Source organism: Barbus barbus (genome assembly GCF_936440315.1).
Source record: "Barbus barbus genome assembly, chromosome: 3".
In the NCBI taxonomy this organism is placed as follows: domain Eukaryota; kingdom Metazoa; phylum Chordata; class Actinopteri; order Cypriniformes; family Cyprinidae; genus Barbus; species Barbus barbus.
In genome coordinates, this window is record NC_136731.1 from 12,003,699 (window position 1) to 12,147,877 (window position 144,179).

General features: G+C 37.6%; 3 protein-coding genes across 11 annotated transcripts in view; all 3 read right to left on the reverse strand.

Annotated features, from left to right (window-relative positions):
• Positions 1 to 24,832, reverse strand: part of samd9l (sterile alpha motif domain containing 9 like) — a 24,999-nt gene extending 167 nt beyond the window's left edge. The window contains exons 1-6 of one of the 3 annotated variants that reach the window (XM_079397225.1): positions 24,692 to 24,832; positions 24,184 to 24,251; positions 23,989 to 24,072; positions 23,459 to 23,561; positions 4,888 to 4,951; positions 1 to 4,803 (exon numbers count right to left, since the gene is read on the reverse strand). The exon at positions 1 to 4,803 is cut by the window's left edge and continues 167 nt beyond it. In XM_079397225.1, the coding sequence (XP_079253351.1) occupies positions 239 to 4,803; positions 4,888 to 4,891 (4,569 nt within the window). In that variant the 5' untranslated portion in view covers positions 4,892 to 4,951; positions 23,459 to 23,561; positions 23,989 to 24,072; positions 24,184 to 24,251; positions 24,692 to 24,832 and the 3' untranslated portion in view covers positions 1 to 238. Of the gene's footprint in view, positions 4,804 to 4,887; positions 4,952 to 23,458; positions 23,562 to 23,988; positions 24,252 to 24,691 lie in introns of those variants that run through there. The other 2 variants (XM_079397227.1, XM_079397226.1) reach the window with 2 other exon arrangements.
• Positions 24,833 to 30,256: 5,424 nt separating this feature from the next.
• On the reverse strand, positions 30,257 to 56,702 carry LOC306851113 (serine/threonine-protein kinase/endoribonuclease IRE1-like). Of its 2 annotated transcripts, none has more exons than XM_079387213.1 (22): positions 56,450 to 56,702; positions 51,706 to 51,826; positions 48,897 to 48,930; positions 48,459 to 48,531; positions 48,178 to 48,250; positions 46,762 to 46,884; positions 44,838 to 44,939; positions 44,496 to 44,757; positions 43,503 to 43,581; positions 42,143 to 42,308; positions 41,705 to 41,820; positions 39,338 to 39,526; positions 38,487 to 38,742; positions 38,299 to 38,389; positions 37,429 to 37,618; positions 36,831 to 36,930; positions 36,505 to 36,704; positions 34,765 to 34,912; positions 34,534 to 34,661; positions 33,999 to 34,122; positions 33,749 to 33,816; positions 30,257 to 33,043 (listed from the first exon to the last, which is right to left on the reverse strand). In XM_079387213.1, the coding sequence occupies exons 1-22, from the start codon at positions 56,528 to 56,530 to the stop codon at positions 32,639 to 32,641; spliced, it is 3,129 nt and encodes a 1,042-aa protein (XP_079243339.1). In that variant the 5' UTR covers positions 56,531 to 56,702; the 3' UTR covers positions 30,257 to 32,638. The 2 variants fall into 2 exon arrangements, 1 of the variants encoding a protein (XP_079243339.1); XR_013782476.1 differs by having other exon boundaries at positions 31,052 to 33,043; positions 33,999 to 34,154; positions 56,450 to 56,677.
• A 3,805-nt stretch (positions 56,703 to 60,507) lies between these two features.
• On the reverse strand, positions 60,508 to 107,194 carry LOC306845029 (testis-expressed protein 2-like). Of its 6 annotated transcripts, none has more exons than XM_079377534.1 (13): positions 106,953 to 107,151; positions 103,189 to 103,264; positions 73,377 to 74,961; positions 70,378 to 70,578; positions 69,607 to 69,928; positions 68,940 to 69,148; positions 68,072 to 68,215; positions 67,885 to 67,984; positions 65,160 to 65,280; positions 64,416 to 64,526; positions 64,029 to 64,238; positions 63,552 to 63,672; positions 60,508 to 62,813 (listed from the first exon to the last, which is right to left on the reverse strand). In XM_079377534.1, exons 3-13 carry the CDS (start codon positions 74,934 to 74,936, stop codon positions 62,679 to 62,681), a joined length of 3,234 nt encoding a protein of 1,077 aa, XP_079233660.1. In that variant the 5' UTR covers positions 74,937 to 74,961; positions 103,189 to 103,264; positions 106,953 to 107,151; the 3' UTR covers positions 60,508 to 62,678. The 6 variants fall into 6 exon arrangements, with proteins under 6 accessions (XP_079233660.1, XP_079233663.1, XP_079233662.1 ...); XM_079377537.1 differs by having other exon boundaries at positions 64,416 to 64,520; positions 106,953 to 107,144; XM_079377536.1 differs by lacking the exon at positions 103,189 to 103,264 and having other exon boundaries at positions 64,416 to 64,520; positions 106,953 to 107,194.
• Between the last annotated feature and the right edge of the window lie 36,985 nt (positions 107,195 to 144,179).

The following is a 144,179-nucleotide window of genomic DNA, read 5'->3' on the forward strand; positions in this document are numbered from 1 at the left end:
CATTTCCCCAGAATTAGTTTTTGGTAAAATCCAGAAAAAAAAGAATTATACATATCTCCCAATATCCCAACAATATCTCCCATTTAAAGTTTTACTGACAACTGACAGGTGTAAAAATGACAGTACATAACATTTAAAAAAAGTGTTACAAACCACGCTAAACTGAGTATTTCCTCGGCCGTAAGTGCTCTTGGACGAGAATTAATTTGCACCTAATCTACCCTAAACGTACATTTGTCTATGTCTGTACTGTAATGTTGTATGCAACGGGTCCTTTCAGAGTGAAGCCCAGGTAAAAAGTGACATTCTCATTGTTGTGGGGTATTGAGGATGTCTTCAGAGCTGGGATATGAAATTTAATTTCTTTGGGACCCTCCAGAAACACCTTCTCATCCTCCGTCCAGCCTGTGACACATTTCAGCAATTTAGACATTTCTGGCATTTTCCATACTTCTCCACTAAACCATTTCAGCCGTTTTTCTGTAACAGAGAACATTTTTGTGATGGTTTCAAATTTACTCTTGTGGACAAATTTTTCAAACCCAGTCCCATTGCTCAGGAAGAAATGCGTGTAGATCCTCTTTTTCCTTGGAGGGATGTCTTTCAATTTCTTGTCATAGAGTCTCTGGAGGTGTTCAACAGCAGAGAGCACAGTCTTATATTTGTGTTCTTTCTCCACTTCTGTGTCCTGCTCTTCTGGCCAGAAAAGTAAGACGAGTAAGAAAAGAGCGCTTGGTAAACATCTCTGTTTCTCTTTAGGAAACTGGTGACTCAGCCTTTGTAGATCCTGAAATACAGTCAGCTTGGGAGACTGAGTTGAGAGGCAACTTAAAGCAAAGTGTGATGCCATGTAGTTGACAAGGTCCACTTGTGGCATCTGAGCCCTCATCGGATTGCTTGGGTAAAGTGAAATAATGAGCTCCAGAACCATGACAGGGTTACCATCTTTCTGGTTTGTTAAGAGGGAAAAAATGGATGTGATGTTTCCCCCACCGTGATAATAAATCATCATACGTTTCATGACAGGAGTTAATTTCCATTGGTTTTGATCTTTACTTTGAGAAACACCACTAAAGAATTTACCATAGATTGAAGATTTATTCACCAGCCAATGCATAGGGTGCTTTGTCCTCTCAACAGTCTCTGATGTCTTCTCCTTATCGGCATTCAGGTCGGTCTGGAAGTAACTCAAGTCTTCTGAAACCCATTCCAATGCTTCCAGCATTATTTTTTGGAGGTTTTTCAGCTTCCCATGACAATTTTCCCATGGTATTTCTACCTCAACAGGCATATAATCTGTGAGGAGGTATTTTATGCATTGGGAATGATTTCTTCTTGAGAACACATCAAGAGAGGAAATCAGCTTCAGCAATGCACATCCTACTTCTACTACTCCAAAAAAGCCAGCATGGTTAATGGTCTCATTGTCTTCAACTGCGGCTTTCTCACATGCCTGAAAACATTCAATAGCCTTTAGTGCCGTTTCCAAAGCATCTACAATATTTTCTGGTGTTTTTTCAATTTGCTCCATGGCTTTACATTTGGCCGCAAACCACTGCCTGTAAACCTGACCTTTGGTATCAAGAAAGTAGGAATTGTTTGGCCTTTTTGCTACTGCAGTTTTTGCCCAGTGTTCTGCTTCTTCAAATCTGTCATGTTTGTAATTGAGTCGGGCCAGCTGTTGAGCAAAAAATGCATCCTCATTAAAGCGCTTGTAAGCTGCCTTGAGAAGCTCAATAGCTTTATCTGGACACTCTTTCTCTCTCACATGCTCAATTAGGGGGGAGAAAAAGCTGTCAAATGCATCACCTTTGCTGATCCTGCGGCGTGTCATGAACAGATCTCGCAAGAACTTCATGTACGGATCTTTACCAAACCTGTGCTCAAACAGCACATCGTTGTTGAGAAGATCCAAAGCCAGATCACTTTGTGGTTGCTTGTCACCCAGAAGTTGGTGGATAATTTCCTTGGCAACCAGTGGATGAATGATTCTGATCGAGTTAATGTAGGTGTTTTCATCTCTCAAGTGTATTAAGACCAATCTAGCTTGATCATTTAGAGAAGTCACAAAGGTGTGTTGTCTAAATCTATCCAAATGACTGGAAAGAGCCAGGAGAGCTTCGCAATGTGACTGAGAGATGAATGAGTTCTGCACGTAAGTGTTGAGCAATGCCACATACAGAACAAGCTTAGTAACAAGAGACTGGTGATCAATACCTTGCAGTAAATGCTTGACAAACTGCTTCACATATTCAGCAATTATGTGGCTCTCAAATTCCTCACTCATCAAGACAAATGTTAGAATGAATTCTGGATCGAACTGTTCTTCAAGGCTTTGTCGTTTTTTGGAAAACTGCTTTTTTTCTGTATTCGAAAGCTTATGAGTAATGGAAACATTCTGTTGAGCTGATTCCTTGCACATTTTCTCTGGATTGTGAGATCTCCTACAACTCAGCAGGATGAAGCAGAGAGTTCCACTTGCGATTTTCTTGGTATTGATGGCCACTTCCAATTCATACTTGACATCTTCTAAATTCTCGTGATCACAGTCTTCAAACAGCAGAAGTACAGGGAGGCATTTTTGGGGATCTTTTTCTTCATATTCTCGAAGCCAAATAGCATCTTCTGAAACAACTGTTGCTGAGTATGAAGGTTTTACAACTGCACACCTTAGATCCCTTCGGTTATTCCACAGTACCTGCCTTGCCACTGTACTACCACCGCTGCCCGGATGATGGTATATGTTGATGCAGCTGATGGGTGCCCGGTCCAAACTCCTAAAAAGATCTTTCACCAGACCATTGACATCACTGTAAGCATCTCTTTGAATAACCTCTCCGACAATTTTTTTATCCGCAAGCCAGAGATTCATCCAAGTTACTTTTCCTCCATGGTAAAACTGCTGCTCAATTGTCTCCTTTTCAGATTCAATGAGTTCGGGACTGGTTTCCTCACAGTGGTTTAGACTGAGAATCTCCAAAGAACACCTCATTTCCTCCTCTCGAGTATCAAGAAAACACTCTCCTTTGACATGGATTGGTAATCGTTTGGTGGCCTGTATAGTGGTAGGCTGAACCTGTTGGAGGGTTGCATTTACTTGGCTTATTGTCATCCCAACAACACTTGAACTATTTACTGTTTCCATGTCACAGGATCCTAGAGCAAAGCGCTGCCATTTCTTGAAATTCTCCTCCGATTCTGCAAGGCAGATAATGTCTTCATGTCCTTCCATGTCGGTGATAAACTCATAGAACGTGTTTAGGAAAGGTGTGTCAACAGGCGCAGTAAGGAGGAAAATCACTTGAAAGGTTCCTTTGGGTAAGATATCTTTGCAAATCAGTGACACACAATCTTTTAGGAGGGTCCTTTTTGTTTTAACCCAGGTCTTCTCATCACATAGAGGCTCATTGCCTTTGAAATCGTTCCGGCCATTGCAAAATATCCAGCTGATTTGATCAAACAAACGCAGGTGACTCGCAAATTCTCGGATACTCAATCCGCTGGGAATTTTGTAGTTCTGCATGAAATGGCGGTTCACTGCATGGTGCTTATTGTATTCATAGCATAGCCCAGACAAGTTGGAATCTGGATCAAAGTCAAACACACAGAAGATGTTCATGTTCAGCAAAAAATCAATGCTTTGCAGATCCTTCTCCAGAAATCGGTTGGTAACCAGTATGTGCCATTTTTCCTTGTCCATTATTTTCTTTCCACCTGTTATGAGCATGATAAGCTTTTTTCCCAGGTTCTGGGACAGTCCTGGTGCTGTGAAATTAAGCCTTTTCTCTGCCTCTTCTCTCAAAACATCCCTAAAACTGATGTGTTGGTAGAAGTCACTGAGGTCTGCCACTGGTTCGGTTTTAGAACCCACTCTGCGATACGCAGTTTTCTTCTCAAACTGAACTTTGTTTGCCTTCTCATTGAAATTTGGCAAGCTAACAGAGAACACCTTATTCTTGACTATGCTCAATGTGGGCTTAATATCAACCTCCACAATGTAGAGTTCCTCTGTGCTGTTTGAACAGACTACTTGAACAAACTGAGGTTCACTAATACATAATCGTACAAGTTCGCTATCAGAGCTAGAGAAACTCCTCTCTATGTAATCTAATGTATCACAGTATACATCTTTTTCCTTAACTGGAATACCAATGATTTCGCCATGTACATAACCAGTGTCACCTCTACTGTCCATGACACCAAAATGTATTGTGCCATTTGTACGAATGTTCATACAACCTGTAGCAAATTTCAGCACTTCCTTTGCGAACTTGGCCTGTAGTTTTTGGCGGTCCAGTGTTGCAGCAATGGCAAATGATTTATACTCATGACATGGACGAATAAAATCATCAACCCCTGATTCTGGTAAGAGTACACTGTTTTTAACATATGTAAAATCAACACCTTTCATATCAAAAGGTCGTGGTTTTGAATCTCTCTTTGTTGTTGTCACAGGCACAGAATCTTCTTCATGCTCTTCCCTGATATCGGCTCTTGTGTCAACACTTTTAATTGCACTTGCTTCATGGACATTTTTTCCAGAAGTTTGTTTGTGTAAATGTTTGCTCCTGGCTTTTTGTGAATTTACCAACTCATCTCTTTTTTTGATTATCAAAAGTGCAGGCCCAGATTTCAGTCCAATCTTTTTTTCCAGATATTCTTCTGAGAGTTCACAAAGGATTTGGCCATCTACTTCCTCTTCATGAAGTTTTTTGATGTACGTTTCTTTAACTCCTATCGATGTTAACCAGCTGCTCACCATAGACTCAGTCCATGTCTCCAGTGGAGGATCCTCTGGCTTTTCTGCTAACCAAAAATAGTTTAAAGTAAGATAAGTTTAAACAACTTTAAAACAATGACTGTACTGAAAAACAACTTTATACTTGCCCATTGTTTAATGGCTTCTAATGATCATTCACAGTTCAAACACAGACACCCTAACACTGCGGACCTTGAAAAACAGAAATTACATTGTTATGGCCATTGACAATACAACATGTTTTTTGTCCAGAAAAATTGGATTAATTTCATTAAAGAAATGCATATCGAGGGGAGTAAACACACAAAGTTGCTTTCATTTATTTAACCGTTTAGTGAAGTGAAGTGACATTCAGCCAAGTATGGTGACCCATACTCGGAATTCGTGCTCTGCATTTAACCCATCCAACGTGCACACACACAGCAGTGAACACACACACACCGTGAACATACACCCGGAGCAGTGGGCAGCCATTTTATGCTGCAGCGCCCGGGGAGCAGTTGGGGGTTCGGTGCCTTGCTCAAGGGCACCTCAGTCGTGGTATTGAGGGTGGAGAGAGCGCTGGACATTCACTCCCCCCACCTACAATTCCTGCCGGCCGGAGACTCGAACCCGCAACCTTCGGATTACAAGTCCGACTCTCTAACCATTAGGCCACGACTTCCCGTTTAGTGCTAATGCATCACATCTGCAAAGCAACAGGATTCATATTCAGATATGTTTAACTGCTTCAGGTGTGTGTTCACGGTGTGTGTTTGTTCACTACTCACTGTTGTGTGTGTGCACTTGGATTGGTGCAGAGCCCAAATTCTGAGTATAGGACACCATAATTTGACACACTTCCATTCCTTTCCTTTCCCTTCCCCCTACCCCAGCGCTGTCTTTAAACTTTTAGTCACGCAATAACATGTTTGTTATCTCATGTACGTTTAAAATCAGGGATTATAAATGAATTGGTTCTGAGTAAAAACGGTAGGCTATTTTTATTTTATTTTTTTGTTACAGTTCCCAAGTTACCAGTTGGAACAAAATAAAACAGTACTGCTTCATTTATTCAGAAACAAAACTCATTTAAAAATGCTATTTGTGTATTTAAATTTTAATTATGAGTCTACAGGTTGTTAATGCTCCCAATGCTATTTAATGACCCAACACTGCATTCCGACAGCTGACGAAGAGCTGTAGAGAAATTCAAGGCACTGTAATTTCCTCATCCATTTGACAAAAAAACTATTATATATATTTAAACTATATATAAAACGTTTTATATTTATATGATTTTAAAATAAAAAAATGAATTTTGAAGAATAGCTATATAACTTTTACTGTATATAAATTGCGGGCATCACAGAGCCATTTTTAATATGCGGGGCACTGAAATTGCTTTTAAATGCGTGCTTGCTTTTTACTTTCACTTTCGAGATTTGCGATTACACATGCTATGTGTATACTACAGGGCGGTAGTATTTACTACACATTTTAAAGGGTTTGTCAGTGGTGCTCAGGATCTGCAAATCATTCACCTTCGTCCTCAGTCATCTCTCCTTATTCTGTTTATGTGGTAAGTGAAATTTTATGTACTGTGATGTAACAGGCTACCGCTAGCAAGCAGCTAACCATGTCCCTTCAGTGGCTCCGTAAAACGTGTTTTGTTTTACGTGCCTTTCTGAATACCGATCATACAGACATCGCCCGATGCCAATTTGGTAGACATCACCCAACCCTAAAAACCAGTGAACGTATCTCCACTGGTGTTGGTCACAAATATTAAAGGGACAGTTTACCCAAAAATGAAAATTACTCACCCTCATGTCGTTCCAAACCCGTATGTCCTTCATTCATCTTCGGAGCACAAATTAAGATATTTTTGATGAAATCCAAGAGCTTTCTGATCCTCCATAGACAGCAATATAACATGAGGGTGAGTAATTAATGAGAAACGGAATTGTCATTTTTGGGGGATCTATCCCTTTAAAAATGTTTTAATAATCTGGTTATTGAATGACTGCAAACAGAGACTGAGCCCAACTGGAACAGACCCGGTCCAACAGGGCACGGTCAGTTGTCAAGGCCAAATTACATTCATAATCGGCCGTGTAGTGTATTCTCGGCTTTATAGGTAACATATATGGCTATTTCACTCTTGATATAGGGTAATATATTAGCCTATATTACATTTCCATACCTTTTGCTTTTTCAGGAAAAGGAGAAATGTATAAGTTTTTACAACTATTAGGGTAGCTGTACAACCCCCCCCCACCCCCCCCCCCCCCCCCTCTCACACACACACACACATTAACCAGTGACCAAACAGCGTATTAAGACGCGAACGTTCTGAAATATACGCATACTCGTGAAATAAAAAAAACAATGTACGCGCCATAATCCCATAGTAGGCTAAAAATAATTTGCATGAATTAAACAATATTATCGAGTAATAATCTTACAAAACAGAAACAGTCCAGCAAATAAAATGTATTAAAGGGTTAGTTCACCCAAAAATGAAAATTAGCCTGTGTTTTACTGTGTTTTACCCCTTGAGGCATCCTAGGTGTGTATGACTTTCTTCTTTCAGACGAATCCAATCGGAGTTATATTCAAAATTGTCCTGGCTATTCCAAGTGTTATCATTGCAGTGGGTGGGTGTTTCTGTTCAACAGTCTCCACAAGACATCAAATAAAGCGCACGCATCCATAATAAAACGTGCCTCACACAGCTACGGGCATGAATAAAGGCCTCCTGTAGCTAATCCATGCGTTTTAGTAAGATAAATATCCATATTTCAAAAGTAATAAACACTTTTCTCTCACTTCCGCTATCTGTCATATGCGGAACTTTGCATTTTGCTAAAATGTTTTAATATCTACAATATTTATTAATTTAAATGAATTGTAAAAAAATCACTTGAAAGACTTGTTTCGTCCAGAGTTTTTGAACGAATCTCTTGAATGAATGAATCAGACAAATACATTTTTAATAGTCACTGCCTATTGGCATAATGCAACATACAGTCTCTCTTTACTTCCAAAGGTCAATTCATTTTGATCGCTGCTGGGCTGCCACAACATCATATCCGAACTATAAACTTTTATCCCAATACTTTCGTTAATATTTAATGTTTGCAGCACAGAAACGTAGCCTACTGTAAACTGTTTGTGAAGCTGTTTCAAACATAAACCTTACATGATGAGCGCTGCTCTCTCTGGATCAGCGGCAGCGCAAAAGCAGGTTTAAATATTCTGATGTGATTGTGATTTAATCATCGGTGATGAAATCATCGTCATCTAGGAATAAGATTGAGTGTGTTTGAATCTAGATTGCGATCCTTTAATGATTAATCGTGCATAATACGAGCCTATAGCCTATGTATTTTTGTATGTCATACAAGGTACCAGACCTTAAAGGTAACCCAGGGCCGGGCGGCCCCTCCGCTTCCACGATCCATAGTTACATCTATCCCCACCCTATGTTACAACTCATAATCTGTGATTGTTTAGTACATGGCCATGGGGTGGGGTGGGGTTAATAATTGTGCCATAACCGCTACAAATACAACTCATTGTATACACTAAACACTCTAAAAGAGACAGACATGTTTGTGAACAAAGTTTTCTCTGATTTAGAGGGATGAACACTGATAAATTATACCATATTTATTGCATCAAAATTAGTTAAGATTTTACAATAGGTTAGGGGTAGATAATTTTATGAGTTGTTTATTAATCATACAACAATACATATCACTGTTATAGTTTTCATTTAGAATCATTGCTATAGTATAGATGATAACCCAGCTAGCAGGGAACGTTCTCAGAACTTTGGCTAACATTCCGTACAGGTTTGGTTGATGTTTTAGAGAAAACATTTGAATGTAATGTTCAAAAAATGTTTTAAGAATGTTTCTCATTTCAGATAATGTTCCTATAATGTTAAGTGTAAACAAAGCTGGAACATTTGACCTGCAACATTGTAAGGATGTTTTGAGGATGTTGTTGAGGTAACAGATTATACAATGCTGTCAATAAAACATTGTTACAATGTTTCAAGATAACACGCGAAGAACATTCTCTCAGCCTCATTAGCAAAACATTATAAGAACATCATTGAGGCTTGAGGTGGTGGAATATTTTTATAAAACGTTCTTGTAATGTGACATAATAACAAAGCTAGAATATTTGACCTGCAACATTTTAAGAATGTTTTGAGGATGTTCTTGAGATAACAGATTATACAATGTGCTCAATAAAACATTGTAACAATGTTTCAAGATAACACGTGAAGAACATTCTCTCAGACAGATTTGGAGAACGTTATAAGGATGTCATTGAGGCCTGAGATGGTGTAATGTTTTTATAAAACGTTCTTGTAATGTGACATAATAACAAAGCTAGAATATTTGACCTGCAACATTGTAAGGATGTTTTGAGGATGTTGTTCAGGTAACAGATTATACAATGCTGTCAATAAAACATTGTAACAATGTTTCAAGATAACACGCGAAGAACATTCTCTCAGACACATTTGGAGAACGTTATAAGGATGTCATTGAGGCTTGAGATGGTGTAATGTTTTTATAAAACGTTCTTGTAATGTGACATATTAACAAAGCTAGAACATTTGACATGCAACATTGTAAGGATGTTTTAAGGATATTGTTCAGGTAACAGATTATACAATGCTGTCAAGAAAACATTGTTACAATGTTTCAAGATAACAAAGAAAGAACATTCTCTCAGCCACATTAGCAAAACATTATAAGAACATCATTGAGGCTAGAGGTGGTGGAATATTTTTTAAAAACGTTCTGGTAATGTGACGTATTCACAAAGCTAGAACATTTCACCTGCAACATTTTAAGGATGTTGTTGAGGTAACAAATTATATAATGTCATCAATAAAACATTGGCACATTGTTTCAAGATGACAAAGGAAGAACATTCTCTTAGCCACATTAGGAGAACTTTATACAGTGCATCCGGAAAGTTTTCACAGTGCTTTACTTTTTCCACATTTTGTTATGTTACAGCCTTATTCCAAAATGGATCAAATTAATTATTTTCCTCAATTCTACAGACAATACCACATAATGACAACGTGAAAGAAGTTTTTGAAATCTTTGCAAATTTAAAAAAAAAAAAAAAAGGTACATAAGTATTCACAGCCTTTGCTCAATACTTTGTTAAAGCACCTTTGGCACCAATTAAAGCCTCAAGTCTTTTTGAGCATGATGCTACAAGCTCGACACCTATTTTTGGACAGTTTCTCCCATTCTTCTTTGCAGGACCTCTCAAGCTCCATCAGGTTGGATGTGCACTGTTGGTGCACAGCCATTTTCAGATCTCTCTAGATGTTCAATCGGGTTCAAGTCTGGGCTCTGGCTGGGCCACTCAAGGAATTCACAGAGTTGTCCTGTAGCCACTCCTTTGTTATCTTGGCTGTGTGCTTAGGGTCGTTGTCCTGTTGGAAGATGAACCGTCGCCCCAGTCTTAGGTCCAGGTTTTGCTCAAGGATGTCTCTGTACATTGCTGCATTCATCTTTCCCTCGATCCTGACTAGTTTCCCAGTTCCTGCTGCTGAAAAACATCCCCACAGCATGGTGCTGCCACCACCATGCTTCACTTTAGGGATGGTATTGGGCAGGTGATGAGCGGTGCCTGGTTTCCTCCAGACATGACACTTGCCAAGGAGTTCAACATTCGTTTCATCAGACAAGAGAATTTTGTTTCTCATGGTCAGAGTCCTTCAGGTGCCTTTTGGCAAACTCCAGGCAGGCCGTCATGTGCCTTTCACTGAGGAGTGGTTTCTGTCTGGCCACTCTACCATACAGGCCTGATTGGTGGAGTGCTGCAGAGATGGTTGTTCTTCTGGAAGGTTCTCATCTCTCCACAGAGAAATGCTGGAGTTCTGTCAGAGTGACCATCAGGTTCTTGGTCACCTCCCTGACTAAAAGGCCCTTCTCCCCCGATCTTTCAGTTTGGCCAGGCAGCCCGCTCTAGCAATCCTGTCTACAGACAATTCCGTGGACTTCATTGCTTGGTTTGTGCTCTGACATGCACTGTTAACTGTGGGACCTTATATAGACAGGTGTGTGCCTTTCCAAATCATGTCCAATCAACTGAATTTACCACAGGTGGACTCCACTCAAGTTGTAGAAACATCTCAAGGAGGATCAGTGGAAACAGGAGGCACCTGAGCTCAATTTTGAGTGTCATGGCAAAGGCTGTGAATACTTATGTACATGTGATTTTTATTTTTTTATAAATTTGCAAAGATTTCAAACAAACTTCTTTCACGTTGTCATTATGGGATATGTTTGTAGAATTTTTAGGAAAATAATGAATTTAATCCATTTTGGAATAAGGCCGTAACATAACAAAATGTGGAAAAAGTGAAGCGCTGTGAATACTTTCCGGATGCATTGTAAGGATGTCATTGAGGCCGGAGGTGATGGATTTATTTTTTATAAAACGTTTCTTTAATGTGATGTATTAACAAAGCTAGAATATTTTATTTTCAAAATTCTGAGGATATTTTGAGGATGTTGTTGAGGCAACATTATACAATTTTCTCAATAAAACACTGGCACAATGTTTCAAGATAACAAAGGAATAACATTCCCTCAGCCACATTAGGAGAATGTTATAAGGATGTCATTGAGGCCGTAGGTGATGGAATGTTTTTTATAAAACATTCTTGTAATGTGATGTAATAACAAAGCTGCAACATTTCACCTTCAACATTTTGAGGATGTTTTTTTGAGGTAACAGATTGTACAGTGTTGTCAATAAAACATTGGCACAATGTTTCAAGACAACAAAGGAAGAGCATTCTCTCAGACACATTAGGAAAAGTTATAAGAACGTCATAGAGTGATGGAATGTTTTTTTTTTAAATATTCTTGTAACATGACGTAGTAATAAAGCTAGAACATTTTACCTGCACAATTTTGAGGATGTTTTGAGGATGTTGTTGAGGTAACAGTTTATACAATATTGTCAATAAAACATTAGAACAATGTTTTAAGATAACAAAGGAAGAACATTCTCTCAGCCACGTTAGATAAACGTTATAAGGAAGTAATTGAGGCCTGAGCTGGTGTAATATTTTTTTTTATAAAACGTTTGGGAATGTTCTTGTGTTTACAAAGCTACACTCTAAAAAATATGGTTCTTTAAAGGTTCTTTACAGCTAGAAACAGCTCTTTTTATAACCATACTTTAACTGCTGAGACGGTTCTTTGCTTTAAAGTTTAGGGTTCTTTTTTCCCACCATTTGTTTTTCAAATCTGTAACTATCAAAGCTGCTACGGGTTTTCTGGAGCTCAAGACAGACTTTCAACACACTCTTAAGAGGTAAATGATTAATTTCTTAAAATTTCTATACATTTTACCTTTCAAATTGTAACTAGTTTCATGCCAATCATGTCTTTTTCTCTTTTTAGTTGAACAGAAAATTTATGTGACCAGCTCTGTTCAGTTAAAGATACTTACTTTCTCTTCACTATGTAAATCGGCCTAACAGAAATGTTGAAATAATGATCCATTAATGATTTTAATTACTTTATGCAGAAACACCCAGTCATAAATAACATTTAAGTTATCCCAAGACCTTATATCAAATTTTCTTTTAACATTATAAAGGGCTCACATACTGTCCATTTTTTTCTAATTGTTTTACATAAAAAATTGGACACATTATAACTCTAAATTCAGCTGTGCATTTCAGAAGCTGTCACATCCTACCTACCATCATCATCATCATCAGCAAAGAGAAACATAAAGATGGACATAAAGACATTGTGAAGATATTTCACTTGAACTTGGTCTTCATTAATTCCATATTATGTTCAGTGTCAACTGGTATTTATTAATGTTTCAGCTAATAACAGTTGTTTGAGCACTGTCATTTTCCCCTCACTTTTCCATTAAAAAAAAATTGACATATGCTGTTTGTTTATTTATTTATTTATGTAAAACCTAAATATAAGCCACAAGATATTATAAAATCAGGTAGATATAGGGGTGAAAATTAATATTAATAAATAATATATAAAATAATGTAAATACAAATGTTAATCATTTAAATATATTTACTGATATTAATTGGAAATAAATTGTAACACCAGGTCTTATAAAACTTGTCAAAGCACAGTTCTTTACGGAACCTTATTAAAAAAAAGTTCTATTTAGAACCAAAAAGGGTTCTGCTATTGTTAAAAGTCAAAGAACCCAATTTGGTTCAGTTTAGAACATTTTACTGGCAACATTTTGAGTATGTTGTTGAGAAAACAGATTATACAATGTTCGCAATAAAATATTGGCACAATGTTCCATAATAATAGAGGAAGAATATTCTCTCAGCCACATTAAGAAAATGTTATGAGGATATCACTGAGGCCTGAGATGACAAAATATTCTTGAAAAAAACTTTCTTGTAATGTGACGTGTTAACAAAGCTAGAACATTACACATGCAACATTTTGAGCATGTTTTGAGGATGTTGTTGAGATAAAAGGTTGTACAATGATCATTTATAAAACATTGGCACAATGTTCCATAATAACAAAGGAGGAACATTATCAAAGTAACATTTGTAAAATGTTTTAAGGACATTGTGAGGACTAAGACGACAAAATGTTTTTAATACAACATACCTGTTAAGTGATGTTTTAACAAAAGTAGAACATTTTGCCTGAAACATTTTGAGGATGTTTTAGGGATGTTGAACAGAATGTAGAATGATCTTTTATAAATCATTGGCACAATTACAAAGGAGTCAAAACAACATTCATAAAATGTTTTGAGGATATTATTGCCTGAGATGACAAAATCTCATGATATGTGTTAACAAAAGCTCACAATATTTTGAGGATATTTGAAAAAAACCAATAGAAATCATCATAGAAGTTGTAATGGTTTTACTGGTTATAATGGTAATTCGACTGGTTTTAATGGAAACTGTAATGGTTCCTGTTGGTCTCTACTGGTAATTGGTCTCCTATTGGTGGCTTGTTAAAACCAATAAATCCTAATGGAACGTGTCCCAAAACACACTACAGAAAACCATTTTTGTGATCAAATTCATCAAAGATGCATTAAAATGGCTTCTGCCTTGAGTGGTCAGCAGAAGTCAGCTGATTACAAAAGGAAGAACAAGTCTGGCATTTGGCTGCAGTTCTGAACTGTTGCAAATGTGTTTAAGGGAGACCGGGGAGTGTTGTAACATGGGGTTAGTTGAAACACTGTCAGTCTGACAAGTCAGAAAGGAGCTGTGGTGATGTCATCAATATCATACACTCAATTCACATTTTTAATGTTACAGGAGAAGTGGCATGTGAATGTGAATGTGAGCAACATTATAGATATTTTTTTCTTTCCATTTTTTTTCATTAAGATTATTTTTTTCCTAGTAATCATTATGTTGTAGATACAATTATTTGACTTACAAAACTTAAAGTAGCTGTTTAGTTTAATTTGATACTTTGCATTCATGCTAACTTAAAACCCAAATGATAAAACAGTTAACTATGTTATGACTGCTTGGGGTGGGGATAGTTGTAACAGTTCATTAAAAATGTTACAACCAACTCCTTATGATTCCAATGAGCCCAGTTATCCAGTCACGTCCTCTGTTGAGGCAATGTCATGTGAGGTTTTTGTTGCACATCAAGGGATTTATATAAAATGTGTTTCCATCATAGTTTATGTGCTTATCTTCTTACTGGATAAAAATGCTATCCGCCTCAAATGAGCATATACATTTGTTTGTTTGTTTTTTTGTGCACGTTTAGAATTTATGCACATCTTGACATTTCCATCCAGCATTTTTTTTTCATATGACATTCCAAAATTCACATAAAGTAGGTAGATGGCAACACAGCTAGTGACTGCAGCACACACACACACACACACACACACAAACACACACACACACACACACACACACACACACACACACACAGTTTGTTTCTGTGCTAAATTTAAAGTCCTAAAAGGAATACACTCAATACAGTATAATGTTTTTGTCACTTTAAATGATTCACTTTATTCAGAATTGATTATTCTTTGTTCTTCAATCAAGTTTTTACATAAACTGGAAGTGTGGGTCTTATTTCAGCAAATTACTTCACATTGTTACATCTATCCCCAGCCTGTGTTACAACTCACCCCAGCAGAGGGGTAGGTTGTAACAACGGAACTCTTTGTATTTGACATTAACGCACACAATCTGGGATTATGCAGTACACATGCAAGTACGTTTTATTTGTAGTAGACAAATGGGCTACGATATATCAAAGTTTGAGAGATCTAGCACAAACAACCACTGAGTTACTGATGCTCAAACAAAAAGTGTTACTTTTACTGGATCAGAGGTAGCTGACAACACTTCAAAGGTGATAATTCTTCTTGGAAAGTTTCATATACATAAAGCAAAAATTACGTCTATTAGTCCCTCTTTTAAGTTTTTTTGTAAAGAACTTAATATATTTTATGACTCACTGACTTCAGTTACTAGAAACAAGAAATGTATAAAAACATCTCTCATATTAAAAAATGTTATTTGTAAAATGTAATGCTTTATCTTACATGATGTATACTTGTTATAGGTATTTTTAATTTTTGTGTGTGTGTGTGAGTTATGTTTGAAGTTAGTATTTCTGTATAAGTGATTTTGAAAGAGAGAGAGAGAGAAAAAAAAAGGTGTTACTTTCATCCCCTACAGGAGACGAGAAGCGCTGATTGGGCCACGGTAGATTGCCGTTTAAAACCACCAATCACTGCGTACTTTTCTCGTGACGTAAGAACATTTGAAATCGACGAGCCGCCCGAACGGTTGTTGAAGAAATTGGAGTAAAATGTTCGTGGTCGGGATGGTGTTATCTGACGGAACTAAGTGAGTAGGACTCAGAGTCTTTCACATTCAACCGCGGCGGAATCGGACACAGAGGTGCTGGAGGATGTTTTACTCGCTGGTGAGTTACAGTGTGTGGACCACACAACAAACCTGTATCAGCTGTCAGCGGAACTCTCCCTTCCACAATAATTACTGGACTGTACGTTTATTAATGCATTTTTCAGTTTACGTATTTCTTTTTTATCCTTTACGTGTTTACACAAACAAAAATCAGTTTCAATCGAGAATGACATGATTTTTTTTATCTTTATACCTTTGTTTCACATGCACATTCAGTACTATGTGACAGTTGCATTAATTTGGGGTGTAATGCTGCTTTTGAATAACAACTAACGTTAGATTTGTTTTCATCCAGAACCCAAACTGCCTGCTTGAAGATGAACACTGATGAAGCAATAAAATATCTCCTTTTACAACAAAGGTACTGTAATCCGTTTCTACTTCCTTGGTGACGTTAATATTGGTAACACTTTATTGTAGAGTTCAACTCTCACTTTTAACTAGTTGCTTATTAGCTTGCACATTACTAGTATATTATAAGCACATATTAATGCCTTATTCTGCATGACCTTATTCTACATCCCTATATCCTACCCAATACCTAAATTTAAATGCTACAAAAACTACCTTACCAACTATTAATAAGCAGTAAATTGGGAGTTAATTAAGGCAAAAATTGTAGTTAATAGAGAATATGTTCCCTATACTGTAGTGCAGTGGTTTTCAAACCTGTCCTGGAGGACCTCCAGCCCTGCATATTTTGTATGTCTCCCTTATCAGACACACCCAGTTTAGTTCTTGCAGTCTCTACTAACAAGATGATGAGTTGAATCAGGTGTGTTTGATGATGGAGACATACAAAATGTGCAGGGAAGGGGGTCCTCCAGGATAGGTTTGACAGCTCCTGTTGTAGTTTTACTGTAATATTATGTTCTATGCATATGAATACTGTACATTTGCTACTTAAGTGTTCATTTGATTGTCTTTTGAACTTAAAAGTTAATAATCGTTCAGTAATTCATAATGGGGTAATGGGATTTGTTAGTCTAGCAAATATTGAATGTACTGGTAATAGCAGTCTTAGGTAAGGCTTTAAAGTATATCATTGTATATTGAATATTGTTAACCTATTTAAACTTAATATTATTATTATTCTGTTTTCTTTAGAGACTGAAATGTTCAACTCTTAACTCCTCCTATAGAGCTTTAAAAGGATAGCTCATCCAAAAAAAAAAATTCGGTCATTAATTACTCACCCTAATGTCGTTCCAAACCCGTAAGACCTTCGTTCATCTTTGGAACACACACGGAGGAGAAGAATTGTTGAATAAAATCGTTTTTGTTTTTTTTTTGGTGGGGGGGTACAAAAAGTATTCTCGTAGTTTCGTAAAATTATGATTGAATCACTGACCATTTTAACGACGTCCTTACTATGTTTCTGTGCCTTGACTGCAGTGGTAGTACCATTGCGGTCTATGGAGAGTCAGAGAGCTCTCGGACCTCGGTGGCCGTGGGTTAAAATGATTCTTTTGATTTTATTACATTCAACGCAAACAGCTGTTGTTGAGGCTTGAAATGTGTAACGGCACTCATAAAGAAATTCACAGAAACATACAGAGGTAAAAATTTAACATGTTTAATATATTTCTAACATGATATATTTAAGTAACATACCATGACTAGGGAGCTATTTTGCTCAATATTTTCACGAGTGCAAATATTGCCTTGATTTTAGTTCAACAAACAAGTAAATTTTAAACACAATATTGACTGGTTTGTTCCGTTTCACCAGTGAAAACCGTTCCAAAGAAAGATGACAGCAGAAGTATTTCACATTCTCCAAGAAACACTCCGCATTGTTTTAGTACAGCGTTTTGAACCAACCAATCGGTTAAATTAATAAGCTAATTAACATCATCTACTGGCGGTTTAGTGTATTTAAAAGTATGCTTTTTCCTCAGCATATCTTTTTTTCTATAGGCCTATTCAAAATGTTATTGCAGTTGTAATTTTGCACTGTAAATTTTATTTGATTGGCAACAGCCCTATAGTGCATTTTGATTTTCTGATTTTTTTTTGTTTTGTTAACTAATTATTTGACATTAAAGATGATGCATACATTTATTAATGTTAAAATAAATTGGCCTTTATTAAGGTAAATAACATCCTGGGGTAAATATAAAAAAATAAGATTTAAGCATGTAAAAGCTGATAGAGCACTGATGAAAATATAGCTTCTTATGTTTATACCACCAAAAATCTTGGTGATGCAGTGCTTTTGTGAGGATATTTTGTATGGGATATTGTCTGCTGATATGAAAAGTTCATTGTATGGTAATAATGGATAGCATTTTGACAGTGATAATATCCTCCTGATAACCAGGGGAAAAATGTTTTGTGAAATTAGGCTTTTAGGGGACATTTTATGTGTTGTTCAAAAGACATGTATTGGCAAAAACTATTTTTGACGGAATCAATCAATCAATTTTTAGGTTTCAGGATTTTTGTTAACCAAACTTTGTATAAAGATGATTCTCAACTGTTATGAAAGATAAAACATAATGAATTGATATACTATTATTTTATGCATTATGTGTGTAAAATAGCCATAAATAAATGAAAAAAGAAGTGGAGATAGTAGTAATAATGGGAGTAGTAATTAGCAACATTTTCATTAGAATATCTAATATTTCATGGGAATATTGATATTTAATTTCTTTCCCTGTTTATTTGTTGTGTTTGCCTGATTTACATGCTGTAAGTCTTTGTTCATTACAGTGAACAAAATGCTATGCTTGGGGTTCAGGAGGATATTTTGTTTTCTTTTAACATTAAATATCACACATGCATGTAATATAATGTGTATTTCCATCACAGGTTTAGTCTTAAATTTCACAAAAGGTGGTATTAAAAAGGTCTGTAGACACCCTGATATAATTCTCAATTCTTTTTTTTTCTTCCTTTCCTCAGAATTGTAATGTATAAACACACAGTTGCAAGAAAATGTCAGAATTGTGAGCTGACATTTTTCCTGTCAGAATTTGACAATTGCAACTTTTTATCTCACAATTCTGAGAAAAGTTTGATTACAACTTATAATCATTGCTGTTAGTGTTCATCGTCTGTTTGATTACGTCTTTAATTGATTTTTACGGTACATCTCTGCCACATGTACAGGTGCATCTCAATAAATTAGAATGTGGTGGAAAAGTAAATTTATTTCAGTAATTCAACTAAAATTGTGAAACTCGTGTATTAAATAAATTCAATGCACACAAACTGAAGTACAAACCCGATTCCAAAAAAGTTGGGACACTGTACAAATTGTGAATAAAAAGGAATGCAATAATTTACTCAAACTTAATCTCATGAACTTATATTTTATTCATAATAGAATATAGATAACATATCAAATGTTGAAAGTGAGACATTTTGAAATGTCATGCCAAATATTGGCTCATTTTGGATTTCGTGAGAGCTACACATTCCAAAAAAGTTGGGACAGGTAGCAATAAGAGGCCGGAAAAGTTAAATGTACATATAAGGAACAGCTTATTTGCAACTTATTAGGTCAATTGGCAACATGATTGGGTATAAAAAGAGCCTCTCAGAGTGGCAGTGTCTCTCAGAAGTCAAGATGGGAAGAGGATCACCAATTCCCCCAATGCTGCGGCGAAAAATAGTGGAGCAATATCAGAAAGAGTTTCTCAGAGAAAAATTGCAAAGAGTTTGAAGTTATCATCATCTACATCATCTTTCACCCATAGAAAACATTTGGCGCATCATAAAGAGGAAGATGCGACAAAGAAGACCTAAGACAGTTGAGCAACTAGAAGCCTGTATTAAACAAGAATGGGACAACATTCCTATTCCTAAACTTGAGCAACTTGTCTCCTCAGTCCCCAGACGTTTGCAGACTGTTATAAAAAGAAGAGGGGATGCCACACAGTGGTAAACATGGCCTTGTCCCAACTTTTTTGAGATGTGTTGATGACATGAAATAATAATAATAATAATTTAAAATCAACTTATTTTTCCCTTAAAATTATACATTTTCTCAGTTTAATTAATAATCATTGCATTCTGTTTTTATTCACAATTTGTACAGTGTCCCAACTTTTTTGGAATCGGGTTTGTAGTTTAAGTCTTTGGTTCTTTTAATTGTGATGATTTAGGCTCACATTTAACAAAAACCCACCAATTCACAATTAATCTCAACAAATTAGAATACTTCATAAGGCCAATAAAAAAAACTTTTTTAGTGAATTGTTGGCCTTCTGGAAAGTATGTTCTTTTACTGTATATGCACTCAATACTTGGTAGGGGCTCCTTTTGCTTTAATTACTGCCTCAATTCAGCGTGGCAAGCCCAGGTTTCTTTGACAGTGGCCTTCAGCTCATCTGCATTGTTGGGTCTGGTGTCTCTCATCTTCCTCTTGACAATACCCCATAGATTCTCTATGGGGTTCAGGTCAGGCAAGTTTGCTGGCCAATCAAGCACAGTAACACCATGGTCATTGAACCAGCTTTTGGTACCTTTGGCAGTGCGGGCAGGTGCCAAGTCCTGCTGGAAAATGAAATCAGCATCTCCATAAAGCTTGTCAGCAGAAGGAAGCATGAAGTGCTCTAAAATCTCCTGGTAGATGGCTGCGTTGACTGTGGACTTCAGAAAACACAGTGGACCAACACGAGCAGATGACATGGCAGCCCAAATCATTACTGACTGTGGAAACTTCACACTGGACTTCAAGCAACATGGATTCTGTGCCTCTCCACTCTTCCTCCAGACTCTGGGACCTTGATTTACAAATGAAATGCAAAATTTACTTTCATCTGAAAAGAGGACTTTGGACCACTGGGCAACAGTCCAGTTCTTTTTCTCCACAGCCCAGGTAAGATGCTTCTGACGTTGTCACTGGTTCAGAAGTGGCTTGGTAGCCCTTTTCCTGAAGACGTCTGAGCGTGGAGACTCTTGATGCACTGACTCCAGCTTCAGTCCACTCCTTGTGAAGCTCTCACAAGTGTTTGAATCAGCTTTGCTTGACAGTATTCTCAAGCTTGCGGTCATCCCTGTTGCTTGTGCACCTTTTCCTACCCAATTTCTTCCTTCCAGTCATCTTTGCATTTAATGTGCTTTGATACAGCACTCCTTGAACAGCCACACCTTTCAGTAATGACCCTCTGTGACTTACACTCTTTGTGGAGGGCATCAGTGTTCGTCTTCAAAGTCAGCAGTCTTCCCCATTATTGTGGTTTCAAAGAACAAGAGATACTCGGAATTTATACTGTAGGGATGGTCATTAACTGAAACTCAAATGTAAATATTCTAATATTTTGAGAAACTGATTTTTGACTTTCATGAGCTGTAAGCTCTAATCCTCAAAATTAAAAAAAAATTTAAAAAATGTTTTACTTTACATTTAATGAATCTAAAATATATGAAAGTTTCACTTTTTGAAATGTTACAAGAAAAACATTTACTTTTTCACGACATTTTATTTTATTGAGATGCACCTGTACATCAGCTTGACATAGTCACCACTGATAAGCTACTACTAAATATAATCAAAACTTAATTTTCTGCAAAGCTGCTTTGCAGCGATTGGTATCGTGAAAAGCGCTATACAAACAAACTTGAACTGAAAAATTCACACTTCAAATACAGTGCCACTTTATATCTGAAATCTGTAAGAAATGTAATGATCCATAGACAATATAAATGATGAAAATGAGCTGTTACGTCGGAGCAATAGCCTTGTGGCCCACGTTCTGACATATGCTACAGCTGTGCACAAAGTGACCTGAGTTCAAGACTTGGCTAAAGATTCAGGCTTTTCAAGCCAATGTCAATGTTGTTCACAAATTTAGCCTGTAGTTGTGTTATTAATGTATAATGGATTACGTAGCTGTGTTTTAAATTATAGAAACAATATAGATACTCATAAGGGTTCATATCTATACTTTCAATAAATTAGTCTTTACATAGTTTCTGAATACTAATTAGGCTGGCTAATTTCTAAAGCTTTCAATGTCAGTATTGTTTGTGATCTTAAGATGTAATGTGTATTTGTATTTTTTCTGTTTACACTGTTGTATGCTCCTCTGTTATAGGCCATGAGGAAGAACTCTATCATGCACACAGAGAATAGAGCTCAGTGCTGCTAACTGGGAGAGCAGCTGGAAAACTGGAGAAGAACAGTTGAACACCTATTAATACAGACGACTGTATTATTTTTCTGCAAGAACCACTCTGAGAAAACAACAGCCAGACGCTTGATTATGCACTGCACTTTACTGAGTTCTTCAACATGTGATGCTGAGCAGTTACTGCATGTAAAACTAGTAATAATTTATGTGGATGCCATTTATAAACCTGTTATATTTTGATGTTTTATTTTTGAGATCAATAAAATTGTATGTTTTAACAATGTAATAGCTAAGCTTTTTGTGTGTGTGTGTGTGTTTAGGATTCTGGGAACAAAAATAAAACTACCTGTTAAAACCTTTAGAAGAATGTTAGGGGATAATGTTCTAATAATGTTGTGACTAAACATTTACAGAAGGTCATCACGTAACTTTTTTTTGAGTGTTTTTAGAGAATGTCATCCTACCTTTTAGAAGAATGTTCTAAGAACAAAAATAGAACTACCCACTAAAAACTTAATAAGAATGTTAGGGAATACTGTTTTAACAATGTTGTCACTAAACAATTTTAGAATGTTTTTAGAGAATGTTATCCTATCATTTGAGGGAACATTCTGGGAACAAAAATAAAACTACCTGCTAAAAACATTATAAGAATGTTAGGGAATAATGTTCTAATAATATTATCAATAAACATTTTTAGAATGTCTTTTGGAGAACGTTATACTATCTTTTGAGAGAACGTTCTGGGAACCAAAATAAAACTAACCGCTAAAAACATTTTAATGATGTTCTAACAATATTATCACTAAACAATTTCAGAATGTCTTTTGGAGAACGTTATACTATCTTTTGAGAGAACGTTCTGGGAACAAAAATAGAACTAACTGCTAAAAACATTTTAATAATGTTAGGGAATGATGTTCTAACAATATTATCACTAAACAATTTCAGAATGTCTTTTGGAGAACGTTATACTACCATTAGAGAGAACATTCTGGGAACAAAAATAAAACTACCCGCTAAAAACATTTTAATAATGTTAGGGAATGATATTCTAACAATATTATCACTAAACAATTTCAGAATGTCTTTTGGAGAACGTTATACTGTCTTTTGAGAGAACGTTCTGGGAACCAAAATAAAACTACCCGCTAAAAACATTGTAAGAATGTTAGGAAATTATGTGCTAACAATGTTATCAATAAACATATTTAGAATGTTTTTTGGAGAACGTTATACTAACTTTTGAGAGAATATTCTGGGAACAAAAATAAAACTACCCGCTAAAAACATTGTAAGAATGTTAGGGAATTATGTTCTAACAATGTTATCAATAAACATTTTTAGAATGTTTTTAGAGAATGTTATCCTATCTTTTGAGAGAACGTTCTGGGAACCAAAATAAAACTACCCGCTAAAAATATTGATAGAACAATTAATGGTAATGTTCTTAGAACATTTTTAGAACAAAAAATTTCTAGCTGGGAACTTTGTCTAACATTATGAATGTTTTTAGCATGACTTCATGAAAATCGTACTATAGCCTACTGAATGAAATAGCATAGACTTCTTCATGGCTAGTGTTTCCGTATTTAATTTACTTCTGTAACTTGTTCTTTGTGTGTGTGTTTGCCTTACCGAATGTGGTATCCTGTCAGCAACAACCTGTCCATGGGCTTTCTTGATTGTCCGTCTAGGTGCCGGTGTTGTGCCGAATTCGATGCACTGTTGCCAGATATTGCTATAAAAACAAAACCGAGAAATAAATAAATAAACCGAAAATATTTCAAATCTTTTACGAATAAGATAAGAAAAACATAGGCTATCAAACAAATTTTAGTTCAAACAAATCAGAACAAATTTTATTTTTGAACACGTAAAATTGACTGAGGTCCTCATACATGGGGCCTAAACTTTAGGAGGCTACACGTCCAGGTGAGTTTTATTTGTAGTAGACAAATGCGGCTACCGTTTATCAAAATTTGAGAGATCTAGCGCAAACAACCCCCAATGCTCAAACAAAAAACAAAAAGTTTTACTTCATCCCCGGATTGCTATCCCATCAATAAAACGAATAAAGTGACAATACTCCCGATGCTTCCCTCCCTAAGGACAAAACGTCCTCCGTTCTATAGTGACAAAATATTTAGCTTGGTTACAATAAACACTTATTCTATGATATTTTTCCAGCACTGATCGGGTTCAGTCACCGCCCTTGCGTCCATAAAAGACGAATCTTCCAAAGGGACCAACTTTTCATCAGTAAAACAATGTGTAAATACCAGTGTAAATCAAATATATCATGCAAAATCGTTAGATTATAAGCGTATCACAAGCGTCGCAGTGTGTGCATGAGCAGATACCTCTCACTATAGCAGATATCCCTCTCTGCCTCTCACTGCAGCAGATATCCGGTTTAACTTTCGATTTCCTGGACATGAAAGTTTACTATAGGCGATGTATATAAACAACGATTTAATGTAATAAAGATAATATAAATAAGGAACCTAACAGAACAATTAATAGAGTTACAACAAAGCACTTAAAGGCACATGTCGTCTTTTTTGTCGAATTTTTATCACAATCATTCAGCTTTCAAACGTGCATCATATAGAAAGATATAAAAAGATGGGATTAAAATCGAATGAACAAAATAATGCTGTAATTTATTTAATTTTAATTCATTTAATTTGTGGACTACTTTAGAGTCTTTCAAAAATTATGCCATCAAATAATCAAAAACATTGCTCAAAACCGTGTGTCGTCTATTCATTCCAAGCACAGACACGCGCACATATTGTCATGGGGAAAACCCAGTACGTTCTCAAAATTAAAAAAGGGAAACATTTAGAAAATTAAAGGTGAACTAACTCAATTGGTGACTGTGTATCTCTTCAGCAGGATTCTTTATTGAGAATGTGCTGTTTCATGCTGCAGTCATCATTTTTACTGAATAAAGCCCTATTAGGACGGGACGGGACTAACATCTCCGTGTTTATTACAGAGGTGGGCGGGGCTGTTTTGTACATCTGGGGCTGTATCCGAAATCGCCCCCTATACCCTCAAATAGTGCACTATTTGAGGGGACGGGCATTTTAAGTGGTGTTCGAAACCTTAGTGGATGTTCTCGAGTGCACTCATTCAATCCCACAATGCACCGCAAAAACGAGTGTACAAGCGATGTACACTCAACGGCTAGAGAATCCCCAGAATGCACTGCGAGAGTCGCGCGCCGAGTGAATTCCCGCGTCTCACCAGAAGATGGCGCCCGCAGCTGAATCATCCATTCATTGATTTTAGAAGCGCTCGTCCACGGCATAATACAGTGGAATGCAACAAAGGTACAAAATTAATTGTAAATTGACTATTAGGGTTTATACATAATTTCCGTGACAGAGTTCAAGATAAATCCTTCAATCTTACTATTGGAGCTGCCCGTTTCAAATGATTATTTAACAGGAAGCAAACTATGCAAAAGCGGCAGTTCTTCCGGTGCACTTAGTGTCCGAATTCACTCACTCGTTTTCATTCACTCCTTCAAGTGAACTATATGAGTGGACTAATGTAGGGAATAGTGAATGAGGGTATAGGGGGCGATTTCGGATACAGCCTGGGTGTTTCAGAGATCACGCGCTCTGTATGCGTGCATTGCGTAGTCATTCGGATTGATTACCATAATCACACAAATACCATGGTGAAGCTAAAACCATGTTAATGTGTGGTTACTTTCATTTTACTTTAGTTATTTATTTGTAGTAAACCCGTGTTTAATTTTCATAAAGGTACATGTAATTAAAACATTATGCAGACATTATTGTGATAATTGTTATTATTTTTATTGTGAATTATGATTATTGTGAAAACTTTATTGTGCAGAAATGAACGCGAATAATTTTACCTGACGCTGATTAAAATAGCCAGTCTTAACAGTGATCTGAACATGATCTGGCTCTTGATTTTATTATTGTCTTTTCTTTTCTTTTTTTAAATCATTATTTATTTCTTTGCAGGGATGCAAATATATCAAACATGATCGCGGTAAGAGCGTCCACGGTAAATCACGTTGGCCAAAACACACAAGGAATTCGGACGGGATTAGTTTTCTCAGAGGATCACTGAGTTCAACAGTAGGTTGCAGATGACGTTGTCGTGTTGGCTTCATCAAGCCAGGACCTTCAGCATGCACTGGGACGGTTTGCAGCCGAGTGTGAAGTGGCTGGGATGAGAATCAGCACCTCCAAATCCGAGGCCATGGTCCTCAGTCGGAAAAGGGTGGTTTGCCCACTTCAGGTTGGTGGAGAGTTCCTGCCTCAAGTGGAGGAGTTTAAGTATCTTGGGGTTTTGTTCACGAGTGAGGGAAGGATGGAACGGGAGATTGACAGACGGATCGGTGCAGCTTCTGCAGTAATGCTGTCGATGTACCGGTCTGTCGTGGTGAAGAAAGAGCTGAGCCGCAAGGCGAAGCTCTCGATTTACCGGTCAATCTACGTTCCTACTCTCACCTATGGTCATGAGCTTTGGGTCATGACCGAAAGGACAAGATCCCGGATACAGGCGGCTGAAATGAGCTTTCTCCGCAGGGTGGCTGGGCGATCCCTTAGAGACAGGGTGAGAAGCTCGGTCACTCGGGGGGAGCTCAGAGTAGAGCCGCTGCTCCTTCACATCGAGAGGGGTCAGCTGAGGTGGCTCGGGCATCTGTTCCGGATGCCTCCTGGACGCCTTCCCGGGAAGGTGTTCCGGGCGCGTCCCACTGGGAGGAGACCCCGGGGAAGACCTAGGACACGCTGGAGAGACTATGTCTCCTGACTGGCCTGGGAACGCCTCGGTGTCCCCCCGGAAGAGCTGGAGGAAGTGTCTAGGGAGAGGGAAGTCTGGGCATCTCTGCTTAGACTGCTGCCCCCGCGACCCGGTCCCGGATAAGCGGAAGAAGATGGATGGATGGAGTTGTATTTTCAAAGCATTCAGTTGGCTGGCTTTGGCTGATGCCCATCTGACACACCTTCAGAGGAAAGGCATCAAAGACAATACACGAAATAACCCCAAATGTGGAAAAACAGTAGGCTATGTCCAGACTCCAGCTGTAGACAGACTCTAAAACATTGGTCTCAAACTCAATTACTGGAGGGCCACAGCTCTGCACAGTTTAGCTCCAACCCTAATCAAACACACCTGATCCAGCTAATCAAGGTCTTCAGCATCACTAGAAACTTCCAAGCAGGTCTGAGTTGGAGCTGGTTGGAGCTACACTCTGCAGAGCTGTGGGCCTCCAGGAATTGAGTTTGAGACCACTGCTTTAAAAGCTGAAAATAACCAAAACAATCCAAGATTTTTATTTAGCACAGTGGCTAGATTAACAAATAATCACCCATCGCCGAAACTAAATATCCCTTCACAGTTTAGTGGTAATGATTTTTTTCACTGATAAAATAGATAGCATCAGAAATACAATAACAAATGTAGAATCTTCAGCGTCTTATAATTCAACTTCATTCATCGCACCCAAAGAAAATTTGCAGTGCTTTGCAACTATAGGACAGGAAGAGCTAAATATACTTCTAAACCAACAACATGTTTATTATATCCTGTGGCAGCGCGACTCTGCCGTCCAGCGCGTCAGGAAGCAGCAGGCAGAGTAGCAATGATCCTGTAATCACCGTGTCGGAGGATGAGGTTCGGAGGGCGCTAAAGAAAGTGAACGTCAGGAAAGCAGCCGGACCTGATGGGATAACCGGCCGTGTTCTGAGGTCCTGCGTTGATCAGCTCGCTGGTTTGTTTACTTCCATCTTTAATGAGTCCCTTGCTACCTCCGTGGTTCCCACCTCTTTTAAAAAACCTGTCATAATCCCTGTGCTAAAGAACAATAAACCCTCTTGCCTGAATGACTATCGCCCATTTGCCCTCACATCTATAGTCATGAAGGTTTTTGAGAGACTTGTAAAGATCTTTCACATCTGCTCCTCCATCCCTGTTACTTTGGACCCTCTTCAGTTTGCCTATCGCCCAAACAGATCTACTGACGATGCCATCTCTCACGTCCTCCACTCTTCCCTCACACACATGGACAGCAACAATGGGAATTATGTAAGGCTGCTATTCATTGACTATAGCTCAGCTTTCAATACTATAATCCCCATCAAGCTGGCTTCTAAATTCACAGACCTCGGCCTAAACTCCTCACTCTGTGACTGGATTCAAGACTTCCTCACCGGCAGACCTCAAGTGGTGAAAGTTGGCCAGTTCACCTCAAACTCCATCACCTTGAACATAGGAGCCCCACAGGGCTGTGTCCTGAGTCCTCTGCTCTACTCTCTCTACACGCATGACTGCGTGTCCTCTCACAGCTCCACATCTATTATCAAATTCGCTGATGATACTGTGGTTCTGGGCCTCATTTCCAACAATTTCCAACAACATTTCAGACCGCATACTTGGATGAGGTAGAGAGACTCACATCATGGTGCCAGGACAACTGTCTCTCTCTGAATGTGAGCAAAACTAAAGAGCTGATCATGGACTTTAGGAAGAGACAGCAGCAGCCCTACACTCCTCTTATGATCAGTGGAACCCCTGTGGAGAGGATGAGCAACTTCAAGTACCTCGGTGTAAACATCTCAGAGAACCTGACTTGGACTACACACATCCAAACACAGGTTTAGAAAGCCAGGCAAAGACTGTACCATCTGCGACAGCTGAGGAAATTCAGGGTCTCACCAGCAATCCTGAAAACTTTCTATTCAGGGACCATAGAACGTGTATTGACAGTGCATCTCAGTGTGGTATGGAAATCAGGTCAAGTCCTCCAATCAGGACTGCAAAGCACTACAGAGAGTTGTGCGCTTAGCTGAGCGCATCTCAGGGTCTGCTCTCCCCTCTCTGCAGGACATCTACCTCAAACGCTGCAAAAGCTGTCAAAATCATCAAGGACTCAAATCACCATGGTAACCGTCTATTCACTTTGCTTCCATCTGGTAAGTGCTTCCGTAGCCTGATGGAAAATCTGAGCAACTTAGGAGGAGCTTCTTCCCCCAGGCCATCAGGCTCCTAAACTCTAACTCTGTGTCATAACATCTCACGACTCCATGTAAATATCACTATTTCAATAAGTTATTCATATTTTTTTTTTCTAAATCGTATTGCTGCTATGAATACCCTGTACAACTTTTTGCACAACTTTTTGCACATTCCTTCTTATATAACTATTTAAGTCAACAAACATACTGACCTGCACATTTATATATATATATATATTTTTTTTTTATTCTTTTATTTTTTCTACTTTTCTTTTTCTTAATATTTATGTACATTCAGTGTTTTTGTATTCTATATAATTGCACTGTCCTTGGAGCGGACCTGACTTACATTTCACTGCTGGTTATACTCTGTATAATTGTGTATATGACAAATACAATCTTGAATCTTGAATCTTACCCTTATTGAGGGAGTTGCTACCTGTAGCAAAAGAATCACTTCTCAATATTATTAACTCGTCATTATCTCTGTCACGTCCCAAGCTGGCGGTTATGAAGCCTCTTACCACAACTAGATCCTAGTGAACTGGCAAATTACAGACAGATTTCAAATCTTCTGTATATGTCTAAAATTTTAGAAAAGGTTGTGTCTGCTCAATTGTGCTCCTTCCTGCCCAAAAATATCTATGAAGAATTTCAGTCAAGTTTTAGGCCCCATCATAGCACAGAAACTGCACTTGTTAAAATTACAAATGACTTGCTGCATCTCATGGCTAGTTTTACTTGATCTCAGTGCTGCCTTTGACACTACAGTATATCTTGACATACTCATAGATTGATTACAAAACTATACAGGTATTCAAGGGAAGGCTTTAAGATGGTTTAGATCCTAATTGATCCTAATCCTAGTCTGACCGTTATCACTTTGTTTATTTAAACAGCTTTGTTTATTTAAACAGGGAATCATCTCTATTAACATCGGTAAAGTATGGAGTGGCGGTGCAAGGATCTGTCTTAGTTCCTCTGCTATTATTGCCAACAGAATGAAAGCTTATTAACAAAAATAGCATTATTTTACAGTTAAACGGCACCGCGATTAAAAATAGCAGTTTTAATTGGTTTCAAAGGGGACATTTTTGTCCAAATGTTGCTGAGTGTTTCACTTTTTTGTACCTGGTGTAAAATAGATTTATTAAAGGAAATGAGGGTGGAATATTAAAATTCCAATATAAATGCACACCTGAGCCAAAATGTATGCAGTTAGCATTAACACAGGCAAAATTATCCAAAAAACAAAACTAAAATGGACCAAAATGTTCATAAGGGTGCATAAGGGTTAATGTGTATGAATCACTCCTCTCTACCTTCTCTGCTTATATCTCCACTGCTAAAAAGACATACTATCATAACAAAATTAACAATTTGTCTTACTCTCCCATGCTCTTTTAAACATTTTCCTCCTTCCTTAATTTCTAGTGAGGTATATTAATTAAAAAATTTAACCAAATGAATTACATAATACACACATCAACTCATTTCACATTTCATTAATTGGTAAGGAAATGCCTTATTAAAAATGGTTATTGGTATTTTTGCTTTTATTTGTTGTGATGGTGCAGAAGTGCCTGAAAGCAGATGGAGAAAGAGAAGGGAGGAACAGGACAGACATTATCTTGGCTGGACTCACGTGGCTTTCCTGTAGCTCAAATAGTAAAGCATGGCGCTAGCAACGCCAAGGTCATGGGTTCGATTCCCAGGGAAAGCAAGAGCTGATAAAATGTAAAAACTGTAACTTGAATGCAATGTAAGTCGCTTTGGATAAAAGCGTCTGCTAAATGCATAAATGTAAATGTAAATCCAGGTCTCTTCGAGCACAACAGTAATGCACTGCCCTCCATGCCACAGATCCAGTCTTATAGATTTTACACAAAGGTCAGTGCCCAAAGATGAATTTGTGTGAACCCTTCTTATAGGTGCAGCAGGTCAATGTACATGTCCAACTCGAGCAAAGGTGGTCCACCCACAAATGTCAAAATTGTGTAAATAGTGGTAGTTAGTAATTACTGTTTGCATCAAGTATGAATAAAACATGTTTACTAAGTGCAAATGATACAAAATGCAAATAGTGATAGATGTTATTCTCATGAAAAGTTAATAGAAGTAACATGTTATATATAAAATATTTGAGCAGTCGTGGGTGGAATTAGTAAAAAATAGCCCTTGTAAAAAGGTTGACTATTTGAACTCATATCCATTCTAAAGGCTGGTAAAAACTTGCACAATTGCAGCTTTTATTAACACTACATGTAAAAAGGCATCATTGCATTTTAATAATTTTTCCCTCAAAATGTACCATTTAAAAATATATATGGAACATGAAAAACATGTAACATTATAAAAGCTCCATCTGGAATATTTCAGGTCAAAACGGCATGCATGTTACAACGCTGTATATGCACTGAATATCTGACCAACATCAGGCCAAGGACAGACATTTTCCTGGTATTTCCGAACAACGCCGCATAGTTTCTGAATCAGGGATCCATTAAAACCAATAAAATAGTTGAATTATTTCCCTACATAAGAACCGTTTAAGAGAATCACCTGACAGCTACAACTAAACCACACTATCCAAAATCCAAGGGAATGAATTCATACAGTTTACCACATTTTGCTGAAATATAAGAAAATATAAAAGTGCATGAATGAATGACTGAAATTATGAGCACAATACACAGGATATTAATTTTGTCATGAAAGTATATCCAGAACATTTGAAAGCATAATACCAGTAATGTCTGTACAGTTGGTTCCATGTTAGAGACTTTGAAGGAACAGTTCACACAAAAATTTAATTCTGTCATCATTTACTTCTCAAATTATGTTGTTTCAAACCAGTAGTATATCATAGAAGTATCCCATATAGCTTGTGCACGGTTTAGCCTCCCAAAGCCATACAATAGCTTTTGTTCACAAATGTGATTTGTGCTTCCACGTATGATCTGCGATAACCAATGCTCTTTGGCTTCATTGATGTCAGATATGGTGTTATGGTGTCTTTACAGGACATATTTGAATAAAAATTAAGAAGTGCAGTGCAGAGGGAGACTATTAGTGAATAATAACTTGAATTTACAAGTGTTTCTTTAGAATATTCAGCACACAAGTTGACTACTTTTATTATGTTTTTTGGTCATTTTGGGGCTTCACAGCAGCTGGTCACTGTACAGAAGAGAACGGTGAACAATCTGCTGTTCCACGGAAATCTGTACATGTGTGGATGACTAAATGATGCCTCGCTTAATTTTTGGTTGAACTAGTCCTTTAACAGCTTTCAGCAGCAAAGACAAAAGGCAAAACCTCAAGCATTAGCTTCTCCTCGGGACCAAGTCACACTGCACAGTGTCATTTAAAAAGGCACAATGGCCACTCCAATTGGATATCAATGACCAAAATATGTACAAAAATATATATTCAATAGCACGACTCAACATTGCACAATAGAACTTCTTGCGTTCACTTCAAGTGTTCAGCAAAAATCCCTCGCCTTCCAATCACATTATACTTGACAATTGGAAGGAATGACTGCAGAGTTTTATGAGCACACCACTGATAACCCAAACCATCTTTTTCAGCATCCTCCAAATCATCTTCGCCAGGAATCTGTAAATCACTCAGACAAGAGCTGTTGTCTAAAATGAGCATTGTAAGGCACTAATGATGGGATGGCGGCCTCTGTGGTGACACAGCCCGGACACTGCAGGCCCAGACTGCATCCACACAGAGAGACGGCTCATCCCTGGAATATGTCCGAAAAGGGTCCATCCATCAAGGGTCTATCAACTTGGCACTATGGAGCTCCAGTCTCTTGTGTGGACAGTGTGGGTGGCACCGTGACTGTCTGTATGTGCTCTGTGGTGATCTCAGGTAAGACTGCTGTTTCAGACAGTGTGTCTGACAGTTCATGTGGAGCTGCTGATATCTGACTGGATGACGACAGGCCTGAGAGCACTGGTGGACTGCAATGCTGTGTGGGGGGAGCCTGTGGCACACACTGTGCTACTGAGTGGTGTGTGAGCAGTTCAGAAGCGTGGTAATAAGGCAGGAAAGGTCGCTCAACAGCACAGAAACGCATGGCCAGGTGTGTGTGCAGCAGAAGAAGAGGGAAACGGGAGGTAAAGTAGGAAACAAATTCATCTGGAATGGATCCCAGTGTTTCCTGAACTTCATTGGGTAACTCTCGGTAATGGTGTTTCTAAAAGAAACAAAGATGAAATATGAGACAATTTGTGCTTAAGAGAAACAGGAGTTTAATCATGTGAAATGTCATATTTTCAAGATGGACTAAAACTGTTATTTTAGTTGTGTATTTATATATACAAATCAAATGATTGTTGTAATTGCTTGTTTAACAGAGCTTTTTGATTTTTTATCATGACAATTCTGCTTGGTCTACTACAAGTTTGCACCCTGACATCACTTCAAAAATGTAAATCGTGACAAAAAGGAATAACAAACAAAACAACTACATTTAATTTATTCAAAAAATAATAGTGATGGGAAGTCCGGATCATTTTACTGACGCTCTCGTTCGATCTCGTTTATCAAAATGAACAAATTCAAGTCATTTCGATTATTTAAGTGGCTTTAAATGTTATAATTTTAATAGCCTGAACACACCCTGAACACATCCACTTATGCAATCTAGATCATATTCCGAATTATGAAATCATTATATTGCAGCCAAAGATAATTTACAGGGAACATAAATAATTACTTTACCTTCCGAGTGTTTTGTTCATTTGTCACGCGACAGATGCAATGAACAGATCATTCATAATCCATCATTAGTTCCTTCTACTCTGTTATGCTACTTTTCCATTAATATCATGCATATCTGCTGTACATACTAGATATTTGTGGTAAGTATCAATAAACTGATTTTCATTAGCAAACGTACCTTGTTTCTCATGGCACGTAAAAGATCTCTGACCGAGCCGCCTTTGTATGAACGAAATTTGCGAAGATCTGAAGAACAAAAATTTGCATTTGAGTGGTTTGCAGATCAAACGTTTCACAATAAAGATTCAAATAAGAATAAAACTAGATAATCATGACAGCACAGCATGTGGTTTAACTATTTAGAAACTCTTAGAATTAAAAATGGATAGAAAAAAGCCAACAGTAAACAACATTGCAGTAGTGCTGACCGGTCTGTAGAGGCACGGTGATATGTTCCCTCCAATCGGCTTTGACCACCACCCGTCCTCCTCTCTCCAGCTGTCTCACGATTGGTCCATCTAACGGCTCCTTCTCAATTCTATCACTCACATCCTGTGAGTCAGTGCAAAAAAAAATAAAAATATCTGCCATTTATTAGGCAAAAATAGCAATGAATAGAAAATGAGCTATATTAGCAGCATCAATAAAACTGTTTTGAGGACGTTTTGAGTTCTGAAACTTAAAATATGATTTCATATTACAATGACCTATAAGTTAAAAGAGCAAGGACATTTTTATTTCCCAATTCATGACCTCTTTAACTATTGTCATGTAAACAGTACTGCACTGACCTGTCTGTTCAGACAGAATTCTAAACAATTTACAGAAAAATAAAAATAAAAATCAGATTTGGTGTTTTTATGTTACTTTGTTGTTGTGCCTTTTGCAGTCTTCTTGGGCAGGATACTGTTTCCAAAAGATGCATTTAAACCTGATTAAATTAAGGATGACTGACTAACTAACCTGGAAGAACTGCAGCTGTTTTTCCAGACTCCAGAAGAAGGGATGCTTTAGCACTCTGTCTGCTGAGGGTCTCTTCTCTGGTTCCATACTCAACATCTGCTCGATCAAGTTGCGGGCAACAATATCTTCTACAACAACACAAATGATGACATACATGATCAAAAATCTGACAAACTAACCTAAAATGAGCTCTGGTGTTTTTGAATGCAAGAAGATGCCTTGCTGCCCTACCGTGTCTGTTAGGGTCTAAGTGGTCCAGCGAGTAGGCACCCAGCAGAATGTTTGCTTGCCGCTGCAAAGACTTTCCAAAGGGGTGGTAGCCTTCAGATACCACATAGTAAAACACACAGCCTGCAGAGAAGATGTCTACCATGCAGGTCTGAAACATCAGAGGTGAAAAGAGGTGGAACTTTGATTGTCTAGCCATTGACAAAACTCTTAATGCTTCTGACATGGCTTTCTGGAATACTTTGTTCTGATGGCCAACGCGGGATTCTGTAGTCATGTATTTTTATATAACAGCTAAACTGCGTAACTGTTTCATGTCTCACTTGTGACTTTGTGCCCTTCAATTTTTTTTCTCATATAAATGTCAAATCAATAATCTATTTATTAATTTGGTAAGTAGCTATTTAAAGTTCAGTCAGTTCTCTTCAATGTCATTACTGCAGGAAAAACAAAATCCTTTTAGGACAAAACAACACCCCTGCCACTTCATGTCCTGAAAGATCACCCTGTCCCGTCCTTGTTATATATTTCTCCCTCACAGTTTTAAGTTATATAAAGCTCATCAATTGTTCTCTTCAAGTTGGCTGTGCAGTAGTAGAGTGTGGCTGATCATTTGCAATGGGTACTGCTAAAGATATAGTATTATTTTGTGTCTTTTTTTATATATGACAGATACAAATGACAGATCTTCAGAAAACACATCATATTACCACAGTAAAAGTTATAACATTTCTTGCAAACAGCAATATTTATATCAACCGTATACCAAAGCACTGACTTAAATAACTCATTGTCTATAATTACAAAGCTATTTATACTATTAATTCTGAAATAGTTCCTGGTTTGCTGACATTAATGTTATATAACTTACACACATTCTTCATGTACTGTTACAAAAGTTTCAAATGAATAGACAAAGAGAGAGCAAGAAATGTTATTGCTAGCATAAGAGAGTAGTTTCATATACGAGAGCTACTTTAGGAATGCAAAATTCATGAAATAAACATATACATGTTCTATTGGGCAGTTGTGGCCTAATGGATAGAGAGTTGGACTTTTAACACGAAGGTCGTGGGTTCGAGTCTCAGGTCCGGCAGGTAATGTAGGTGGGGGAGTGAATAACCAACACTCTCTCCACCCTCAATACCATGACCCTTGAGCAAGGCACCGAACCCACAACTGCTCCCCGGGCGCTGCAGCAATGGCTGCCCACTGATCCGGGTGTATGTTCACTACTGAGTGTACACTTGGATGGGTTAAATGCAGAGAACAAATTCCGAGTATGGGTCACCATACTTGGTCTCACACCACTTCCCCTCTCCCTAACTGTGCCATTTCAAACAGAATTTAGAATGCTGAATTATTAAGAATTTGGTCAAATGAAATTATTGGTAGCACTTTACCATGATTCAATCAGTTAATGAATAATGAACAAATAAAGTTAATGAATAATGAATTTACAACACATAGTAATCTAAATTAATTTCTAAATGTACTAATATTTTTCAAGTATAAACATTGTATTTATAAATTTACATTAACTGATTAATATCAATAAAAATTTGCTCATTATTTCTGATAACTAACTAACTAAACTATCAACATTTATAATCTATATATATTATAATCACTTTTATATTTATAATATTGAAATATATTGAAAAACAACCAAGTAATGTTTTTCCATTCTCGTAGGTATGTCAAAATCAATGTAAATCGACAGCATATTTTCTGAGCTCTTACAGGGTTATGTTTTGCATCCTCACTGAGCACTTCTGGAGCAATCCAGCCCTCCGTGCCTGGGACCCCAGACTTCCTGCTGAAGCTGTGTCTGCCCACTGCCAGCTTCTTGCATAGGCCGAAGTCTGAGATCATGGCCTTCACACGCCCATGTGTGTTTGGCATCGACACCAGGATGTTGTGTGGCTTCAGATCTCTGTGAACTATCAACAAATGAGAGATTGGGTGTTACAAAAACTTGTATTAAACAGACTTCATGAATACTGATTAATTCACCAAAAATGCAGACCATTTAAAAGTGTATTACTGATATTACTAATAATGGTTACCTATATTAAGAGAATGTAAATGAGCCAGTCCAGACATGGTTTGCTCTAGCAGTGTCACTGGCTCCAAACCGTGGCGGTTAAAATCCTTTCGTTCCACATACTAAAAGTAAATACAAGACAATACAAGTAAACAAACTTTTAAAATTAAACTACATTATATTTTATATTATACAATACAGCATTGCATGACCTAAAAATACCAAACAAAAAATTTGTTTTTCATCTACACCTGAAAATAAACTGAACGTATTAGGAAAGGACATGAGGAGGACTCCTGTGAAACAGATTAATTACAGACTTAGTGTCTTTTTCGCTATCTATTGAACTACAAGATGCTCGCTTGGGAACATTCTCAAATCACCCTGGCTAACATGATCATCAGATTTTTTCCATTTCAGTTCAAATAAATTATTAGGGTTACATAAATTCCTTATACGTGTTAAACATCAAAAATGGTCAGTGATATGAGAAGTTTTTGTTCTTGTGGTTTGACATTTTAAATAAAACCTAAAATGCCCATTTAAATAAATTATTGTAATATTCAATTTGGGTTTTTAACCTGAAATAACGACATGTCATGTTGTGGTGTTTGTTATACCTCTTGTAGTGTGGAGCTACACAGCTCTATGGCAATGTACTGAAACTGACGGTCTCTCTCAGTGCAGAAGTAACGAATCACATTTGGATGCTCGTCTGACTCGCGCAGCAGCTGAACCTCACGGTCGGCAAAGCTGAAGCATTCTGGGAGAATCCTCTTCACAGCCACTGGACGGTTATCAAACTGACCCCTGAGATTATACAAAAATCAGAAAAAATGACACATTCCCTGGAAGATCAGGCCCTTTCTAACAGTTGCACAACTTCTTGTCCAGGTTGTCCCTTTTAGGCTGGACTACTGCAATTCTCTTTAGGTTGGACTTCCATCATGCACAATCAAACCTCTACAAATGAAGCACGACTTCAACAAACGAGTTCACGTGACATCTCTCTTCATCTCCCTCCACTGGTTACCGGCTGTGGCTCACATCAAATTCAAGATATTGCTTCCATACAGAACAGCCACAGACTTTGCACCCTCCTACTTTCACTCGCTCTTAAGAGTCTACATCCGCTCCAGAAGCCTGAGATTGGTAAGTGAGCAACACTTGTGGTACCATCCCAGTGAGGAACAAAATCCAAAATTGCAGAACATTTTCACTCACTGTTCCTTGCTGGTGGAATGATCTTCCCACTCCCATCTGGAATGCTGAATCCCTGACAACATTCAAGAGACATCTGAAAACTCACCTCTTCTTAGAGCACTTAAGTGCATCCTACTGGAAAAAAAAATCCTCTAATGCTTTCACTTTTTCTTAATACCTCCCTATTCTAGCTTGTACTATTCTGAACGATATATGAAACTTTGTATTATAGCTACTTGACTTTGTAAATCACCTTGGATAAAAGCATTTACTAAATGAATACTTGCCTGTACACAATAGTTCCCTCAGCACCATGTCCAAGTACATCTCTGGGGTTGAAAGTGATGTTTCCAATTCTGACAATGTTGGATTCTTCCTCTGAAATTAAAAGATAAGAAAACAGAAGTCAACCAATTGGCAAATTTGAAATGGCAATAACAATTATTGTGATTATTGTTTTGCTGACAGCCCTAACCTGCATCCTCATGCTCATTAGCTGAATGTCCCATCTCAGACTGGGACACGTTGGAATGGTTGGATGCTCGTGGGGTGATGTTGGGACTGCTGTGGGAGCTCTCAGAGCGGGTATGGGCTGCCTCTAGGAAGTCAGTGTCAGGAGGCAGATCACTGGGTGGCTGGAAAATGAGTTGCTGCCGCTGCAGGAGCTGCAGCTTTTCCTCCATCTGCTGCTGAAATTGCTGGTGTTGCAACTGCTGCTGCTTGTGGACACTCTGATCAGAACACAACACACAACACACAATAATAGAGCTTCTCTTACCAATCGCCCTGATCATTTGCAAAAAATTACTTGTACAGTAAGACACTTTTCAACCAAAGATTTATCAATTTAGCATTAGTTTTTATTAATAACTTTACTGTTATGTCTAATAAATAGGCTAAAATGTAAAGAAAGGCCATATCAGACACAGATGTAGAATGGGTTTGGGGCATTTTGCATGCACACAACCTCCCTAAGTGAAGATGTGGATCCTTCTTTCACATTTGTTCCTTCTTTTCCTTCACTCAGTTAATTTAATATAGTCACACAATGTTGTGTGTGAATACAAGTTATTTTCATTTTGGATAGCTTTGTTTTTATTCTGACTTTTACTAAGATAAATTACTCTAGCAGATTAAGTGCATGAACATGATCCATCTAAAAACTACAAACTGTTTGCATAAAATGTAAGGCATGTCAGCTGGGATTCCAAGTCTCTGATTAACTCCTTGACTTTCATTATTTTATTATATGTTTCTCTTAACTTAATCAATTAGATTGATAACGAGAGTAAAACTCACCTCAAAGAACAAATTTAGAGTGTTTACCTTGGGGTAGGTGATGATGAAGGCCACCCAGCCGGCCAGAAGGAAAGTGCAGAAGATGATGGTGGCCATGTCCTTCAGCATGGAGTCCACTGGAGTCTCCACACGTGGGACTCGGTCGGGTTTCTCCTGCAGGGACGACACAGGTGGAGGCAGAGGACTGTTGTCTTCCATTCCACTCTCATTTACTTTCTGGAATAAAGCAGAACATGCTTTGATATGGCAATAAACACCAATACAAACAAAGATTTTTAGCCATTTAAATGCATATAAAGATATTCAAACATTCAATAAAATTCAGCTTATAAAAAAGGTCAAATCTGTACAGCATGACAGTTATATAACAGATTATTTTGCTGTACTTGTGATAAAAATGGCAAAAAAAAATTCTGGGTCCATCTTTGTACATGTTTTGGGTTTCACAGTAAAGGAAGTGCTATAATTCTGAATATTTGATGGTTCTTCACATTTTTAATAAAAATCCAAGGGTCAGTTGGGTACTTTATCAATGCTGTCATGAATTCATGAATGCATTACATCACGCAGTGGTGTGCACGGTGTGATTTAACGCAAAAACTTGAAACAAAAGATGTTACCTTCTTATCATCCCCTGTGACATTTTCCCTAAAAAAAAACTCCAATGCACAAGTATTTCACCCACCCTTAACACTCTTGAGCACCTGTGGTGGATTTTGTAGAGAAACGTTGAGCAATTCTCCCCATTAAAGACCAGAACATTTAATCAGGATAGATGTGACAACTGATGTGTCATGAATTTTTACACTCACTGCCAAAAGGGGTCAGAGCAGTATTATTAAAGTTATGGAAGACGTATTAAGAAATTACATATTACATATTGATTGAATTTAATCAAGGGCATACTCATTTCTACAACCCTTAATTTTTTATTTTTTTTAAATGGCAATGTCAAAACTGTCTCTAATCTCAATTAGAGCGGGAAAGATGGCTACATTCACAATAAGGCCATTCAGCTAATTTCTTGATTGATGACACTATATGTAACATTTCAACAGCTCCACAGATCTGACAAATGAGAGGCCAGTTTTACTTACACGTGACTTGCATAAACACATTTTGGTACACTCTGAAATGCTGTGAAAGCAAACCAAACCAAGAAGAAAATGCAACTTCGTAACACTTTAAGTCCCTGTTTTCCAACAAAGCAAACAATCTACAGGTCTGAATAATGAAAATGCAATAAGTCCCTTAGAATACTTTACACTGATCAGACACAACAGTAAAACCACTGACAGGTGAATAACACTGATTATATCATTACAATGGCACATGTCAAACGGTTGAATATAGTAGGAAGCAAGTAAACAGCCAGTTCTTGAATTTCATGTGTCGAAAATCTGAGTGACTCTGACAAGGGCCAAATAGTAATTTCTATACGACTGGGTGAGAGAATCTCCAAAAAGTCTTATATGGTGTTAGTACCTAACAAAAGAGATGCAAAGAAGGATAACCAGTGAACCGGTGCCATGCACGTGGGGAGTGAAGACTAGCCTGTTTGGTCTGATCACAAAGAGGCGCTACTGTAGGTCAAATTGCTGAAAAACTTAATGCTAGTCATTAAAGAAAGGTGTAAAAATACACAGTGCATTGCAGTTTACTGTGTATGGGGCTGTGTAGGGTCAGAGTCCCATGATGACCCCTACAAAGAGCCTACAATGGGCACATGAGCATGGTACACCCCTTCTTGGCAATAGTGTTCTCTGGTGGCAGTGGCCTCCTTCAGCAGAATAACACACCCTGCAAAAATAGCTGAGGAATGGTTACGGGAACAGGACGAAGAGTTCAAGGCATTGCCTTGGCCTTCGAATTCCATAGATCTCAATCCGATTGAGCAATTGTGGCATGTGCTGGACCAACAAATCCTATCCATGGAGGCCCCACCTCACATCCGGCAGAAATGAGAGGATCTGCTGCTAAGGTCTTGGTGCTAGAAACCACAGGACACATTCCGATATCTTGTTGAGGCCATGCCCCAACGCATCCCAGCAGTTTTAACAATTCAAGGGGACATACAATATCTAGAAGGTGGATTTAATGTTGTTGTCGATCACTGTATTTCCATGAAGTGTTATGTGCTTTTTCCAAATCATGCTACCACATGCTCTTTTTAATAAAACCATAACAATAATTCTCTAATAAGGTGGTCTAAAAGGCTCCTTCCTCTTGCAATGAGAAAGTAATTGATTTGGTGATCAGACTTCAGACATGGCTATTATTTACCATCCTCTCCATGGTTTTACACATTGCAAATTGTTAAAGCTATTACATAACGAAAAGTTAACACACTCAGTAGCACTGAAGTCAGGTGTGCTGTTTGGATAATGTTTTTACCTCTTCAATGGTCTTCTCTGTAGCAGGGGGAATGACGTTGATATGTTGGCGAGGGATGCTCTCTGGAAATTTCTCCAGAATTTTAGTATGAGCATCTGGCGGTGTCTCATGGTGACCTGCAGAAGAGAAACATTACTGTTGAGCAAAATGTTTATACCTAAATAAACATGAGGCAACATAGTACAGCACATAATATGTGGGGTAAGACTTATTACAATTATGTGCAAATTAAATTTGATATTTTCAAACTTTCTACAACACCACATTTCTCTAAAACATTAAGACACATTGTGACAGTTTGTTTTGGTGTCAAAGCTGGGAATGGAGATATTTTACAACTGCTATAAAATGTCTCCACTAGTGGGCAAGAGTGGCTCATTGTTGCATGATTCCCACAGCTCTGAGTGCAGGTCTTTTTGAGTGTGTAGTAAGTGGCACCTATCAGCAGCAGCGAATTCCTCAAGAAGTTGATGCGGTTTCTCTCTTTCAGTGCTGCACTGAACTTCACTGTGGTACTGGGAGTGATCACACACTCCTGCTCATCTTCCATGCTTGAGTCCTGGTTACTGGGGCCCTCCAGCATGGGAAACGTCCTGCCACTAGGCTGAAATACACACAAGCACACACACTTGGTCATGAGCATGCATGCACTACCACAGCATTCTATCCCTTCTGAAACTGTATTGGGACCTTTTCAGGCCTAAAATTCTCAAAATCTGTATTAAAAGAAAACAAACATTCAACTACATTCTACAACTGTAAATATTTTTGCAAAGTCAAATGTGGGTTACTCCTAATTTATTTCCAACTTCCAAGGATGAAGACATTGCATTGCCAAACAAACAGAAAATTCTATTGGTTAATGATGTAGAGGAGTCTCACATTTTTGCCACTGTCAAAAGAAAAGTAAAATTTTAAATATATTCTTTTAAGGTAAAAAGCATTTTTCCCCCCACCCAAATACCGTGAGTTATTAATTTATAAATATGATTTTATAGCCTTTTTAAGAATTTCAATCTTTTAATCAGAACTTTATAGCCAAACATATACATATACATATATATATATATAAATAAAGAAGGAATTTTAATATACAAAGTGAAAACATACTTATCACAGAAGAGATGAATTCAAGTCAGTGAATGTGTGAATTGCAATTTAATACTGTTACAAAACGCATGACTACATATCTTCTTACAGGATATGATCAGGTTCTGTTGATGCCCTGTGCACGAGAGATTCTGGCATTTTTTTACTCCGTTAAGGTTATACTCCTATACAGCTATGAGTTTCGGTTTATGAAACACGCCAGCTACTTTCTAGCGCTTCATGAATCAGGTAGTGGTGGGGCTAGAAGAATGCACTGTGCATCTCGATGATGTGATTAATTATAGTGAGACTTAGAAAGGTCATTTATGTCATATATGTGCTCTTCTCACACATTTGGTAGAAGTCAGTCTTACAGTGAATCTGGCTAACAGTGAGTTTGCCAGAGCCACTGTAACTTACTTGGGAAAGGTAACTGGGCAGGGCTAGATGCGTCTGTTTTGCGCAAAAGCTGAAGCCATTAATAACTTTTTCCACCTCCGTCCACTAGACAACCATGTCTTCATCCATCTTAATTCAGTTTAAGTTTTTTTCTCAAATGACTTGACCTTGCCTGAGGTAATGGCCACTGTGATTGTTAGCCAAACCCTGAGGTTATGAGCGTGACTTCAAAACATGCCACAGTTAATCTAACCATGTAGTCCTATAAAAGTATGAGGAAACATATTTAAAGGTTTTTAACACCACTCACCACCACAGTAACTCCATCATGCACCAGGGAGGGAGAAGCGTACAGGCCAGAGGAGTGTTTCCCTACATACAATGTGGACCTGTCAGAAACCATCCAGAAATAGCAAATTATTCATATTTTGTTTTCAAAAGTCACATACTTTGGCTATAAACATCTTGCAAAGGAACTGCTAAGTTTTATACAATGGCTAATCTTTATTTATCCAGTCTTTTAGATAATGAAAACAACAATCCCAGAAAGAGATCTATAGTCATTTGTGGAGTTTGATTTTTCCACTTTTACTGCAATATATAAAGTGAGTTGCTCTAAACATTGTGCCACAAAGCTAGGGATGGCTACATACCACTTTTTTTTATCTGTTACAAATACCGATACTGCAACCTTGATATACTAAAGCTAATCCAATAGCTGTAATGTCTTGTTCTTGATCAGTTTAGAATATAAAGTTGTATGAAAGGCTTAACAAACATACAAGTTTCACATTTCTTTTAAACCCTCCAGAATGTCTTGCCCCATACAGTTTCATTTTAAGTGCAGGACTGTGCACACAATTTTTGCATCTCTACTCAAAGCATTTAAGTATTGAATCTATACTGAAAAGGCAGGCTACGCATATTTGAATTTCTAGAATCAGTTCTTCCCCACACTTCACAAACACAGACAGGATGTGGCTTAGATATTGGAGATGCAGCATGCAGGTACACTTATTAGTGCTAAATGAGAGTAAAATGTGGTTTTGACATCTAAATATGGAAGAAAATAAAGAGGTGGCATTTCAGCAAGAAACTGGCTAGCATGTAATGCTGGAAGTGACATGATGACCAACACTATTAATAAGGATAATATTATTTTTAGTGAAATAAAGCAAAATACAGTTTCACAACCTGTAAAAAATTTACAAAAAATGTAAAAAGTTGGACTTTTGGACCCTTGTTGGGAAAAAAAACAAAACAAACATTACAAGTACTTTGTCTTATTAGAAGGGCTGCTTACATCAGTTTATCTTTGGTTTTCTTCTCCCGAGGAAATGGATACTTCCACTGTGTAATGCGGCCCACCTCTCCTGACATGAAAGTGAGATAACGCAACGTTTCCACAGCAACATTGGTGTGCGGGACTTTGCGCAGGCCCTCACGCTGCCAGATGTAGATTGCCACCACAGGGGAGTTGTAATTCTGAACCCACTGCACATCTCCGGACTCACTGTCCACTGTCACCACTAGGCCATCACCGTTGGACACAAAGTGGGCCATATCTGTCAAACACAGAAAATAATGTTATGTTGTGCTACGAAAGAGGATTGAAAGAGTTTTCAAACTGATAAAGCTGCCTTACTGTGTTTGGTGTCGTCATCTGGAAGGGTGAAAGCGTAGTCAGAATAAGTAGCGTTCCAGCGCAGCTCTCTGCTCTTGGTGTCATACATAGTGATCGTGTATTCTGAGGAACAGACAAATCAACAGATCAGCAATAAATTCAAGATACACTTTTCACCCCTGTGGTTTTAAGCCTTCTCAAGCATCTAATCGAAGGTTTTGACCTGAGACCACCTCTGTAAAACAATGGAGAATATTATTATTAATCATGTATTAAATTCTGTAATGCAAATTCGTTGTAAGACACATTTTTAACCCCTCTAGTCTTAAGAATTCTCATCTTATGCATCTTATCATAGGTTTTACACTCAGTCAGCTCGGGAGTGTTAAATAGCCCATAAGCAAGGGTTACATTAGTATGTACTACATTTTGACTTCTTGGACTCATACATTCAGTGTAATACACATAGCAAGAACAACAATTAATATCTTTTGAAATTCAGATCATGTGAGAGTTGTTTTGGCTTTAAAATGTCGTTGCATTTGACATGTATCAACTCCAGCAGATCTGTGTCATTATTCTGTAATAAGCACAATATTGTTATTGTGAGCTGTTAAAAATTCTAGATAACATTAGCACAACGGTTTATATTTCTCTAAACACACAGTATAGCTAATTTCCACCACCAAGTCAAAATGTAGACTGTGCTAATGCAACCCTTGCTTATGGGCTGTTTAACACTCCCCAGCTGACTGAGTGCAAAGCTTACGATAAGAGAAGGTTTACGACTACAGGGGTGAAAAGTGTATCTTTGAATGAATGTGCATTACAGAATTTAATACATAATGAATAATAATAATCCCCATCGTTTTACAGAGGTGGTCTCAGGTTACAGGTTGTTGCCACAGAACATGTGAGTAAGGAAACAAATGCACAAGTTTGTGCCAAGGTCAAATTTTCATATTTGTTATACATAAATGTGTGTGTCAATGTTTAATAACTTTTATTTTTGTCTTTGTACCCATGCAATGGTGATGTATTATGCACATATGAACGAATTAATGTGAACATGCCTTTGCTTGTGTTATGCAAGACATAATGACAGGGTGCAGCAATTTTACAGTAACAAATACTTTTTTCAATTCAATCTTGAATAGTAGTTATTTATTTTTAATGCCATGTCAGTATCTTCGTGGCAAAAACTAAGTTAGAATAATACAAAAATATAAAATAATACCAAATAAAAACAAAAATACAGCAGATAAAATTATACAAGACTTTTTACATTAACATATGATTAAAAATTCTAAAATAGTTTCAGGTAAATTCTTACTAAAGTCCCTGAGTGAGTGTACTTCATAAAAAAGTTTTCTACTTGCATTAAAACTGGGACAGTCCTTTTACAATCTTGAAATGGGCCAGTTGCTTTTGAATAAAAAAAAAAATACAGTGTTGCCATAGCATTGAATATATCTGACTACTAAATGTTGCAATTGATCAGAATCACTCATTTTAGACAGCCATGTAAAAACTTTAAAAGTAACATTAAAAGTTATTTTAATTATCCCATGTAATTGAAAGATTATTCCCCTATTCATAAGTCTTTATTTATATTTTAACCAATAAACATTCTGTGCAATACTTTGTATATTCAGCAGTCTACAAATCATAAGCACATTAAGCACAACAATAACATTTATGATTCAATGCTTAAATACCATGATAATACAGAAAATCCTGATAAAAGTTATAATTTATCGTGATTTGTAAAAAAAAAAGAAAACATAATACGGTCACATGCCTACTCTCCAGTAACAGTATTACAGCATTCATAATTTTGATAAGAAGTACTACAACTCCTAAAGGGATATTTGATTTTCTGCTCAGACACAAACAGAGATGGTCTCACCTAAAGTCAGAACTACGGACAGATATTAGCCCTTACCTGTGCGGCCGAGGTAGAGCAGAGATGAAGATGGACATAACATCTCAGCATAGGAAGAGGTCAGTGTTTGTTGCTTCTCACCAGTCAGCAGATCCACAACATACCACACGTCTTGCTTCTTGCCTACAAACATAAAACCTTCATGTACTCAAGCATAGACCAGCATACAATTGTGAATGTGCAATTCACATTCAATTGAAAGCATCTCTTTGTGCAACATCTGCGATTCCACTACAGAAAATAATTCTGACTCATTCTTCAGTTTGCAAAAACAAAAATGTGCATAGTCCTGCATTTAAAATGGAAGTGTATGTGACAAGACATTCAGGACAGATTAAAAGAAATGTGAAGCTTTTATGTTTGTTCATAACACTTTACATAGTGTCCTTGTATCACAGTAGTCTCATGTTATACAATACCTAAAATAATGTATATGTAACTGCTTATCTTTTATAGTAATTGACAGCATGTCACAGAGGCTGTACATAAAACAAAGAAGGGAGCGGATTAACTGGAGGGGAAGGGGTCGAAAAATTAGACAGTTTGGTGACATCAGCTAGTTCAAAGTTAATTTTTCTATTTGGAAAATTTGGCACCAATGAACTGTATACAATAATGTTAAGAAAAAACAGAACACTAATAAACAAGAATAATTCCATAAGATCTAAAGATATAGCATTAACATATTCAGTGCAGGGTTTTCCCATGTGTTTCTTGTTTTTCCCATTTCAATTTCCCGCTTATCATTTTAAAGACCAAAAGACCACACAACTGATGCAGCATGAGTAAATGTTCTCTCCAGGATGTGTAAACAGGCATCAACACTTCAGTTCAAACACACCACATGTTTACGCTTGGAAACAAGTGTGGCTTCGAGTGAAACGAGGTTATTTCCTGTGGGTTACACTGTGATATTCAACATATGAGTTTCCATGCAGAGAGGAACTTAAATGCTGATGTTTAAACTTGATAAGTCTCATTTAAAGAGATTAAGAAATGGGATTTTCATTGTTTAACATTCAGGCCTGTCTGCAGTCTGATTTAATCAGTGTTTGGCCTTATTCCTTTGGGTGTCATTATAGATGTAGCTGTGCCTTGTGATTTACACCTTTAAGGGGTAAGAGGGGGTGGTACAGACAGACATCTTCTTGTGGTGTTTGCGGTGAGATCATGAAACAATCCCACAGCGCCCACCCGCCGACCCACCCTCCAAACCACAGGGAGGCCGCTAGGAACTGGCCAGTTCCTCAAACATCAACCTCTGCTGCCTGACACTCTAATCATGTTGAAAAACAATGTTCATTATTTATGGTTATGGGTTTGTTTGAATCTCTAAGCCATAGTAATAATGAAGCTTGGTTGAATGGAACTTTAGATTAATAATTACAAAAGAATGAATGAGAATGAGTCTCTCACCAGTGTATAAGATGCCATCAGAACTTCGACAGGGAGATGCCTGGACCAGCTCAGGAATGGTGAATGGCAGTTTCTGAAACATCCCCAAATGTTAGATATAATATTTGTTACTCCATCCAAAATTACAGTTTGAAACATTTTCTTTTGGTAAAAGCACCTGAAATGTTTAGCTTCAAAATGACATTTCTCATTTCTAAAGCTATCACTACTAAAAATATCATCCTTAGATTCCAGAGAATGAGGAAGTCCTTCTTGAGAAATGAAAAGAAGTTATCTCTCACCGTCAAACCCTCATTATTTTTCCCTCCGAGAGAGTACAAACTGCCATCATTGGGGTCTGGGAGGAATGCAGGCCTGTAAAAAATAATAATGAAATTTGTTCAAGATTGTCATGTTGTATGATTGATGTTGCTCCAAACCTGTATTCTGTATTTTTTCCTCACAGAAAAAAAAAAAAAAACCCAGCTAATTCTTTTGTGACAAGTGGTCACTATAAACTATTTGTATTCCAAATAAAAAAGCAAACAAAAACAGCAGTACAAAGATTATTATTATTTTTATCCTTTAATATGTAGGCTTATGTTAGGTGTTTTTTATCTGTGACTTCATTTAGATGGTATCGTGAATAGGAAGAATTGTGCTAGTTCAGCATCTTGCAAAGTTCCTGTTGTTTCACTTTTCATGCACAAACGCTCAAGTATAAATGAAAGATGGCTTACTCTGACACATGCGTTGGGACTTGCAAAACAGGATCTGCGTTGGGAATGAGAAAGGTGTCAGTTAAGAGTTATAAACTTTATCGCAGGCAAATGATGGGATGAGCAAACATGAAGACAATACAAAGCAAACAAAGTGCTGTGCATATAACTTGGATGTAAACGTAATGGCTATTAATTTATTTAGTTCTTATTGCTCCCAGTATCACTCTATTAGACCTTCATATAAACAACAATTCCATTTTATTACATATTCTAGAATATTAGTAAAGTCATCAAACCTATGAAATAACAAATGGAAGTATTAGTGTTATGCCTGATCACCTGCGTGAAAATGCCATAGTTCTGTTGCAGGAGGCATGAGGCCTGAGGCCTGCAGATGTGGACACATCAAAAAAACTAATGTCCGAAATGGAAGACGCCTATGACAGTTTGTCTTAGTTGTTGAACTTTTTGTTCATACAAATATTTGCACGTTAAGAAGTTTGCTAGAAATAAAAGCGGTTTAAAAGTTAAGCAATTTAGTTTTACTATCCATGACAATTGTGCAAGAGCCTGACCACAATGACAGCATACTTAAACACGGACTATCAGGTCAGACCAGGGTGTGTTGTGCAACGGCCTCTAACGTCCGTCGCAGTCCCGTAGCTACAGTGTGTATGACTGGCTCAGCCTGCACATCAGGTTTTTGAGAGTCACACAAGGTGAATGAAATGCAACTTGCTGTGACCGTGTGAACATTAAAAAAAAAAACATTAATGTGAAAATTAAGCCAGTGTGTGGCCAGTTTGCCAACGATGGAAGATTCCATTCAATGCATGTTAATACAGCAAAAGTGGAAGATGCATTAAAATGCATTAAATGGAACCATCCCTCATTCGTGTGTTGTTCTGGGAGAAAGCTCAAGAGGAAATGAGGTGAACAGATGTGCCTGGCCTTGATGACACACTGTTTGCGTGTAAATTGGTTACTTATTTTTAATTTGACCAACAATAGATGAGACAAATGTTATAAGTCAAAATGATAACTGTTTCAGTTGGCTAATTAAAACAAATGTATATATTTTTTTTCAGAACAGAAAAAACAAACTAAAAAAAAACTAAAATGTATTGCATCAAAAGGTACAAAAAGACACTGTTAAAGAATCAGTATCATCCATGATATCATTCCATATGAACCAATCTATATAATCCAATTCATACAATCACTTCAATTGATGAACATATTTGATTTAGGCTTTTACTCACATTTAAACACTGATCAGCATACATTCATAGAGCTCATCATATATAGTAAACGCAGAAGCTTTAGCGTGATTGCTTGATGTGTCAAAACAAACCTCATTGGTTCCCATGTGTTAAGCAAGCACGTATTGGTTGAGATGATCAATGTTTATATATGAACAAACTCCTAAATTAACTATTCAGATGAAGTTGTTTAGTCATTTTGAACCATTGTTGGCAATCTGACATGAAGTTTTACATTTACATTTATACATTAAGCAGACGCTTTTATCCAAATCGACTTACATTGCATTCAAGTTACAATTTTTACATTTTATCAGCTTTTGCTTTCCCTGGGAATCGAACCCATGACCTTGGCGTTGCTAGCTCCATGCTCTACTATTTGAGCTACAGGAAAGCCAAAGTGGGCAAAGTGTAGTTTTCATACACTACACTTTGCCCATCCACTTTGTTTTATGTAGGCCCACCCGCTTAAGCATTTTTAGACTCAGCCCTGGTTCAAGGATCTAGTAAGCAAATGGATTCAAACAATCAGTCCAAAAATATGCACTGCACTAACGCAGAGAAATCCAAGCTGATTACATCAGAGATGGCAGAGAGAATAGTGACTCATGTCCAGTTTTCAGTCAATGTATTATTCCAATGTGTGTTTAGCTTTAACACACAAATCTCTCATATTCTCTCATTGTTTCTATGCATCACAAGCCCTCTTTCATCACGCTTTCTGAACTAGAGCATGAATGACAGATCAAAACATGATACTGAATGACACAAGTCAGTGTCTTTCTAGTAAAGTTTTAAACAATGACTATTGTGTAAAAAAACTAAAGCTAGTAGAAAACGCAATTTCGGAAAAATCACTTACTTAAACCAGAATATGTATATTTATTTTATTATGCCACTCAAATCCGGGCCTTCACATATATTTTTTTTCAAACAAAACAATGCTAGACACTTTTCAGTTTGAATTTGAATGTCTCTTTTTCCTGTTCCTGTACTACAGTGAGTACTGAGTACAATGAAGAATTGTTCAAGTGTCTGCTTTAGAAAGAGACCAAAGGGTTAAAGATCCGCAACCATTACATTTTGGATGTGTCATTTTTGGCTTGTGGAAGTGAATGTTACACTACAGACCTGTACAATAACTATTGTTTTTAAGACCAAACAATTCTTGAAGCTTATGAAATCACAAAATTAATCACAGTTGATTAATTTGCTATATTGCCACACCACTTTCTGACAATGTAAAACATATGCAAACAAGCAGCTTTGCCATAATTACAGAAAAATGGCCAGAAGCAGTATCTTAGCCTGTATGGGTCTTTGCCATAATTACAGAAAAATTTCCAGAAGCATGGGTCTTCGAATCTTGTGTTGAATATAGTGCAAGTTAAAAAAAGTTGAGAACTACTGATAACAATATTAAACACCAGCAAACAATAGTGCTGGTATTCACTTTCACAGGCTCACTGGGCGACGGGCGTCCACTGTTTTCATTGCAGTTTGCACTGTGCTATGAGTCTTTTGATACACAACTGACTGGTCTTGAAAGAAACACATATACGTACCTTCTTTTAAAGTCCATTTGATTGTTCCGGATCTCTTGCTGACGGCGTGAAGGTTCCCGTCCAGTGTGGACACAAAGAGCAGACTCTCCGGTACAGACACCGTACTGCTACCGCAAAAGCCCTGCAAACACACAGCTTTACTAGGGAGATGCTCTATCTTGCTCAAGTGCGTTTATTACTAGTAACAGATATAATGGTACACTGATCTCTTGATACAATACTCTAACAATACTTTAAACCAGTGGTGTCAGTTTCAAACAGAAATACTTGTCAGCCAATGTGGATGATCAATTATTATTATTTTTTTTTTTATTGCCAAATATCATCTGGTAATTAAAAGCCCTGGCAATAAATTGGTAGACCACTACTTGTGTTTGAAACCAAAAATAAACACTATATAATTCTGCTGAATTACTGATAGAAGGAAGCACTAAAAATGCTGTCTTTTTCATGAAACGCTTTAATATATACCACCTGCAGCGAGGACACTGAAGAATACACGGAAAGAACATAAAAATCTGACTAACTGGAGCCATTAACATGCGTAGTGTCATGACCGGCACAGGGTTGAGAGGAGTGATTTTGGCCCATTCGTCAGCAGACCAACCCAGAACTGATGCAAAATTTTGAGATTAATTTTTTAATTTGAATGACTGGCTGTCAATTAATCTGTTCAGGCCAACACAAACATTTACATGCAGTTATCACAAGATTTTTTTTATTTTTAGAACAGTGTTCTAATCTCTTTTCCATCACACTATGAAGAAAATTGGTCAGCCAATCAGATTTACCCAGATTGCTGCTATTATGTGAATCTATATACATTTTATACATAAACATATGGCTACATATTGTCCTAAGAAACATTGGGAAGAATCCAGAGGAAGAATTTGTCTGTAATTGTGCATTTGGTGCGGTTTAATAAAAACCATTGTACAGACAAAAATTTAACAGGCTGTTTGAAAATATTTAACTACAACTTGACTTCCTATCTTCTCTGTACAAAGCGGGTGTCAGAAACGAAAAGTTGTGCTGCTTCTTGATTTCCATAAGCCCCACCCACTTTCAAGTCAGAGACTGATTTTGTATTTTTTCATTCTGCTCGTCCATCTTTTTTACACACTAGTGGTCTGGATAGAAATATGTAGAAAATCACCAGACCACGTCTGAAAGCTACACCTGAACTCTACAGACTGCTGTTCAGCCACATTACTACACAGCACTTTTCTCAAAGACACCCAACCCTGCTCACCTAGAGAAACTAGTCTGACTCTAGTTTGGGTGAAGGTTCATTCAACAAAGAGGCTTTAAAAAAATAAATCAATAAACAAAGACAATACATATTCTTCTGGATCACACGCTGAAGTGATAATCTGTTGTTGTTGTTTTTTTTGCAGGTTTAGCCGTTTTAATCTGACGGTTAGCGTCACATAGTCAGTGCAAACATACACACCTGTGAGATCTCACATGGCCTCACATGGACACGAAACGCAGCAGCATGCTCTTGGTTTCAGGAGAGAACAGAAAACATCAAGAACATCTGCTGGAACCACAGGCTCGGCACTCTCACCACGCTCATATCAACACACTGCAAGTGCTTAAGGGGCCCAAGATATTGATTTAGGGTATATATTGTGCTCCAAAAGAAAACACACCCCTATAAAACAGGTGAACAGAGTACAATTTGCTTTATTCTGCAGGGTCATTCACATTTGTGTGATGCCGTTAGGAACATACGGGTTAATGACATGCTCATTTTTTGTCCTACTTATTTTAAAAAAATAATAATAAAATACCAATGCATTTCAAACATGCATTGACTTGAATACAGATCTTCTATGAATAAATATTTAGGCTACTATAAAAAAATCAGGGTGATACATAGGGCTGGGCGATATATCGAACGCGATGATGCATCATGTGCATCTCGTCAGTAAAGCCGGTTCCGTGATTAGCAGTAAATCTCCATCACCTGCTTTCAAATGGAGCGGCATTTAATACACAGAGCTGTAGTTCACTGACAAGCTACACAATATCCCGTTCATTATCGAAGGCGATTCATCTGCGATAATGAACGTGATATTGCGTAGCTTGTTACAGCGTAAGTAACTAAATTTTATATGCCAATTCTGACAAGCTTTTTTTTTCCTTTTCAGAACATAAATACAATTTTAAGAATAGAAACGTTCTATATTTTGATTATTTTTTGATCCGCTAAGCTTAGCTCTTTCAAAGAGGACTCAACTGAAAATCTAACTCAGCCTAATTTAAAATTATGGCATAACAAAAGTTAACTACAGGCACTCATTTACTTAATGAATAGTAAAATGCTCAAAAACAAGCAGCTGTTATAAAGCTTAAAAAACGAGGTAGACATTGCATCACCCTGTTGCATAATACTACATACCCTAGCTAGTGTAGTGTAAAACATTTCTGGCAAAGATTGGGAGTCTTATTAGATTCAGCTCCCCTCATGCCATTTTTCCACCAATGTAAAAACTATGCCTAGCGGGTCCACCCTAACGATCTTAGACTTCCACATCCTCATTCTCCTACTGCACACCAGAAAAGGGAAATTTTGAGAAACTATTTTAAAAGACAATTGTGATATGTGCAATCATTAAAGACTACTGCCATACTGCTAAACGTAGCTTGAATGCTCTGCAATTAAAACTTTAATTAAAGGAAGGTTAGGTTGAGAACACAGTCTCTATGCTTCATTTTGAGACTACATTTACACACGAAAGCAATGTTTATTCACTGAGCCAGAGATATTAATGAGTTGTAAACTGCTTTTAAGTTACAAAACTATAACATAAATGCACATTCAAACCTTTTAGTAACACATGCCTACCAAACTAGGACACTAGGGTTGCAACAACTAAATAACTGACAACACATGTCATTACTGATTATAACATCTGCTGGCAGCAGTGACAAAAAAAAAACTATGGATAATATATGATTAAAATGTTTTATCTTCAATATTAAAAGATTGCTGGGATATGTAATGTTGAAAACTGACACTTGAGGAGTTTTAGCACTAATTGTTTAATTCTTTCCCTTAAATTAATTCCAGAACTATTTGAATAAAAGTGTCTGTGCAATTAAATAAATGTAAATTTACGTTTACATTTTTGTTGGCTTTTAATTGGCACATTTTTAAAGAACATGATTGGTAAAGATGTGGAATGATTTGCTCTTTTAGTTAAATGCTGGAAATAAGTTTTTGCTTCGATAATCAACAGATTTCTTTTTTTTTTTTTATGTGAATAGTTGCATTTCTAACAGGACAGTCTTTCACTTTAGACTTCAGGGAATCACAACAAACAAAAAATATATACATACTTAATAATGACTTTGTGTTCAGCGTCATTATGTCAATAACACAGAGCTTGGTGCCCTCCGCTATGGCCTACTATGGCTCTTTCCACACAAGTTGCTCACATACACCTGTGATAAGAGATGAACATAGACCTCTAAACCCACTGCACTGAGTCTGGCAGCGGCCATGTGCTCTCTGCCAGAGGTCTGCTGCAATCATGAGTCACTCACTTCCTGTGTGTTACAAGTCCAGACAGACATAAGAGTAATATGGAGCATTAATAAGTCAACAGACTTTATTCAAGGTACATGCCATTTTTAATTAATGTGGATTAAAACGAGGCTGCAAGAGATCCTACATCACGACATTTTCACAACTCAGCTTTCAAACCTGTTTTAATGAGGATTTAGTGTACTAAAAGTGTTTTTGGAAATATGTTTTGTCAGCTGAACAACTGACATGTTGTTAAACAACAGCACAGTCCATTAAAATGCATCTATTCCTCACAGCCTCATTTTCATTTACTGTCAAAAACATAAAATAGCACTATCTTGACTAAAATCTATAAAGAGGACAACGTGTTAAGAAATTCTTTATGGTTTCTTACTAATGGGATATGTGAGTAGTTACAACTTTGAACTGATAGAAGATGACATGTATTTATATTCTGTACTCCTGGAGTATCTTGATCAAAGGTGCAACATTAAAACTTCACGAATCAACTCTGCTAGGGACTGAACCATCCAAACTTTCATTTACCAGCCCATCTTTATCAACTACTCTACAGCATCTCGCCGATGTCTGTGGATCTTAGTAAACGTTATCAGATTGAGGTGAAGCATCACTACACCAGGTCTGTGACTACACTGCTGTAATGCTATCTAGTGTGATATTTAATAAGTTTTAAGAAGTATGTTCTGGAAAGGATTTGTCTTGAAAGGCTTACACTGGCTCATATCTAATCCTGTTCTTGACACTGACTGTAGACAAAGATACTCTGGTTAATTGACAAAAAGCTGGCACTACAGTAGAGTACAGAAAAGTACAGCAAATGATAGGATAGAACTACACCATAGTCCAACATAGGATAGGTCAAACCCACATCTAACAGTGCAATCGAGACATTACTTTAAGACAACTGTGACACTATTGATCATACACAGATCAGAGCTATATAACAGCACTCTTTACACTCAGATAGCAGGCCAAAACATACCCATTTATGGCACTCAAACTAAACTAATAACAAAAAGATGATACAGGGCCACAGCACAGCAATGATTAACGTTAGAGATCAGGAGGAGAGTAACGTTAACAGATCAGCTGTGTTTGGACTCAGCATAAGACTCCAGGATAACTGTAGTAACCTGCGTTATAATGATCAGAGATCAGAAGCAGGGTAATCGATCAGTAACTCACCATCAAGCTGCTGTGACTCCAGCATATGAAAGCAGTTATAATCCACACCAGCGCCCTGCTGCACACTCCCCACGCCATCATACACACATATAATCACGCGGACCTGTGAATACACGGCAGATATGTTCGTTCAACAGTGGTTTACTGTCTCATTGTACTGTGTACTACTAAACAGACGGGCTCAATGCGTTTATCAGCTCTCTTCCTCTACTGCTCCTGCACATGCGCACAACACGCTGGAGGCGGGGCTGTGAAAGACGTCACTTCATCTTGGAACGGAAACTGTAATTTATTTGTTTATTTATTTATTTAACTTTCAAAGAAACCACAATTTACAGGCAAATTACAGGCCCATTTCAAATTTTCTGTATGCGTCTAAAATTTTTAAAAAAGTTGTGTCTGCTCAATTGTGCTCCTTCTTGCAAAAAATTATATCTGTGAAGAATTTCAGTCGGGTTTCAGACCCCATCATAGCACAGAAACGGCACTTGTTAAAATTACAAATGACTTGCTTCTTGCATCAGACCAAGGCTTCATCTCATTGCTAGTTTTACTTGATCATAGTGAACGACACTACAAATCATGACATACTCATAGATCGATTACAAAACTATACAGGTATTCAAGGGCAGGCTTTTCCGATCGCTATCACTTTGTCTATTTAAATAGGGAATAATCTCAATTAAACCCAATAAGTATGGAGTGCCACAAGGATTTGTCCTAAGCCCTCTGCTATTTTCAATATACATGTTGCCCCTTGGTAATATTATTAGAAAATATGGGATTAGTTCCCATTGTTATGCTGATGATACTCAAAACCGAGATATTACTTATTGGACCAAAAAACAGTACATAGAATCTCGTAGATTACAATTTGCATCTAGACAGATGTACTGTTACTTCCTCTACTGTCAAACATTTGGGTGTTATATTAGACAGCAACTTGTCTTTTGAAAATCATATTTCCCATGTTACAAAAACAGCAATCTTCCATCTTAGAAACACTGCCAAGTTACAGAACATGTTACCTGTTTCTGTTGCAGAAAAGCTAGTTCATGCATTTATGACCTCCAGACTGGACTCTTGTAATTCACTGCTAGTTGGTTGTCCTGCATCTTCAATAAATAAGCTACAGGCAGGCAGTCCAAAATGCAGCGGCTAGAGTTCTTACCAGCTCAAGAAAATATTATCATATTACTCCAATTTTACATTCTCTGCACTGGCTACCTCTTAAGATTTGTATCAGTTACAAAATATTACTACTTACTTTTAAGGCCCTAAATGGTTTAGCTCCTGTGTATCTAACTAGTCTTCTATCACACTACAATCCATCACGCTCCCTAAGGCGGCAAAACTCTGGACTCTTGGTAGTATCTAAGACAGCAAAGTCCACTAAAGGAGGTAGAGCTTTTTCACATTTGGTTCCCAAACTCTGGAATAGCCTTCCTGATAACGTTCGGGGTTCAGACACATTCTCTCTGTTTAAATCTAGATTAAAGACGCATCTCTTTAGTCAAACATTCACTTAATGGATCTCATAACCTTGTACTTCAGTTACATCTGATCAAATGCACATTTTCATTCTTTTGCTTGGTTTGAACATATAATTTTTTGCTTAGTTGGAACAGAAGCTATGCTAATTTTTCTCTATTACCTTCTCTGTTTCTGTTACGGTATTGACGTCCTGTGGTAACTAGGAATTACACAAGATTCAGTCTGGATCCAGCCCTTACAAAGATCTGAGAAGAGATGATGCCAACCCCTCAGAAGACCTCAGATGATGCCAACCCTCAGACAACAACTACCAAATTTTGCTATAAGTTTGATCGCAACATATAATCTTTGCTGTTAATAGTGCTTTTCGTCTGTTTGATTACATGACATTAACTAACTGCTTGACTTTTTACTGTACATTTCTGCCATATGGACATAAACTTGAGATAGTCACCACTGATAAGCTATTAATAAATATAATGTAGAATCTTTTTTGTACAAAAAGTTTCTGTAAAGGTGCTTTGCAACGATTTGCATCGTAAAAAGTGCTATACAAATAGACTTGAATTGATTTAGTCAGTCATTTCATGCTTTAAAATAAGGATAATTCATCAAGGAATCATTTGTTAGACCAGTATGGGGTGGGATGGGGACAATCAGACAACCCTGTGAGCGGCCCCAACTAGGTCCTTTGTGGTGAAGCAGCACATCCTACTGTACACAGCTTACTACTGCACACTGTGAAAACCTGTTACACACAACGTTTTATGTCTTCCCCATGGCACAACGACATGCTTTGTAGGTATATGTATTTGTGTTGTATAAACATATATTTTTAATTGTTTTCTCTTATTACTGTAGGATTTGATACCACTTTTTTTCTCTCCATTGACCGCACTGTGTTAAGTGACTGATTGTCTTCCAGCCAATGCAGCTCTGACAGTAATTCAATGACGTCAGGGCTATGCTATGCTGTGATTGGTTACCAAGGCACACGTGAGCCAAGCGGAGCCCGGAAGATGGTGTCTCCCCATATAAAGAACATCAACAGCTTAGTCCAGTACTACTCCAGTTCATTTTGTACACCGGAGGGAGCGAAGCTGTTATTCAGAGCAGCAGTTAAGGTCAAATTGCTTGTTTTTCCGTCTCACTTCTTCAAAAGCAGTTTAGAATGATAAGACGGAGAGTGATAAAATTAAGGAAAAACTCGTTCATTATTAAATCTGACGGACAAGTGAGCTCTTGTCGACTAATTCAGGTAACGTAAGTGTATCTGCTGATAAGTGTATTTAATATTAATTTTGACATGAGATTGTATTTCAAATAACTGGAACGTTATTGTAAGTTTACGTTTTGTATGTTTCGTATGAATGTGTTTTAGTCTGGAAATGCGAGCACGTGGTGTGCTCCTGAGCACGTTTGCAACGTGGCTTACCCCATTCAACGTGAAATTACATTCAAGAGTGGTTCATAAAGCTTATGTTTGCGGAATTATAATACATCAGTGACTTATTTGTTTTTGTCCCTCTTTTAGGCTTATTTGCTGTTGTAGTGGACTTTGTGGCCAGTGACTCTAGGTAAGACCAGGCCTGACTTCACTGCATCAAACATTTTCTGTTTGTGTGGTCTTGAATGATGTTTACAGCGTTAGACTACTGAAAATCAGTGATGTAAAGTCAAAATAACTGACAAGACTGGTGAATTTCAACATGATGTCTGTTTGATTTTTCAAGCTGGAATTAATGTTTAAGATGGTATTTTCTTTTGCCACAGAATTGGAATCGAAGTCCAAGCGGTGAACTGGAAGCGGCCGACGTTTGTAGGTTCCTCGCTATGTTAATTTGTTATGGCTGTTTATTGCAGATGTATTATGCTGTATTGTAATATTTTATGCGAATGTAACCAAATGGAGCAATCCTGCTTGAGTCTGTAAACAAACAAAATAAACATTTTTGCTTGTCACTTTTTGCAGTGTTTTATGTAAAAATATGTAAGCACTGTATTTGAACCTGTGGAGCCCCTTCATGGCTCAATGGGTCAAGCAACAGTGCAACAGTAAAAGCTTGTTATAACTGGAGCCTCTTGGATTTCCCCCCAAGTTGCTCTTTTAAAAGCAGTCGACATCTTTTTGTATGCATATACATTATTTTCCCACCATTGTTCTACTCTATAAGGGACATTGAACAGGGGTGTAATAATGGATCTGAGTAAGGTCAATGTAAGTTGCCTATAAGCACTGTCTTTGAACCTGTGAAGCCCCTTCATGGCTCAATGGGTCAAGCAAGGGCTTGTTCTAACTGGAGCCTCGTGGGAGTTGCTCTTCTAAAGAGACGGGTGTAGCTGGAGCAATGGGCGTGCTGAAATGAGGCGTTCCGAAAGGTGAATCAGTACAACAAAATCTACCCCCAACCCTACCCCCACACCCTGACAGACAGCTTTGTCGACCAATCATTAAGACCTTTCTCCACGCCCCTACCTTTCGCCACGCCCATTGCTCAAGCCTGCAGTTATCCCTACTTGCTTTTAAAACCATTCCAAAAAAAAAAGCCTCCGGAATTATTTTTGCAAAAGCAGTTTATCAATTTTCACACACAATCATGTTGTCAATATGGCAGAACACAATATTCAAATGAAATATTGCGCAAAGGAAACAGCAATTGGCAGAGCACACAAAAGATTAATTGTGAATGGCAATATTGAAGCATAAACAGTGTTACTAAATAAACACATTGATATCAAAGTACATGTAGTATTGATACTTCGACTTAAACGCAAAATGGAGGTGGAAAATCCATAATTCACGTTCTCTGAAACTTCAGCGGCAACTAAGATACAGAACTTGTTGGATATAAAACACTTTTTCAGACCGGTTAAGTATCTGATAATGGATGAATGTCTAAACTCATATTTTAAATGGCAAAGTTCACTTGCCACTGTTATTCAACAAACTACTTACATGATTTAATACACCATTGGCCTGCAAGCACAGTAAATTAAAAAGTCTGCAACAAAAATGGCAACACCTGACAAACTTTGAGAAACAAGGTAGACAAAAAAAATTACGTTTTTTTTTTGTACATTCAACAATCTTCTTCACATGTACACAAGACATGAGTTAATCGGCGTTGGAAATAGAATAGCACTTGTTTTGAGCCTTGATCTGAAATGCAATGTGAGGTGTAGCCCCAGTGGTTCTCAACTGGTTTTGCTTCAGTACCCAGATTTGAGATATGACATCCCAACAGAGTCAAAAATTTATTCTCATTCAAAAGTAAACAAAAACACCCTTCAAATCAAACACTGAAATATATTAATATTACCATGAACCACCCAACAATATACAAAGTTATTTACAAGACAGGTTGAATAAAAACATTGTGGTCAGCGCAAATACATTGATCATATGTAGTTGGGCTGTATTTTATACACCTTGAAGAGACCCAAAAACCCAGAAGAGAATGTTTTTTTTTTTTTTTAAATTTAGGTTATGGATAAATTTATGAAAAACACAATGGCTTAAATTCACATTTGAGTGTAATTTAAGTCAAAATGTGAAAGCCTCTTAAGTAATGTTAATTACAGATCTAATTTTACTTGTACAATCATAAAACACCTTTCTAAAAACCAGTAGGAATTACAACCCACGGTGAATTTGACCTTTCAGGTTGTTCTATAAACAGATAGATCTGTTTGAGTTCTGTGACATGAATTTGTACCCAAAACACGGCAGGGTTGATCAGATGACAAACTACACAAAGAAATGAAAAGTCTTTCCCCTCTCTTTTAAAAGATTGGCTTTTTTATCTTGCTGTCTTAACTTTGCACCTTAATTCCTGCTTTTCTCTGAGAATAGACCTGCGACTCACCATTTGAGAACCACTGATCTACGGCCATTGCAGAGGGGCGATGATTGGAGAGATCTTACATAGAAAGCTCTTGAACCCTATCCTCTAGAATAGTCCGCTTGAGTAGGGATGGCTTAGAGGTTATTGGCTGGTGTCCCTCTTGAGCACAGTGAAGTTGATCTAATTGCATAATCAGACGCCACACAGAGGGCTCAGGCAGCGGTGAATGGAAGAGGATAATGGTGGTACTAGTAGGTCTGTTGTGTTTAATAAATTATTTGCTGCTAGAAGCATATGACAATCGTGAGAAAATCATAAATGGGTGCAAATCTCAGAAATGCACCCTTTTGGCTTAGCGTTTCTGTTAAAATGACCAGTTATCCGTTACTGGTGTTTGTAGCACATTCTATACATCCCAAGGATGCACGGCCCCAAATATCGAACCCTCCAGGTGGTTTGCAGGCACCCCATCATACCAAAAGTCCAGTGAAAGCCCTCGGGTTGTAATACATATCTGCTGACCAGACGTTAGGCTTTTGAAGGAAACTAGGACATTTGGTAAGTCAGCGTGCATCAAACAGAGGTAGTGTATACACTTTACCTAGTCTTCTGTGTCCTATACTGCTTCTTCATCACCTGTATGCATTTTAGTAGGTCACCAAAACCTCTTTATCCTGTTTGAGGGACAGCAGCATGTGCATTCGTACTGTCCCAAACAAATCAAAAGCAAGCAAGCAAGCAATATTGTCCTTTCTTTTAGTTATTGATGAGTTCAGATTTTTCACAGCTCTGTTCAATGGGCAATATGGCACCTGTAATTATCAACTCAGGTATAGTCCTGCCCTCATGGGACTGAATTTTTATCTTGTGTTTGATACAGTAACTAATCTTCACATGTCCTCAAGGGACTCCTCAGGGTCCAAGGTTTCTTCATTCTTCAAGGCATTAGCATTGGAACGCGTGTCCATGGCAGAGTGCATGATAGGCAGCCAGACGTCATCCATGTTTGGCATTACAAATATTTTCTGCGTAAGGTAAATGGAAGCGTAAGAAGGTCAAGAAGAGGAAGCAGGAAAAAATAAACAAAAATAAAAGCCTTGTCTTCTACAGCAAACAAATATGTACCCGAATATGCTTGCATGATTGTAATTCAAATAATACATTCAGAGATCTTATCTGTGAGCTCCTTATGTACCTATACACACAATTCTGACTTTAAGCTGGGAACGATGAGTTTGCAGCTCTTAATTATTGAGAGAAAACCACTACAGTAGGGAAACTCAGTTTTGGCCCTCAAGGTCCACTTTTATGTACAGTTTAGCACTAACCTTGATCAAACTCAAACTAAATTTTAAAGACCTTGATTAGTTTTTTAGGGGTGTTTGATTAGGTGGAGCTAAACTCAGCAGGAAAGTGAACCTCGAGGGCCAGATTTGAGAACCCCTGCTGCACTATTGAATGGCAATCCTTCCTATCCTACACCTTTGAGAAGGCTTATTAATGTAGTCTGAAATTAAGATGAAGTTTATAATTTGTAATATAGGGTCACAACTAAATTATTTAAAATCCTCCTGAAATTGCAACAACTAAAGAGATTTATAAAAATAAATGCACATTAAAACTAAATAAAAAATGCAGTAAGTGCATTATAAGGACATGAATGCGTTAATTTTCTTAATTTTCTTACTGAAATAATTTTTGCATTCATCATGAAATACATGGAAAACTATATTAGTGTTCACGTTAAGTTCACATATGCTTACCTGAAACTCCTGATTGAGTTTATTTTCTATCCAGTCAGTCACATGAGCAAAAGTAACCTTTCTCTCACCCAGTTTAGGCCGAGCTTTCAGTTCCAGATGAGGAGGACTTCTGAAACCATACCTGAAATAAACAGAAACATCCACATATGTCCACATTCATGTCTTTACTTTGAACACTTTATTTCAGGAACATGTTTTACTTTTGAGTTCTAAAAATGTATATACTTTGCAGGTTACCTAATTGTCAGAACAATTGCAAAAGACACAAAAATCGGATTTCACGTGCTTCAACCATGCAATAAAATTTAAAATGCATTTTAAAATCCAATCTCAGTTGTACAAGGGCATGAAATATCTAGATGTGTACTGAATAATGACCAGCAGATGGCATGCTAGCAACTTGTAGGATGCCCAGAGATACTATCAGATTTTACTTCTGTGCAGTGGTAATGTGAAGAGGATATTGAAGGAAGCTACCATATCCTGTCTGTTGGAGGTGGTGGAATGTTGACAGCTAGTGTTCCTCGACACTCCTGAACCTCCACCGTCAGGAGCAGTGGTGTATTGGACACCTCTTCTATCTTTTTCTTAATGAACTCAGTTTCCGTGGCTTTCTGGAAATACTTAGACTTGGCAATCTTGTCTACAAAGCGCATGATTTTGCTGGGTCGGTGTCCCCCAACATAACTGTGAAGAAAAGAGGCCACGAGCCAGTTATACATGCAGTATGTTTTGCCAGAGTACCTTTACCTCCAGGTGTGCGGCCATGTTTAACCCACAGAGAGATTGTGTGTCCAACCTGTTAAACTGGTAACAATATCCAGAACTAAACACAGAAGGAAGTGGCAAGTTTTTCAATCTCACCCTTCCACTCCAGGAATTTCAGGCACTTCCACAGCATCTTCCTCATCAGAAGATCCTGCACTCGATGACTCTTCATCACTGTCGGCCAGGAAGTAAGTGCGTGGTCTGGTTCTGGTCCATGCACACAGACAAACAAAGGCTTAGGCAGCATATTTCTATGATAACTGGCTTTCTGAAAGCAAGGGGAATTTGCAAAGCTGCAACACACCTATACTAAAGTCGACAAACTCCACAGCGGATACACAGTAAAAAAAAAAAAAAAAAAAAAGCACTTCTTCAAAACAAAGATGAAAGGTCTGTTCTGAAGCCCAGTGAGCTGTAACACTTTTAGGTATCATTTGCATGTTTCACACACAAAGGCAGAATCGCATGTATAAACTGTTGCAATCCCAGAATGCAATGTGACGCTCATTCAAGGGCTTGGAACAGAACTTCTGCAAGCACATGCGGGGATGTGGTGGTGTTTCAGTGGTGAAGTGTCTGTCATTTTAATGCATGGATCAAAATTCTAAGCAGCTGCAAATGTACAATACATCGAGAGATTCCAGAAAAGCCCTGATTCAACTCACCATTAAGAGTTCACATCCAAAAAGAAATCAGTCCAGAGGAAATAGTAAAAGAAAAAAAAGTGATAATTACATCCAACAGAAAAAAATAACCCATCGAATAAACACAAAAAGGCAGAAGCCCAGATATTTAGAACAAGTGATGAGGAACTTCTATCTTCTGAAATGTCACTCTTACCCTTCTTTTCCCTGTTCTCCAAGTCCTTCCCCCTCCTTTCCCAGTCTGGTCAGGTTCATCTTGGTTTCAAGAGTCATAAGAAAGGAACCATTGTATGAGATCTCCAAGTCAAACCAAAGGCCTACAAATGGAAATTCAAACAACAGTTTATACAGTGGTCCCAAAAATGTATTTGGTCACACCTCCAAATGGATGTCTCAATGTCAGTGCATTTGCATAACACCAAAAATGTGTCATTTGCGGTGTCCCACTAATAAAACAAAACACTTCCTGGAGAATAATCATTTCCTGGAAAGCTCATTGCGATTCTCTAACTTTAACATTTGAAAAATATATCTAAATTATATTATTGATACTTTTTCATCATTTCACCAAGCTTCACTAGCCCAAAGACATGATTGCTTTGATTCTCTACTATTCTGACACAACATGCCACCAGTTGCTTGTCCCCTGAAAACAAGCAACGCACTTCTTTCCTTCATATTTTCCTGATTTGAAAACTCTGCATCAAATCCAGCGGTCTGGAATTCTGCACCCAGCATGTGTTTACACTGATTAAAGTCATTCAGGAGTCGCTAGTGAACCCCTGGAAATCTTAAAAGCCATGCTGTCATGACGCACACTTCCTGAGTGAGTGAAAGGTCAGTACTTGAGTTCGCTCCACTCTGATTGGCTCAGAGACACACTGATCCTCTGAGCTCAGCGGGCTGCTTCCTCGATGACGAACGAGAAGTTTAACTAGCTGGCAGGAGTCGGGTCATTTACCAAATCATACAGACTCACTGTAGGGGTGCTGCTGCATCAGTACAGTGCAGATATAGCTTGACTGTGGCCGAGCTACATCTAATGGTTTTGCAGCATTCAAAGTAACAGAGTTCACAGTAAATTATTTGAGTATGTACAGACTATTTTTAAATAAAATAAAAAAAATCAGCAGTAAAATAAAGAGACGGACAAAATCTCATAACACTGCTGAAAGAACCACATTTAAAGTAAATTTTTGTTAGGCACCATGTGTGTTTGTTGGTTTATTAATTTAACACCATGCTAGGCACCTTGTGTGAATATGTAACCTTAAGGCCTTTCCACACTGAGTGCGATGCAAATAAGCGAGGCGAATGTTTGCCTTCTGCTAATTCACGCCTGCACGCGCCGACCAACAATGTTTTTTTCCTCAGATATGTATCCGTGTATTTAACATCTAAATTATGATAAACAAAGTTTGGTTCTACACCAGAAACACAAGCTATCTATAATGCTTACAAGAATAGGTTACATCCGAAAATATAATTAGAAGTACAATTAGCATCAAGCTACACTTGAAAATGTATTTAATTTATTAATGTATTTGCTTACCCACTTTAAACCATCATCGAGTGCTTGTAATGGCTTCCGATTGTGATTTATAGTTGTTTTGATTCTATAATAAGCAGACATATGCACTCTTTGTATGTTTAATAACGCTACACTGCTAATATTAGTCATAAACATCCTTTATTGCTATAAAAAAAAAAATACCATGAGCTGCATACAAAAAAAAAAACATTGTCATAATCATGTCTATTTGCATTCATATTTAATGTGTAGAAAAAAATTCTCACTTTTTTTTTTTTAATACGGAAGATCTAGAGTGTGAACGCGCTCTCATATAACACTCGCATTTCAAGTTATAATGTATTTTATACCCAGAGTTAAAAAAAGGAAATATATTTTATCATACTTAAATTGCATGTACAAAAGGTATAAATCAGGGATAAAACAAATCTTCAGAGAAAAAGATAAGGAACAAGGACTCATGTATTCAATCCTGTTCAAATGAATAAAAAGATAATTTGCATCCTTTTTCTTAAAGCTTGAAGGTGACCCCAACACCAGGGTGAGTAATATGACTGAATTTTCATTTTGGGATGAACTATGGAGTGTACTTAGAAAGGCTTATATGTTCAACTGTGCCCGAGATGAAGCACAGACTCGGGTAATTCACACAGCTACAATGAATCTGTCTCTCTCTAATAACCACATTAGACTGCATTGATCACTGCATTGAATTATCAATGGCTCAAGCCACCGTTATTAGCTCTAAAATTACAATTTGGAATTAGCAATGGAGATGAGATGAAAGAAATTAGTCCTAAACACAAGAACATTTTTAGAACAAAAAAGAAAAAGATAAATGGTTTGAAAACAATAAATAATCTGAACAACGTCTTGATATGCAGTATCATGCTTTATTTTCTAACAATTTAATGGCCCGTCGTCAATTATTCCTTACGTAATCCACAATATCCCACACCCAACAAGCAAACTACTGAAGGTGCCAGAGTGTCTGTGGAACTACCTAAACTGAAATTAGCAGCAAAGACACACCAGAAAGATAAGACCGTTTAAGACCCAAAATAATTTGAGAACTTTGAAACACCCATTTAATCCTAATATAGTGTGCAATTTTCTCATAATTATTATCATCCTTTTTTAATTTGTATTAATCTAAACTCTGTAACCTGTACTTTAGTACACTGTAGGTTAAGCGTTTGGTTTAGTTAAAGTCTTGTTTGTATGCACATGTTATTTGTAGTTCATGCTCATATAAATTGGAGCCCTAATCATGAAGATTACTTCTGCATGCTTATGACATTCTGATGTCTGAGATGAGCTAACCATTTTTCCTTTACAACAGTACTAGGCAATAGTAAGCATAAATCATAAATTACAGACCAGGCCTTACCTCTGTGATCCACAGATGGTTTGGATGAGCTGAGGATCTTTGGAATAGATATTCCCATGTCCAGCTCGGTGAGGGTCAGTTCATTCATGAAGTATGGCAGCTGTAATAATCAAGACATTAAGTTAATGTTTTAATCAGATATGCAGTCAGACATTCTTTTGTGAGATGTAAACCTATCTGTACTCACCCTGATCTTACTCAGCTTTTTCTGGATCTTTTTGGACACCACATCTGCCCAGTATTTCTCTCCAAGAAAGTCCCAGAAAATGCGACCTAAAAGTGCATTGACCCAGGCTTCAGACTCGGACTCCTGCTCACGACTGGCTGGGAACTGTCAGACAAAAATATATTTAACTTAATTAAAATATTGAATAAAACATTTGCAAATAAGCACCGTTTCCATCCCATGCACTCAGGAGAACAAAATCGTAACTAGTGTTGCAAAACAAAGTTGCTGCAACAGGGGAATCCCCTGACTCTTTTAGTTTTCTACACGAGGAACGACTTGCACCTCAGAGCAACACAAATGAAACAATAACAAAGGCTGTCATGTTATCGTGTGTTCGTATGCTTGATGTTTAGGAACTTGATCATTTGAGACAGTTGTGGGAGGTAATTAGACCAAATAATTTTGATGACAGACTTTGGCATTTCAGAATGATTAAAATAACATGCGAGAAGGTGTGCAATGAGACTGGTGCATTGGTTAGTACATTTATCCAGTCACATTGTCTGTTGAGGCAAAGTCACGCAAGTCTTTTGTTGCACCAAAATTCAGTAAACGTTTCCATTGTTGTTTACACGTTGTCTTATTGGAGTAAAAATCTATCTGGCTTAACTGAGTGTACAAGATTTTATGCACATTTTAAGAATTTATGCAAATATTGCCATTTCCATCCAGCATTTTTATTGCAATATCACAAAATTCACACAAAAGTATGTGGATGGAAACGTAGCTATTGTCAAAGTCTGGATGTACAAGTCTCAGTATTGCAGAGTTGGTTTTAAATGAAACATTACTGCTTTTAGGAAAATTGACACAGTGAAACATGTACCTTTTTAACGATTCCCGGGCTGCTTCCAGCACTCTGAACAGGGCTTGTGGTTGGGCTGTCTGCAGACTGGCTGACATATTTGGCCATGTAGACATTGTATTCCAGAACTTTCTGTTTGACACTAGCATCAAGGTCTTTTTGTCTTGGATGAGACTGGAGCACTTCATCCAGACTACCACGACTGCTGCGGCGGCTATGAGACAGACAGCCTGCCGAGAGAGATAATACTATTGATTGCATGATTAATTTGAAGAAAAAAACAAAACAAACTATGGATAAAAGTAAAGTCTGTTCAATGGTCCTCGTTCATGAAAAAAGGTTTTCCATAGACCACCCTTTTCACAGACTGTGATGATGCGTTTCCAGTTATTTACTATTTCTAGTTTTTTTTATTATATATATATATATATATATATATATATATATATATATATATATATATATATATATATATATATATATATATATATATATATATATATATATATATATATACACACACACACATATACACATATACATATACACATATACATATACACACACACATACCCAACTATGACTCCCACTTCTGAGAACCCCAGAATTGTGCTATCATTGCAAAAATACTTTTTCTTAATGAAAGTACTAATGATTTGAATAAAGAACCATTTGTAAATTGTTTTACTTGTAGGCAGGCCAGAGGGCTTCTTGGCTTCGGATTTCAGCTTGGACGCAAGTAGCATCCTTCTGAACCATTCCTCTTTGTCTCTTCCTGTTCTCCCAAACAGGTACAGCACAGGTTGTGTGTGTGCTCTCTTAGGTTCCTCACTAGTGCCTACAGCCTCAGACCTGTCTCCTGCTGCAGGGGTCTTCTCCTCCACCACCACGTCAGACTTATCTCCCTGCACTTTGGCCAGGAAGTCATCCTGCTTGGCCAGCTCAATGCAGATGGGATACTTCTTATTCCACACCCTTTTCCTGGCCAGACTATGAGGCACCAGGAAGATCTGTAATAAAAGAACTCAAATATTCATATAGAATGTATTTAAAGGGTTTAATACATTTTGTTCTTAAAAAGCGTAGCAGAACAATGTTTCAAAAACATTCAGATTTCACACTTTCTGTGGAAATGCGATGCTGAATCACAGACACTTACAGTAAATGGCAAAAAAAAGTGTCAATGTATGATTAATCATGAAAATATTACTATGGTGCCCTGTTTGTCAGTAACATTTTAAATACTAAAATGCTGTCACATACTATAATTCAATTAAAGAAACAATCTGTAATTCGAGTCAAAGAGACATTTTCAAACCTTAATTTACATTAACAAAAAAAAATTCTCTACAAAAAGTTTGAATAGGGCCTGTACATTAAGTGCTCTGGGGTAAATTAATTGCAGATATCCAAAGCAACAAAACAGGCTGTGCACTGAGAGATCGTGTCTACCACCCACCTTACTGTTGGTGAGATCATAGATTTTCTGGCTAACATAGCTGACGTCAGGTTTGAGCTCGTTGAAGGTTGCCCGGCGGGGAATATTGCGGTTAGGTTTGGACAGTCGCAGGACAGAGCCCTCCAGACGCACATACACAGAGTGAGTGAGTGTGGCATGATATGTCTCAGGGTCATAGCTGTAGATCTCATTCATCCAACCCTGAGAACATAAGCAAAATAAATTTTACAACAAGAAATGAGCCACAAAAAAGAAAAACAAGTAAATAAGGGACCAAACACAAGCCACACTGTTGGTTTACAACTAGCCAGACATTTAACCAATGTAACATCATATACAGCTTCCATCTTCTGAGGAACACTGAAAGTTGAGTATGCAGTTTTTCCACAAATGTGTTCAATGTTATGAATGATTCTGAATACACCCCCCCCCCCCCCCCAAATCTATGCTAAATGTTTTTGCTGTTTGTTGTTTCCAATATAAAAGGCAAATGGTGAGTGATTTTTCATTCTCAGACTAATAGTACCATTGTGGTCCGTTTTGTAAGTTTGTATAAAACACTTCAATTGAAAAAATCTAAATAATTAGTTTAAACCATTTGATAACTTATGTAGACCACTTGACCACAATTTAGTGAAAACTGGACAAACATTCAGTACTTGGCCCCTAAAAGCAAAATGGAGAACAATACCCCAGAAAAGCTTTGCTTGACCAGGACATGTAATTAAAAACCCTACAAAAACACTACCTGTCAACCAACTGTCCTATCAAAATAAAGGCATTTTTTTTTTTAAATAAAACAATTCCAAAATTAACAAATTAATTACAACACTTAAGTAAACAAGTACTGTGAGGAAGGACTGTACTGCCTTTGTTGACTGAAGTATGGGCAGTCAGACGAACAAAGCTCAGGCAGAATGACGACATAGCCTAACACACATTACTCTTGTCCACTCAATCAGTCAGGTTAAATGGAGATAAGAGTAATACCACTAGTGGTGCAAATGAAAAGAATTGAATTTTCACTTGTTTGTTTGTGATAAGATTCTTTAAGTCCATTCACACCAAGAACACAAACTATAACAATAAATACATGGAAATATTTTAACTGAGGTAACCATTATATATTATGAGGTTTTACTATTATAACTGTTCCAGCATCCACAAAAGACAACAACTTTGTTTATTCTAAGTATGCACTGCAGTTGTGCGCGGTGTTAACATGACTGCAGCATTTGCTTTTTTAAATTTTGATTATCGTTCTTGAGCTGGAAAAAAAAAAATCCCAGTATAATTCAATTATGGTACTTTTATTAAAAACACCCCTGAATGTTCTAAGCCTCTTCATTTCTAAGATTTTACTCAAGGACCTAGCCAACTATAAGGATAATAGCTTTATCAAAAAACACGATCTGGTGCCTCTTTGCTTCAGTTCAGTTTAGATAAATGGCTGTCAGCAGAGACCAATAGACTAAGTATTCCTGGCTGCTATCAAGTAGTTCATTCTGATAGAACATCACTGGGTCCAAACAAGCAAACTACAAACGATACACTCACAAATATACCCTCAGTGTGTACTGTAGTACTACCAAAAAATCATGGTCCTACCCTTTCATATCCAATATGAAATCTCAGTTGGCCAGACAAGGATTCATCTTCACTAAATCATGAAAATATTGGTGTCTGGGAGAATGTGAGCCTGAAGGCAGTAGTGTTCACAGTGAGTTTTAAAAAGCTTAGCTTAAAGATGTGCTCATAAATGGCTGTTGAGACGATATTCTTGCTTGAAATGGAGTGGGAGCTCAGACCCAGAAACAGTATTATCTGAATGTTGATACGTCACAACTATCTCTGGAGACACACTAGTTTATATTGTTAATTTCTCATAAACGCTCTTTGACAGGAGTTGTCCTGCATTAGAGCATGACATCAGCAACATCCACCATGACCCAGTATCAAAGTGTGACTATCATGTGACCATCTTCCGTTTCAAGCAAGCAATGCAGAACTGACCAGATCAATATATTACCAGGAGAAGCCACAAAAGGCCACACTACATAAGCTGGTCTTTAGCTTTTTTGTGAAGGCCTTCAGCCATTCTCAGCAGTTGAACAGCCTTCTTTCAAGACTCTGGTTAACACTCTTCACCCTAGAATGACTTTAATCAACTGTCAATTCAGGAAGCAGTCTACCCACACCATAATAGCTAGGCTTAGCAAAATTAAGTAAGTGTCAACAACAACAGATTTACTCTCAGTGTACTAGTCAGTAGACTAGAGATCAGCTGCTTTAGATTGCTAACCTCTAACAATACTTCAATGTACTTGCATTACCCTTGATGATATATCCACAACTATCATCACATCCATGACAAGATTGTAAGAATAGATACAGACAGTTGGCAAAATATGGATTAGTCCCAAATTCAGACAGATTGCTGAACATGTCAACGCAATTTTTGTTTTTAATATTTCAACAGAAATGGCAAACAGTGGCTCAAGCATACGATTGTTTATCTATTCCCCCAAAGGAACAACAATAAACATTTTATTAGCCAGACTTTTTGGTTGTTATCATCAAAAAGCAGTCTTCATAAGAGCCTACTGAATGTCCCTACTGCTAAAACATGATGTCATAAAACCTGTCAAATCTGGAATAGGGTGTAATTTTTGTGTCAATTTAAAAAGCAAGCATATGCACTTTCTGAAAAAGACAATTTGGAGTATTGGGCATACTATGAAAGCAGACTTAATACTCTTTTACTTTTCGTTGCTATTAAGCATTTGTTGTCATTGTTTAGTTAATGTAGCATTTGTAGAACTGAGGCAATGAGGACATTTTCCAAGCAAGGCATCTATATAACAGGTATGATCAATTATCTCCATAAAAGCATCTCGAATAAACAAAACTATTTTTGTAGGCCTATAACGTTTAGTTCTTCAAAACTACACCCTTAACCACTGCACAAGAATCACCTTTGACAGCAGGGTGGAACCCACCTTGTAGATGGTTGGTTCTTTGATATCCAGAGGAACCCTGTTCCATGTTTCTCTTCTGCTCCAGCTGCCACGATGGCCACATGAAGGTCTGCCTCTTGCGGACAACCACACCACCAGAATTGCTAGCATGAATCCTGCCACCACTCCCATCAATACCCAACACACATATGTAGGAAGTGGCAACACAAAGCAACCGTAAACTATAGATATAAGAAGAATCAGTGCGTTGTGGGGTACTCCTGGAGGCTCATCTTCTTCCTCCTCCTCTTCCCCTCCTTCAGTTGGTTCCTCACTGTATCCCCCTGTGCTCCCTCGTCGGACTTGAGATGAACGAGGCTCTGCTCCATCTAACTCTGTGTCAGTACAGAGCTCAAAGTCTTCTGTGTAGAGCTCGCAAAACTCTTCGTCTTCTTGACGAGCAAGCGTTGACATAAAACACCTGTCCAAGCCCAGAGAAGGTGACCTGTGCAAAGGCAGCTCAACAGTTGGCCCCTCAAGAGGACTTTCGCCCTCCAGGTCTTCCTCTTCCTTGATGCAGTAGTTATTGTTGCTCTCTGAGTGGCCATTGAGGGCAGACAGGTTGGAGAGTTCAGAGGCGCTAGAGGAAAGGTTTCTGAGTCTCTGGAAAGAGACTCCTGCAGTTGTGGACGTGGAAGTGTTTGCGCTGACGCCACCAGATTCCTCGCCAATGATTTTGCTGAGCAGCTGAAGGGGCTCACACATGACCTCCGACAGACGGCGCTTTGTGTCTTCAATACGTGCCTCCACCTCCTGAACTTTGAAGAAGGAGCGGCTATCAGGTGAGGTGAGGGGGGATGAGGGCGCGGTTTTGGAGTCTCCACTGGCGGCAGAAGCGCGAGACTGGGTGAAAGGTTTGAAGAGGTGCAGATTGAGCCGGGAATCTGTGGGCCGATGAGTCGAAGCCTCATGCTCGGATCGAGCAGTGTCTGTAGACAGAGACTTAACCAGTGTCTTCATCAAATGCCGGTGCCTTATCGGCTGGGGAGCGACCTCACGCGATTCCACCTCAGTGGAAAGGGACTTGACTAGGCTGAAGAAGGGCTTTGAGGGAAGGCCAGAGGCCTTGGCTGGGGATGAGCTGGATGAAGCTGAATGGGTGGAGGGTACCGGGGCAGTCGACCTCTGTTCAGAGGGCCATGAGAAGCTAGCAAGACTAGAAGTAGATGTGCAACCCAAACTGATGGAGGGGTGCTGTATAGCCAGGGCAGAACTGTGGGTCTGGGATGAAAGTCCTGTGACCATGTCTGCTTCTAGTCCTTCAGAGAGAAGCTCCTCGCTGGCCTCCTGAGCTGTGACTACAGTCTGATCTTCAGGTTCAAGGCCAGAAGGGGAACGAGCTAGCCTGTAGAGCTCTTCCTCCTCCTCCTCCTCCTCCTCTTCCTCATTTCCCTTGGCAGAAAAGTGTATGGTGATGGTATCTCGGGACAGCGAGCGCTGCACCTGCAGCTTACGGGCTGGTGAGGACCGAGAAGAGGAGGAGGAGGAGGATGAAGAAGGGGGCCTTAGTGTGTCTGCATGGCCACCACCCTGACTGGTCATGGCACCACTCAGAAGAGCTCAGAGCCTGTGGGTGCAGAGAAGAGAAAGGTTATATAATATAACCACACTCGTCAAATCAGTTTAACATCCCTATACTGAAAAGAAAAAAAAAAACAAAAAAACAAAACAAGCGAATTCAGGTCAGTGTTTCCCATTAGTTTCCTAGACTGTGGTGGCCCACCTGAGTTTCACAATGAACTGAAAACAATGCTCATAATAACATAAAAGATCTCTAACATTGTGTTTGGTGCCATTGCTTTGGCAAGCTTCTGTCAATGGAATTAAAATTGTGAAATGTCTTTCACAATTATCAAAACAAAAGGCTGTGATTTAATTTTAGAAGTATACAGTTTGTTGCGCTGAAACACGTTTCTGAGTGAAGCTAAGCAACGTTTTTATTTACACACGTGCAGCTCATGAGGCAGTGTTCTTAGTGCGTCAGTTAATACTTTAAACTTTCATCTCTACATGTGCTGTGAGTTCAGCCTGCATCTGGAAATGCAACGTGTACCATTCACTTTACTTTCATATTTGCATAGTTTCTAACATTTTTGTGGACAGGTTTACAGCATTTCACAATGAGAAAAGATTGTGGACCTGTTGCCACAGAAACTTACAGGTCTAGAGGATTTAACTTACAGGGTGACTCTTTTACATTGTCAAGGGTCTACAGATGAAAATTTGTCTTTTGGCTAATTCTGGCACATTTACAGCAATGTTAATGTGCATTGCCCCATATCCAAATAAACTGAACATTTCCGTCTTGATTTTCTTCCTGAAAATAACAGTGTGAATGTAATGTGGACTAAGACACTATCAGGTAAAGAGAGGTTTGAGTCCACGAGTTTAAAGACCACGTACAATGCAAAGATTTGTTTAAACCCTGTTCAAAACGGTTACTGAAAAGGGGATGGAGCTCTTGATTTCTTAAAGTGAACCAGATTGATGAATTTAAAGTGTACAAAATTCCCCCCAAGAAGGGTCTGAGGGCTGACAAAATACTGTGGGAAACAAAAAATACAAATTCATTGACTGCCATTATATGGTTTACATCACAAACAATGTGTGTGCTTTTTGGAGCATCAGTATTTGGGAAGCCATTCATTAGAACTAAAACATATTTTTACTCTTCTGAAGAAGGAAAGTCATATTCATCTGGGATGCAAGTAAATGACAATGTATTTTTAGGTGGACTACCCATTTAAAAGACCACTTAAAACTATTACTGGTAAGCAATACAAGGAAAATTTTTACACATTTGTGCTGGCTTTAGCTGGTCACCCATCATTCCTACACAATTCAAGCTAGTTTACCTACAACAATACCAGTTTAACCAGTTTGTGCACAATCCACTTTGTGGTGAGTCAAAGTTGAGAATTCAAGTGATTTATTTTATTTTATTTTTAAAAGATATACCAATACAAAAACCAATATACCAAAGTGTAGACATGAACTAAACTTAACTAACTTGACAAATCCAAAAAACAAAACACTCACCAAAGAAGAAGGTTACATAAAAGCCAAATCTAGACACCAGACAAAAGCAGACATGTAGGCTATGCGCACAAACAATAGAACTAATGACACATACAAGGAACACCTGAGCATCAAGAAAGGAAAGGGAAACTTGAGGGACAGGAAACCATGAACAAGACTGGACTATGAACATGAATGAGCTTCAAACTAAAAGACATGACATAATAAAAGACATGAATCAAAAAAAGGACAAAACCAAACGTGACAGCACACATCTGAAACCACTCTTGACACACAAGAGTTATTGTGCAATAATACGGTTTCAGAACTCCACACTTCCTTGTTAGACCAAAAACAGTTCTTAGTTGTGAAATATGGACACTACCATAATGTCGCAACATGTAAGTAACTAAAATTACTAGTAATTCCAAAGCCTGATCAAAATAAATTATTGTTGTGACATGTAAGGACTCAGCTGTTGTTTCAAAATTGTTTATTTCTATTTATTAAGAAATTCAAACCATCAACTAAACAGTCATATGTACATTGTTCCTTTTAGTAGCACAAATGAACAACTTATATTCAATTTATGTTTAAAATATATACAGAAAATATTACTTTTTTGAGTGGAATGGTAAATAATTGGTTTATTATGTTAAAATTTTAGGTCTAATGTTCATAATTGGCAGGTTAACTGTTTTGTAGCATTGCTCATCTATAGTCGCTGCCACCACTCTTTCATGAATCCGAAAGACATTTTCTTATTATTTTGTGTTACAGATAGGCCCAAGAATATTACTATTCCACCAGAAGTATAGTGCTTTGGCAAACCGTTGTGAGATATTGGAAAACTTCAATCCAATTCTTGTTTTTATGTCAAACATGTTTTGGAAAGATTTAAAGATTGCGTTGGAAGGATGTGGAAACAATGATGATGATGAAAAATAAATTATAAAAAATGTGAGTATTTCATGTATTTTTGTTAGTTTAAAGATAAAGGAATTTAACAAAATAAAGATACTATACAGATAAATAATAAAGATATCAAGAATAAAGACAAAACTTATTACATAAAGAAAATAAAGTATTTAGGTATTTTAGTATAGTTAATACATTTAGCGTTTATATTTATGTTTGAATGCCTGACCATATGTATACATTTAAGGGGGAAAAAATACTCTAAACATGTTGATAGTTAGATCTGGAATTTTTGCAAGTTTATTTATGAAAATGGACAGTTCTGGCTCTTAAAGCTGATTTTAAGAATTGAATTGTCCCTTTAATAAAGTGCCCTGCTGGCGTTATGTCTACATATCATTCTTTAATTTTGAGTTCACGCCCTCCCAATTGACAAAAAAGTGTGTGTTTGTGTGTAGTCTGAAGTGCAGAGGGAATATTATTTTAAAAATTTTCCGTTTCAGGTACTGTGTATGGTATGTTCATCCATTTATACTGGTAATGACAGTTTCTAGTCTTTGTTCACCACTTTTAGTTTTTTTTTCCCACAGCGTACTGCATATCAACTCTTTTTAGCATTGTGCACATCCCACTCTTTATTTTTTAATTCATTTCATATGATTCATGCATCAGAAAAACTCTATTTTTCTACTCTTTACACAAGGGGAAGAAGATTATTGTTAAGTCAACAGTGGCAGGCAAATTGCTGTTAACAGTTTTCCCAAAGGACAGCTGGTCTCCGGTCCACAGGGAGGAGAGCTTAATGATTATTAAAGAAAACTAAGGCAGCTCCTAAACCAAAACATGTCCTGCTGTCATGGCTGGCCACACACAAAAAATGCTTCAGAATTATTTAGTCTATCTCCCAACATCTAAGAACCTCAGTAATTAATCATCCCATATTTCCACAGATTACATTTGGCAATTTGACCTGTATAGCAATGATCTCTTTGAGCTGACTAAAACTGCCTTAAGAATATATAATAAAGGCAGTCTTTGAAGGGAGTGACTACTGGGACGAGAGCTGTTTGAAGTTTCTCACAACAAGGAAAAGAAAGGGAGCAAAAGAGAATGCTGAATTTAAAGCTGATCAAAGCAGTCAAGGGTAAAGCACTAAAACAACGACAGCAAAGAGATGAGACATCACATCAAATGTATTTCCTCAACAGAGACAGAGTGCTCAACTAGGGCACACAGCCAAAAGCAGCGTTATCATTTTTATCATTTCAAATGAACTCCATGTAGGCTCTTTACATGTCCTTCCAACAATTTGGTGCCTTTTGGCCTCGCTTTGAATGAATCAAGAGACATCCCTATTTAATAAAATATTAGTGATATATAATCAAAAATATGGTATATAACAAAATTGCCTGTTTATTTAAAATCACATTTCACTGTTAGAAGTACACAGAATGTTTTTGAAAGACACTCAACACTCATTCATTCATTAATTTACAACAAAAGCATCCTTAGAAATAATTATGCCAGTTGTTGATATCAAATTATACATACCTCAGTTTATAAATTGGGTCTAAAGAGTAGGGTTTGACTTAAGTTTAGTGGGTTGTGCTGCAAGGATCTTTTTTGATTACTAGTAATAGTATATACTCACAACTCTTGTCTAGAAATGGTAGTCTGGCTTTGGCCCTTTTACAATCTCTCTATTGCTTTTATTATATTTTCTTAGACATTTCTAAAGTCAACTGACTGCAAAATATCTATGTGAAAGTACAATAAAAGCAATGGAGAGTTTGTAAAAGGGAAAGCAAAGCCAAAGTGGATGAGTGTTGAGTGTGTCTTTCAAAACCATTCTACTCGTGTAACCATTCTACATACTTCCAACAGTATATATATATATATATAACTGTCATGTTTGTGTCATGTTACACCCCTATATATATATATATAGGGGTGTAACATGACACAAACATGACAGTTCGGTACGTACCTCAGTTTTGACGTCACGGTTCATTATGGTTTCAGTACAGCAGGAGAAAAAAACAAAATTGCTTTTTTTTTTATTAATTAATTGTTTTTTTTAAACAGTGGTTTACTGAACAAATGGCTCTTTCTTTAAATAAATTAAAAAATATACCTCAGCTTATGCTCTAAACTATAGGGAGCCCTTTTACATTACTACAAGGTTACAATTAACAACAGAGCCCAAACTTAAATTTAATTACTATTTATTTTTAAATATAATAATCAACACTTAAATTGCACATAATGTAGTTTTATTAACTTCTAAATGATAAAATTTCTATTTGTTGTTGAAATATATTAATTTACACATGTGGCTGTCATAACTTGTTTTAAAACAGATTTATTTAAACATACATTAAATAATTAAGACATCACTAACAGGTAAAGTAAAATATAATGAGTATATAGTCTAATTTTTCAACGAAATGCTCATCTAGACTTAATTCCTCTAGTGAACTATCGAGCCGTGGACACTGATGACTTGCCTGAGGTAAATTAAATCCTACGTGACATTTTGTTTTGACGTCTTTCTGCCTTTCCGTAGTCGAAACAGATTGAGTGATTACATGAGGCCTCAGATGTTTATTCTTGTTTATTTCGTGTTAAAGGATTAGTTCACTTTTAAAAAAACTTTTGCTGATAATTTACTCACCCCCATGTCATCCAAGATGTCCATGTCTTTCTTTCTTCAGTTGAAAAGAAATTAAGGTTTTTGATGAAAACATTTCTCCATAAAATGGACTTCATTGGGACCCAAACGGTTCAAGGTCCAAATGACAGTTTCAGTGCAGCTTTAAAGGGCTTTAAACGATACCAGACGATAAATAAGGGTCTTATCTAGTGAAACGATCGGTCATTTCAAAAATAAATAAAAAAGTTTAAGTTTTATAAGCACAAATGCTCGCCTTGCTCTGTTCTGTGATGCGCGTTCATGACGTCACGTAATACGCAATGACGTTGAAAAGGTCACGGTTGACTTAGGCGGAAGTACCGAGTCAGTGTTTACAAATGTGCGGAAGGAGGACCATATACACATATTCAAATGTCTTTGTGTCAGTTTATCATTTAAAATGCCCATTTCGTGTGCGTATCCTGGGTGTTTTAATATTAAAAAGCCTACTGACTCGGTACTTCCGCCTACCTCAACCGTGACCTTTTCCACGTAATTGCGTATTACGTGACGTCACGAACGCGCATCACAGAACAGAGCAAGGCGAGCATTTGTGCTTATAAAACTTAAACTTTTTTATTTATTTTTGAAATGACCGATCGTTTCGCTAGATAAGACCCTTATTCATCGTCTGGTATCGTTTAAAGCCATTTGAAGCTGCACTGAAACTGTCATTTGGACCTTGAACCGTTTGGGTCCCAATGAAGTCCATTATATTGAGAAATGTTTTCATCAAAAACCTTAATTTCTTTTCGACTGAAGAAAGAAAGACATGGTCATCTTGGATGACATGGGGGTGAGTAAATTATCAGCAAAAGTTTTTTTAAAAGTGAACTAATCCTTTAAAACTAGTAGTAAAGAGGAAGGGACGATCACGCTCTGTCGCGCTCCGCGGTGGCGTTTAAATGGAAGTGTTTATATGGCGATTTGTCGCACCACATCAAAGAGCGCCAAAACGGCATTTATTGTTTGAATTTCCTTAAAATAACGGACATAATTTGAAAGATGAGACTGTTTCTTATCAAAAGTAACAATATATAAAACTGGAAAGTTCCACTCATGCAGTGGTTAAAACAATGCTGTACCGAAAGACCGTACCAATTACACCCCTAATAAAAACACAAAACACTGCTTTTAACAACTGACAACTAATTCCAACAATTTACAAAGTAAAATTTTTTTAACCAAAATTGCAACCAATTAGGATCACTGAGGCGATGGAATAGACAGTAACAGGGTGAACATTTAGTGGGTCAAAATATTCCCTACATAGTTCATGAATAATATCTTATTAACATACTGTATTTGTAAAGGCATTCTGATTATTTTAACATATACAAATAGGGTGGGTAATAAAATAACAAAATGTCATTACTACAGAATACATTTTACTAGATATTTTAGTAGTACAATTCATTGAATTGGGGAAAAAAAAGAAATCACATGATTTGCACTTAGTTTGTCAAAGCTGTTGTGTAGTTAATGTGTAGCTGTGAGTACATGAGGAAATGACACTAGTGCGATTAATGAAACTTACTTAAAATTGAGCATTTAAGGCCTGGTTATACTTCATTCTCACTCCGCTCCGTCTAGCGCACAGTTGAGTGTGCAAGCCGTTCAAAGTACTGTATACTCCATTGACTGTGAGCTTCAATGGATGTGTTCGTTTTGCACACTACCTAGAATACCTTCTGAGCACTCAATACACTCAAAGTCCAAAGTCCAAGCTGACTGTGCTTATGACAAAAAGTACGTCACATGCACTGTTCACAAGAGGGTGCGCAACAAGTACAAACATGTACTTTGGCCTTTAAGCCCAAGTCGTGTGTATAAGGGTATAAAGGGTCTTTATTCGTTTTAATCATGTTGTATGTAATATTATGAATAACAATTTATACTGTGCACTACAATGTGTATGGCTTTAGGTATGTGCTATATATACACAGAGCAAAACACATTTACATTAGGTTTCCTATAGGTTAGTTTCTTGCCAAGCTGCCATAATACTTATAATAATGAGGTGAAAGATCTTTGCAACGGCTTTGAACTTCGCTCAGCCAATGAAAATCAAAGCGGGATCCATTTTAGTATTACATTTTTAAAACGTTTTCCATATTTAAACTACAATTTACATTTTAGTATTACATTTTTAAAACGTTTTCCATATTTAAACTACAATTTACTAACAGATGGCAAAGCACATTTGAAAAGAACAGTGTTTAGTGAAAGATTCTTTCATTTGCTTGACATGAATGAATGATGTGAAAAAGGATCTTGTCTTGTGGACAATTCCCTTAGAGAGAGTGACACACACACACGCACAGAGAGAGAGAGAGAGGACTCTATCTCAGCATTACAGTGCTGATTTGCAGTACTGGCATAGATTCAGCACTCGCATTCAATTAATGTGAACGTTCAGTGCCAATCTCAGGAAGCATCAGAACAGTGCAGCCAGACACAAGAAAGACTCACCATTATAAACACTGAAATGATGGAGCAGAACATCTGACTGAAAATACCGGGTAGGTTTTTGTGTGTGTGTGTGTGTGTGTGTTTGTGTGTTCTTACATGTACCAGAGCAGAAGAACACACACAGGCTGGAATGTGCAGGATCAAAGGCTTGAAGACTTAGTGTAAGGCTTATGATTTGGTGTAGAAGTGCTTTAGACTGGCTCAGAAGAGTCCCACTTGTCCTCTAACAGAAATACTGCCTTCCAGCTCACACTTATGAAGACTGATACTAATATGGTAAACAGTAAATCAATCAATCAATCAATGAAATCTATCTAGGGTGGTGGAAAATATATTTGATACCCTGCTGATTTTGTACGTTTGCCCACTGACAAAGAAATTATCAGTCTATAATTTTAATGGTAGGTTTATTTGAACATTGAGAGACAGAATAACAACAACAAAAAATCCAGAAAAACGCATTAAAAAAAAGTATAAATTGATTTGCATTTTAACGAGTTAAATAAGTATTTGACCCCTTCGCAATACATAACTTAGTACTTGGTGGCAAACCCTTGTTGGCAATCACAGAGGTCAGACATTTCTTGTAGTTGGCCACTAGGCTTGCACACATCTCAGGAGGGATTTTGTCCCACTCCTCTTTGCAGATCCTCTCCAAGTCATTAAGGTTTTCAGGCTGATGTTTGGCAACTCGAACCTTCAGCTCCCTCCACAGATTTTCTATGGGATTAAGGTCTGGAGACTAGCTAGGCCACTCCAGGACCTTAATGTGCTTCTTCTTGAGCCACTCCTTTGTTGTCTTGGCTGTGTGTTTTGGGTCAATGTCATGCTGGAATACCCATCCACAACCCATTTTCAATGCCCTGGCCCGTCCATCGTCCCTTTGATGCAGTGCAGTTGTCCTGTAGAAAAACACCCCCAAAGCATAATGTTTCCACCTCCATGTTTGACGGTGGGGATGGTGTATGGTGGCTAGGGATGCAACGATTATAGATTTTGCTGGTACGATTATTGTCTGATGAATAATCACGGTTTTACGATTATGACGATTATTAGGCATTTATTAATTTCCCAACATTAATAATGTATAAAATCACATGAACACTCTTTAGATGTTAAAGTGTTATTTATTGCTGGCTTTTGAAACAGAAATAACACAGTAACCAACAATACAGCACAAAATAATAATAAACAAACAACAAACAAAAGTCCATCTCTCCCATTAGAATTAAAAAAGGTGACCGCTGCTCTGTAAACATCCATGACAGTATTTCTCTTTTGAAAATAATGAACGAAAGAACAATAGGTAGGTCCCATTTGTTAACATTAGTTAAAGCAGGTTAACATTAACTAAAAATGTACAATAGCTAATTGTTGCAGTAGTTAATATTCTTTGTTAATGTTGATTAATAAAAAATACAACTATGTTAGTTAATGTTAGCTCCATTGAATTATATTAAGACAACTTTTGATTTTATAATGTATTATTAAAAGTTGAAATTGAGATAGCTTTATTAATAAATGCAGTCACTGTTTTTTTCATGTTAACTAATGGACCTTGTGTTACTGAACAATAATAACGAATCAGTCGTTGATGTATAGATAGGCCCACTGTTCTCTATTATAGATCAGTGGATGGGCCATGTTTTAGCTTAGAAATAATGTTTGAAAATAAATAGCTCATTAAGTCTTTAAGTAAGAGTTATTTGATGCTATTGTGAAGACTAAAGCGAATATAAATATCTAAATGACTGTGAGTGTGAAACATTATTTACACAGTTTTAGGAAAGTAGCACAGCTGATTTGTTTACTGGGTTACCGGGGTAACGGAAGCGGCAGCGCCCTCTAGTGGCGAATGTGCGTCATTCAGCGCGTCTTCACTTTAACTCGCTCCGCTTTTCTTCTCATCTGTGCTCATTTAAATTAAACCGTTGCCTTTTTAAAGTTCTAAAGTAATCATATGAGGCTGCATCGCAATTTTTCCATAAATAAACAGAATAAATTAATACGTTTGTTATAGGCTACTGTATAAGTTAGGCTGTTTTGTATTTTGTTTTGTATTCGCACTTGTGCTCCTAAATACATTTTCCAGTTCGCACACATCTATTTTTAGTCGCAAATGCGAGTGAAATGCTCGCACTGTGGAGCCCTGCACACTACTATCGACAGGCATTTCTTTGGTGGAAATAAAGCTTAGTCCCTGCTTAGTCCCTTAGTCGCTGTTTAGTCCCTCTGTCACTATGTAATTAGTGTAGTAGCCTCAGTGTCTCTGATAAGCACGTAATTTTAAGATGGTGCACCACTAGTGTGACTTTGTTTTCATTTTGCACAAGCTGCAACAGTTCAGTTGCGTGCAACATAAACACTCGGTTTTGCGAAACCTTTACGATTAATTAACCGTGACGTTTTAAAGCGCGGTTAATCGCGGAACCGGTTAATCGCTGCATCCCTAATGGTGGCGAGCTGAATTGATACCAAAGAGCTGGATTTTGGTTTCATCTGACCATAACACTTTCACCCAGTTCTCCTCTCAATCATTGGCAAACTTCAGACGGGCCTGTACATGTGCTTTCTTGAGCAAGGGGACCTTGCGGGCGCTGCAGGATTTCAGTCCTACACGGCGTAGTGCATTAACAATTGTTTTCTTGGTGACCATGGTCCTAGCTGCCTTGAGATCATTGATAAGATCCTCCCGTGTACTTCTGGGCTGATTCCTCACCGTACTCATGATCACTGAAACTCCACGAGGTGAGATCTTGCATGGATCCCCAGTCCGAGGGAGATTGACAGTTATTTTGTACTTCTTCCATTTGTGAATAATCGCACCAACTGTTGTCACCTTCTCACAAAGCTGCTTGGCGATGGTCTTGTAGCCCATTCCAGCCTTGTGTACGTTTACAATCTTGTCCCTGACATCCTTGGACAGCTCTTTGGTCTTGGCCATGGTGGAGAGTTTGGAATCTGATTGATTGATTGCTTCTGTGGACACGTGTCTTTTATACAAGAAACAAACTGAGATTAGGAGCACTCCCTTTCCCCACTCCCACTGCCTGCTCATAATCTCAGCTCTTTACCTGTATAAAAGACACCTGGGAGCCAGAGATTTTGCTGATTGATAGGGGATCAAATACCTATTTCACTCTTTCAAATGCAAATCAATTTATAACTTTTTTGAAATGCATTTTTCTGGATTTTTGTTTTTGCTATTCTGTCTATCGCTGTTCAAATAAACCTATCTAAACCTAACTTTGGATTCCTGCCTTGGAATGCTGCCTCCGAAGGCTTCAGTTTTCGGATGCAGCCTTAATTCTGTAAAATAAGTATAATGAACTCTGCTTGAAAGAATTTGTCAAAATCTGTCAAAAATTTGGCTGGCTGGCTTTCGGTTGGAATATTAGAACTAAAAACACTGACATAACCCACTCGTGGGCATCAGTCACTTCACTGAATACTTGCTGTCTAAAAAACAAATAATACTTTATGATTCAACTGTTGATTCAATTTTGTAGATTCAACTATGATTCAAATACACATAATTTGAATATCACAACATCGATGTCTGTCAAAAAAATAACATGAACAATATGGTAATATTTACAAGAAGCAGTGGTCAAGGGGGTACACAAATTTCCTAGAAAAACAACACTACTGGACCATTTGACTTCTTCATCACTTTCTGAGAATAAAAAGAAAATGGTACTTCTATGTTGGTACTTAATGATACCAACTTAAATTCTATGTTGGCATTTAAAAAGTAGTTTGATCACTATCTTCTCAGCTGTTTAAAAGATTAAGGCAATTCAAAGTTTGATAAAATGTTGTTTCATTTTCAGATGCAAAATTTCTACATCATTTGTTAAATTTAATTTAATCATCTAAGCATGGATTGTTGTGTTATTTATCAATACTCTTGCTATCTAAATTACAGGATACATTTAAATGCAATCTTCTACTTGATAATACTATTTATATACAATCATATACACCACTGATCAAAATTAGAAAACAGACAATATATCCGTTGAATGCTGAATATTCAGAGAAACACATAATTGAATCTTGCTCTTGTAATTAAATTTCTCATAGAGAGACTGGGTCACACTTTATTTTAAGGTTAAAATCTCTCTATTAAAAAAACATTAAGTACAACTTTAGCCTTTAAACTCCTAATTTGCTGCTTTTCAATAGCTAAGGTAGTTGTTAAGTTTAAATATTAGGTAGGATTAGGGATGTAGAATATAGTCATGCAGAATATGTGCTTTATAAGTAATAAACAGCCAATATGTTAATAATAGGCATGCTAATAAGCGACAGGTGTCATTACCCAAATAATACATGCTTTTTTAAATCAATAAAATGACAAGCATAAACAGTGAGCAGATGTTTCCATAAATATATGATTCTTTCTTACACACTACAGACAGTCGAGTGTTGGACCTATCTTTCAACCCCTCTAAAATGAAAGAGATTATCTAAATTTTGCATAATATCAAATGAATGGAGTGATATCGCTTAATTAGTTATCACTGATTAAATCTGACAGAGCAAAAAAAAAACAGAAGGCAAAAAAGTTCAAGGATAGATGAATGATCGGAATAAGGAGAAAATTCTGTGTGTGCATGACTTGGAATGACAGATTAGAGAAAATTATATTCCAGATGAAAAGAGAATGGCTCCTAATTGGATCTTGTCTTTAATGTTCAGAACTGTAAAAAAAAAAAAAAAAAAAACACCCAAGAAATCTGAGATTCATGCACTTAAAGTCAATATGATATACAGCATTCAACGCCATCCATTTAACATCTGTGATGCATTTCTATGTGAAATAAGATATTTTGCAATGAAATAATGGAGGGCTGAACTTGATTTTTATTCATCAGGATTTGACTGGATGGTGGTAAGTGCATATCAGATTGGAGTTGGTGCTGAATGTGAGTTTGCAGAGTATACTGTCAACCACTTGTGAGGAGGATTACTGACCAGAAAGTGGAGGTTAAAGGTCAAGTTCATCCTCCAGAGCTTCTCCATGTATCACACTGCTAACATTTCATTTCTTAACTTTAATTATTTGCTGTTTTTGTTGAAATCTTTATTAACATATATTGCCAAACATATATTTCACTTTTTATTAACTTTGAGCCTGCACACGAAAGTATGGCAAACAGGAAACAATTTTGTATAATTACACCAGGAAAGTGAACTAAAAACAGTAAATTGTAGATAAATCTGCCTTTAATTCATTGGCTAATGAAGCTTCAGTCACATCATACCATTTCAACACTACCAGTAAAGATACGGCTGTGAAATTCCGATCAGTCTGGTCAGGAAACGATGCCATAATAAATGAAATTACTGGCGCGTGCAATGCACGATGGGACTCCCAATGGGCTTCCTACGGTTACTGCGTGTGTGTGAGGGAGGGGGTTCCTGAGACTGTCTAATGGAGCAGTCAGGAAACACTAATGTAGTCTGTACACTGTGGACTGAAGAACAGGATGCAGGACAGTGGGAGATGGCCATATTCAGCCTACAAGTCACAGGAGGTTCTTGTGAAGGGGCTGAAAATATCTGAGATCTGCAGGGAGCGTTCAATCTCCAAACAAAGCAGATCAAAAATAGATACATCTTAATACAGAACACACACTGTTCATACAATATGTGAACAGAATATCCAATCGGCAAGATGCCACAGAACAGAAAGATGCATAATGAATAAGTAAGAAAAAAAAAGAAAAACTGTTTTTTGGCTTCAACCTGTCGTGAGTAATCTATGTGCGCTTGCTAACCACAACATCAATGGCTGGCTTTGTTGCAAAAATCTATTCTTCTTAGCTATTTATGTATTATTTCAACTAGTGCATCGACGCCTTAAAGGGGTCACGAACTGCCTTTTTTTGTTTGTGCTGTTCACGAAGGTCCACTTATAATGTTATCAAGATTTGTACATCAAAAAACATAATTTATAAGAAATAAGATATTTTCTGTCCTGTTTTTAACCCCCCCTCATCAGAATGCCCACTGCTGCGATTGGCTAAAAGTGCTGTGATTTAGGTCAAAAACACATAAATAACTTAATCAAACGATCTTTGTAATAACAGACAAAGCAATGGTGACCATGTAATAAAACAGTTCCTCACACTTGTTGCGACATTACTGTAGGATTCAATATAGTCAGCACAGCATTGTCTTTTAGTTTCAATCTTTCTCAAAACCCTGCGTCGAATTGTGCCTTGTTTGTAAAGGAATCCACAGTAAAATGAAGTGTACAAAGAACCGAGTTCTTACTGACATGGTCTGGATCGTCATTAAAAATAAAGTTCCTCCACTCTTTCCTAACACTGGGATTAGAATGAAGGCAATGCAAAGAGTGTTTTTCCACAACTTGGCAATGCACAGCATCTTGTTGTCTTAGGAGTTTCTTTATTGTTTTATGCATAGATCTGCATGTTCACCTCTCTCTTTATTTACATGACATGCGCGAATCGGTGGGCGGGGCTAAACAGGCAGTGATGTAGAATCGTGGGCAGGGCTAAACAGGCAGTGATGTAGAATTGTGGGCGGGCTAAACAGGCAGTGATGTAGAATCTGGGGTGGGGCTAAACAGGCAGTGATGTAGAGGCAGGCGTTGATCTTCTGCAGAGACAGTGTTTAACCACACTATTATGTCATAGAGTTGCACATTCCACAAGCTGTCGTTTTGGCAGACTGGCTTCAATACAAGCTGTTTTTAGACTAGCGAAAAAGTTTTGAGTTCTGAAACTTACAGGATGTTTTTATAGTACAATGACCTCTTATATGTCAAAAGATCCAAGGGAATTTAGTTTTTCTCAGTTCATGCACCCTTTAAACCAAACACAATGACAAAATGATCTTCCGACATCATTTGGGGAGAAGCACATAAGCAGAAAAATCATATTTTTATCATTGTTAATCGAGTCATTGGAACACATAAAAGAGCAAATAACATTATCACATCCAAGCACATTTAAAGACAGCATATAACATTTAAATAATATAATAAATTAACAAATAAAATGATAATGAATAATAATAAGCAAATAAGCTCATTCAGCTGCCATGTTACTCAGGCGCTCAGGTGTTGGGCGTCTAATATTACTGTTACTGATTTCAATATTTCCTGCTTATCACTTATTTATCACTTATTATTTCCTGTGAGCCCACGCTAAGCCGCCTGTTCAGGAAATGAAAACAACATGTCCTCCATCAGACAAGCAGTGACACGAAACAATTGCAGTTAATAAAGAGTGCACCATTTCTCCTGAACAAAAAGATTCAGTTCCTGACACACATCTGCCATCCGTGAGGTGGATTGGTTGTCATGCCAACACTGACAGGAAGAAACCCAGGGATGAAATGGTATGAAACCATGTATGGAAACACTGAGAGTGAATGCTGGTAAACAGCTATCCAAAAATTATGGGAACACAGCAGTTTTAGCAGGTGAAATATTGCCTCTTTGGGAATGTGAAACAGGACACAAAGCGATACTCAATGTGAAACAAGACTGACTTAACACACAAATATGAGAAAAAGGTCACACTTTAGTTTGAGGACCAATTTTTCCAATTAATTAACTATTAACTGTGAATTTTACCTCAATAAACTCTTCTTTGCTTCTTATTAATTGTTAGTAAGGTAGTTGTTAAGTTTAGGTATTGGGTAAGATTAGGAATGTAAAATATGGTCATGCAGAATATGTGCATCATAAGTACTAATAAACAGCCAATATGTTAACAATATGCATGCTAATAAGCAACTTGCTGATAGAGAGAATTTGTCCCTAAACTAAAGTGTTACAGATGGATGGACTAAATCTGATTTTCTGCTTTCCAGTTAGAACTAAATGAATAGTCAAAACCAGATCTTTAAAGACTCAAACCAAGTAGCAGTAGAAGATGTTCCGAACCTAGATAATGGCACTAATTATTGCTAGAACGGTGATGACGTGACTGAGTTATCATTGTTATCCTAGAAATAGACTGGGGTCTTATTAAGATTCTATGACCTACAGAGGGAACACCCTGATTTTAATCATGAGCTCAGCTCACAGACCTTTTATTCTCTTGGTGTTTCCCAGGATGAAAGTGTGAGGGATTTTAAAAGCAATCTTCATAATGGAAACTCAAGCTCAATCAATCCGTAAATCACGCGTCTGACCGCCGAAGGAGAGACCAGGGGTCGGATTTACAAAACTTAGGAATAAAATTCCTCCTACTACTATTTTCTTCCTATTTGCTAACTTAAGAATGAAGGGAAGAAATTTTTTTATTCCCCAAAACATTTCTTTAGAAAGTTCGTCAATATGAATTTACTTTTTTCTTAAGATTGATATAAAGAGAAAACTTTAAAAAGAATTTGAATTCCCTGGATAACAGAAGAGATACTGAAGGAGAAATGAGAGTGAAAACTAGAGTAACCAGATATAAATAATATTGTAAATATAGAAAAACTGACAGGTGGCTAACATAACCTGCTTCATATAACACAGACAACACATACAACACAAAAAATTTAAAAGACATGAACATATGTCTGAAAATATTTATCCATATGTTTATCCAGTTAAATCTGATATCTAGGCTAAAGCAAATAAAAAAAAGATCCCAAAAGCAAACAACAAATGGTGCTAATATGTGTGAGTATTCCTCAAAAAATTTATGATCTTAACCTTTTTCTAATCTGGATAAGTATAGCTTAAAGCCGGTATACATAAAAGTGTATTCTAAATACAACCCGAATTTGTTTTTTAAATTTGAATAAAATGAAACCTGAAAGACTTCCAAATCACATGAGCCAATATTTTGTTCACAATAGAACATAGATAACATAACAAATGTTTAAGCTGAGATTTGTATGCACAAAATGAGCTCATTTCAAATTTGATGCCTGCTACAGGTCTCAAAATAGTTGGGATGGGGTCATGTTTACCACGGTGTAGGATCTTCTCTTCTTTTCAAAACAGTTTGAAGATGTCTGGGCATCGAGTTTCTGTGTTGGAATTTGGTCCCCCTTCTTGCCTGATATATGTTTCCATCTGCTGAAGAGTTCGTGGTCGTCTTTGACGTATTTTTCATTTAATGATTAATGAATGTTCTCTATAGGTGAAAGATCCGGACTGCAGGCAGGCCAATTCAGCACCCGGACTCTTCTACTACGATGCCATGCTGTTGTAATAGCTGCAGTATATGGTTTTGCATTGTCCTGCTGAAATACACAAGGCATTCCCTGAAAAAGATATCGTCTGGAGGGGAGCATGTGTTGCTCTAAAACCTTTATATTATATACCTTTCAGCATTCATAGTGCCTTCCAAAACATGCAAGCTGCCCATACCATATACACTTGTGCACCCCCATACCATCAGAGATGCTGGCTTTTGAACTGAACACTGATAACACGCTGGAAGGTTTCCCTCCTCTTTAGCCCGGAGGACACAGCGTCTGTGATTTCCAACAAGAATGTCAAATTTGGACTCGTCTGACCATAGAACACTTTTCCACTTTGAAACAGTCCATTTTAAATGATCCTTGGCCCACAGGACACCGCGGCACTTCTGGACCATGTTCGCATGTGGATTTCTTTTTGCATGATAGAGCTTTAGTTGGCATCTGCAAATGGCACGGCGGATTATGTTTACTGACAGTGGTTTCTGGAAGTATTCCTGGGCTCATTTAGTAATGTCAATGACAGAATCATGCCGATGAGTGATGCAGTTTCGTCTGAGGGCCCGAAGACCACGGGCATCCAACAAAGGTCTTCAGCCTTGTTCCTCACACACAGAGATTTCTCCAGTTTTTCGGAATCTTTTGATGATGTTATGCACTGTAGATGATGAGATTTGAAAAGCCTTTGCAATTCGACGTTTAGGAACATTGTTTTAAAAGTATTCCACAATCTTTTTACGCACTCTTTCACAGATTGGAGAGCCTCTGCCCATCTCTGTAAATCTCATGAGCCTCTGTAAATAGTGCTCATGAACGGGTATTAAGACTGCATTCTGACTTTAAATTGACTAGATGCTTGGACCTGGAACCACAAACAGTATTTGAAATGTCATGACTTAGCAAGTATGATAGCAAGTGATTTATGCTGGTCAGACAGACTACAGGACAAAGTCCAGTAGAGACAAAATCCTGACAAAGTAGGGATGAAGTAAGCACTAAAACATATGCAACTAAGATTACTCAATAAACACTGTTCGTTTTTTATCACTACTTTGTCTACTGCTTCTTGCTTTTTCACGGCTTCCGTTTTAGACCTCCCAGGCTGAAGACTTTTAGTTTTTGGTACCAGACAAAATCTGTTTTTTTGTTAACTGGTTTTAGGGAACAGACAAAAATCTGCTGTAAGTTTTGGATACCTGACAAAATGGATGTCTTTAGATGTGCTTTTGTTAAGGATACTGGATCCAATATTCCTCCACAGAGACTAGATTTCAGTTTTTGGTCAGCAAGATATCAGCATGTTTGAGTAGCATATATATTATAAAATTACCCAACAGAGGTACGTGTTACTGTGAGAGCTGGTTACATCAAAAACAATTTAAAAGAAACAACTACTTTTAACCATTTTAGTGAACTTGTTCAAGAACATGTGAGAACAAGCACTATAGTTTTATAATATATAGTACTAATAAACATTCAAGATGGGTAAACAGAAAAAGTATTTAAAATTACAATTCACAGGGAGGGTTCCGATTGCGTGGCAATGGAGTAAGACGTGCCTAGCTTGGGCTCCCAACGAATTCCTGTTTTATAAAGTAAATAAGCGTCCTGTAACACACATTGGGTGGAATCTGTTTTGAATGCGTTTCTAAAACAAGCAAATAGTTGATATGTGGGCCAATGGCGGAAAAACTACGCAAATATAAATACGACGCATCATCTGGTGCTAGGCCCAACACTGCCTCGACTTCGAGTTCCACCGTCACCCGATCGCGAACGACCACACCCTCGCTGGATAGCCCAGAGAAGATATTATATTATATAATATATATATATATATATATATATATATATATATATATATATATATATATATATATATATATATATATATATACTGTATATATATATATATATATATATTATAATATTGTATAATATTGTCATTGTTTTTGCCATTGTCATCACGCTCTTTTATAAAAAAAAAATTCTTATTATTACTACTGTCTTAAACAGCAGAGTTTATGTTATAATAGCGTAATGCGCGGTTTGAGTTACCTTAACATGGAGGGTTTGGTGGGAGTCTGCTGTTGTCTCTTAAGAGTTCCCTAACACAAACACTTAGTGTGTGGATTTGTTTTGGAGGGGTATTGTGCTCACCTTGTTCTTGCGGGTGTTAAAGGGGGGGATTATCATTTTTGTTTAACTACCAGACTTATTATGACAGATGTCCATTTTAATTTTAATTTGATGTCATGTTGTGACGTTTATAGGTTTCATATACATTATTTCTCCTTAACATGAGTAACACTAATACTTCCAGAGGGATGGAGGGCTGCTCAGTCAACTTCATGAGTTGGAATGTTAAATCACTTAACCACCCAGTGAAACGTAAAAAGGTACTTGCACATTTAAAACAACTTAATGTAGATATCGCATACCTCCAAGAGACCCATCTACGTACAACGGATCATTTTCGACTTAGAGGGTGTTGGACAGGACAGATATATCACTCCAATTTTCATTTGAAAGCTAGAGGGGTAGCCATACTTATTAATAAAAACACACCATTTACTATGACTAGTGTAGAGGCAGACCCATTAGGGCGTTATGTTATTGTGGTGGGGCAGCTTTATTCTTTACCAGTCATCTTGGCTAACATTTATGCACCAAACTGGGACAACCCCGTATTCTTTTCAAATCAGCTCTCTCCTTTATTGTTATCAATCTTTGAAGAATCACTTTCAGTGAAATCCCTTACAATCGATCTTCTCGTTTGGCTCTGTTCGAAGGCGGTCGCATTTTTCTACCCTCCCTATCCTGAACTTCCCTGCTTGCTCTCTCGTATTGTCTTGTCCTTCTTAAGAGACTCTCGCTGCACTATTTACAAAACCGAAATTATGGTCTCTTAACGCAATTGACACCATCTTCTCGACTAGAAGATCGGGATCTGGAGAACCGGAATGTCTTGCTGGGACGTTTGCTGCTGGCTACACGATGGACGCATGGGAGAGATGGCGGGTCGTGTGTCTGGCGGCTCTCTCCGTGGAGGACATTGAAGACATCTTCTTATTCGGAACCATGATAACTGGGTTTCTGCTGTTTGGATTAGGTGTTGCCCAAAACTATCGGAAAATTAAGGAGACGGGATTGGCTATCCAAAACCTCTCAAGGCTGCCCGTCATGATTGAGGCTGTTGGCAGAGCGGTCGGCTCTGAAACAGAGACGATTAACCGCAATATGGATTCGATCACGGCTAAGCTCTCGGCTTTGGAAAGGAAAATTGATGGACAAGGAGATCAGAATGGACAATGAGAATAGCTGTGAAACCAGAAGACAGCTGTTCGCCCAAAGACAAAACAATCTTATCTCTTTCCGGCTTCCCAAAACAGAACGGCTTGGCAAGGCCGCTCTGGTATCAACTCTCCTGTGAATACTGCAGGGAGACGCTCTTTCTTCCCTCCCCCATCAAACACCTTGTTATTATCGGGCGCTTGGGCTCTGGCCAAGGTCGTTTCCATGGCAATTGCTATGTCGCACCACAACCTGCGAACTGAGACAACTGGTTTGGAGTACTGGCGCAACGGATTTCAAGGCATACGAACTCACACGAACTTACACATACACACACTCATACGCTCATATATACAGATTGTCATCCACCTCCCTACCCCCATCCCACGCCTTCGTCGCTTCATCCCGTCAGTTGATAACGGGTCTGTGTTCGCGCTGTAATGGCTGCAGGCCGGATGGCTGTTTCGTCTGAACTGGATTACTATGCAAGTTATGTTCCTGTGTTGACTGTGCTCTATGCTGAGGTTTTTGTCTGTTCTCACACTGCACTCTCTTTCAGGAGCGTAGTGTGAGGACTATTTTTTTCTCCTCTCTTTCCTCATGTTGTGCTGTATTCTTCTTCTTTATTGCATTTCGTTGCCTTGTACCTACATGTGCAATGACAATAAATTGAATCCAATCCAATCCAATCAACCATGCGTCAGGCAGTTATTTCTTTAATCCTCAAAACAGATAAGAACCCTCTTGAATGCAGCTCATTCCGTCCGATCTCCCTTCTTAACACAGATGCCAAAGTTCTGGCTAAGGTCCTTGTCCGTCGTTTGGAAGGGGCTCTACCCTCTGTTATATCCCCTGACAAAACAGGTTTTATTAAGAACTGTTACTCTTTTTCTAACATTAGACGTCTTTTGAATATTCTTTACGGACCCTCCCCACCCGGTACACTAGAGGTAGTGCTTTCACTGGATGCTGAAAAGGCGTTTGACCGGGTGGAGTGGGGCTATCTTTTCGACACACTACAGAGGTTTGGATTTGGCCACAAGTTTATATCTTGGATCAAACTTTTATATGGAACTGTCAGACACAAAGGTAAGTGATTCAAGTGAAAGGGTTTATTCACAGAGTTGAGGAACACACAGCAAAGGTGGACGACGTGGAAATAGGTGAGTAGTGATTCTTCGTGAATTTGGGAATAGATAGTCAGGTTTCCAACAGTCTCTCTTTTCTTTGCAGATCCGTGGATAACTGGAGTCCCAGAGAACTTGGGGAAAGACGGTGTTCACCCAGGAGCTGGATTCTGTGAGCGAAGAGGATGACGAGGAACAGGGCAGAAGGTAAGTATAACAGGTAGGGAATTTCAGGTAGTATACTCAGCCAATAGCTTCGTACGATGTCGGTCCTTGTAGTCACAACAGCTTGCAGCATGTTACTTCAAGATTGGACCCAGAGTGACTGGAGGTGCGTGTATTTCTAGTGTGCAGGATGATGATGGTGACGATGATCAGGTGCGCATGATTAGATGAGGTGCAGGTGGAAGTGATCAGTGAAGGTGGAGACGGGCTATTCTGTGACACTTACAGAATTTGGCAAAATATCTGGCTACAAAGTCAATATTCAGAAGAGTCAATTAATGCCTGTTGGTGACGGGGTCAGTCTATCATCTTTAGGTTCAGTTCCCTTTAAAATTAGCCCTAAGAAATTCAAGTACCTTGGAGTTTGGGTTACACATAAAGAACTATAAAGATTTATATGTGGCCAATTATCAGCCTCTCTTATCCAATTTGAAGCAAGAGCTTGAACGCTGGGACCACCTGCCTCTGTCATTGGGTGGAAGAATTAATACGGTAAGGATGAATGTTCTGCCCAAGTTTTTGTATATTTTTCAGTGTCTTCCATTTTTTTTAACAAAATCTTTCTTCTTCAAACTAAATAATCAGATATCGGCCTTTATTTGGAGCAAAAAAAACACCAAGGATAAAAAGAAGTATACTGCAGAGGCCTCGTGCAAAGGGAGGGATGGCACTCCCAAACTTCATGTATTACTATTGGGCAGCCAACATAAGAGCATTGTTATACTGGATAAATAATGACACTTCTGCCCCTGCATGGTTAATTCTGGAGGGGGCTTCAGTTGGGTCAATGATGGACAAAGCTTTTGATGCCTGGGCTAGAAAGGGTGTGATCTCACTGTCTGATCTTTATATGGATGGAAACTTCGCCTCCTTTGAACAGCTGGTACAGAAATATGACATACCCAAAGCGCAGTTCTATAGGTACTTGCAGCTCCGGAATTTTGTAGCATTGAATTCTAACGATTTTCCATCATGCCCTTCAATTTCATTAATAGACTCAATCTTTGAATGTAAATCAGTCAAAAAACAGACTATAAGTAAGATTTACGAACTACTCAACATGTACGTATCAACACCCTTAGACCTACTTAAAAATAAATGGGAGACAGATTTAAATGAACCAATCTCAGAGGAAATTTGGCACAAAATAATACGAGGAATTTTTTCATCATCTATATGCCTTAGACATGCTGTAATACAATTCAAAATTGTTCATCGTCTGCACTGGTCTAAGGTCAGACTTTCTAAGATTAAGGCTGACATAGACCCCATATGGGATCGATGTAGGCAGGCTCCCGCCACTTTGCTGCACATGTTCTGGACATGTCCAAAGCTTTACATGCTCTGAATTAATTTTTTTGAGACCTTTTCTGGGATATTTGGAGAGGTAGTAGAACCATCCCCATTTCTTGCATTGTTTGGTGTGGCCCCTGAAAACACTCTTCTCAACACAAGAGAAATCAACATGTTGGCCTTTGGCTCTCTTTTGGCTAGGAGACTGATATTGTTTAAATGGAAGGACCCTATTCCACTGACACATAACCACTGGATAAGAGAAGTCATGGGTCATCTTAAGTTGGAGAAAATCAGACATACAATCAGAGGGTCTGTTGGAACATTCTATAATATCTGGCAGCCTTTTTTAAGGGTGGAGGAAATGGAAGCACACAATATAGCAATGTAAAAGAAAGGGAACCTGAATTACATCTTTACTTCATGTATTTTATTTTTTCTTTATGGACGATTGATTATATATATTGTCTTTAGGTCTGGTGTTTGGGGAAGGGGGGTTAGTTACTTGTGTTTTTCTAGTCTGTATAATGTGAAAACAAATAAATACAAAAACCTTGAACAAAAAAAATGACAATTCACATGAATAAATTGACAACCAAAGGTGTGGCTACATCAATGTTTGGAAAATAATTGTATAATATAATAATTTTATTTGTACTTGAATGATTTTTTTATTTTTATCTTTAGTACTCACAATCACATCACATATCCAGATGCTTCAGTAAGAGAGAGCACAGCAGATGTGAAGAAACTGAATGAGTACTTGCTCATCTCCCATAAATCTCATCTCATGCTCAGAATAAAGGAGATGTTGAGGATTTACAGGCAGCGCTGATGTATCAAGCATCAGCTAGACTCAGATTAGTGAGGAGATGCTAAGCACCTTTGTCTGACAGCCATAGGCGAGCAACTGAGAATGAGCTGAACCAAAATGTCATCTTGCCAGACACACAGGGTCTGTAGTAAATCTACAGAAAACATGTAACAGGCAGATAAAAGGTATTTATTACAAACGTTGACCAAAAACATTACAAAAGTATTACAAACTCATAGCATTCCAAGTTTTCTGAAGCCATATGATAATATTTATGCGAGGAACAGTGTGAAACTTGAAGGTGACCTAATATACCCCTTTCGACATGAAAAAGTTTCAGCTAAAAATAACCCACAGATAATTTATTATACCATGCCCTAAATGCCCCTTTTTGGGTGGAAGCAAAACAAGCTATTTTCATGTTTGTCTCTTTAAATGCAAATGAGCTATTGTCTCCACCCCCTTTCCAGAAAAGTTGCACGGCCTTTACATCTTATACTTTGGATTTTCCTGCATCAACAAAACAGGAGAACAATCATCTTATTGTATTGTGCATAATAAAGGCACAGTTATGAATTATACAGAGAGTGAGTGTTTTAGGTTCAGGCCGGGTCACACGGTTTTGGGTATGACGACATTACTCTGGTCTGTGTGAATACAATGATATTAATTTTAGCCTCATTAGTGGTGCAATGCCATAACAAGCCCATTCAGAAAGGCCATTTCCAAACATTCATATGTTCATTGTTACAGCCAATGAGACTGTTTACCACATAGCTCAGACATTCTTGTGTTTCCAAGCAGCAAATCTCACCAATCGGTTAAATCCAGGCAAAGTCCAACAAACCTAATGTGATTGTGATTTGAGCATTACAGCAAATGGAAACAGTAATCACTTTAGGTCTGTTCCTCACACAAAACTATAGTTTGTCTTGGGAAGACTTGGAATATTTGCTTGGGTTGGGTTGGGTGCTCAGAAATGTCTAAAATAATTGCTTGTATCAGCAGAGTTTGGCTAGAGGTTAACTGCTCTGTTATCAGAACTAGCACAAAGACACATCACTGCTATGAAATCACACAAAATATGATGCAGACAAACACAAAATGCAGGGATCTAAAAGCGTGTAAACAGATTTGAAGTTTGAACATAATCAGATGACTATTCTGAGCAGAACCGAAACAGAGAGAAAGAGAGAGTGAGACAGATGCAGAGCGGAAGGCCAGGTGCAGCAGCGCTCTCTGCCCACTTTAGCTCTGATATAACTGTTTGAATTATGTAATAAAACACACCTGCTCTGCTTCACAGTGCCAGAAATACATACACACAACATGCACGAAAACACATATATACCTTTAATAAGTACCAAAAAACAGTGTGCTACAGACAAAACCACCTACATTTGCATTTTTGAGGACACCGCACAGTATATAGTCAAATTTTCAGTCTCAAATCTGCAAACCCTAACGGTCCTCTGGCTTAAAGGCAAATGAGTTTACAGCCTATAAAGCCAAACCCCCCCCTGCTTCCCTCAGTAAAGTAAAAGCCGTGACCACAGTGAAGGTTTCGGTCAAGACAGGGAAAGTTAGACAGTCATTTTTGTGGTCTAGAAATTATATGAATTATATAATTGACAAAACATTAATGAAGCGTATTTTAAGTCCTATTAGGTTGGTTTTGCTATTTATTAATTAATTATTTTTCTTGCATTATCACATTATTTTTATATGAAATTAGCACTTTCTCACTGTCATTATTGTAATAATTACTGACAAAATAATTATATATTATTCAACCAGTAAAGTGTTTTGCATCATTGTAGTATTTGTTGCACTGCCTGTACTTTACTCTCATTATTTAAAAAAAAACTGTATTGCAATTGTAATTGCAATCACTACTGAGAATAATGAACATTACAAAATGACTCAAAAGTAAAACATCCAGGCATATATCATGGACAGCTTCTTCCCTCAGGCTATCAGACTGGTGATAAAGCACAACAGAGCCAATGCAGACAACACTACACACCTAACAACAGCACATGCCACATAACACTGCACACTATATGTATACTGTGCATATCAATGCTACTGACCTTTTTGTCAATCTCTATGTGTATTGTGATATATGTGGGCCAAAGACAAAGACAAGACATCCCATTTTGATGTCCACATCACATTAAATTTACAAAAGTGTTTTTTATATACATAGTAAGTAAGGTGAAATAATGTTCCATCATCATTCAGCATAGCAGATATATTTATGTAAAAATGAAACATACTGATTAAACTTTTATTGAAGACTCCTTTTCATCTTTTTCCCACATATATCATTATATGTTGTATACTGTCAGTTTGTTTTGTTTTTATTGTATTATATATCGTTCCTCTGTCTATTGTATTGTGTTAAGTGTATTTAAGCTTTATTATTTATTTGTACAGCTGTGATGACTGGACCGCACACCCAAGATTTTCACACATCATTTGCTTGTAAATGCTGTAATGACAATAAAAGTGAGTTCAGTAATAGCACAGAAAAGTTTTAGGACAAAAAATAGTTGTTATGAAAATAATGTTACAAGAGGAAAATGCTCTTAAAAAAAAAAAAGGCTAAACAGTGTCATATTACAGTGTCATACATATTATGGAGAAAAGGTCATGAAAAAGGTTGACTGGAAAGTACACTGTAAAAAAAAAAGTTGAGCCAACTTAAAAGTTTAAGGCAATCAGCTTCAGCAGATTTTTGAGTTCTCAACTTTTTGTTGTATAAACTTAAAACAAGAAGTTGAGAAAACTCATAAATCTGCTGAAGCTGGCTGCCTTAAACTTTTAAGTTTGCACAACTTTTTTTTTTTTTTACAGTGTACATTTGACCTCAAAAAAAGTCAGTATGCCTGATTAAGCAACAGCTGAATGTATGCTATCTGTATCTACAGTTCCAGAACAGAAAAGTTGTTTCAGAGGCAGAGAATTATATTATATTCTGATGAAAGATTACATAACAAAAATATTTTATTTCTCTATCTAAGAATCTCTAGACTAATATACACAATAAAAGGCCTAGGATATTTATTTATGAAGAAAAGGGTATCAATTTTGATTTTACATTGACTACTCCTAGTGTGTATATTTATTACTAGAAAAAGAATCCATGAATTAGTTTAATACACTTATCAATTTTTTTTTCTGTATTTTGACTTTATTTCATAATGATGCATGATAATACTGTTCAGCTTCATTCATGTCTTGACTAAAACAAGAACTGGGGACTGTGCAAATATGCTGCAAAACTAAAACCAACTCTTTGACCTGAATGACAATGAATATTTGTTAATTATGAATTGAGGATGGGAAAAGCAGCAGTAACTATACACAGATGAGTGAGTTCAGTGTCTCAAAGGCTCTGCTCTATATAATGAGCTCATTAAGTGTACATGTCTAGAGACCTTATGAACCTCATGAGGCCATGGGTTAAGAGGAATTAACCACAGACTGATCCCATGCTAACATGCTATAAAATTTGTTTAAACACTCCTTAAATGTTAGTTAAAAGGAGCCTGATTCATGTACGGCCATATCAAATGCGTTTATGGAAAAACACTTACAGTGGATGGTAAATAAACAAATATGCAATTATAACACCGTGTCAAAAGCATAACCCTAACATTTAAACATTAGACATGTAAACATGAGATTAATGTGATAAAAATCACACACAAACCCTGTTATCTACAGTTATATCCAATATTTTAACTCAGGTGCTGGTTATTTTTGCTCACTCATGCTCTGATAATGTTGTAGTGTTTCCAGAAAGAAACATGACGCAACTACAGTATCCGTAAATCACTGTTTACACAGAACAAACAGCCTCCACCTAGACCACTAGCTCTACTGTCAAAGCCTTTAATTTAGACAGCTCATAATACACACATACAGAAAAATTAAGCAAAAATGAGCTTCACATTTCTGCTTACATATCTTACAGAATGTGTTTTCCCACAGACTTGAATGCAATGAGTGTTATGAGCATATAGTGAGAGTTACTTTAACACTACATGTGACACACATGCTGAGTCACACACACACACGGCTCACTCTCTTTCACATACATAAAGAGCATTTAAATATTGATATGCTGTATATCACAGTTGAATAAGTAGCTCTCTGTCCGGTATTAGATCATGTCCTCTCTAAAGAGTTTCTCCATTACAGCTATTTTGTCATAAATCCCTCTGTTACTGTAATGAGACAAAGGCAAACTTTGCCTTTGCAAGTGTCCCACTTGGTCGAGTGGGAGTTATTTAATAAGGTAGTTTACATATCTTGCAATATATTTTGTAATCCCGTTATTTTACTCTAGCCCAGTGGAGACTGAGACTGCTGTCAACCCCTGAGCTTTTCTTATTCGCTGTACTTCTCATAAAAATGGTGTTGTTTCTGTGATCGCCAGGTTCAGAGACCATGTATGAAAGCAAGAGATTTTGAGCTGGTTCCAGGTGATTATTTATAGCATTCCTAGAAACATTTCCAGGGTTTTGTGCATTTACTTTTAAAACTCAAATCATACTTTATGAACCCGGCTGCTTATACTGCATTGAATGATGAAAGTGAAACACACAAATCTGTCTGGAACTCATGTATGGTGTGAAACCGCACCAGAGCTGAGCATAATGAATGTGAAAAAAAGAGCAGGTTAGTGGATCAATTCCCTAAAGATAACTGGAATCAATACAAGTCCAGAAACACAATTTTAGCACTTACGTTGAGACCATGGCCACATTTAGTCTCCACCTGCAACCGTGTCTTAGCATGGCGTCATGGATCACACTTCAGAAGCCTGTGGATGGCACAGACACACAACACTATATTCCAGTTTATATCATCTTTACTGAAGATCACAGACGATTTCATGTGTTACCACACTTCATTCTACATATTATATAGTTCAAAACGCTTCTTGATACTCCATCAACAATGGAAAAATCAACAACAGTAACTGTACATGACATACAGAAAAATCAATGCATATAAATCACTCAAGCATTTCTCATCTAATGCTCCCAAGAACAAATTATTTGACCCACATTAGCTCTGTATTCGTATTGCATGTCAACAATTGACTCAGTAACTGAGAAGTCTCCTGAGCAATAACAGAGCAGCCTGTGAGCCGCATGCAGAGCAACTGGTCACAGTCTACAGAGTGCTCGGTGCTCCTTCAGTGTGTTCAGATGTGCACTCAGCGCCGCTCAGGCTGTTTGTTCTGATGTCTTACACAAGGCAGGTTAATGCGTTCAGGCTGCTGAGAGCTCTGTTTTAGTTCTGCCACTCAACACATACAAACATACAGACAACACTCATGCAACTTTAATGAGCTCTGCGTTTGTATGTGTGTGTGTGTGTGTGAGAGAGAGAGACATAAATCTCTACAGAATGTGTGTGTGATACAGGTAACTGGCAACCAGAAGCGGGAACACTCCCCCTAAACTCCCAATGTGCTTGTTACATCATAAGCAGAATGGCATCTTCACTTACACTGTCTGTCTCATCCTTATCCCAAGGTTACCGTAGTTAACCGAATCCGGTCTGTATCTAGACCAGATGGTGTACCTGCATCCAGAAACGACCACAACATAGCCCTTCACAGCCAGCAGAAACCTAAATGAGATGAGGCCTTTGGGGCAGAGCCTAAGCAAACACCTCTGCGATTAGACGAGCCCTCGGCACAGATCCTTATGGCCAGCTATGAACGCATCAAGCCAGGACAAGATGGGACCCAATCAGTCATCTACTACCTACTACCTCAATCAATATCAAACCGTGTTTGTTTGCTTAGGCCAGAGGAGAACTGGATCCCCAAATGAACCTGTTTTCTCCCAAGATTTTTTTCCCCCCCATTTCTGTCACCTCATGGAGTTTGGGTTCCACTGTCGCCCATGGCTCGATTAGTTGGGGGCTGAAGGTCACCTAACTTACTAAAAAATGTATTGATATTACCACATTGATACCTTTGACACAATGAACTTGAATCGAATTAGGCTCAGTGACTTCACTATTGTCGTCTGTAGATCTGCTTTACAGCTGAATCACATCTTGCAACATCGACACTGTTATTGAACTGAGTTGAATCAACACTGAACTCACTAAAGCTGAAGAATAACATTGCTGCATTTTGTAAAACTGAGCCGAACTGGACTTGCTTTAAAATGTGAAGAAATCAACACTGTTACTGATCTGAACTGAACAACTTTTAACTGTCTTGATCTGACTTAAATAATGACACTTTTGTTTTTTTATGAGCTCTATTGTCTAGAACTATTGTCTAGTCTCCATAGCTGAGTTTCCTTAATTGTGTCTGTTATTTTCCTGTTTATCACTGTGAACCTGCTTTGACAACCTGTATTGTATACAAATAATGGTGACTTGACTTCACTTGACTATCAGTCATTATCCAACCCTGTGGCCATCAGCGGTCTAACATTCACAGAAATTAACTGCCTGTTATTCTATGATGAAATGCATCCTTAACTTTATCAATACTATATTATTATATTTTAATTGTACCTGAAATGAACTGAATGAGAAAGAAAGAGAGGTAGATGAAGAAAAAAGTGGTAGTTCTTTTGCATTGTGCATCATGACTATATCAATGTAGTCATACCCTGACTGAAGGTCACCTAACTTACTAAAAAATTGATTGATATTACCACATTGATACCATTGACACAATGAACTTGAATCGAATTAGGCTCAGTGACTTCACTATTGTCTTCTGTAGAGCTGCTTTACAGCTGAATCACATCTTGCAACATCGACACCCTGACTGATCAATGTAGTCATAATGTACATGATGTATTATCAGCTGCAACATGAAACATCAGTAGCACTTTATTTTACAGTCCTGTTACTCACGTACATACTATGTTCTTATTTTAGTAATTACAATAACTAGGTAAAACTAGGTACTTACCCTGAACCTACCCCTAAACCTAACCCTACCCCAAGTAGTTACCTTATATTACCCATCCTTTCTTAGGTAGGTACACATACTGTAAAATAAAGTGAAACCGAAACATCTGCTCCATAAATCCTTATAGCACCTATAGAGGCCAAATATTAAGCTTAGTTTACATGTCAAAGAGCAGATCTTCCAGCTGAAAGATGACTGTATGATTTTGCTTAGTGAAAAAAGTTTTATTTTTTTTTACATAGTAACTGAATATAAAAGCTATGAATATTGTGCAATAGGTGCAGTAATGTACATAATAACAATATGCAGTAATATGGACTCAAATCTTGTTGCTTCGTAATGAAAATGCTTTCTTTAACTTCCTTAGTTTACATTTTTTTTTGTACACAGATTAGCTGCAATAACTGGCAATATGTATGTACAATTATTTATATTATCTACATATTAAGAGCTGACTCAAAACTTAAATATGAATGTTACATTACCATCCCTCAAAACCGAGCAAATGTATTTGAATTGTCATCTGATATGTAAAGAGCACTGAGTATGTCTAAAACTTAACTAAGCGTATCTTGGCATTCAATGCTTTGCATTGTTTGAAACATAGAAACATACACAAACAACTGTTGAAACAGGTTTTTAGCATATCACCAAACACCCTGGCCTTGTATCTTGTGTTTGCAATGCAGATAAGATCTTTTCTATTTTTAGAGCACTGAGAAGAATTACAATCCTAGAACATTTATCCAACACATCTCATGCAAACATATTCTCTAAGGTCTACACACACAAAACAGACACAAGGCTTTATGTTAGGGACTCTGCTCATTGCTTCGGATATTATGTAAAAAAAAACCTCAAAAAATCTTTCTGTCATTATTTTTCACTGCTGTTTTGGTGATAACAGGTGGCTGAGAGCAAGTTACCACAATTTTACTGTAACAATCTCTGTGGAATCGATGGTAATTTGAAAACTATGGTTATTATGACAAATATAGTTACCATACAGCTCAATCATCTAAAATCCAAAATATGTTTCCTGATGAAAATGGCATTATTATATATATATATATATATATATATATATAAATATCTCAAATAAATCACTAAAAAAAGTACTATCGTGGCTTTGGACATGGTATCAAAACATTCAAAACATGTAACATGCTAATAACACCACGGTTTAAGCACAAATAACATGGTAACAGCAGAGTAATTTACCTACTGTTCTTCCTAGTGTTTTTAAGTGGCATGCAATATATGAATACGATAACCATCCAATACCATGATATTACCAGCTGATGCCTTCACCTTGCTCTTCGTAACTCATTTAACAGCTGTCAGTCAACTATCAGCAGCATCTCAATCTCATGACACAGCATCAGGAATTAAAAGACATTATAAAGCATCCACGGACGATGAAAGACACCGGACATCACTGACACAGAAGATTTGCGGTTGCTATGATACTCGTCTGTGTCTTGAGACAGGGATGCGGCTTATAGCAACGACACACACCGAAAAGAGATGAGGATGATGGGCGTGAGCGCGATCTTACCATTACACATCTTCATTATCTCGCCGAAACTACACGCAGACTCTCGTCCAGCACGTTATATATTCACGTGTGCGTCCACAATCGATCCCGTCCGAAGATGTGATCATGTCTGTGTTTATAATCCAGTGACAGCAGCACATCAGGGAAGCAGAGCGAAAATAACCCTTACAGACGCGTCAGACTGTAGCAATCAAACCTCGACCCGAGAGAGACGATGATACACGTCTACGTTCACTCGATCTGGGATGGATTAAAACGTCTGCTGCAAGGGCGTGTGTTTGTTTTGGTTAGCTGGACGAACCTGCGACCCCTGCTGGTGTTTTTGTGTATTATTATATTATATTATATTATATTATATTATATTATATTATATTATATTATATTATATTATATTATATTATATTATATTATATTATATTATATTATATTATATTATATTACAGGCTATAGGCTATCAGTGTTGGGAAAGTTACTTTAGAAATATAATATGTTACAAATTACCCTATTTAAAATGTAATAAGTAGGCCTACATAACTATTTCAATTTCTTTATTAAAGTAATGTAACTGATTACATTTGATTACATTTCTAAATTTCAAACAAATATTTTCAACTTATAATAATTTTGAAACATTTAAACCAGGCAGGGTTAACACTGTCAAAGCACAGCTACCTCAAAATCAGACTTTAGCACCTATTTTCACTTTGAGATCGTTCTGAGGTTAAATACAGATTTAACATCATAACAAGAAATAGTTTAATAGCTATGATACTGTTTTTGAAATCAAATCTTTGCATAGCTATGACAGGAAACACTGGCATCTAAGAGCAAATCTTAAATAAATAAATAAAGCATGCACGTAAACCCAAATAGATAATAAAACAGTTATCAAATAAGCAAGTGCCCTATTCTGTGTCCTAAACACCAGAAACATTGGTTTCTCATATTTTAATATGTGGGTGTGTGTGAAAATATTCAGATGTAATCTTTAAATCTTTAAAAATCTTTGTAATCTTTAACAGTTTCATAGGTAACTGTAATTTAATTAGGTTGAAGTCAGCTAAAATGGCCCACGTTTTGGTAAATGACAAATAAGCTATGCATGAGATCTAATGATATTCTTATAAATTAGCATGGGTCTCTTAAATATATTTATGTTGTTTTAAATGTGAAAAAGTACGAAAGTTTTAAAATGATGAGAGTTAGAGTATCAGCAGGTACCTTCTTGAGCCACGGCACAACATTCAGGTAAAATGGGCCAGTTGTTCAGTTCAAATGGGCCAATATAAAAAGAGAACAACATAGCAACACATAAATGTGTGCCATAGCAACACATAAATGTATTTCATTAAACAGAAAGTTGAATGAGTATTTAATTAAACAATGCAATTAAAAATGAACTGATCGTGTTGTATAGGTGTGTGTTTCTGTGCATTTGTGTGCATGTATGTGTGTATCCTTGCATTTTTTTAAAGACTGTTAAGATTTTGTATGAATACATATCTACAGTGGGCCAATAAACCTATTTTCAGTGTGTGTCTGTGTGTGTATGCAGTCCATTTTACCTTCCTTTATTTCCCTTTCTCTTCTCGTCTCTCTTTTTCCTTTCTTTGCTTGTCCTCCTGCTATACTGTCTGCAATGCATTTAAAAAAAAAAAGACTGTTATGATTTTGTATGGATACATATCTAGGCCTGTAAACCCCTTTTTCACCCTCAATTTCTGTCTAAAAGTGTGTGTGTGTGTGTGTTGAAGCAACAATGCAAGATCAGTTATTGTGATTTTCTGTAAAAATTTTAAGAGATATGATGCTACAACCTTATTTGGCCCATTTTACCTGATAGCCCATTTTAGCTGACTTCACCTACCCATTTTTCTCAGTAACTGTAACTGATTACAGTTAGATTTATTTTGTAATTAAATTACATAATACCAATACATATAACTACTCCCCAACACTGTATATTATATTATATTATATTGCATTATATAAAAGTCTTCTTTACACCCTTTTATTGTCGTCTTTTAAAACTCTCACAAATCTTATTTGTGCAATACAATTTAAATGTTTGGATGCTTAGATTTTGTCTTCTAACTAACTGATCCACATTTCATTGCATTTCAAACAAATGTCTGCAAAACAGGGACTGAATACCTGTGCCAACAACATATTTCATGAATGCAGTATGAGAGAACTGGGATTGTTGAGATTATATTTTATTAAAACATGCTGAACATACCACAACATATAGGCATGCATTTATTATTTCAAATTTTAAATGATAAGATTAAGATGAGATGAGTTGTTCATGTATGTATTCATCAGTTTGCTTCTGTGAAAGAGTGATTTTTTAGAGTTGATCAAATGCTCTCAGGGCTCATGACTGTGGTTGGAAATAAAGTAGCTCCATCTAGTGGCCACTGATAATATGATACAGTGAAATGCTTTTGATACGGATACAAAATTCTTGAAAGGAACACAGTAAAGATCAAAATGATAAACTTAACCTAACGATAAAAAGAGTTCATGTAAATGTAAATCATTAACATGTAACCAATCTTCAGTTAAAGGATGTGGCACAGATAAGTAAATGTTGAAATATACCTTAATTTACTTCAGATAATTGATTGACTTTTTATAGTTACTCTAAATATAATTTCACTCTTCAGCTACATCCATTATGTTTAGATTTCTTTTTTCACTACATCTCTTCCAGTCCTGTGACATGTATACTCTACTAGATGGTATAGGAGTTTTCATTAAGGATCAGAGGAGAGAAAAAACAGAGAGCAAACAAACCTGCTGTCATTTGCTCGCATGGAAGGAGAGAAAGAGAGTTAATAATTGATGTGGTCCTGTTCCCAGCAGCTCTCTGTCTCACAGAAGACATTTAGCCGTGATTGAGATCAAAGCCGCAAAGACTCCTTGCTGCTGTGCCGAAAGGAGGAACTACTGATCGCCTTCCTCTCACCCTAATAGCAGCCCTTTTATGAAGTTAATAAACTGCACACCTCAGTCACACTACACAGCACAAACGGCTTTGTGAATTAATAATTCAAAAGTAAAAAGCCACCTCTGTTTACCTGCTTTCTACTCAGACAACTTTTTATGTGTATAGAGGATACATAAAGGGCCTCTTTCTATATAATATATGTGATATGTGATATATGTAAACATGGTGGAGCAGTGTTATGGCATGAGCATGCATGGCTTCCAGTGGCACTGTGTTACTGCTGTTTAGTGAAGTGAGAGAAGACAGAAACAGCCAGGAGAATTCTGAAGCGTGTAGGGATATACTCTCTGCCCAGATTCAGTCAAATGCAGCAAAGTTGATTCATAGTACAAATGGACCCAAGGACGAGGACCCAAAACATACAGCAAAAGCAACCCAGGAGTTTTTAAAGGTAAAAAAAGTGGAATATTCGGCAATGGCCAAGTCAATCTCCTGATCTCAACCGGATCGAGCATGCATTTCAATCGCTGAAGACAAAACTAAAGACAGAAAGACCCACAAACAAACAACAACTGAAGTCAGCTTCAGTAAAGGCCTGGCAAAGCATCACAAAGGAGGAAACCCAGTCTCTGGTGATGTCCATGAGCTCTAGACTTAAGGCAGTCATTGCCTGCAAAGGATTCTCATCAAAATATTCAAAATTAACATTTTATTTGTCAAGTCAAGTCACCTTTATTTATAAAGCGCTTTTAAGAATACAGATTGTGTCAAAGCACTTAACAGTATCAAATTGGAGGATAGAGTGTCAGTAATGTATAATAATAAGATTATACACTTAATTTTCAGTTAAAGGCATTTCATTATTGAATTCAGGGATGTCATTGTCTAACTCAGTTTAGTTTAAATAGTATCTGTGAAATCAAATTGACGATAATCGCTAGAAATTAAGTGTCCCCAACGGAGCAAGCCAGAGGCGACAGCGGCAAGGAACCAAAACTCCCTCTGTGACCGAATGGAGAAATAAACCTTGGGAGAAACCAGGCTCAGACGGGGGGCCAGTTCTCCTCTAGCCAGGATATTATTGTTTATTTATTGTTTACTTATTGTTTTAATAAAATTTTTAAATGTATAAATGTATTATATTTCTATTTTTATATTGTTGCAATTTCTAACAATAATAGTATTATGTAGTTGTCACAGAATGGCCCGTCTCCACCTTCACTAATCACGTTCACCTGCACTTCATCACTAATCATGCGCACCTGATCCTTGTCACCATCATTCAGAACTGGATATAAGCACTCACCTCAGTCACCACGATCGTCCGTTCTTGAAGTTACCACACTGCAAAGCCGGATTACTACATGGACCGTCTCTGCTTCCTATAAGATGAGTATATCTACCTGCGAATACTTACCTGTCTTTACTTACCTTCTGCCTTGTCCTCTTCCAGTCCTCCTCCTCGTCTGTCCCCGGTGGCTTTGTCGAATTTTGCCAAACTCCAGGATCTGTCAAGACAGAGAGACTGATTGTGATTTGACATTCCTATTCCTTTAACCTCACGAATTGACACTCACCAAGTCCGAAGAATCCGCACGATTGCTGTTTGCTGTTCACCCTGTAAATAAACACGTTGTGATTTTCAATTACCTTCTGTGTCTGACCAGTGCCGTTACAGTAGTTAGGTATTTTATTATATTTTAAGTTACTTTGTTTTATTTTTATTGTATTTAAGTCAAGGTCTTCACTGGGGATATGTCCCCGGGGCTCATCCTGGTGTCCGGCCTCTGCCGACGATCAGGGAGACGATCATGTCCCGGCGCCGATCCACCATCTGATCCGGACACGGACTGAGAAACAGAATAAGAAAGAAACAGACAAATATTAGCGTAGATGCCATTCTTCTTACGATGTAACGAGTACATTGTGTGTTATGAGGAGTGTTCCCGGTTCTGGATGATCTGATTAATGCAGCCTAACAATCCTTTAACGGATTTGAATAATAGAAGTGTAGTAGTGTGTTATGTGTAAGCCAGGTTAAAGAAATGTGTCTTTAATCTAGACTTAAACTGACAGAGTGTGTCTGCCTCCCGAACAGTGTTAGGTAGATTGTTCCAGAGTTTGGGTGCTAAATAGGAAAAGGATCTGCCGCCCGCAGTTGATTTTGATATTCTAGGTGTTATCATATGACCAGAGTTTTGAGAACTCAGTGGACGTGGAGGACTATAATGTGATAAGAGCTCACTCAGGTACTGAGGAGCTAAGCCATTCAGGGCTTTATAAGTAATTAAGATTTTAAAATCTATACGATGTTTGATAGGGAGCCAGTGCAGTGTTGACAGAACCGGGCTAATATGGTCATACTTCCTGGTTCTAGTAAGGACTCTAGCTGCTGCATTTTGGACCAGCTGTAGTTTGTTGATCAAGCGTGCAGAACAACCACCCAGTAAAGCATTAAAATAGTCTAACCTTGAGATCATAAACACATGAATTAACATTTCAGCATTTGACGTTGAGAGCAGTGATTATATTTATGGTCCCTCTTTATATTAGGTGGCCTTAACTACTATGTACTTACATTTAAATTAATCATTTGGTATCTTATTGTGTACATACATGTTTTACATTGTACTTGTGTTTTTCAAAATACCTATGTGTAATTACATCTGTAGTTAATTTCTGTAATTACATTTATAATTACACTGTTGACCCATCGCTTACACCTTAACCCACCCTTAAACCTACCCATACCACCAAACCTGTCCCTAACCTCATCCATATCCCACCTCAATAGCAGCAGAAGTGTTTTAAAATACAGTATGACCACAATAAGTACATTGTACTTATTTTTTGATGCAATTACATAGTAGCTAAGGCCACTTAATATAAAGTGTGACCATATTTATTTGTCCAATTACAGTTGAGCCCCTGAAAATGGGAGGACTGTGTATAAAAAGGGCTGTAATTCCTAAGCTTTGTGTTATATTTTTGTTCAACCCCTTGCATTAAAGCATAAAGTCTACACTTCAGTTTCATCTTGATTGTTTAATTTTTAATTCTGTTCTGGTGGCATACAGAGCCGAAATTATGAAAATTGTGTCAGTGTTGAAATATATATGAACCTAACTGTATATTAAATGTATACCACAAATATTGCCATGATGTTATAACTAAGACATACTTAGAGATATAACAAATTTAAATAATAAAAATAAAAATGTGTTTTTGTGTCATGGTAATAAGAATTTGCAGGCAAGTGTACATAGTGTAATCATGAAAATCGTTATCTTAATAAGATCAAATATTTCTTATTTCTTATTTTTGATTTTGCATTCTAACACTTGCATTTTGAAAAAATCTCCTTTAAAGCCCTACCAACTTAGTGGCATCTGAAAACAGCATTTAGGATGCAAATCTTAGTATGTTGATGTCACAGGTGTTTCCTTTATGGCCGGGTCGTCAGCTGAATGCTCAACACTGCCGGCCCTGCAAAATACACACATGGGGCTGAACGCTTCAGAGCTCAAGGTTTTTCAACAAGGCCTCGCTTTGTTGTTTGTAACCTTTTGATCTTAAATAAGAGCACAGGGGTGGCCGACGTGCAAAGCGAGAGACAAAGTCAGCGCGAGAGAAAGCTTGCTTTCATAATGAATGTCAGCTCAGATAACAAAGCTCCATTTGCATATCATAATCCAAATCTTTCCTGCTCAGATCAGGTGTGCTGTGAAGGAATATTTTTCTTGGTTGCCTTTGAAAGTCTTTGATGTGCACAGCAAGAATGAATATGAAAAGGAACTGCTAGCCGATGAGGTCACGTTCTCTCTAACTCTCTTTCTCTGCCTCTTCCTCATGTTTTCCAGATGGAAATGAAAACGTGCAGCATGTATAACACTATGTTTTTCTAGCGATGAAAGCTTTATGCTGTCAGTTCTAAATGAACTGAGATAATGAAATCTAGTTTTCTAAGTAGTTTTATTCACTCATAGTAAACAATAATAGTGTGAAAGATTCATTCTTCTCAGCCTCAGATGGCTCACCCAAAATAAACACTTTCCAAACACAAATTCAAATAAATTTAGCTTTGACCATTATATAGAAAGACTTGCCACTTGGCTGGTTACTGCAACATAATGCATGGTTTAAATAAGTGGCATATTGCAAACCTTGGAGGACACATAAACCCACGAGACAGACTCCATCCTCAAATGATGGCATGTGTTCATTGTGGATCAAATTTCATCTCAGAGTATCAAGTATGAAAGTGGTTTAAATCAAATTACAAGTCTGATGCATGCAACATGCACTATTTAAATAAAGACATTCAAACACTCTACTAAAGAAAATATCTGCTTGCTCCAATGTGACCATAGTCAAAAGTCTGGCTATGTGACACTACACATCTATCAACTTTTAGATGGATTTTTAGACGGATCAGAACAGTCCGATGTTACTTCATAATGCAAGAGCTGCAAGGAAAGAAGACTCGGCACGTTGACTGATATGTATTTAATAGAAGTAAATTATTATTGTCCGGGTGTTGCTATTTAAAGAATACAGATACAATTATGAAATACTGTCAAAATTATTATAAGCTGTTTTAGCTCGATAAATTTAGTGCAGGAATTGAAGTGCTTGTCAACCATGGTCCATAAAATGACACTTATATACTGTTAGACATAATAAATAAAATTACATACAGAAACGTTTTTTACATATATGGCTTCGTTTTAGTTGGTTTTATGCTATGAGTTGTCTTTGAGTGCTCTAAAAGGCATCCATAGATGGAATTGATTATTTATTTTGTTTGCTAGCTCAGTTCAAATTGAAGGTGGGTGGATGTGGAGCTGCAAAAAGGAGAGTGATTGTGTGAAAGAGAGGTGAGAGTGAAGCGTCTTTTGTGGTTGTCTGGAGTTTGCATCTTTCTTTGTTTCAGCTGTGGGTTTAAGTGACAAGCACTCTGGAAGGCTCACAGTGTGTGAGCGTTGCTGTGTGTGTTGCAGAGGTCAAATAGAGTATGCTGTCAGAGTGTGGGGTCTTCAGTCAAGGACCACCCTCACTCAACAGTATCCCACCAAGCAGGGCCAAAACAGACCAGCTTGGAGTTTAAGCAGTTTGGATGCTAGTCAACACCGTGCCACACATCATGAGCTTCTGTCTGCTGTTTTATCAAATGAGCTTATGTCTTGACAGGCACTTTGGTGTTTTCAGAAAGAAAGGACCCTTTCCCATGTCTTGTCATGGACCCCAGCTGAAAAAGAGAGAAATAGAGGTAGGATATAGTAGACACTTGCTAATATGGTCTCAGCTTCAGACGGCACACCATTAATTGACCGCTTGATGCATATTACACACAAAAACAACAAGAGCTTTCGGCAACAAATAGCAAGTTCCAAAATGAAAAATTGGCTTTCCCAGGAGTCAGGTACACAGGTTTTTTTCTATCTACTGAGAAATTCTAGAAAATCAGTAACTTCCCAGTTTACATACCATAAGTGCTTCAGAGTTTTGTTTGATAATGTCTGTTCTACATACTAACAAATAACCTAGCAAGAATGTCAAGACATCATATGCTTGATCCTGGTATGCACCAGTAGTTGTCTTTGATTACTATGCACTTACATTTGATTAAATTTCCATGTTGTGCACATGCTTGTTGTTTTGCAAAACACTTGCCAGGTTTGCATTTGCTGATATAGATCCTTTTCATATTTATAGGGTTCACAGAAGTGGAAGTCATCCATCATAGATGAATACATTTCTATAAAAGACAACAAATATAATTTTTGCATTACCATTTGCGTTAGCTGCTAAGATCATTTCAGCTGCTAATGGACCGCCTGTCCTAAACTCACATTTTTCCCCCTCACTCAACATTGTGAAAACAGAAATCAAACCATGCATGTGCTATGAAAAGAACTGAAGCTACACAGTTCCAGGCACATAAATTGTGAGCTTTGGCTTTACTGCATGCAGTTTACTTGTATAGGTAGTTGGTATTTAACAAAAACACTGAGAGAAAAAAAAAATCGCACATGACTGGCTTTAGTTTAAGATATAGGAGCTTGAGTAGTGTCACAGACCCACCAGGCTCTGCCATCAACCAATCACTGCGCACACCCTCACCTGAGTTTTGATCACGAACACCTGCACTTCATCATGTCCCTCATCACTGCCTCCTATAAAGACACACACCGCCAAACACTCAACGTCCGGTCTCGTTAATTCGAAGAGGACTGCTAGTGCTAACCCAAGCCTAGTTCTGCTACCTGCCTATGATACTTACCTGTTGCTTTCCTTACCTGTTGTGTGTATATGCTCCTCGACCACCTGCTCCAGTGATTACTCTGATCCAGCTCCGTGACTGTGGTGTGTGTCTCCGTCACTCTGTCCATTACTCCGTGACTCCTGTAAGCAAGACCGAAGATTACCCTCCAGCTTATCCTTCCAATTTCCCAAGTCAAGTATTCACCTCAATTCCACTGCCTCTACCTCACTGCTGGTTCAAATAAACAACCTTGTTGACCATAGTTCTGTCTCCGTACCTCTTCTGTAACAAGTAGTTGGCAAAGAGGCACAAAACTCAACATAAAAAGCTCAAATGCATTTAGAACAAGGCCTATAGCACAAAACAATCCAGTAAACACAAGAGGAAAGCACACAAGGAACAGGTAAACACAGTTACCAAAACGAGGACTAGACAAGGGCTAAACAAGGGGGTGTGGTAAAAAGAAACAAGGAGGAAAGACGAGAGGAGCACATAGCCAGCCCTAACAGAGAAAAAGCCATGTGCTCCTATACAAAACAAACATTGACACATGACCAGACCAAATGTTACAGAAGCAGGACTCAAACAGAGAGATTAGTGGAATAACAGGTGTTTATTGATAAATAGCAGAGCAGATGGAACTGGATCAGGTGAGTGAGTAATGCAACAGACCAATTTGAGCACGATGAGACAGTATCTTGGAGTCTTTGTCTTGACAGGATTTCTAGGAGCAAGGAGTTGAACACACACCTCACGTAGGCGGTTTCCAGGACTGGACACTGGAGCAGACAGACTGGGGATCGCTGGAGAATACTCGCTGGAGAATACACACTGGAGAGAACACTGAAGGTACGTAGACAAGGCGGTAAGTAGCAGGTAATTCACTGTGGTATCATAAGCAGTCCTCTTTATATAAACAAGACCAGACACTTGACTGATGTGAGGTGTGAGCTTTTATGGTGCATGTTTATGAGGATCTGATGACGTGCAGTTGTGCTTGATTAAGGCTCACGTGAAATCAGGTGCGTGCATGCGTTGTGATAGGTGGAGGACAGACAGATCCGTGACACCAAAGGGGCACTGGTATTTATTAATGGGAGGCAAAAGGAGAAAGGAGGAAGGAGAAAGGTCAGTGTCCATCATGGGGTGCAGGAGAGGATTGACAGCTGCCACAAGGGGGACGGAGTGGGTAGATGGTTGCTACTGGGAGAAGGAAACGATGACAGCTGTCTTTGGGAGAGTAGCATACACCATGCATTCTGAGGAAGTGGTCTTGGAGGCAGAGATCTGAGGAACAGTCTCCCTGGGCAAGATGGGAGGCACTATCAGCTGAGAAATCTCTGATGACTTGGTCTCCTGAACTGTGGCTGGGCAGACGGGGGTGACCTTCTTGGCCATGACAGGAATGACAGCGACAGTCTCCTTGCCCATGACAGGGAGTCAAGACATGGTAAGAGAGACTGATGTTTTAGCAAGGGCTGATGGGCTCTTGTTGTTGAGGAACTGACAACTCTCTCCTGAGTGTGATGCACTGGGCAAACTCATTAAAGGATATTTGCTTCAGAGCTTTCTTTGCCCTCCAACCATGTGGCTCATCAGGTCCATAGTTTAACAAACTTGGTCACAAGAATTTGTTCAATGTGAGCCCCTCAGCTGTGATAAAAAAAATTAGAAGCAAAACTCCTCACCTCCACCCTTGCTGATGCAGGGCAAAGCCAAACACAATGGCAAAGTCAAAGCCAGGTAGAAGGTCAGAGACCAGGAACTGATCCAGATCGGCGAACAATATGGCAAACAATATGGAAAACTTGCAAAGAGTGTAGACACAAGGAAGGTCAGTTGACAGGAAGGCAGGAGAAAGACAAAAGACAAGGCAGGGCAAGAATGGACTAGACCTGACTGGACAAGGTAAGACTTGGGTAAGATCAATATACAGGAGCTACAGTGGCAGGCAAAGAGCACAAAACACTTGTACAGCATAATGAGCACTGCACAAATATCCCTAGGACAGGCCCATGGCACAAAACAGTCCAGCAAACACAAGAGAAAAGGAAATACAAGAAATATGGAGAAAAGCATGCAAGGAACATGTGAACACAATTAACAAAATGAGGACTAGACAAAGGGCTAAACAAGAGTACATAGTAGAACAAAATTTTTTTTTTTTTATTATCTTGGCACATGATACATCTTGGTATCATGTCAATTTGCAGCTATTGTTATTTTATTTTTTATTTTTTGCATTTTGCCTGTATAGGAATGTGCTGAGCCAATCTCAAGAATCAGGATTGGGGCTGATTAAGCATTTGTTTTTTTTAACTGATCGTTATCGGCTATCCTAAGCCCGATTCACATTTTCCATCAGCTGTCAATCCATTAACCACCATTAAAAGGAAGAGAATTGTCATTGCGAGTTGCTATGGGTTGCATCTTGCTTTGGACGTGACTGACAGACTGGTATTTTAATAACTTATAACTTTGATGTAATTGGTGTGCACCAAGCACTTGGAAAAAACAAGTATCGGATTGGGACTCGGTATCGGCAGATACTCATTATTCAATGACTTGGATCAGATCAGGGGCACAAAAAACCTTTTCGGGACATCTTTAATACAAACCATATGGCATGCCATTGGTTCTGGCTCTCATCACATAAATGGCTTCCCAGATGGATCTGTGTAATGTTACTAGACAAGATTTGAATTTTTCAGCATTCTGGCTAGTTTATGAGAGTAAGAATAAAAAAATATCATAGAATTGCCGGTACTAGGTGAGAAGAAGATAAATTTGAGCGCTGACCAACTATGAATTAATTTATGGTTAGAAGTATTATTTGCATTTAGCATAGATTTACCTGCTGTCCATGACCATATCAGTTTAAACTAGTTGAAACATGCCAATAAAACATTCATTTATTGTGGATGGTTCTAGGCCAGAATAGTGTGAGGACTAGATTTTATACTGAAATTCAAAAGTCTGGCTGCCTACTAGCTCAAACAACATGACAGCCCCTGTAGTTTTGTGTACATTCAGATACTACTTCTATTCTCCCATGTTGATTACCACACACAGGAGTCAGTCAGTGTTCAGTAGACCAGACTCAAAGTCACCGAAGCAGCCAAAAGCCACTTGTGGAGTGGAGTATGTAAAAGCTGATTTCAATAGCTGCTCTCCCACTGAAGTGGGATTAGATTGCACATTGCAAGTTCCCATGGAACAAATAGAGGGTGAAGGGGTTTCTGGGTTACGACGCTCCCTCCCACACCCCCAGAGGTCTTTAGAGAGGGAGTGGTGCTAGTTTGACTGGTTCAGCCTCAGGAGAAAGCTGCAGGCTCAGCATGGCTCCTCCACATGAAACGAGCAGCCCAGCACAGTGCAGCTATTCACTAACAAACCTTCTCTTTTCTCATCAACTATATTAGCAAAAATCCAGTAAAATTGAAAGAGAGAGCAACAAAGATTGAATTTTTTTTTTTACAATAATAAAATAAAATAAAATGCATATAAAATGCAACAATAATACATATACTGTATGTAGCGAGAGAGAAAGAGAGATATTGATAAACTGAGAGATATAGTGCCTTAGTATTTTTTCACATTTATTTTTTTTCATATCAATCCACAGTCCATACCCCGTAATAACAGAAAAACAGCTTTATGATAACTTTATTAAAATGGAAAAGTAAATAATTATTGCAGTTCTATGGTACCTCAGTTTCTTTGAATCATCTTTGAGATGTTTCTACATTTTGATGGTTAATCTATGTAACATTTAGTTCAAGGGAAGCAGGAGGAAACAAGGATCTAAATGCAGCATTTTAGTAAACAAAAACAAGACATGAACAGAGTACAGGGAAGCAGAATCCAGGGGAACAGAAACACATCTAACAACTGACAATGAAACACAGGGAAACCAGGTCTTAAATACACAGTAAACGAAAAGAAGCAGGACCACAGGGAACTCAGACACTTGGAGCCTCCATGGCCGTGACAGAATGAGCAGACAGCTTTGGTGGCTCTGCAGCAGGAGTGGACTGTCGCGGCTTTCCTGGTCTTGGCAGAGTTTGGTAGTGGTCACTGCTGCCTCAGGGGGAGCTGTAGTGGACACGGCTGCCTCAGGCAAGTTCCGACAACAGAAGAAAGACCTCTGGGACCACTAAGCTAGGTAGCACTGAGACCACCAGTCTTGAGAGCACTGGGACCTGTGGACTTGGGACCACTGGGTTAGGCAACACTGACAGGGGCGTGTCTACGTGGTGGCCAGGGGTGGCACCGGCCCCCCCCTGAAATTTGGCTGGCCACCCCAAGTGCCCCCCCTACCAGATGTCTTGCGATAGGCTTGTTTTTAGTTAATTTCTAACTGCATCTGGCATATCTTGGCATGTGTAGGCAGCTGCCTATAGGGCCACTTTCTTCTCTTCTTTATTAATTTTAGGCATTTTAGCGTGATCTAAATGAAAAATGTCGAGAGCGCATAATGTTACGCGATCATGTAATGCGCGAGCACGAATCTCTCCACTCGCAAGCGGATTTCCTTCACTCGCACAAAACTGGACGTGTGCTTTTAAATCTACATTGTTCTTTTATGAATTGGCTCGGGTCTCACTCAGATATTGTGTGTATGCTCAAACGTTATCCTCGCATCACTGAAGACCAGAAAAGCTTTTTTTTTCTAATTCAAGTGAAGAGTAGGCTTTTCTCACTAAATGGAAGCAAGCTGAATATAGTTAGCCTTCTCTAGTTATTAATTTTATTAATACTTATTTTAGTTAAGTGCTTAAATTGTAAATATGCATTTATTAAATTATTTTATGTAGTACATTTGTATTTTGTTGTTTTTGTATATAGTTACAGTATAGAAGCAAATCAACAGGTTCCAGAAATAATCAATAAGGCTGCTTCTGAAATAAGTGGGGGTGCTCTCTTAATGCACATTTTCACATATTTTGTCCCTTCTATTGCTATCAATATGCTGCTACTTCGAGAGCGAATCCCGCATAAATATGCAGATGTCATTCCCAAAACTTTGCAACGTGTGTGTGGGCCAAAAACAAAGCTCTACATTTTAAATGGATTGCTTAGAAAGCTCGCAAAGAGTGCTCATAACCAATAAAGCTGTCACTCTTTGTTCATCGCGATCTCACAAAGTTCTGTGAGGACCAATGAATCTCACACTGTGCAATTAATAGCCTATATAATATAGGCCTATTAACATCGTGTATCCAACCCCTCCCCCCAGCCACCCTCTATTAAGGCAGTGCCCCAGACTGGCCCCCCCATTTAAAATGCTCTAGACACGCCCCTGAACACTGAGACCACTAGACTTGGGACCATCTGTTTAGGGAATGCTGGGTCTGGGTCAGTCGTGGTCAATGGAGAGATAAGCTCCGTGGCCATGAAGCTTGGGGCATGCAGGCCTTCCAAAAATATATAGGAGACATATATGCACTGCTAAATCCCACAGTTCAGGGAGAGTGCACCAGCCCAAGAGCATAGTCAATAAATTCGACCAGGTATAGGTCACACTGTTAAGTCAAAGTGAAATAAATGAAAAATAATAACAATAATTTGTCAGCCAATCGGAGTGAGGGATGGAAAATAAAAGAAGAAAAAGTATCTGCTGGTTCGTGAGATGGGGCTGATGCTACTTCTCTGGCTAAACCTAAGAACTGGACACAAGAAAACTGCACATGACGCAGCAAGTGTGTTTATGATTCCGAGGCCTTACTGTGTTTATCTGTTCATTGCTTAACTATTTCAAGTTAAATGGAGTTCAGTGTAGCAAATATCAATGTTATCAAGTTACGTGTGTGTTGATTTGCATATATTTGATTGTGTTTCGATCGCTGGTAGCGTGGCGATAGAATATTGATTATTTCTCAAGTTTATAAGATGATCATTAAAATAATACAATTAATCTGATTTCATATACATGCCTTGAAACTGTCTGAACTGTGCTTCAGATTGCACTTAACAAGTGTATTAAGTTTGCTAATAATATCTTTGAAGAATGCTGTGTCAAGAACAGATGCAAAAAAACAATCAAAGGACAGCAATGATTGTTTGAGTTTATTTGCAATTTATTTACATATGTTGTACTTTTGTTTCTGTTTAAAGGTTTTTCACTTTTCTGCTATGACTTATGTCACCTTTCATCATAATTGATGCAATAAAAAGAAGAGTGGAATCCAAGGCCTCCATTGATGATGTGTCCCTTCCTTTCAAGAGGGGAAATTGCGCACAAAAATAAATAGCTTGACACACACCTACCAGGTGGAAGACGTGATCTTAAAGGTTTGTCAAGACCCAGTCTATAAATACCTTTAGGTGCAACCTCACTCCATTTGAGTGGCAAAATTGAGTGAGATGGCAAAATAGCTCAATACACTCCTGAGTAGTGCGTCCCCACTGCTTGTGAGACAGCATCCATTACTAGGTCAGCTGTTCTGTAAAAAATAAATAAATAAATAAATAATAGCATCAGTCCAGGGCAGCAGAATCGAGATTAAAAAGTGACCATTAAACAAAATTAATGGCAACAAATCAAAAATGAAACCACCACTAAGGTCTATAAAAACAAGTATTCTATAGGAAACGGAACAAAAGAAAGATAGAATTGCAACATAAAAGTCCAAAATTAATACAGGGAACGTATGACATGTTTAAGCAATTAGACTCAATTTCAAAAGGCTCACTCCTGTCTATATGGATCTGACATCAAACAATGTATGTGTAAAATGTACATCTTTATTAGCTTATTATAATATGCTTATTATTACCATATTGGCTGTTTACATTTTTTACATTTTTATTCATTTAGCTGACGCTTTTATCCAAAGCGACTTACAATTGCTATATATGTCAGAGGTTGCACGCCTCTGGAGCAACTAGGGGGTTAAGGGTCTTGCTCAGGGACACATTGGTGTCTCACAGTGGATTCGAACCCGGGTCTCTCACACCAAAGGCATGTGTCTTATCCACTGCGCCATCACCAGAATATATGCTTTATAATTATTAGTAATTATAAAGCATATATTCTACATGACCATATTCTACATCCCTAATCCTACCCAATACCTGACAACTACCTTTATAACTATTAATAAGCAACAAATTAGGAGTTTGAGGCAAAAGTCGTGGTTAATGCTTTGTTAATAGCGAAAATAGGACCTTAAAATAAAGTGTGACCAAAGTTTGAAATAGTCAGTTCCTAGCCCTTGCTTAGCCCCACCACATCATCTTGCTCTTGGAAGGAGAGAAGAAGGCAAGCTCCTATTGCTTCTCCTGGCCCAGTGGTTCCAAGTCCAGAGGTCTTAAGTCTGGTTGTCCCAGAGCTCTCACTGTCATGGCAACGGAGGCCATTCCTGAGCAGCCAGCTCTCACCGCCAAAGCCATGGATGCTACTACCCTTGTCCATGAGCCTCCAGAATTCATTCCAAAATCAGCTCCAGTCCCCGAGCCTCCAGAGTCTGCTTCAGTTGTGCGATCTCCCAGAAATTAGTTTTTGCAGTGTGTGATGTCTGCATTAAGGGATTGCATTCTCTATGATACATGTGATGCTTTCTTAGAAATGAGCCAAAACAAGGTATTTAAAATCTCGAAACAGCCTTCATATTGAGAGCAACCCTAATATGCAATGCCATATAGCTTAATGTCCACATTGGCAGTATAATAGTTTTTGTATTAGGGCCATATTATATTTTTGCAATGTAGAATGAAGGTTATTAAATTTTGAACCAGAGAGAATGTTTTAGAATTCCACTCTTTTGCTCTGACCGTGTTCTTAGTCACACAGTCAAGTAACATTATTATGACAAAACAAACACAGTCACATTGTGATACAATCATAGGATGAAAAGCATGGGATTAAAGAAGAGGTGGAGATAATGTTTGAATATATATCTTATATCAGTGTAAGGTAATCGGTTTCAAAGCTATCTCTTCCTTTGAAGACTTAATTATGATCTGACAACCAGATGAGAGATGTTTTTGTCGCTAACGTCTTACTGCTTTGAATCATTATTCACACAGAGACCAAAAGAAAGCAAGTGGGAGAAGAAAAGAAAAGATGGTATATGGAGGTTGTAGATGGAAAGAAAGTGAAGCAAATGGAAAGTGTATACAACCCAGGGGGTCAACAAGTTGCCAGGGGGTCTTTGAAACAACTCTTGATTGACAACTCTAGATCAGGTGATCAATTCCAGCGTCCAATCAACAAGTGTGATTGATTCATTAAAACTTGGGTCGTGGAGCACTGGCACCCCTGAGGATCTCAAAGGAACCCACAGGGGGCACAAGCTGAAAGACTTTTTTGACCAGCATCTCATTACTCTGCCTGAGGAGTATTGAGATTTCAGTCTAAAACTCATCTCTCCCGCAGGGCCCACACAACGGACTGTTTTCCTTCAGACTATCAGATGAAAGCATGAGGATGAAAAGAGGACTAGTTAGAGCCAAATTATAATGTTCATCTGCGCAATTGATGTGGAACCTTGAAAAGAAGTTGAGAACATGTTCTGTGTTCTATTTTAAACCTGCCTACAACAATTCTCTGAGAGTTACACTGAAATTCACTTTAACCGATGTTCCCATGACTTCACTGGATGGTTACATCCTAATTTGCTTACTATCGCGAGCTCATGATTCTCATAATTTAACCTTTGGCTGCATTATAACACTTTCCTAATTCAGAATATTATTAAAGATTACATATGTGGATGTATTTGAAGATTTAAAATAATACAAATTTTATATTTTAACTTAACGATTAGTCCATAATGCTTAGCGAAATTCAAAGATCAAATCTGTCTTCCCTATCACATTTGTATATGTATACAGTATATGGAGTTTGCGGATCGCCTCACTGCCCTGGCCCGCCGAGATCTGCCGCTGACTGAGTTTGCGAGGGAGTTCAGCGGACTCGCTGTATGGACGGGGCTAGACGATGCCACGCTGAACTCCTTGTTCTGGATCGGGGCTAATTACCATCGCCCCGTGGACCTCCCAGACACCACCGGACTCAGCTGGAGGGAAGGGATCCTCCGGTGTCTGGAGAGTGTCCTGCCCCGATCCAGAACCAACACGCCAACCGCAGCTCGCTCTACCCCGCCGTCTGCGGTGAAGCCTATGCCGCCGCCGTCCGCAGGGAAGCAAAACCCGCCGTTCGCGGGGAAATCAAGCCTGCCGCCATCCGCGGCCAACGCAAGACTGCCGCTAATGGCCAACGCAAGCCCATCTGCAGAGAGTATGGCAGGCCTGCCTATAGAAAGTATGGCAAGCTTACTGACGCTTGGTCCTGCGCTCCTGGACATGATCTATTACAGTTATTCACTGTATATAGTAAGGAAACTTACTGTTAATCATTTAACAGGTTTTTACTTTGGAATTTTTACAGTCTTTTACCGCTAAAATCATGATAATTTTTTACAGTGTACAGTAAAGTATCTAAAATATGGTCATGCAGAATAAGGCATTAACGTGATTTATAAGTACTAAAAACTGCCAATATGATAGTAAAATGCATGCTAATAAGCAACTTGTTTATAATGAGAATTGTTATGGAATAACCTACTGCTGAGCATTCAATGCCCCTACCCTGGTTGCATTTATATTTGCCTTAAGACATATCTGCTTTTGAGTCTGACCCAGGAGAAGACAAAATTGTTTTTTTACAAATAAGCTCGCTCCCTTTCTTGCAGTCCTCTTTTAAATAAAAAAACACGTGAATCGGAAACCTGTGTTCTAGTGTGGTATGCTCCAGAAGTGTGGTGGCTAGCGAGTGACTGACAAGTTGATTCTCTTGCTGTCTTCAGTGGACCCTGAGAGAGCTGACTGACAACAGACGCTCAGCAAGAGGTGTTCTTCACATACAGAGCACACAGGAATAATAAACAGATGTGTTCAGCACACACTCACATTCAAACACGCACACACACAAGCATGTGTGCTCTTTCTTCTTGCAGTAACATACACGCAAGCACACCTGCGCAGGATTAACTGTCCTTTACAGGGGCCTCAAGTCCTGGCCTCCCTTTTAAACCTCTCATTCTAGCTTTCTCTCATACTATAACGTTTCTGACCTCTTCCCCTCATCTCTATCCACTGTCTTCAGTTCTAAAACAATCTTCAATCCCGGAGCAGTGGGCAGCCATTTATGCTGCAGCGGCCAGGGAGCAGTTGGGGATTCGGTGCCTTGCTCAAGGGCACCTCAGTCGTGGTATTGAGGGTGGAGAGAGTGCTGTACATTCACTCACCACACCTACAATACCTGCCGGCCCGAGACTCAAACCCGCAACCTTTCGATTACGAGTCCGACTCTCTAACAAAACTAAAGGTAACTAATGGGAGTATACAAGCTAAATACAGGAGCTAATTTAAACACAGTACTGTAAACACAGGAGCTAAATTACATCACAGCTGGCTTGTGTCTGTCTAATCACTTTTATATAAAGGTATGCAAGCATATATTTATTTATTTATTTATTCAAAATCTTCCTTAAATGACAACACAAGCATTTTTATTTGTTTTTTTTAGAAGATATTGTCTTCAGAAATATTCTCTTCTCATCTATGTCCTTAATGACATTATTTACAGTAACACTCCAACTAATAGCAATAGTAACTAAAATGACTTTTCACCTGATCTTCTCAGATTATAAGAATTTAGTAAGCACTTGTAGAGTACTTCAAATCTTATAAGTATATTTTTAAGTATAAAATATAAGTACACTTTTAGAAGTGCACTTTGTAATAATGTCAAATTAAACGTTTTTACTGTAACTTTACATTTTAAAGCATTTAAAAAAAAATATTTTGTCATACTTTAAAGAAGTACACTTATTTTGATGTGCTGACTAACAAGCCCGATCTCACAGCAATTCGTACATATTTTACGAGGTGGCTAATTCGTACGACCTCACTCAAATTCATATGATTTTTGCTTAATCGTACGTATTTTACGAGTTGCCAATTCATATGAATTTGTATGAATGACCTACACCTAACCCCGCCCCTAAACCTACCCCTCACTGGGGTTTAGACAAATCGTACAAACTCTTACGAGTGAGGTTGTACAATTTCGTATGAATTAGCCACCTCGTAAAATACGTACAAATTGCCGTGAGATAGCATTGGACTAACATACCACAGCACATGTAAATTACTTGATTATAATTGTATCTGGAGTGTTACTTGATATTACATTTAAAATGAGTATGTTTTAAATAAATTGCAACTTCCTGTGATATAGAAATTTCAAGAGAATTTGTTTTTTATTTTAGTTATTTTTTAGTTTACAATAAATGCTTGTCAGTACATATGAAATTACATATAAATATGTATTTATGTCCTACTTAAGTAGGTCAAATCACTCTCATGTTCAACTGATTGCATTCAATAATGTGATTTGATTTATTAATATATTTTAAACTACAATAAATTATCATTTCATTCATATTCTATTTAACGATAACCTAAAGTGTACCTATTCTTTTTTTTTTTTTTTTTTTTACATGGGAGTCCAAAAGTCTCTGTTACTTAGGGCTTTGAATAAGCTTTAAAGTGGAATATGATACCAGATTTGCAAGAACAGTGTTAACTACTTGTGAAAATGTGAAGTGTGTCCTGGGAATCCAGCAGGAGTGCTTACAACTAGTTGATTGTGAGGTAGGTAGTGATTAGCCTCAGTATTTTCCTGCCCATAACTAATCAGAAGTTATTTGTACAATTTGAAGAGTATAAATATGACACAGCTTCATCCTCTGCAGTCAGGTCAGGTATAAAATACAGAAAGCACAACTGTGAACAAGATATAATGGAAGGAAGCAAACCCCAAGCTTCATTTTGTGACAGTGACTGTCTGACTGTAAATTATCCCTCACTTAGTGTCTCACCAACGCAGTATCATAGAAGAAGACAGCGTTTGTTGTTGTCACTTTCAGACTGATGTCACAAGAGACAATCACCTGTGAGGGCTCAAATTAAGTCTGACACTGATTGTTACTTTTGCTGATTTGTGTAGCTGTCTGTCTCCTCCACACACACGTAGGGGTTTGAAGAGCCATTAAGGTGATGCGAGAAGACACAGACACAAACAATGTAAATAATGTATGCTGATCCTAATTACTGCAAAAGAGCCGCACATTACGACACTGCCTGTGAAGTCCCTCAGACAACTTTGATCACAATGATCACTCTCCTCTAACTCACTCGATTTACCTCCTTTCTTTCTCCTCTATAACGTTTCTCTTTCATCCGTTGCAGGAATTTCACTGCAGAAGTGATCAAAGCAGATGCAGGAGAGCTGGTGTGAAGGTACTTCATTTCTGACAACAAAAAACAGAGTAGAAGGCGGATCAACAGTCACTTCTCTCAGGAGAAAGAGAAACAGATGCAGGCCATCTTGCTCTCACTGCACTAGGCTATGAGGAAATAATCTGTGTTGTACAGTGGTCAAACCAGTATGACTTTGTGCAAAACAAAAGATGTTTAGTGATGTCCTGCAGCAGTTCTTCAAACTGAAATGTTTGTGTCTTTCCCTATTGGTGATGATTACTGAATTAAACGGAAAAAGAAGACAAGATAATTTCTTGCACAAAGTGATTTAACAGATTAACGCACCAAAATAAATAAAAAACATCAAGTAACAGAGGAGCGTGGTGCAAATGACGTTGTTGAAGTGCAGCAGTTCTTTGCCATGGGGCAAAAAAAGCACAGTACTCCATATAACTTTAAACTAGATTTATTTCAAGTCTTCATAAGCAGTAAGATAGGAGGAAAAGACCCAAATTAAGTCTAATCGAAAATAATGGTTTAAACCTGTTTAGTTTATTTTGCTAAAGAAAATAACACTTCCCATAAAGAATGAACTAAAATAAACAATTTAGTTTTTTGTTTAAATATTGTTTTCATTTGACACCAGAACACATGCTGACTAGCTTGTGCACACAAAGTCTATGTGCACTCTCAACGAGATCAGTTCACTAATAGATGATTGTCATTACAAATATACAACAGCCAACTACTGATCACTTTCTATGGGCTTTTGAGTTATAACAAACATGTTCAAGGAACACATAGTTACATGAGCCAGAGAAGAAGAAAAAAAACGTAACCTAAACGTCACGTGTCAAGAGCCCAACTAAAGCAAACACTGATCTCTAACATAGTTCCTTCAAATGAAACAATAAATCAACATCTAAACCTTAGTTAATTCTCAATAAGATATTCTGTAGATGTCTGACAGAAATAAAGTCAGTCTGGTTATTAATAAGTGGAGCTGGTGATGCTGTTTGTGGGGTTGCTTAATCAGATTTTGAGAGATTTAATGTATTTTATTTCAGTTGATTTCATCTAAGGCGATGATGTTTCTCTTTTCTGTCAGTGATTCTGTTTGTTAACAGCAGGTGTTCATCACTAATGCTCAATCAGCACTTAATTAATGACTTAATTACTTAGTGAACTCAACTGAAATAAGTTCAGAGCACTCATAATTGTTAGTTTTGAAAACTTAAATGGTTTAAGGCAATCGGTTTACTCAAACGGTTAGAGTTACTTTAACTTGTTGGGTTTTAGTGTTTAAATCATTCAGTGCACCTGACAACTGACAAACCCTTGACTTCCATATCTGTTCACGTTTTCTGTCTCTTATAAGAAACGTTTAGGAAAAAAAGACTCAACTCAGCCTTGAGACAGCAGTAGCTAAAATAACATCAGAGGAATTGAGAAAATAGCTCGATAGCCAAGTCCTCCTTTATTCGGGCGCTGAGGACACAACAAAGACTTGTTTCAGTTCAAAGTTGACTGTGTTCAGTACAGTGGCCTATACTTGGGCTCATGTGACTATTAAACACTGGTTTGCAGGCAGTATGTATACCCGAATGTGTAAATGAAAGTGCAAATGAGACATAATCAGATTTAAGGGTGCATCCTCATTTGCATACTGCATGTACAGCGACACACTAAAACAACATAAAATAATGTCTTGGAACCACTGACCCCTCTGTTGCATAGTGAAATTCATTTTTACTTCACAAACACAAGTTAAACATTTCTAGTTTTTTTTTCAACTGCTTACACGCATTTTCAAAACTTTGCCTCTTTTTTTTCAAAACTTTAACACACAAATCCAAGAATTGCACACTAAAAATGCTAATCCAAGAATTGCACACTAAAAATGCAAGGTAGTAAGCATGCACACAACTAACACCAATAAACATTTAAGCAATTACAATACTTTAATCTCATTTATGCCCTTAATAGATTTTACACGCCACCTGACGGGGTTAGGTTGGTGCAATAATATGGCAAGAAAACTGTCTAAAAACGGCCTTCTTTGTTGTAAAAAGTCAAAAATGAAGGAAAATAGCAAGCAATATGCCTTCTCCCACTTTTACACTTTAGTGAAAACAAATGAGTTTCAGAAATGCCACTGTCACCTAATCACTGGCCATCCATCTATAGGGTGTTTCTCTGCATACAGCCCGAAAAGTTGGACCACAGCATCCCACAAACCTACAGAGAAAGTATTTTAGAAAATGAATGGGTAATGGAAAGGAAAATACTCCCTCTGTTGTTGATCTGTGGCAACTACACATTTGTTTGACTATAATAAACTGTATCTGCCTCCACCTTTAATGTTCTGTGTGCTTATGAAGTTTGTGTTTCATTTCTATTTTATTTTTACATTCATTTAAAGTGTCTTTGATGGCTTTTCCCTTAGTTTTATTTCTGCACAACTGCTACATGAATAGACAAGTTCTTCTGACTGCAATCAAAGGAGAAAGAAGATCACAGCTCAGCGGACATTGACAGCAGGCCAGAATAAACCCTTTATACTGCTAGAAACCAACTTCAAAGGTGTGACGCCTTCGATGTGCGGCTTGTGCAGCAGTAACCGTGTGAGAGTTTGATTAAAGACGGATTATGATTTTAAACAGACTTCAAAAAGTTCTTCTTGATGAAGACATAATATCTTAAGGAGTTTCAATTCAGTGCCGCTTCAACATGAAGGAGCAACATAATCCAACTATTACGCTCTAGCATTTCAAGACGTTTCACTTTCATCATGTACAATAGTCACTTCAAAGCATCAGAGTATTAATGATTTATGGTGCATGGATACGTCCCAATGAAATTATGATAGACACATTTTCATAAACCCAGATTGTTGATTTGTTGGCAGCCCAGTAACTCTAATGAAGGTCCTAAAGTTACTAGAGCGGAAGAGGCAGAAGATTATAGACATTCAACGTCTGGAGGAGTAAAAGCCGCGGAGGATGGTGTTTTCATGCTCTTTAGTGCCTGGATGTGTGTTTGTATGGTGATGAGTCTGTGTGTGCGTGTGTGTGTGTGTGTGCTTTTGATGTTTAACGTATTAAAATGAGAAAAAAATTCAAAACATTTCTGTAAGGGTCAGGGTGTAAAGTGACGATAAAACAAACATTACCTCAATATGAAAACAATAGAACTCAATAGACAGAGCTTTATGTAAAAACAAAAGTGTGTGTGTGTTATAATTTATGCACAAAACCCAAAATTTTGTTAAATCTGATAGAAACCTCCCTTTGGGGATGTGCTGAAATGTAAAACTAATGTAGTGAATAAAATAGATTTATTTACAAACATAAATTTGTGATCGTTCTTCATTTAGATAGGTAAGTGTAAATGTGTGTGTGCATCAGGATTTGTTTAGCTAGCTTTCTGTGAGACAAAATGCACCTGAAAGGAAATTAAAAACAGAAATCTCTGTTAAAAGGGCTAAAAATATTCTAATATTTATAATTCTAATCGGGGGGTAGAGTGACAGGTTAGGCAGGGCAAATGCAATTATCTCAGTATAAAAATACATAAGTCTCACCATGATGTAAAAGCAATTGTGTGTGTGTGTGCTCTCCACCTTCAGTTCCCAGGCAGCTTTATGAATGAGATGCACAAAAACTCCTGCACTGGCCAGCTGTTGTTTCCAGAAGACTCAGTGCGTGTGTCCTGCTGTCCCCTTCAATGTCACACAGCCTCATACATATATACATCAATCCAGAAGGGGCTGGTTATACAAATATGCAGACTCATTATAATAAGATGCGCTTAATTGTATTGAATGTGCACTGAAAAGCCATCTGTCTTTAAATCCTGAAAATACTTAAAAAAAAAAAAAACTGTACTGACTGAAAATATTAATAAACTCAATTCATATTAATGAAATCATGACTGCTTAACACACTTAAGTACACTTTTAAACAGTGCATTTTGTAATAATGTCAACCCTTGTGAAAAATAAATATACTAAAATGTATTTTAAATATACTTCTTGCTAAATATACTACAAATACATTTACATATTTATGTACTTAATAAAAATACCCTGCAACTCTACACTGTAAAAAAAAAAAAAAAGTTGAGCCAACTTAAAATTTTAAGGCAACCAGCTTCAGCAAATTTTTGAGTTTTCTCAACTTGTTGTTTTAAGTTTATACAACAAAAATTTGAGAATCTCCTGAATCTCCTTCATTAGAAAATCTGCTGAAGCTGGTTGCCTTAAAATTTTAAGTTGGCTCAACTTTTTTTTTTTTTTACACAGTGTACTTTGGTATACTAAACTGATCATAAAAAGATCATACAATCCTCATCAATTGAGATATTAAAACACATTTTAGGCTTAATATTAAGAAATGTGCATTGAGCACAAGTAGTACTCCAAATAAATTTTAATTATAATTTTATATCAGTAAGTCTCGAGCGATATGTCAGTAAATATAAGTTCAAGATTTGAACTATACTTAGTATGAAATAAATATATTTTAAATATATTACTTTTTTACTAGGGAAATTAAAAGTACATTTAAAATCACTGTTTTAATATTTTTTAATAAGGAAGTACATTTTATTGATGTATTGACCAACATACTGAAGCACATGTAAAATACTTATAACTTTAAATTGCAACTTTTATGAATGCTGAAAATACATATACATTTTATTTAATTGCAAATAACATGCAAACGTCCAAAAAGCATTACATTCAGTCTGCACTCAAGTATATTCCTTTCAAGTATATTATATATATTTTTTTAATTTTCATAATAAATATTCTTTTTCACAAAGTACCACACATTCAGGTTCCTGAGACAGACACATATCACTGAGGGGGATTGGAAGCTCCACAGACACCGAGGTGCCAGTCGAAGCTGAAACATCCAACGTGACACAATAAGTCTGATCTAAACCATAGTAAGGAGCCTCACTGTCTGCTGCCAGTTAGCAGCATACTAACTGTGGAATCTCATCCCTGAACTCCAACAAGAATGCAATAGAAACTACCCAAAAAACCAGACAGCAAGGCATTGCAACCTGCAAACACCACAACACCCTACCCAGCTAGAAATGTTTTTTGTTCTAAGAATGTTCTGAGAACATTATGCTATGTTCTGGTTTTGTTTTCAGCGGCATGTTTTATTTTAGTTCTCAGAATATTCTCCTAAAAGTTAGGATAGCATTCTCTAAAACATTCTACAAATGTTTCTTGATAACATTGTTAGAACATTATCCTTTAACATTCTAATACAGATTTAATCGAGAAGCTTCCCATTCGACATTGGATGTAGACTCAAATGTTGCTCAGATGTCAAATTTTGGTTGAATGTAAAAACCCAACCTTTGTTTTATGAAGCTCCAACTTCATTAAATAACTCCAAAAACAGCATTACCAGCCTCACCTATTATAAACCAGTTTGACTCTCTGAAAAGGTCTTATTGAGATAAACAGAGGTTTAGATGTTGATGTCACTATTTTGGTGATAAATGCTTGCGTTAGTTGGGCAGTTTGACTCTTTTTTGCTTCTCTACAGTTGCTGTAACTATGTTTGTTATGGCAAAACCAGCAAGAGAAAAAAGTCACCAAATGATTTCAGCTGCATGTTGGTGGTTCAGGTATTGTCGTGTGTATTCATTCACTCTAATCTACGGCGTCAGTTGCACATTAGCAATGCGGTGGTTCAACAGATTAAGCTCTGGCAGAGATTTAATCAGATAATTTCAAGGATTTTAAAAATACAGCAATCTCGTTTGTCACACAAACATCAATAATCAGTGTAGGAATCTCAACAATGGTGACATGCTTCATGCTGCAATGTATTCTGGGTTCTCATGCAGGGCTCCCAGAATGCATTGCGGCATGAAGCATGTCACCATTGTTGAGATTCATACACTGATTCTTGATGTCTGTGTGTGTCTAAGCATTCAGTAGTTCAAAGAGAATTGTGAGCAATGTGTTTTAAGAATGACAGAAATACAGATTATTTGATTAAATCATTCCTGGATCTTTTACTGTTTTAAAGTGTTGCTGCAGTCACTAATTTTTAATTAATAGCGTGGTTTAGACTCTAGATGAAACCGGCTGGCTGCTCAGATCACTACATGATGACATTGTTAATATCAGCAAGTAACCTACATCATCTGAATCACATCTTCTCTTGTTGTTTTTGTCATAACAAACACAGTTACAGCAGCTAAAAAAAAACTTTGAATCAAGAGTCAAACTGCACAACTAAAGCAAACACTTCTCACCACAATAGTGACATCAAACCAAACTATTACTTTCAAACAGACATCAACATCTAAACCTCTGTTATTCTCAATAAAAACTTGTTTAAATGTATGACAGAAATATATAATAAGTTTATAATAAGTGAAGCTGGTAATGCTGTTTTGATGTTTGAGCTTGACATCAAACAAAGGTTGTGTTTTCACTTTCACCCAAAATTTGGGAAGCGTTATTAGAATGATAAATTATAATGTTCTAATAATGCTATCAATAAACATTTTTAGAGTGTTTTTAGAGAATGTTAATCCACCTTTTAGCAGAACTTTCTGGGAACTAAAATAAAACTTGCTGCTGAAAACATTCCCAGAACATGAAATATTTCTAGATGGGTAGCAACCTGCTACGTTTTGCAAACACTCTACACAACTCTACACAAACAATCTTGCACGCAAACAAGGCACAGCACTCTCGGTGTCCCAGTAGTGATGGCCTTTTCTTTATAGTTAACAAAACTATATCAGACATCCAGTGTAAACAAAATATTGTGTAACAGGCTGTTTAGCATCTATAAGAGCTTCTCTGATCTCTCAGCACACGTTATTTCCCACGCTCAGAGCAAGTGCCAGGGAAAACAGCGGAGAACAATCCAAACGCTCCCTGATTGCTCTATCTAATAATGTGTTCGGATAATTATCTTGGCTCTTTTCCACGGATACTTGCTCCTCAAGAAATGAAGGCAAGTCATGTGCCGTATATGGTGCACTCAGAGACACGCCATAATCCCGAAATAAATTGTGTGAATATTGATCTTTTGACTTTGCACAAAGTGTGGAAAAGTTCAATAGAGATGGAAATGAAGCAAGATGCTGGAGTTTGGGAAAAATAAAGCTTTTTATCCAGCTGTGTTAAATTGGATGTGAATATAAAAGATTCAGAAGGCCCAGACAGAGAAAAAAGAGAAGGGAAAAACACAACAAAAACAAATTAACATCTAAAATACGCCGGTTCCTTTCAACAGATCTCTTCAAATCTCCATCGGGCTTTTAATGGGGGGGGGGGGGGGGGGTTCAAAGCAGCACTGTTCTCCCGCTGCTTGCGAGAAAAACACAAGCGCAACACTTCCGTCTCTCTGTTCTTGCTCTTCATATCTCCTCTCCTCTCTCTGCTGCAGTCGATAAAGTCTGGTTGCTATGAGATGGAAGCGAGGGTGCTGAAGATGGCATCTTACTGTGCGTCTGTGAAACACGTCCCAGTAGAGAAAGTAAAAGCAGGCAGAAAGCCCTAGCTGAAGACGCCAGCGTTGCCCTGCAGTAATCTCCCAGCATCAAAGAGAGAGAGAAATGACAGGGAAAAATGGAGAGAGTGCAACCTTTTTCCATGGTGGCACTTCCTCAAATTTGCAGCTATCTGCTCATTAAAAGGTCTTCAAAGTTTTGTACTGATGCAAAGGCATGTGTTTGAATTTGTAAGCTTTAGCAGCTACCGCTCAGCAATCTCAAAGAAGGGTTTATATAATAGCTCTCTCAGCCCGGGACAGATTCTCTTCAGCTGATATGATACAGTTACATGTGGATAGGCCAGAGACATGTGATGCTCAGGTTTATTTTTTATTTTTATTTTTTGGAAGAAAAGAAGTTGTCGCAGCACATAATGAAAAAGTCACAGTACATAATGCTGGGAAATTGAAAGACAGCATAGAGCTTTGGATAGTAAAGTCACCTTTATACAATATATAGTCAAAGCACATCGTACAACACTTATTGTTTCAAAACAGCTTCACAGTATTAAACAAGAAAGCAACAGAATCAATGTTGCAAACTTCAAAAATAAGACAAATCCAAATTCTGCTGTAAAGCAGCTGTGGCAAGACAATAGTGTCATTTTTCGTCTCTAGTCTGTACAGTGTTGACTCAGTTCATTCCAGTAACTGTGTAAAGTTTATTCATTATGAAACAAGTTCAATATAAGCAGCTCTACTGAAGTCAGTAGTGTGCAGTGTTGACTAATTTCAGTTGAGTAAGTGTCAACATTGCAAAATGCATCAATTATGAACAAATTTAATTAAACTATAATGCAGATATGTCATTATTCACCTCATTTCAAGTTTTGTTCTCTTCCAATAGTGTCAGGGCAGTCAAACTGATAAAATTACTGAATATTTAATTTAATTAAATCTGGGTCTTTTAAAAACCAACTAAATAAGCCAAAGGCGATATAGTCACAAGGAACCAAAATTCAATCAGGTGACAGACATGGAGAAAAAACCTTAGGAGAACCAAGGCTCAGTCGGGGATCCAGTTTTCCTCTGGCCTAAGCAAATGAACATGGTGTGATATTGGTCAGGATATGTCACACCAGCATTAAGGTGGGAAGAAAGAGTTGCAGTCTGTCCGGGAGGTTGAAACATGAAAGTAGAGTTGCTTGTTTAGCCAGTAGTATAGACAACATTAATCAGTGGCCATAAGCACAATAAACACCCTTGTTAAATGTGCATTTAAGTCCCAACTGGTACTGGCATGGCTGGCCATAGGGATCTGTACCAAGAGCTTGTCTCATCAAGGTCTTCACTGGCCATGAAGGGCTGTGTTGTGGTCGTTCCTGAAAGTCATTAATGTTCAATGAAGATTCACACAGGTTGTGTGGCAGTTTAAACCTACCGATAATTGTGGCCTAAACACCTGCCTCTTCTGTTGAATGAAGATCTCATTAAAACATATTTTTTTTAATTATTATTATTCAAATTGTGTTTTGTTGCAAATGCAAAAAATGAACAAAACAAACAAACAAACAAAAATTTCATAATTACATTGCATAAATATTCAGTACTTGCAGCACCTTTGGCTGTGATTACAGCCTCAAATATGTTTGGGTTTGATCCGACAAGCTTTGCACATCTGGATTGAGTGGATTTTCTGACACTCTTATTCTTAGATCCTCTCAAGATTTGTCAGGTTGGATGAAGACTGGTGGACAACCATTTTCAGGGTTCTTCAGAGATGTTTGATTGGATTCAATTAAGGCTGTGGCTGTTCAATTCAAGAACATTCACAGAGCTTCTCCTAAGTCACTTTAGCACCTTCGGTCCAGTCTTCCTGAGTGTTTTGGAACAGATTCTCAGTAAAGATATTTATGTATTTTGCTGCATCCAGCCTTCCGTCTACTCTAACCGGTTCCACAGTCCATGACACTTTAAAAACCCATAATGAGGCTACCATCGCCATAATTCACCGCTGAGATGGTATTGCGCAAATGATGAGCAGTGCCTGCTGGTTTCCCCAAGATGTGAAGCTTGAAAATGAGGTTCTTCAGCCCAAACCATTTGGTTTTTCAGAGTCTGAAAGACTTTTGGGTCCTTTTTTTTGCATCTGGCCACTCTTTCCATGAAGCCCAGATCAGTAGAGTACTGCAGTGATGGTTATCCCTCTAATTTCTGTATGTTTCTCCATATATGATCTCTGGATCTCTGGTCACCTCTCTTACCATGGTCCTTCTTCCATGATTGTTCAGCTTTATAGTTGTTTTAAATAACTGAACTTTGCAACAAAGTCCATCAGTTGACTCTGTAATTTTCCTGTTTATTACTGTGAGGCTCCTTTAAAACAACCTGTATTGTATAAAGCGGTCTATAAATAAATATGACTTGATTAGACAATCAATGTCTCTTCTTGTCCTCCCTATTTGAAAAGAAGCACACATAATTCATTCAGGTCATTCATTAAAACAAAAAGATCATTCAGTATTGGCATTCTTGCAATATTATAAAAATATTCATCTAAAAAACACTTCAGGAAATGTCCAAATTTGATTATAAAAGTATAGAACTATCAGGGAATGAACTCTGAATGAAAAACAAAGCTGCCAAGATGAGAATAAAACTTTTTTTTACTCCCTCTTGTTGTATTCAGCAGCTCATCTTGAGGAGGTCAGTTTCACTGTGTTGCGCTCACAGCATGTACCTGCATTCCTGGAATAGCTGCATCTAATGTGCTGCGAGTCTGTCTCAACAGCAGCATGTCTGAAATTCATGGAACAGAAGATCCAGAGGAAAGTGCTGGTGTGACCAATCGCAATAAGGCATTTGACGGGTGTACAGCATGAGATCTCATCATATACTTCTCATGCCATTGTTTTATTACTGAACCTGTTAAAAAATAGGCACAAGAGCTGAACAGTTTGAGACATCATTCAGTGGTGGTGCAGAACATGCAGTAAAGTATATTAACAACCATGAGTATGACCAATACTAACAGTGATGCTTGAAGACCTTGTCTCCAAGGTGGCCATCAGGACAAGACCACAGGAACCAGATGAGTCCTTTGCACAATCTGATTCTGCTTCATCCTAGATTTAAACTGCTGATTTTGTCTGGCCAGAGGAGAATGACACTATTTCGACACACTATTTCCTCGTCTAAATACTGTAACCTGATATAAAGCCACCCAGCTTTATATCAAGCCGATGTAAAGCTGCTTTGACACAATTTACATTGTTAAAAGCGCTATACAAATAATATTGACTTGACTTGACTACCCCACTTTTTATCTCAATTAATTTCATATGAATATTTAGCCTAAAACACTCCTTAGCGACACAAGCACCATACACAACCATATTTATATCCGCACAAAACCTCTGTCACCGACATGGGCGGCCCGTTTCCATCATTTTGGAAATGTTTTTTGAGGCCCATATGGAGCCAATCATGGCTGGCTGTTTTTGACGTCATTATCACACGACAGTATCTTTGGGTGGCTGCTGGGTGAGGTTTTTTTGAAGCTCTGGCCGCTCTGAAGATGCATCTGTGCGTTTTTCCCCTCTGTCTTTCATTCAGTCATTTTTATCCCGCTGTGAGCGGAGACATCAAGGGAGATTCCATGCAAACATGTTATTTGGCAATGATGTCATACCCATGGGGAGTTCTGTTTTGTCTGACGGCCGGCGCCTCCGGAAGGGGGAAAGGCTCAGCCTCATTTTAGCAAGCTCCAATATAATCATGAAATGCCATAATCCAGCGGTCAGGCTGCCTAAAAACACTTGCAGCCTACATTTCCAGTTGATCATGATGTTGTGAAAATGGAGGACTCTCTTCAACCATCCCTTTCCGCTGCACACTGGAATGTTCCCTTTATACTAAATAAATTCTCTTTTGCACTCTGAAGTTCTTGCTATTGTGTTGATGGCTACTGAATCCAATTTGTGTGTTTGCAGATTATATTTGTGTGTTTGCAATTTACTGTATGTGTTTGCAGTAGATAGTTTTGTTTATTATAGTTTGGCTTACTTTAATAAAACACGTTTGGCTTCTTTTAAATTTGGACTCTAAAACCTTGGATGGGCCACATTCAAAGCCATTGTATCCTGGCAAATGGTGATGGGAAGAGCAATTCATTTCTGCGAATCGGTATTTTCGGACAGTTCGTAATTGTGTAAATTTCCTACTTCAAATTCTCATCGAAAATTATAAAAGAAAAATGACCTATAGTTTGGAACTTTATTTGGTTACTGCCATTAACGTCACAACACATATAGCAAATCCACAGAAAATTTCTACAATTAGTTAAATTGGCTCATTTGTTCCTTTTGAGTCAGAAATAACCAAAAAGCTGACTTTCAACTCTGCCTATACTTTCAGATCTTTCATATCAAGTCGGTTCTTTGGTTCACTAATCGGTCTGGACAGGCTCATTGACTCTCTCTCAAATGTGCGTACGTATGTTTCAGAGAAAAGAACGTACGCACAAAAAATGTGCACAGGCCTCTGTTCCAGATGTGAAATCTATAAATCGCAAATGATCTTGATCATGTGCAAATGTTGTGCGTAGATAAATGCTTTCAGATCTCTGCCTTGTAAATGCCCTCTAATTAATGTCATTAGCATATAAAAGAGCACCAGTCAATGCCCCAATCTTTACTTGAGAATGGCGAGCGGCAAGAATTGCTTTAGATGTTCAAATTCCTGCAGTACTCTGAGACCGTTTTTACAAATCTGAACTCTGGCATGGATTTTGGTCAAAATAATGACCGTAAATGACTATTTTGGACTTGCTAGACACCATAAAAACCTTCCACCACTTCCCCAGAAGGAAACCAATAGTGCACCAGTTTACTACAAACAAATATATTTAGTAACTTGGAAGTATTTTTTATTTTGATGCATTTGATTGATACATCTTTCAGCTGTGAGTAACAGAGACCATTTTAATTCCTGTTTTCAATTTTTTGTTTCTTTATTACTCTCCACCTTTGAGCACTGAGGATCTGTCCTTAAATAGCAGAAGTATGAGTTATCCAAGCAGAAGCCACATCCTTGTGGAGAATAAGGGCTGCATTGTTGGCCGCAGGTGTGTGCTTGTGCCAGTTGCCCTCAGTACAGGATAAGAGAACAATGCGTTGTGTAAGTGGACACCCTGAGTCAGCGTACAGAGGTGAGAGAGGCAGATGGGGTGAGATTACACTGCTCAAGACCTTTGACAGAGAGACGAGTAAAACAACAGAAACATGCGACAGACATGAGTAGGCATATTAGGCATATTAGAATACATATTAGTTATCTGAACGACAATGAATCTTTCTTCATTTGAGCACAGACCCCACACAAGAGATTCAATTCTTGCATATAAATAGAATTTAAAGATTATGATTTTATGCTTGCTGAAACTCTTCCCTGGTACTGACATTTTATTGATCATCAGACATCAGACAAATGAGTGGACTTGAAAAGCTCTGTTTCGAACCCTGGTGAGCTGCCTAGACAGTATTTTAAGGCATCAAAGTTTCAATACCTCAATCCCGGATGTATTACAACAAGCTTAATGAAAAAAAAATCATCTGCATGACAAATCGTGAGAAATATTGACTGTAAAAATATTTAATTCAATACTGAAAAGTACTGATACAAATATTAAAAATAGAACATTTTACCTTGTATTTGTATGCACTGTGGACTACTTGAGCTTATGTGAGTATTGTGTTGTTAGCTTAGCAACATGCTAACATCAAACTATTGGAATCAATTGTGAGTCAAATCTCTTGTGTGCTTCAAGTGAAGAGTGCTATTTTTGTGTTGTGCGGGTTGCTGCCTAGAAAGAGCATTTTAGATCAATCACTTATGTTGCTGTAGACAGCAGAGAGCAAAGAGCTCACTAGATTTTTCCGGAACTGAACTTAAATCAGGGTTGTAGAAAATAAGAATAGTTTATTATTAATGATTTCTCCATATTATGTTTTTAAAATGTATGTTCCATCCTTATCTTTAATCAAAAACATTAATGTTCCCTTCCATCCCCTTGCAACAGCATATCTTCCTTGATGACACAAACTCTTAAAAATAAAGGGGCTTAAAGGGTTCTTCACAGCGATGCCATAGAAGAACCATTTTTGGTTCCACAAAGAACCATTCAGTCAAAGGTTCTTTAAAGAACCATCTCTTTCTTACCTTTTAATAATCTGAAGAACCTCAGATGTTAAAGGTTCTTTATGGTACCATTTAGACAGAACGGTTCTTCTATGGCATCGTGAAGCACCTTTATTTAAGCACGAGGGCTGGGCAATAAGGCCAAGCATGCCTCAACTCTCCATCTCCAGCAACTTTAGAGGACAACAACAATCCAATCAATTCCAGATGGACAAACGTGTCCTGCCCTACATTTTTTCTTGATCGAGAAACCATTTCATTCAGATAAACATCACATTAAGGAAAAAACGATGATTGCGTATTCTGTTCCATGCTGACTTTAAATTGCTATTTATTAATTACTATTTTTAAATGTTATAATATTTAAAATTTCCATTAAAACTTTTTTACTTCATGAGTTCTCAGTTATGTTTTACTGTAGTATCAAATTTGAGGTATCTTCTTATATAAAAAAAAATTGTACCATATACCATATACCCTCAGAACACTAGGAAATAAAATCTAAAGGTCAGTAATATACAAACATCTATTTCACGTGAAATATTTAAAATAATCATATCATTATCAATCAAAAGCATAAATCACCATCCTATCTGAATTATATCCTGTGAATTGAATTTAACTCTAAAAAGTCTAAAACATGGGAACCTTTGTTTTAGAGGGACAAGTGACGTTTATCCGTTGGAAATGGAGCAATAACTGGTCTGTGATGCCTTTAGTTGTGATGATGATCTTAGATGGTTGCATGTGTGCCACAATAAGCAAGATCACATTATGTCAGCTGGTGAGAGGCGTAGGCAACCCATGGAACTCTGCTTACCCAGACTGGATTACTACCATTTCCCGTCAATGAGGAATTCTTAGAAACTCTCCATTGAATAAGTCCCCACCCATGGAATGCCGCTACTACCAACTGGATGGTTTAGAGAGGTCGTTGGATTGGCCCCACTGAGGATCCTTAGTGAGCCTTGATCACACTGTGAAGATGATTAAATATTCAGTGTATATTATTGAAGTTGTAGATTTTAAAAAGTGAATGATGGCATCAAAGTGTTGGGTTTGTTACCATGGCTGCATTTGAAAAAAACAAAAAAAAAACACGTGTCCGGAAAAGTGCTCTGTTCACATGTGGAAATAAAATCATTAGGGTCAGTAATATTTTAAATAATCGTATCATTATTGATCAAAAAGCATAAATTACCACTTTAGCTTGTATTATATCCCCTAAAATTGAATTTAACTCTAAAAAAGTTGAAAACATAATGGGAATGTCATTAAAGCCTTTGTTTCATTCACAGAATTATACAGAATTTTGTGTAACAAAAGGGCATTAATATGTAATATATACTTAGAATGTTTAATAATATTGTATCCTTTGACTTGGGCTAATTTAAGTGTGTTTATGAAGCATGTTTAAGTTTTATTGAAAAATAATAGGCTACTCTTGCATTATTGAAAGTGAGAAAAATATTACTGTTGTATTACTGAATAAATAATACTGTCATATTATTTCTTATTCTATTATAAGTATTGTCCATTTATTTTCCGTTTAATACATCATGTGTCTACAATTTTGCAGTGTTTAAAAACACAATAAAATAATTTTGACATGAAGTGAAGTGAAGTTTTTTTTTTTTCCAGGAAGTGAGTGGTGAGGAAAAATAAATGGCAAATTCTCTAACTGTTTAGATTTGGATACTGTGCACTTGAAATCTGCCAAACTTTCATTGTTAACTGAAGAATATAATTTTATACATGTACTTATGTTGGTGAATAATTTCAATGCTACATATATATATATATATATATATATATATCTGTCCTTAGAATCATTATTTAATTTTTGAGTGTTTAAGTTGTGAGACGGGGGAAAGGGGGCACCGACCCCCTGAAGCTAGTTCCATGATGAATTTAAGCACATCTCAAGTCTCAAGTCTGTTTGTTTACCTGTAACTCACAGCCCTGCCTTTGTTTATAGGAACTGGAATTTGTTTTCCAAGAGAAAAAAGGTGAAGAATTGTTCTCAGCCAGCCGATCCTCCCACTGCAGCCTGTCAT

Bases quoted from the DNA above. Each gene is read 5' to 3' on its own strand.
- LOC306851113 (XM_079387213.1), bottom strand. From the start codon at position 56,530: ATGATGGCGTGGGGAGTGTGCAGCAGGGCGCTGGTGTGGATTATAACT. The intron at 37,619-38,298 runs GCAAGTATTCAT...GTATAATCTCAG, and splicing joins GAGGGAACTATTGTGTACAG to GGGTCAGTTTGATAACCGTC. The intron at 36,705-36,830 runs GTAACCATTATT...ATTTGTTGATAG, and splicing joins TTTACATTCTCTTAATATAG to TTCACAGAGATCTGAAGCCA.
- LOC306845029 (XM_079377534.1), bottom strand. From the start codon at position 74,936: ATGACCAGTCAGGGTGGTGGCCATGCAGACACACTAAGGCCCCCTTCT. The intron at 68,216-68,939 runs GTACATGTTTCA...TTTGTCTGACAG, and splicing joins GCCCGGGAATCGTTAAAAAG to TTCCCAGCCAGTCGTGAGCA. The intron at 65,281-67,884 runs GTAAGGCCTGGT...TTCCATTTGTAG, and splicing joins ACCATCTGTGGATCACAGAG to GCCTTTGGTTTGACTTGGAG.